General features: G+C 44.8%; 1 protein-coding gene across 1 annotated transcript; it reads right to left on the bottom strand.

Annotated features, from left to right (window-relative positions):
• Positions 1–4,358: 4,358 nt before the first annotated feature.
• On the bottom strand, positions 4,359–74,768 carry LOC309543600 (proteinase-activated receptor 1-like; the record flags this gene model as incomplete). Its single annotated transcript, XM_082242972.1, has 4 exons — positions 4,359–5,356; positions 21,010–21,050; positions 53,529–53,574; positions 74,696–74,768. The coding sequence occupies 4 exons, from the start codon at positions 74,766–74,768 to the stop codon at positions 4,359–4,361; spliced, it is 1,158 nt and encodes a 385-aa protein (XP_082099098.1).
• Between the last annotated feature and the right edge of the window lie 69,411 nt (positions 74,769–144,179).

Consider the following 144,179-nt stretch of genomic DNA (forward strand, 5'->3'; position numbering starts at 1 on the left):
CTTTTGGCCAAAATGCCATTTAAGTTTTAGTCGTATTTTAGTCTTTTGTCTAAAATGCTTTTTTAGTTTAAGTAGTATTTTAGTCATCGAAATTGTTTTAGTTTTAGTCATATTTTAGTCAACTAAAATCTCCAGTACATTTTAGTTAACTACAAATCAAATGGGTTTAGGTAAATTGTAATGCATTATGTAAACATTTCTCTAGAATTTCCAAACTAATTATATACTCCTTCAGTAAAAAATCATATAATTTGTTATTTTTTCTGCTATTAAGGTTTGAACATGCACTACAGACACAGATTTAGCCATTGTGATATATAACGTCTTTATAAACAAAAAAAATATTGCTTTTTGACAAACAGAAGTGCAACTTTCAAATACAAAAAACACCAAAAACTGTAAACTCTATTGACTGTAATGTCATTGCACATATTACCTGAATGTATTACCAACATGAAATATTTGGAAAAAATATAAGAAAAGCCTTTTTCCTAATTTTATGTCTTTCAGCAGCTCAATAGATGCCCCTTACGTATGTGATAGTGTAGTACATGTGTAAACTTTAATGTGCTATTATTAAAGGCCCTGGATGGAATTGTGTTTCCAATTTAGAAAAGGCCAACAGAGTAGTGTTCATTTTGATGTCAATTTTCGATTTAGTTTTAGTCATAGTCCTATGACTAAAATGCAATGTTTGTTTTAGACATATTTTAGTCAATTAAATAACACTAGTGGAAATGAATATATGCTTTTATATTTTGAACATAGATATGCTTAAAGCCCTGTTCACACCTGAGCGTATTTCAGCTCATAAAACGCTCATCTCTGAAGTCTCAAAACGCCCAAGAAGCAAAATCCCTTTCATTTCAATGGCCCCTGTTCACATCTGAGCGTTTTATCTCCAGAAGAAAAACGCCTGAAAAAAAGTACATGAGCTTCTTTTTTGGCAGATTACAAGCGTTTTTGTTAAATGTCAATGCCTTCCTTCAAACACCTGCAAAAAATGCCTGAAAAAAGCCTGAAAAAACGCCTGAAAAAAAGCCCGAACAAATGCCTGGAAAAAGGCCAAAAAAAAAAAACGACCTGTAAAAAGCCCCAAAAAACGCCTACGATAAAAACGATATGCTCAGGTGTGAACGGAGCCTTAATGAATTGTGTAGATTTATTTTGTTTCTGTGTTATTATTTCTAAAATTAAACAGGAACATATATATATATTTTTTTTAAATAGTGAGTGCAGATTATTGTTGTAAAGTTCTGCAGCAAGATATTGAATGAACCATTCCCGTAGTGGCCGTCTGTACCCTGCTATCCTTTGTGGATTATTGCTTAGATAAAATCAGTAACAGCCAACTAAAGATTCTAATAGGGAGTATAGGGATCAAAGTGCACAGTGTAAGGTATGGCAACCTTGTTTTTCAATTACAATAAACTTCACGGGAATATACAGTACTATAGTTACAAGAAAGGATTTGATTGTTTGCTTTAGAGCACTTTGTTACTTGCATTCTTTTCATTTTTTATCCAAGTTCATTATGTCTGTACCAAATAATATTACAAGCACAATAATAGATAAGACTCATTTTTGACAATAAAGTGGAGCTAAGAAGAAACTTTGGTAAGATCAGTATTAGTTCCACTTCACATTGTATGTAGGAAAAAAACTATGCAGTCTCAGGAAGTGTAAGAGGACACAGGGACATCCAATGAGATTGGAGGAGAAACGGTTTACCCTTAAGCTTCGCAGAGGGTTTTTCCCTGTCAGGTCAATAAGGATGTGGAACTCTCTTCCATAATTGGTGGTGTCAACGGGGAGTATTGATATTTTTAAAAGACTCTTAGAAGTGCATCTTAAAGAACACAACATTCAGGGATATGGGAAATAATTATCGACACTGACACACGTACACCTACACAGGTTGAACTGGATGGACTATTGTCTTTATTTAGCCTTACTTACTATGTAACTATGTACTATACAGACATATAACAGTAACAAACCACTGACCCTAGAAAAAAATACAAATTTCTATAGTGTTGCTGCTTTCATTTATTCAGTGAGTAAACTCAAATATATCTCCCATGGAAAAACTTACATGCAGCAACATAAAAGGAGTAATAAAGCAAAACCACTATAGAAAACTAACAAGCAAGAAGAACACTACTATGTGAATACTTTGTGATTTTACATGACAGAATGGCTGCAAAACTGAATGTTAGATTGCCTTTCATACCAAAGCTCACTGCAGAATCCTTGCTATACGAAAGCTCATTGCAATACAGCAATACTATGGGAAAATGATTCTTGTCACTTTGACTCAACCCTTTTTTGAGTTCATTCATGCCTAGATGAACTGGCCAAATTTAGCAGTGTCAGCATATGTTAGTTAATCTGACAATAAATCTAGGATTATTTTGCATAACTACACTATTCTTCAGGAAATATAAGGTTTTTATTTAGTATACCGTTTTAATAAAACTCTGTTAATTTTTAACACACCTGCCCTCCCCCTCCAGGAGATTTCTCTCGCCCACCTCTGTACTCACATGCAGGCTTTGTCAGTGAGCACTGTTCTCACTGAATACACAGCCAGGGTCTTTCCCATTTTGTACCTTATACAAAGGTACAGGAGTACAGGAGCTGAGCAATCACATACCAGCTTATGTGGAGCAGAGCTGTAGTATTGAAAACAGAAGTGTGTCCTGAAAGTATATAAAGCTCACCATACCCTATACAGTTTCATTGTACAATCTCCTTTAGATCTACAACCATCCGTGTAGTGCAAGGACCTGCATTAATGGATACAAAGTGATTGCTAAAGCCTAGTACACACGAACCCAATGTCAGACGGCATTGGCTGGTTCAATAGAAACCGGCCGACATTCGTCCCGTGTGTGCTGCAGCCAGTCCAACAGAAGCCTTTTGTTCGGTTGAGGGGGCATGACCGAAAAAGGTCTACCAATCAGCTCCCGATCAAAACTCTCAGCCAATACTTGAGAATGCTGAACGGAGTGTTATGGCGGAGGGGGGCCATCCCTGCTGGATTGGGAAAAAAGAAAAATTCTAGTGTGTACTAGGCTATAAAGAGGTGTGCCCTGCTATATATGGTTTATATATGGTTTTGTTAAATATAAAGGAGATTGTACAATCAGATTGTGTAGTGTATAGCCACCTTTATTCACCTAAAATTAACTAGTCAGGCTTTTGGTGCCATTATTTTTTTTAATGACACCCCAAACGCAGACGCTAACACATATTTCACCGTGTGCAAAAATGTGAAATAAACTCGGAAAACACACAGTAAAACCATGCAAACCAGATCACACCAAAATGCCCCATGAGTTACTTTAATGCAATTGTCATTTGTAGGGCACACCCTATGCATGTTGAGGGGAAAACATGCCAATAACTGTGTGCTTCCACTACAGTAGATATGAATTGGGCCTGAAAAAGGGAAATTGGTGTGTTTACACAAGAACAATGACAGATGAGTGTTTCCATTTTCTTCTCACATCTCACTCTCTCACTTCTACTTGTATAAAGTATACATTTTATGTTATCAGTGGTTCCATTCCGCTATGACTAATGCCCATAATAGGCTGAAATGCGTAAGCGTGAGGACCAGCTTAGTAACCTTCTAATCATGGCCAATAAAGCAACTTTGTGACCCCCAAGGTCGTGTGCTGCTTTGCTATACTTGTATAAAGATGGCCATACACTATGCAATCTGATTGTACAATGTCTGTATAGATAGATATAGACTTACCTAAACACTCCATTCCATTTGTATCAACAGGCAGGCCCTTGCATTGCATAGCTGATTGTAGATTTAAGGGAGACTGTACCATCAGTTTCTACAGTGTATGGCCACCCTAAAGAAAGAAGTAGAAAAGTGGGTGGAAATAAAAAAAAAAGAGGTGGTATAGTGATGACAGAGGTGTGGTCCAGAGAGCTAATACACGCCCTATTGCGTGATGCAGTAAGGCATTGCATGATAAGATATGAAGTTTCCTGGAAGGTCACATGATGGTACAGGAAGTCAGGGCTCAGAATGCATTTTTTTAAATTTTGGACTAAAAGGTGAAAATTCAAAGCTGCCATGGACTAGGTAAGTGAGAGATAATAACATTGAGATGACTTGGGCAGAAAACACATTAGAAAAGGCTTCTATTTATTACGAAAAGTGAAATTCTGCCTGGAAAAGTGAAGTTAGCCTTTAAGAATGATTTGTTTAGCTTTGTAATGACTGCAATAGGATGGAGAATTCTGAAATTCCTCTGAGAATACTCAAAGGCCAGCAGTTCTCAAAGACCAATAAACGACTAGCCTTTAACAACAAAACAAAATAATGTCACTATTTATGCCTTTGCACTTGGTTGTTGTGCATCAAGTTCTTTTCTGCAACACAGAAAATTTTGCAACTTTGATGATGCAACGAAGTACAAGAGAGGATTAAGCGTAGTACTGATGCTGCTAACGGCAGTACACACTAAGTAGGCTAAATACAGGTTAGTGGCAGATTCATTACCAACACGGATATTATGAACAAAAAAGATGAGATTTGCTGGCCCAAAACAAAAGACAAATATGCAAAGCACAATAACGGCTAAAACAACAGCTTGTTTTTTGCTATCTGTGTTACCCATTTTTGAAGAACTTAGGCTGTGGATGGTTGCAGCATAACAAAAAGCTGTGATGATAAGAGGTATGAAAAAGAAAAGTGCAGTAAAAGTGCTGAAATAGTACATATAGAAGCTGCCCACTTCCTTTTCATTTCGCACATCGTGGCAAGTGGTAATTTCCATGTTATCAATGTAGAAGATTTGCTGAGTTATAATAAGTGGCACAGTACTGGCTATGGATATCATCCAGATAATGACACATACTATCCATGCCCTAGTCAAAGAACGCCAGGAGAGGGACTGTATTGGATAAATGACAGCCAAGAACTTGTCCACGCTCATACTTGTAATAAGCAGGATAGAACAATACATATTGAAATAAAATCCTGCAATGACAGTATGGCACAACACCTCCCCAGCCTGCCAGTTATTACCAGAAAATCTATACGCAATGTTAAAAGGCATCATACAAACAAATAGCAAATCAGCAATTGTCAGATTTAGCATGTACACCACTGCCGGCTTTTTAACTTTGATCTTAATCAAGAATATCAAAAGGGCAGCAATATTCAAAGGAAGGGACAAACAGAACACCGCCACGTACACCCCTGGCACGAACTTGGTCAACCAATCGCTGCGGAGAAGTCTTTTTACTTCCTTTGGAACTCTTTTGTATGGATTGTTCTGAAAACTAACATACAGTCTGGTGCCATCGTCTTTGATCATTTCTGTTCCTGAAAACAATAGCAAAAATAGCAATTAAAAGCTGGCACAGGATATTTAACACTAGCTACACCAAAGAATATGTACAAACTAGAGGAACCAGCCCAAAAAAAATAGAAAAAAACTCACAAGTGTTCCTAGATGATATTTGAGGCATTACTTAGGCCCTAAAAGTCCTAAGGTACCAAAGGGTCTTTACCTGAGAACTGCACTGTCCACAAGGCAACCTAAACAGGAGCCTACAACACATGGGTGTCCAGGGGCCCCATCTACAACCTTCATGTTCCTGCAGTAAACCAAGCATAAAGCATGAATGGACAAAGCTGTGTAACTGCTTGTCAGTTTACAGGGGAGGATGTTGTAGGTAGTTGGTGTCTGATGGGGTGGGTCATGCCAGTTCAGACAGCTCAGATGAGTTGGCTTCTTTTGCCTTTTTACACAAAGTCCTTGCTGTGTGCCATGTTCTGCCTCAACCATCTCTGTTTCTTTCTATTTATTCTCTCTTTCTGTCCATTCTCCCTTTGCTGTCCCATCAGTGCCCGTTAGTACTTTGTATATTGCATGCCTGTAGGTAAAAATCCAGTCTATCGGCCTGTGGTATCAGATAGAAAACTTCTAAAAAAAGTTTTGCCTATAATTCTACTTTTCTAACTTTAGAATTAAAGCTGAATCACAGACAGACATACATGCATATCTGTATTCATTAACTAGTTCCTGCCTGCGCTATAGCCGAAAAACAGCTACAGCGCGGGCTTAAAATGCTGGGATGGCATCAATGAACGTCTTCCTGTACTCGCACTGCCCGCACACCCCCTTCCACCCCGATCACAGATCAGGGTAAAGGGCCAATCAGAGCGACCCTTTACCACATGATCAGCTGTCAGCCAATGACAGCTGATCACAAGATGTAAAAAGAAGCCGGTTATTGTTTTTTTTTCCCTCACACTAACGTGAGCGTGAGGAGAAAAGATGAAAGCCGATGACTGGCTTCTGTTAAAGGGACATCGGTCCCAACATTGCCCACCATTGCTGCTTATTAGTGCCCACCAGTGCTGGCTATCAGTGCCCATCAGTGCTGCCAATCAGTGCCTTATCATCAGTGTCACCTATCAGTGCTGCTTATCAGTGCCCATCAGTGCCACCTATCAGTGCCACCCATCAGTGCCGCATATCATTGCCCATTAATAACACCTATCTGTGCAGCCTAATCAGCGCCTTCTGATCAGTGTCCACCAGTGACACCTCATCAGTGCAAATCAGTGCCACCTATCAGTGCCCATCAGTTTAACCTATCAGTGCCCATCAGTGCCACCTCATCAGTGCCTATCAATGCAGCCTATCAGTGCCTATCAGTGCAGCCAAATCAGCGCACAACCGTGAAGGAGAAAAATTGCCTGTTTGCTAAATTTTATAACAAATTATGAAAAATGTTTGGTTTCTCAGGTTTTTTTCAGTTTAGTTTACCAAAAAAAATATGGGTACAGTGCTGCTAATCAGTGCCCACCAGTGCCACCTATCAGTGCCCATCAGTGCTGTCAATCAGTGCCCACCAGTGCCTCATCATCAGTGTCGCCTATCAGTGCTGCCTACCAGTGCCTATCAGTGCCCATCAGTGCCACCTATCAGTGCCGCCTATCAGTGCCACCTCTCAGTGTTGCCTATCAGTGCCCATCAATGCCACCTATCAGTGTCCATCAATGCCACCTATCAGTGCAGCCTAATCAGTGCCTTCTGTTCAGTGCCAACCAGTGCCACCTCATCAGTGCCAATTAGTGCTAAATATCACTGCCCATCAGTGCCTATCAATGCAGCCTATCATTGCATATCAGTGCAGCCACATCAGCGCACAACAGTGAAGGAGAAAAATTATCTGTTTGAAAAATTCTATAAAATATTATGAAAAATGTTTGGTTTTTCTTTTCAAAATTTTCAGTCTAGTTTACCAAAAAAATAAATAAATATGGTACAGTGCTGCATGACTGTGAAATTGTCATTTAAAGTGTGACAGCGCTGAAAGATGAAAATTGGCCTGGGCAGGAAGGGGGTGAATGCGCCCAGTAGGCAAGTGGTCAGAAACATATTTAAATGTATTTTCAAATGCAGGCAGTATGAATTCAGCTTGGTATCAGTACCCTGCTGAATTTAGACTGGGAGAAGGAAAAGCAGCAGAAAAGCCAATCAATTATGCTGCAGCACTTTTTTGCCAGCCAAAAGGCTTTTCTTTTCTGCCTAGATGGGTAAGTCTAGGCAGAGCTGGCCAGGGAGAGCTGGGAAGAACCGCTGTCATTGTAATATACACTAGAGATGTCCCGAACTATTCGCCGGCGAACAGTTCCCGGCGAACATCGCTTGTTCGCGTTCGCCGCGGCGGGCGAACATATGCAATGTTCGGTCCGCCCCCTCTACATCATCATTGAGCAAACTTTGACCCTGTACCTCACAGTCAGCAGACACATTCCAGCCAATCAGTTAAACAGAAGAGAAGGATGGCGCTCAGGTGTGCACTTGTGATAGAAAAGTACAAATATGACCTCAGAGAATGGTCTTTGTAATGGGCCTCAAAAGTTTAATGAACTCGTACTATTAAAAAATATTAAATGAAGATACTTTCAAACCGGACTCTGGAGCCTCTGGATATCCTAGGGAGCCGTGGGAATCCCTGGTGGTAATCATGGGACTCGAAATTACATCAGGTGACTCAGATAGAAAAAGATGCTCCCTGATGGAAGGCTGAAACTTCCGATGGTAGTGGCTTGCACGGTTCTGTGTGCGGCTGCTACACTGAACCGGGGCCAATGCGTAGTTGAAAGCCGAGTCCTACGTGCGGACCGGAAGTGACGCCTGGATGACGTCACCGGAAGTAGCCGGAAATGGTGCCATGGGGATACACGGAGGCCAGGCTGGGCGGATGAAGTATCGCAAATGCTTCTGAAGAGCTTCTGGTTGCCACAACTACATGTTTCGCTGTATATAGCTTTGTCAAGTTGTGGCAACTGGCAACCGGAAGCCTTAAGAAGCCTATAGTGTGGGTGGGGATAAATCAATCAACCAATTAGGATCTTTTTGAAAAAACTATAAGAAGGAAAAAAATAAAACAAGGAAAAATTAAAAAACACGGATTCCCAAGGCATCCCATAAATGTAGGAGATCCAATATGCTCCATGGCTATACAAATAACAAATGATTAAAGGTCATTAACACATCATATCTTTAAATTAAGATCATAAATATATATGAAGCACATATAATGGCTAACAAGCCTATATGTAACATTACACATCAATAAATAAATACCATATATAATACGCATATGCTTAAAAACCTACATCTAAAATCTATAGATACTCATGTGTAAAGACTCTATTGTTTGTATTACATTATATTATGCAAATGCATATAAACATTATATCTATACATAAATGTTAAAAAATTACATCAAAAATATAAATATAGAGCAAGAAGGTCATGATGAAAAACAAAAAGAAAAAAGAAAATGGCTTGAGATACCGCTCAACAATCCCTAATATCAAAATCAAACAAAACTGTTGACCTCCAATTCTTCATTCAGACCATTGGGCATCAAACAGTTAAATTTATAAATCCAATAAATTTCTCCTTTACATAGGAGAGAGAAACGTTCATTTTTAGTTAGGGTACCTTTAGGAATCGTTTCAATCACCATGACCTTAAGTTTTCTAAAGTCCTTGTTATGCTTTTTCAGAAAGTGCCGAGGGACACTATGTTTGTCGCACCCCTTTTGGATAAATCTACGGTGCTCCCCTATGCGTTTTCGTAGAGTACGCATGGTGCGCCCCGCGTAAATTAATCCACAGGGGCACCTCAGCCCATAGATCATATATTCAGTAGAACATGTAATAAATTGCTTAATATAAAAGGTGTCCTCTTTATTGACAATGGAAATACATGCATGGACTACTGATTGGCAGGTCAAACAACCTTGTTTCCTGCATTGGAAAATCCCAGTTCTATTATCAAAATAGGACCTGATATCATAAAGGGCCCGTGACTGGGATTTCAACTTACTCGGGGCTAAAATATTTTTTATAGTACGTGCCTGTTTAAAGGTAACTTGCGGAGTGGGAGGTAAAACTGCGGCCAATCTTTTGTCGAGGCGAAGGATCTTGAAATGTTTTTTGACAATCTGAGAAATGGCCCTATATTGATCATTGAAACCCGTTATAAATCTCACTGTATTGACATTGTTCGTCTTAGTATGTTTGCAAATTTTTATGGGCTCCAGGTGTGCTTGGAATGCTCCCTCCACAAGGGGTAGAGGATACCCCTTGTCCAAGAAGCACTCCATCATTTTGTCACCTTGGTCACAATAATCTACCGGGTTGAAACAATTCCACCGAAGCCTATGAAATTGGCCCCCCGGGACATTGCGTTTCCACGCTGGATGGTGACAGCTGGTATAGTGTAAATACGAGTTCCCACTAGTAGGTTTGATGTGATTCCTACTTGTGATCGATGGACCATCGTGGGAGAGGACCAGATCCAGAAACAGCAACTCATTGGGATCAACCACCGATGTGAATGAGAGACCCAATGCGTTGGTGTTACAGTGAGCCACAAAGGCTCCAAAGGTATCTACGTCCCCACTCCAAATGAAAACAATATCATCGATATATCGTCCATAATAGACGACATACCGAGCAAATGGATTATTGTTCCAGATGGAGTGTTCCTCCAATAGGCCCATCATTAGATTCGCATAAACTGGAGCAAAATTGGCCCCCATAGCAGTGCCCTTGATCTGCAAATAAAATTGATCCAAGTAGGATAAATAGTTATGTCGTAAACAAAATTCAGTGCAGTCAACCAAAAAGATAGACTGCAGTGAATTAAAAGAACCTGACTGTGTCAAAAAATGTGTAATGGCCTGGAGTCCTACATCATGGGGTATGGAGGTATAGAGAGATGTGACATCAAGAGAGGCCCACATGTACTCATCCTCCCAAGTGTAGGACTTCAAGGCATCAAGAACCTGTGAAGAATCCCTAATATATGAAGGTAACTGACAGACAAGGGGTTGAAGAAAAGAATCAATGTATTTGGAAACTCCACTAATGAAACTATTGGTACTAGCCACAATTGGCCTCCCTGGTGGTTGTACTAGTGACTTGTGTACCTTCGGAAGATGGTAGAAATAAGGAGTACTAACTTCCATAGGGAGTAAGAATTTATTTTCTTTATCATTAATAATGCCCTGACGCCAATCATTTTCAACCAGGGATTTCAATTCCAGTTGGTATCCTGGTAGTGGTCACCTACTAACTTCATATAGGTCTCCGTGTCTGCCAGGAGATGACTAGCTTCACAGAGATAGTCAGTTTTGTTTTGGACTACCAAGCTACCCCCTTTATCAGCCTGTTTCACAATAATGTCCTTATTAGATCCTTTAAAGCTTGCTTCTCTATCCTACTTAAATTGCCTGGAAAGGCATCCCTGGGTGATTTACAAAGTTTACTGAGATCTCTATATATAGCTTGATAATAGGTTTCAATATAGGGACCCTTAGACTGTATTGGATTAAAGGAGGAGGTGGGTTTGAAACTGCTGAATCTGATATCTGGATCCATAAAGGAAGTCATAGGTGATTCTGGGGTATGGTCACCGGACCATAATTCCTCCAAAATATTCAGAGCCTGTTCATCTGTTATAACTGGAGAACCAGCCCCCGAAATCTGAGATAGAGGAGGCTCTATTGGGTCAGGTTTAGACTTGTCAACCTGATTGTTGGCATAATGCCTTTTGATCATCAATTGACGAATAAATCTATTAAGATCTTTAAAAAGGTTGAAGTCATTGGGGCCTACAGAAGGAGAAAAACCAAGTCCTTTCCTAAGGAGCGATGTCTCTGCCTCTGAAAGCACGTAAGATGATAGATTGTAAATTTTGATGGTGTCATAATTTATTGGGACCCTATTCTTTCTTTTTTGTTTTTCCCTAGATCGATGACCTCCTCTTCTACCTCTTCTAATTTGCTTTTTTCTTTCATGGCACCCCTTGGAGCCAGAACCTGAAAATCCTGACCGTTGTTGTTCATCTGAATGTTAGGTAGGGTATCACTAATGTTGGTTGCGCTACTTATTAATTTGGGATGTCCCCCCTCCCTAATAAAACCATCCAAATCCCTAGCCAGTGGACTATATCGATTGTGAATTGGTATGGAAATGTTAATGACATCTTCACTCTGAATAATAGAAGTAGTGGATGCAGTGATGGATGTACCCGAACCTTCCATAGGGATATTATCCACCGTTTCATCATTGACTACAATAATATCAGAGGCCCCCACATTATGGAGTGTAGGTTTGGGTGTGGTCCCTGATTTGGATAAGGGACCCAAACCAGAAGTACCATGTAAATGAGCTGAAGATTAGCTCAGGGGGTTTCTTATATCCGTTGTTCATTTTCTTATTCGTTTTTTTATTATATGGCGGGGGTTTTGAATTGCTATTCTGAGCTTTCTAATTATTCTTTTTATCTTTAGGTTCCTTCCACTCAAAAATGCGATTCAACTTATAGTCTGATATATCACGCTCCAATTTTTTGGTTTTAGTATATACCAGACTATCCTCGTGCCGTTTAATATTTTGTTCCAGCGTGGTGGACCACTTGCCATATAAACAGGAGGATTCAAACTTATGTACTGCAGTTGTCCTATCTATTACTGTTTGTTGGGCTAACTGCAACTTTCTCTCAGGCGAATGCGGCGCACTTAGTCTTCACTAGTATATATTTTTTGGGGGGTCATGATACAACATGGATATTGCATGTAGGATTGGCGCTTGAACTTTGTTTGTGGAATACTAGTGTCAGTGTGGATGTACTGATTGTTTATGGCAGCCTCTCCGTCTGTTCCGTGGACTACCATTCATGACCTTGGTGCCCCCCCTCCCCTTCTCCCCCACTTCCGTGCTAATATAGACTGGATTTATTAACGCTCAAGGTTTGACGGATACTATTTCAACAGAGTGTGGATTTGTTTCTTCAGGACATACCTATATATTTACCAGTGTGAAAGTTCAGCTATTGGTCAACATATATAGTTTTTTTATATATATTTTTGTTATATTTACCATAATTTATTATATATATATATATATATATATATATATTTTTTTTTTTTTTTTTTTTTCCTTTCCCATACGGCTACCTTTTTATTTCCCTTGTCCCCTTGGGGGTTTTTTTTCTAGAGGGATAATATGGCAACAGATAGGTCTTTACGCTTACAGGTCATTTTTGACCAAGTTATTTCAACGTCGAATGAAGGCAAAACCAATTCAGATAATGGTATTGAGGTCAACCGCCCAATACACATGCATCCCCCACACACAGAGGCTTTTACAACATGCAAGACAACATGAAACTACACAATGGTGGGATTTGTCTTTCCTAACTAAATATATTGAATTAGGTATTACCCCTAGAGGCCTGAGAATTAAAAAAACAGCGTAGCTTCTTGGATGAAGATCTGATGAAAGAATGGTGTTTCTTGGCAGAATTCTGTACCACCAAATGGATTAAACTTATCATTCGACAGAGAGAGAGAAAGTTGCAGTTAGCCCAACAAACAGTAATAGTTAGGACAACTGCAGTACATAAGTTTGAATCCTCCTATTTATATGGCAAGTGGTCCACCACGCTGGAACAAAATATTAAACGGCACGAGGATAGTCTGGTATATACTAAAACCAAAAAATTGGAGCGTGATATATCAGACTATAAGTTGAATCGCATTTTTGAGTGGAAGGAACCTAAAGATAAAAAGAATAATAGGAAAGCTCCAACTGCCCAGAATAGCAATTCAAAACCCCCACCATATAATAAAAAAACGAATAAGAAAATGAACAACGGATATAAGAAACCCCTACCAAATAGCTAATCTTCAGCTCATTTACATGGTACTTCTGGTTTGGGTCCCTGATCCAAATCAGGGACCACACCCAAACCTACACTCCATAATGTGGGGGCCCCTGATATTATTGTAGTCAATGATGAAACGGTGGATAATACCCCTATGGAAGGTTCGGGTACATCCACCACTGCATCCACTACTTCTATTATTCAGAGTGAAGATGTCATTAACATTTCCATACCAATTCACAATCGATATAGTCCACTGGCTAGGGATTTGGATGGTTTTATTAGGGAGGGGGAACATCCCAAATTAATAAGTACCGCAACCAACATTAGTGATACCCTACCTAACATTCAGATGAACAACAACGGTCAGGATTTTCAGGTTCTGGCTCCAAGGGGTGCCATGAAAGAAAAAAGCAAATTAGAAGAGGTAGAAGAGGAGGTCATCGATCTAGGGAAAAACAAAAAAGAAAGAATAGGGTCCCAATAAATTATGACACCATCAAAATTTACAATCTATCATCTTATGTGCTTTCAGAGGCAGAGACATCGCTCCTCAGGAAAGGACTTGGTTTTTCTCCTTCTGTAGGCCCCAATGACTTCAACCTTTTTAAAGATCTTAATAGATTTATTCGTCAATTGATGATCAAAAGGCATTATGCCAACAATCAGGTTGACAAGTCTAAACCTGACCCAATAGAGCCTCCTCTATCTCAGATTTCGGGGGCTGGTTCTCCAGTTATATCAGATGAACAGGCTCTGAATATTGTTGAGGAATTATGGGGTCCGGTGACCATACCCCAGAATCACCTATGACGTCCTTTATGGATCCAGATATCAGATTCAGCAGTTTTAAACCCACCTCCTCCTTTAATCCAATACAGTCTAAGGGTTCCTATATCGAAACCTATTATCAAGCTGTATATAGAGATCTCAGCAAACTTTGTAAATCGCTCAGGGATGCCTTTCGAGGCAATTATTAGGATAGAGAAGCAAGCTTTAAAGGATCTGACAGACAATAAGGACATTATTGTGAAACAGGCTGATAAAGGGGGTAGCTTGGTAGTCCAAAACAAAACTGACTATCTCTGTGAAGCTAGCCGTCTCCTGGCAGACACGGATACCTATATGAAGTTAGTAGGTGACCACTTCCAGGATACCAACTGGAATTGAAATCCCTGGTTGAAAATGCATGGCGTCAGGGCATTATTAATGATAAAGAAAATAAATTCTTACTTCCTGTGGAAGTTAGTACTCCTTATTTCTACCATCTTCCGAAGGTACACAAGTCACTAGTACAACCACCAGGGAGGCCAATTGTGGCTAGTACCAATAGTTTCATTAGTGGAGTTTCCAAATACATTGATTCTTTTCTTCAACCCCTTGTCTGTCAGTTACCTTCATATATTAGGGATTCTTCACAGGTTCTTGATGCCTTGAAGTCCTACACTTGAGAGGATGAGTACATGTGGGCCTCTCTTGATGTCACATCTCTCTATACCTCCATACCCCATGATGTAGGACTCCAGGCCATTACACATTTTTTGACACAGTCAGGTTCTTTTAATTCACTGCAGTCTATCTTTTTGGTTGACTGCACTGAATTTTGTTTGACCCCTGGCCTGGCTTCTAACCTTGTTCATGCTTACCCTTCTGTCAAGCACCTCCAGAGAACCATTGGCTGTGACCACCTTCTCTACCCGTGTGTGTCCTCGCATCTGGTTTCATCAGGCAGCTTAACCTGCAGGCAACCCATGCATCTTTTGGCATATCACCCTCTGTCATCACCTTCAGGGGTTTTCTACTCTTAGCTGCAAGGGGAACCCTGTCATCACCTCAGCCTCCAGTCAGGTACGTGACTCTGAGTGACCAGATTACTATTCTCAAGCGTACGTTGACCTTTATTCATTTAGAGGTTACTGGAGCCATGGTGAGTGGGCACTTCTTTTTGTGGTGGTGGCCACATGTGATTTGTTGGAGGATCACTCTACAGATATGTGTTGTTGGGATCATCACGGTTGATTAATAGACAACATTTAAAATGTACAATACAACAAATAGGTATGCTACAAAATAAAATACTGTATAATATATATATATATATATATATATACAGTACCTCACAAAAGTGACTACACCCCTCACATTTTTGTATATATTTTATTATATCTTTTTATGTGACAACACTGTAGAAATTACACTTTGCTACAATGTAAAGTAGTGACTGTACAGCTTGTATAACAGTGTGATTTTGCTGTCCCCTCATAATAACTTAACATACAGTGATTAATGTATAAACTGCTGGCAACAAAAGTGAGTACACCCCTAAGTGAAAATGTGCAAATTGGGCCCAAAGTGTCAATATTTTGTGTGGCCACCATTATTTTTTAGCACTGCCTTCACCCTTTTGGGCATGGGGTTCACCAGAGCTTCATAGGTTGCCACTGGAGTCCTCTTCTACTCCTCCATGATGACATCATGGAGCTGGTTGATGTGGAGACCTTGTGCTCCTCCACCTTCCATTTGAGTATGCCCCACAGATGCCCAATAAGGTTTAGGTCTGAAGACATGCTTAGCCAGTCCATCACCTTTACCCTCAGCTTTTTTAGCAAGGCAGTGGTCGCCTAGGAGGTGTGTTTGGAGTCGTTATCATGTTGGAATACTGCCCTGCGGCCCAGTCTCAGAAATGAGGGGATCATGCTCTGCTTCAGTATGTCACAGTCAGTGTTGGGGTAGTTACTCAAAAAATGTAACTAGTTACTAGTTACTAGTTACTTCTGTAAATTGTAATGAGATTACTTTACTAGTTACTTCATTTGAAAAGTAACTTCACTACTTATTACTTTACTTTACTTTTGAAAAAAAATATGAACAAATTCCAATGCGCATATTTATTTGTAGTGCACAAAAAACAATACAATATTTATTGTTATATATATATGACCACAGCGTGCCTCCTTTCAATGACAGAGTGACCACAGCATGCCCCCTTTCAATGCCAGAGTGACCACAGTGTGCCCCCTTTCAATGCCAGACTGACCACAGCATGCCTCTTTTCAATGCCAGATTGACCACAGTGTGCCCCCTTTCAATGCCAGAGTGACCACAGCATGCCCCCTTTCAATGCCAGAGTGACCACAGTGTGCCCCCTTTCAATGCCAGACTGACCATAGCATGCCTATTTTCAATGCCAGATTGACCACAGTGTGCCCCCTTTCAATGCAGAGTGACCATTGTGCCCCCTTTCAATGCCAGAGTGACCACAGCGTGCCCCCTTTCAATGCCAGAGTGACCACAGCGTTCCTCCTTTCAATGCCAGAGTGACCACAGCGTGCCCCCTTTCAATGCCAGAGTGACCACAGCGTGCCCCCTTTCAATGCCAGAGTGACCACAGCGTTCCTCCTTTCAATGCCAGAGTGACCACAGTGTGCCCCCTTTCAATGCCAGACTGACCACAGCATGCCTCTTTTCAATGCCAGATTGACCACAGCGTGCCCCCTTTCAATGCAGAGTGACCATCGTGCCCCCTTTCAATGCCAGAGTGACCACAGCGTGCCTCCTTTCAATGCAGACTGACCATCGTGCCCCCTTTCAATGCCAGACTGACCACAGCGTGCCCCCAGATTGACCACAGAGTGACCACAGCGTGCCCCCAGATTGACCACAGAGTGACCACAGCGTGCCCCCAGATTGACCACAGAGTGACCACAGTGTGCCCCCAGATTGACCACAGAGTGACCACAGCGTGCCCCCAGATTGACCACAGAGTGACCACAGTGTGCCCCCAGATTGACCACAGTGTGCCCCCAGATTGACCACAGCGTGCCCCCAGATTGACCACAGCGTGCCCCCTTTCAATGCCAGAGTGTATTAATGATCATCCTTGTTATAATGATCACAGCACAGCAGGTGCTCTTTGGCTCTGTCACAGTGTCACGTGGCTGTTGGGTACTGACTTTGTTATGGCTGTACTAGGTGCTTCAGAATCAGACTAACACTGTACGTCCATAACAAAGTCACCTAGTACCCAACAGCCACGTGACACAGAGACCCATACCGTCCATAAGGGACCTGCTGTGCTGTGATTATTAATAATGTAAATGTTAGCGCACAGTGGGGACGGAGTCTGCGGACTTTACCTTCCTGTCAGTTGTCTGTCACTGACTGCCGCTCGCCTGTGCACCGTCCGCCACCGCCGCTACTGAGATTGCCGATCTGTGTCCTCTCAGATTGCCAATCTGTGTCCTCTCAGATTGCCGATCTGTGTCCTCTCAGATTGCCGATCTGTGTCTCACCTCACAGAAACTTCTCCCTCACTCCGGGACCTGTGGAGGGAGCGGAGAATCACTGCGCTGATCGAGGAGGGCAGAGCATAGGCAGTGGGCGGCCGGCGCCCGGCCGGAACTATAATGTGAAGCGGTGCATGCGACCGCACTTCATATACCTACGCGCGCCCGAAAATATAAAAAAGTCCCTGCTCTGCTACAGCCTCCTGGCCTGTATCTGTATGGCATGGCTTGAGTAACGCCGGAAAGCGCGTTCCTCAAGCCAAGTAAAGTAATTTAATTACCGATATTACGAATGTAACGCTTTACTTTACTACGTTACCAAAAATAGTAACGTAGTTACTGTAATCCATTACATTGTAACTCGTTACCCCCAACACTGGTCACAGTACATGTTGGCATTCATGGTTCCCTCAATGAACTGTAGCTCCCCAGTGCCAGCAGCTGCCCCAGACCATGACACTCCCAGCACCATGCTTGACTGTAGGCAGAACACACTTGTCTTTGTACTCCTCCCCTGGTTGCCACCACACACGCTTGACACCATCTGAACCAAATAAGTTTATCTTGGTCTTATCAGACCACAGGACATGGTTCCAGTAATCCATGTCCTTAGTCTGGTTGTTTTTCAGCAAACTGTGGGCTTTCTTGTGCATCATCTTTAGATGAGGCTTCCTTCTGGGATGACAGCCATGCAAACCAATTTGATGTAGTGTATGGTCTTAGCCACCCTGCTGTCTGAGCCACATGTCACCGGGGAGGGAAAATGGCTAATTGGGCCCAATTTGGACATTTTGACTTAGGGGTGTACTCACTTTTGTTGCCAGTGGTTTCGACATTAATGGCTGTGTGATATTTTGAGGGGACAACAAATTTACACTGTTATACAAGCTGTGTACTCACTACTTTACATTGTAGCAAAGTGTCATTTCTTAAAGCGGAGTTCCACCCTGGGAAAGCTTTTTTTAATAAAAATACCCCCGGGACAGTCAGGGCTAGTACATTCCACAATGGCTAGCCTCTGATCTGTCCCGGGTTGTTCTTACCTTTTAGAAGAAATACCTACCTTGAAAAAGTATTGTCCAGCGCTGCCCCGCCGTCACTTTCGGTGCCGCAGCGTCATCCCTGCACAGCTTCTGGGCATGCCCAGAAGCTGTTTAGCAAGGTATGACGGCGCCTGCACCGGAACTGACGTCGGGGCCGGTGCAGGCGCATTGATTCCTGGGAGCGATGACGTTCAGCTCCCAGGAATCATTGCAAGCCAGGAAGTGACGAATCTCTGTGGCCGCCGAGGGGAGGAAGAGGAAGTGAGGTAAGTATATTTTCTTCTAAACCAGGTAAGTAGAAAAAAAAAAAATTGCGATTATCCATTTGTTTTTCAAGTGACCCCGGGCATGAAGATGGAGGTAAGTTTAATTTTAGGGTTGAACTCCGCTTTAAGTGTTGTCACATGGAAAGATATAATAAAATATTTACAAAAAATGCGAGTGGTGTACTCAGCTTCATGAGATACTGTATATACACTGGTCAAAAAAAATTAAAGGAACACTTTGAAAACACATCAGATCTCAATAGTGAAAAATATCATGCTGGATATCTATATTGATATGGACTGGGTAATGTGTTAGGAACTAAAGGATGCCACATTGTTTGTTAAAAATGTAAATTATCAATTATCAAACAGAGAACTCATTTCAAAGACACCCTGAAAAACAAAGTGAAAAAATTATGCAGCAGGCTAGTCCATTTTGCAGAAATTTCATTGCAGAAACTCAAAATGGTACTCAGTAGTTTGTATGGCCCCCACGTGCTTGAATGCATGCCTGACAACGTGGGGTTATGCTCCTAGTGTGACGACAGATGGTATTCTGAGGTTTTTCCTCCCAGATCTTGACCAGGGTATCACTGAGCTCCTGAACAGACTAAAGTGCAACCTAGCAGGGTCAGATGGGCCGAAACATAATGTCCCAGAGGTGCTCTATTGGTTTAGGTCAGGCGAGCATGGGGGCCATTCAATGGTATCGATTCCTTCATCCTTCAGGAACTGGCTGCATACTCTCGCAACATGAGGCCGGGCATTGTCACGCATCAGGAGGAACCAAGGACCACTGCACCAGTGTAGGGTCTGACAATGGGTCCATGGATTTAATCCTTATACCTAATGGCAATCAGGGTGCCATTGACTGGCCTGTGGAGGTCTGGGCGTCACTGCATGGATATGCCTCCCCAGACCATTACTCACCCACCACCATACCATCTGTCACATGTGCTCAGGATGAACCTGCTCTCATCTGTGAAAAGCACAGTGCACAATTCTGGTGTTCAATTGCAAATGCCAATCAAGCTCAATGGTGCTGGGCAGTGAGCACAGGGCCCTATAGAGGACGTCAGGCCTTCAGGTCACCCTCATGAAGTCTGTTTCTGATTGTTTGGTCAGAGATATTCACACCAGTGGCCTGCTGGAGGTCTTTTTGTAGGACTCTGGCAGTGCTCATCCTGTTCCTCCTTGCACAAAGGAGGAGATACCGGTCCTGCTGATGGGTTATGGACCTTCAATGGCCCTGTCCAGCTCTCTTAGAGTAACTGCCTGTCTCCTGGAATCTCCTCCATTAACTTGAAATTGTGCTGGGAGACACAGCAAACCTTCTGGCAATGGCACGTATTGATGTGCCATCCTGGAGGCGTTTGACTGCCTGTGCAGCCTCTATAGGGTCCAGGTATCACCTCATGCAACCAGTAGTGACAATGACCCTAGCCAAAACTGGCGAAAAACAGTCATAAAAGATAAGAAAAAATTGTCATGTCCTCCACCTGTAAAACCATTTCTGTTTTGGAGGTTGTCTCATTGCCCATCTTGTGCACATGTTGTTAATTTCATTAACACCAAAGCAGCTGAAACTGATTAACAACCCCCTCTGCTACCTAACTGACCAAATCAATATCCCAGGAGTTTATACTATACTCTGTTTAAAAGTGTTCCTTTAATTTTTTTTTCTGAGCAGTGTATATACAGTATATATACCATTAGAGACAAATCCCTTCAAAATAAACAAGAATCAGAAAATGTGAATATAAAAGTTTAAAAGTTACCATGGCAAAGACAGCAAAACTAAACTAGCATTGAACACACATTTTTAAGGATTAGTAAATACATATTTGCTATATTAGACCTGTTTTGCTGTTTCTGCCATAACTTTTATACCTTTATGTTCACATTTTCTGTTTCTTGTTTTTTTTGTGAAGGGTTCAGTATCTTTGGGTTATATACTGTATATTTTATCTTTTTTTGGAGCATTAACATGCTGTTTAAAATCTGACAGAAAACATTTTAGTGGAATTGGCTTTTGATAGACATTTTTAAGCACCCTTAAATTGCCTTTAAAAATCATAAATCTACAGAGTATTCATTGGAATACTGCTACTGAAAATGTAAAATAGGTGTAGCAGTTTAATCTGGTTATTTAAAAAACATTCTCACACATGCTTACCAGGCATTCCCACGATTCGCTTGACTCGTGACTTGGCATCACTATGAACAAAAAACAGAGAAATATACAAAGGTAAGGTAATAAAGGAACATTGAACATTGAGGCTATGAACATTAAAGTTTTAACATTTTCCTAAAGCAGATATTGCATTAAAAAGGACCCCCCGATGTAAAAACAGCACATTAAAAAAACATCCCCTGGAAGAGAAAAAAGTATACATATCATATGCCTGTGGTACCTAGGTGGGGACGATGACACTGAGCTATCAGCAAGGTCATGAGAACAATTAGAATCAAAAATATCTTGTGAGAATATGCCCCTACACAATGGTGGGGCATTTGACCTCTGTAGCTGCAGGCACTGTGGAGAAATTCATACTTAACCCCCTATGCGCTGACAGTATGCAAATATGCAGCCTCTCAGCGGATGGGCCTTGGTGCCGAGCGGCCGCATATTTGCATTCATTAGGGCAAATACAACTGTGCTGAGAGCGTGTGCCCTGCGCGCTCTCAGCACAGTTAACGGCGGATAACAGAAAGCTTGTCGTCGCTGCTTGCATTTTGGAGCTTTCCGATCATGTGACCCTCATGAAAGCCAATCACCGAGGTCACATGATCCTAAACCCCGCCCCGTCTACCAGCATTCTAAACCCCTTAATGAAGATAAAAAAAAAAAACAGAAGGAAACGGCTTAGGGTCCCCCCCCCCAGTCCCTTTGGGTCTGGTATGGATTTTTAATCTGGTACGCCAAAATTATAAAAATTAAAAAAAAAAAAACATGCAGGGTGCAGGAACAAGTATGAAATCGCATGTGTAACGGATCTTAGTACCCCAGGTGGGCACATCCGCCGGACCTGTGTCTCCTGTCCTCCAAACGCACCCACAGCCTGCGGAGAAGCCATACCTTGCCCTTAACCCCTCAATCACGAGACAATCCACACAGGTGTTGAGGGTTAACCATGCAGAGCTTAAACTGTTTATTAAATTCCAAGACATACAGTTTTACACACAGTTAGGGACACTCCCCTTAGCCTTGCCAAAGGGGGGAAGGGGACAAGGAACAACCAATGGGAACTGAACATTTGTACATTGAAACAGGCTACAGATAACCTAATGAGCTTATGGTAAACAGGCAGTCTCTCAATACACACCCCCTGCGGAGAGATGTCTCCAGTCCAGACCATTGTCTATGTGTCATGAATCCACACAATTAGACACAGAAACAGGAGGGGGGAGAAGGGCTGTAGCATTACATTACATTAACTCAATGCCAGCATGTCCCCAGGTCTCCAGTATCTTCTGGCCCATAGTCTGTCGGTAGGATGTTTGCGCACAGTCCCCTCCAAAACACACAGTGACAGTGGGTTCTGTCACAGCATGTACTTGTCATACAGGTGCAGAAAAATTGGGCCTTGGTTGCTGTTTGTGGCTGAACACCGCAACTCCTCGCAGTTACACTTTCTGGACGCAGGAACGGGCCCTGCTGGTAAAAATTCCATACAAATTTGAAATCGCATGTACTTGTCATACAGGTGCAGAAAAGTTGGGCCTTGGTTGTTGGTGGTGCCTGAACACCGCAACCACTCGCAGTTACTCTTTCTGGGCACAGGAACGGGCCCTGCTGTTAAAAATTCCAATTCCAAGCAGACATGAGGTATACTAGGGGTAGAGATCTCAGACGAGGAGCAAGGTGAAGTATGCTTTTTTTTCTGATGTTGGTCTTTCAGGTGCTGTTGCCAACAGACTGCATGGCAAGTCGTAATATGTCTTGTCAAACATGTGGTGCCCAAGCGGCTGGTGTTCTGGCCACGCTTGATGCCGCTTCAGATAGAGATTGCAAACAGCAACGCTGCGGTCTACTGCACGTATTGAAAAAAGCCCACACCAATGAACTTTTGGAAGTGAGCAGAGAGTTAGCAGCGCCCTGCACCTGTGGAGCTATGTGGCATGATGCAATAGGGTGGCTTCCCTTAAGCTGGCCCCTGGAGCACGTCCTGCTGAGTTGTGCCATCTCCTCCTTTTCCTCTTCACTTTCCTCCTCTATTCTCTCAGGCACCCAAGTACAGTCAGTGACCTCATCATCCCCTCCCTCCTGGTCACTAGAGCAAACTTGGCAGTATGCTGCAGCTGTGGCAACATGACTGCTAGTTTCTTGTCTGTCATTGTCACCCCCTCTCTCAAAGCTCACATTATTTCCTTCCTCAATCTGGGAACCAACATCGGAGCCTTCGAGCTGCTGCACATCCTCCAGCATCATGCAACTCACACTTTGATCAAATAATTCAGGTGACTCCTCAATGCATGATGGTGAGGTTACGGAAGGAGTAGCTGTAGACAAGGAGCCTGTGGAATGGGCCACTTTGGCAGCTACGGTGGAAGGCAAAATAGTATGAGCCTGTGTGACAGAGGACGAGGAGGATAAGGATGGCTTAGTTATCCTCTCCACCAACTCTTCTGCATGTTGTGGCTCAATAACAAAGCCAGCACCAGAAAAGAATGGGCAAGCATGCCCCGCCTGCAGAGGATGCCCCGCCTGCACCATGTCCGTGGCCACCACTTATCACTGTGGACACAGAGGCTGCTTACCCTTTTTTAGTGACCTGTGAGCGTCTGCCTCTCCTCGTAGGCCTTTCAGACATGATGGGGATTTTGGGGTGTTTTTTTATAACTGATTATTATAGAATGTGTGGCAGTTCACCACTAACATAAAAACACCCACATCTGGAGCAGAAGGAAGAGCGGCTGAGATGCACAAGGGGGTACAGCAATTATGGCCCTAATATTATTGGTGCTGGTTCACCACTAACCAAAAAACACCCACATCTGAAGAAGAAGAAAGAGCACCTGAGATGCACAAAGGGGGTACAGTAATTATGGCCCTAATATTATTGCTGCTGGTTCACCAATAACCAAAAAACACCCACATCTGGAGCAGAAGGAAGAGCGCCTGAAATGCACAAGGGGGTACAGCAAGTATGGCCCTAATATTATTTGGTGCAGATTCAACACTAACCAACAAACACCCACGTCTGGAGCAGAAGGAAGAGCACCTGAGATGCACAAGGGGGTACAGCAAGCATAGCCCTAATATTATTTGGTGCTGGTTCACCACTAACCAAAAAACACCCACGTCTGGAGCAGAAAGAAGAGCGCCTGAGATGTACAAGGGGGTACAGTAATTATGGCCCTAATATTATTGGTTCTGGTTCACCACTAACAAAAAAAAACAGCCACGTCTGGAGAAGAAAGAAGAGTGCCTGAGATGCACAACGGGGCACAGCAAGTATATCCCTAATATAATTTGGTGCTGGTTCACCACTAACCAAACAACACCCACGTCTGGAGCAGAGGGAAGAGCACCTGAGATGCACAAGGGGGTACAGCAATTATGGCCCTAATATTATTGGTGCTGGTTCACCACTAACCAAAAAACACCCACGTCTGGAGCAGAAGGAAGAGTGTCTGAGATGCACAAGGGGAGCAGCAATTATGCAATTATGCCCTTAATATTTTTAGTGCTGCTGCGCAAAAAAAAAATGAAAAAAAAATTGCTGCTAACGCAGAAGGATGCACTATCACCTGCGACAAACAGGGGGGAGTAATATAATTGCAGCAACAGAATCTGATGCGGCTAAAAAAAAAAAAAAGGTCTATATATCAATTTAAAAAAAAGGGGGGGGGGATCAGTGGGGTGACACAGACATGTTGTATACAATACACTTCAGTAGCCCCACTACAATCACAGCCCAGCACTAAACTGACTGCAGTACACTGTGTAACATAAGAATCAGCCCTACACTACACTGCAATGGCTGATATATATACTGTATACTGTTCTGGTGGATATATAGCCTACAATAACTGATAAATATATATACTGAGCCATCCGATATATATATATATCCTGCAAAAACTGATAAATATTTATATTGAACTAACTGATATATATATTACTGATCGACCGATATCGGTTTTTCGTTGCCAATACCAATACCAATATTTTGGCGATCGCATATCGATATCTGCCGATATTGGCCGATATTTTTGCACATTTAAAATTTTGCAAAATAAACACAAATTTCAACACAAATCTGTTACTAAACATGTAAAACTTTATTTATTAACTTTTTTGACATTAAGGGCTCATTCTTTACACCTTAACTGCATGAGAACTTATAGGAAAACTTCAATTGCAGGGATATTTGCATTTCACATCATCTGATTGTGCATTAATGCATAATAAACTGCTGCAATAGTGCACTCACTCACTGCAATCATTTTAAATCACTACTGCAGTGCAGTCAGTGCAAAACTGCTAGAAAAAAAGCTAGGCAACAGCTACACAGTGGATTGGACTAGAGTCAGTTGAGTGGACTACCGCTGCAGTAGGGCACTCACAGCAACTACTGCAGTCAGTCCAATACTGCTAGTAAAAAAGCTAGGCAACAGTTACACAGTGGATTGGACTGGAGTCAGTGGCCTACCGCTGCAGTAGGGCACTCACTGCAACTACTGCAGTCAGTGCAAAACTGCTCAAAAAAAAAGCTAGGCAACAGCTACACAGTGGATTGGACTTTAGTCAGTGGACTACTGCGGCAGTAGGGCACTCTCAGCAACTACTGCAGTCAGTGTGAAACTGCTAGAAAAAAAATCTAGGCAACAGCTACCCAGTGGATTGGACTTAACTTGGAGTATTGAAGTGTAGTAGTTGTGTTTGTCCAGTCCACTGAGTCCACTCCAATCCACTGTCTAGCTTTTGTCTAGCTATTTGTCTAGCAGTTTTGCACTGACTGCAGCTAGAAAAAAGCTAGACAGTGGATTGGAGTCAGTGGACTACCGCTGCAGTAGGGCACTCACTCACTGCAATCATTTTAAATCACTACTGCAGTGACTGCAGTAGTGATTTAAAATTATTGCAGAAGTGAGTGGCGTACTACTGAAGCAGTAGTCCACTGACTCCAATCCACTGTCTAGCTTTTTTCTAGCTGCAGTCAGTGCAAAACTGCTAGAAAAATAGCTAGACAAAAGCTAGACAGTGGATTGGAGTGGACTGGACAAACACAACTACTACACTTCAATACTCCAAGTTAAGTAGAACCATATTATAGTGCATAAAGCATAACATTTCAGCATGTTCACAAGTTAAATGGCTTCTTTTCTTTTCATAAATTGCTGCCACTTCACTAAAAACACACTCACTTGGTACTGAGGAAGGAGGAGCAGAAATGTATCTTCTAGCATGAGAAGCAAGTTTTTTGCAGCGTGCCAAATTTTCTTTCCACCACTGAAGAGGATTACTTCTTCTGTCAATTACTGGTTCCTTCAAATAGAGATGAAGTTCATCCTCCAGGCTCATTATTGCCGATTCTGAAGAATCCTCCGCATGAGGCCCCAATAAAATGCTGAACATGGCATCTATTTGACCAAGATGAATTTTCTCTTCTGTCTTTTTGGACATATTTCTCCTGCATCCTGCTCTTCCACATCAGAAACCTTCTCTTCTTGACTTTTCTTTTCGTCAGGAACCTCCTGCACCTGTCAGCCATTGTTTTGCCTTGGCCAATACATCATTAGAAGAGAAAGGATGGTTCTTGAATCGAGGATCCAAAAGACATGCAAGCACAACATTTTTATTCTCCTCGTGCTTCTCAAAACGTTTGGCGAGGCTGTCCCTCATGGCCTGCCTACATGCTTTAATGCCACGTGTGTTGGGTCCTTCATTCTGTTGAAGAAGCACCTTCAGCACTATCACACATGAGATGAAAGAGGACACAGATGAGTCGTAATGACTCTCCTCTAGTGTCACTTCCTCAATGGGTAAGAGGGTCTCAATGATGTTGGCTACTATATCCCACTGATCAGCAGTAGGACAAGAATGTCCTCCAAGTCCATATTCACCAAAATATATGGTGAGAGCTCAGTTCTGCTCCAGCATCCTTTGCAACATGTGTAGCGTTGAGTTCCAACATGTTGGAACAACCTGTATCAAGTTGTTTTTGGGTATGCCAAGGTCTTCCTGAATGCACCTCAGTCGCTGCTTGTCAAGGATAGAATGGTGGAAATGGCCTGCGCACTTCTTCAGCGTGCTAATAATGTCAAGCAAAGCTTTCTGGTTTGACAGACCATCATTTACCACAAGTTGGAGGGTGTGTGCCATGCAACTGAGGTCTGACACTTTAGCAAGTCTCATACCTTTAACCATGTTCGCTCCACTGTCTCGCAGCACAAGCATCACTCGGTCTTTGGTGATTCCCCATTCTTCTAGCATGCCTAGAAACATTTCTCTAATGTACTCCCCAGTGTGGGATCCTTGCATCACTTTTGTATTCAACACCAAATGCCTTCTTGTCCATCCGCTGTCAATGAAGTGGCATGTAAGACTCGTTAGTGATTCTGTTTGTCTTGACCAGCAGTCAGTCGTGAATGAGAGTGAGTTGCCAGCATTCTCTGGTTGCAGCATAGCCTTTACTTTCTCACCGACCTTTTGGTGAATCTTTTCCAGCATTTCATTTCGATAAAATTTGTCACTCTTCAGTGTGTACCTTGGCTCAAGCATGGACAGCAACCGCTTAAATCCAGAGTCAGACACTATTGTATATGGCTGGTTATCAGTGACCATCATCTCTGTGATTACTCTTGTCCAGCAGTTGGGATCTTCCATCTGATTTTAGCCACCTGTTTTTTTTTTCTGAAACATATCTGTTATTGTTGCCTGGGATAGTGATGTTTCACCTTGTGATTCATTTTGTTTTTTCTGTGCTGCATTATACAATTCAACATGATGAACTCTTAGATGGGCCCAAAGATTAGACGTATTTTTGGTTTGCAGTGGATGGCTGGCACCCTTTGGTGGGTGGCTGGCTGATACCCTGTGGTGGGTGGGTGGCTGGCTGGCACCCTTTGGTGGCTGGCTGGCACCCTTTGTTAGCTGGCTGGCACCCTGTGGTGGGTGGGTGGCTGGCTGGCATCCTTTGGTGGGTGGCTGGCACCCTTTGGTGGGTGGGTGGCTGGCTGGCACCCTCTGGTAGCTGGCTGGCACCCTGTGGTGGGTGGCTGGCTGGCACCCTTTGGTGGGTGGCTGGCGTGCACCCTGTGGTGGGTGGGTGGGTGGGTGGCTGGCACCCCTTTGCTCTGCCTCCAGTGCCCTGTCCATAATGCCACGCAGAGTGTGCTCCAACAAAAACAGTACCGGTAGGGTGTCACTGATGCATGCGCTGTCCCGGCTGACCATCCTTGTGGCCTCCTCAAATGGCGAGAGGACAGCGCATGCATCCTTAATCAAAAGCCACTGCCGTGGTGAAAAGAAGCCCAGGCGCGCAGAGCCAGTGCTGGTGCCGTACTCGCATAGGTATTCATTGAGGGCCCTCTGCTGCGTGTACAGGCGCTGCAGCATAGCCAAGGTGGAGTTCCAGCGGGTGGGCATGTCACAGATGAGGCGGTGTACCGGCAGGTGAAACTCGCTCTGCACTTCGGCCAAACGTGCAGTGGCACTGTACGACCGCCTGAAGTGACTGCACACCCTTCTTGCCATCCTTAGCACATCCTGCATTCCCGGGTACGAGTTCAAAAACCTCTGTACCACGAGATTCAGGACATGCGCCAGGCATGGCACATGGGTTAACTTTCCCTGACGAAGGGCGGCCAGGAGGTTTGACCCATTATCAGTAACCACCATCCCTGGCTGCAGCTGGCGTGGTGTCAACCACCTCTGGGCCTGTGCCTGCAGAGCCCCAAGAATCTGAGGGGCAGTGTGCTGCCTGTCCCCTAGACACACAAGCTGCAGCACTGCGTGACACCTTTTGGCCTGAGACATAGAATAGCCCTTTGAACGTTTACGTGGTACCTCATCATATTCAAAGGACCATTCTGCAGAGGAGGGCATGGAGGAGGTAGAGGAGGAGGAGCAGGAGGGGGTAGAAGTGATCGATCTACCCAGATCAGCGACACCACCAGCTGTTTGCAGACGTGGGGGCAACACTGGCTGCAGCACCGAGCCCTGGCTACAATCCCTTCCACTGGCAAGCAGTGTCACCCAGTGAGCAGTGACAGAAATGTACCGTCCCTGCCCATGTTTGCTTGACCAAGTGTCAGCCGTCAAGTGTATCTTACGGCTGACTGACTTGGCCAGGGACGACACTACATTGCCTTCCACATGTTGGTATAGGGATGGCAGGGCCTTACGGGAAAAGTAATGCCGACTTGGCACCTGCCACTGTGGAACTGCACATTTTGCGAAGTCACGGAAGGGAGCAGACTCTACCAGGTTAAATGGTAATAGTTGCAGAGCCAGTAGTTTAGCCAAACTACTGTTTAGACGCTGGGCATGTGGGTGGCGGGGAGTATACATTTTTTTTCGTTCCAGCATGTGTGGAATCGAAATTTGGCGTCTAGATGTTACAGCTGGTGGTGTGCTGGAGGTAGATGCGACACTGCCTGCTATATCATCATCCCTGCCAGTGGAGGCTGCCAACAGGTGACGAGTGACTATAGCAGGGCCAGGAACAGACTGATGTGCAGGTGGAGCAGGTGGAGCAGATGGAGCATGAGGAGGAGCGCGAGGAGAACTAGGAGGCGGACTGACCGATCTTTGGCCCTTTTGTGGGTTCTTTAAATGCTCCTGCCAACGGGCCGAGTGGTGGGTTGTCAAATGCCTGTTTAGGCAGCTTGTACCCAGGTGGTTGACATTTTTGCCACGTTTTATACCCTTCTTACAAATCTTGCAGATCGCAACTGTTTTATCTGCATGGGATGTCTCAAAAAAGGCCCAGCAAGATGAGGTGTGTATAGTGGCCCGGGAGACAACAGGTGCGGCCTTAGATGGAGTAGGCCGTCTGCTCTCCCCTCTTGCTTGCTCTGCCTCCTCCTCAACCTCAGACCCAACATCTGACTCCATCAAAGACTGAGCATCAGGCCTGGCCTGGGAGACAACAGGTGCGGCCTTAGATGGAGCGGGCCGTCTGCTCTCCCCTCTTGTTTGCTCTGCCTCCTCCTCAACCTCAGACCCAACATCTGATTCTATCAAAGACTGAGCATCAGGCCTGGCCTGGGAGACAACAGGTGCGGCCTTAGATGGAGCGGGCTGTCTGCTCTCCCCTCTTGTTTGCTCTGCCTCCTCCTCAAACTCAGACCCAACATCAGACTCCATAAAGGACTGAGCATCAGGCTGGAGTAGATGGCCGACACTGTGGTCAAACAGCTCAGCTGACTCCTCTGCCATGTCTGAAATTGGGTCTAAGGGAGGACATGAGGTGGACATGGACTCATCTGTATTTGTTCTGACAAATGCAGAAGACTGACCACTTTTCTCTGCCTGGGTCACTGTAGTTGCAGATGATGCCGATGATGAGGGTTTGTTCATATAGTCCACCACCTCCTGTACATACTGTGGACGTATAGCTTGGCCACTGCCGGAGAACAATCCAAATGGTGGCCTGGCTGAGGACTGACCACCACGTCCACCCCTGCCTCTAGACACCCTAGAAGCTGTGCCCCTTTCCGCAGCAGGGCCACGTATGCCTTTTCTTGGTCTACCAGGCATATTTCTCACTGATGCGTTGGCAACTGTGTGCGGTGAAAAACGCACACTGCTATGCGACCCACAGTTGTCGCTGGATACAGCACAGCAGTTGCGGTTCACGCACAGTAGCAAAGCCTTTTGCACAGTGGACCTAACGCTTTGAACAACAGGCGTTAGGTTGTCACTGATGCGTTGGCAACTGTGTGCGGTGAAAAACGCACACTGCTATGCGACCCACAGTTGTCGCTGGATACAGCACAGCAGTTGCGGTTCACGCACAGTAGCAAAGCCTTTTGCACAGTGGACCTAACGCTTTGAACAACAGGCGTTAGGTTGTCACTGATGCGTTGGCAACTGTGTGCGGTGAAAAACGCACACTGCTATGCGACCCACAGTTGTCGCTGGATACAGCACAGCAGTTCCGTGTCACGCACAGTTGCAAAGGCTTTTGTACAGTGCACCTAACGCTTTGAACAACAGGCGTTAAGTTGTCACTGTATTTTGCTGCCTAGCAAGCACGTATACCTGCTGTGATACAGCAGCACTGTGCCACGTGCTCACTAAACAGAACCCTCACACTTTCCCTACAGAAACTAAATTTTCAAATCTAACTAATGTAGTACAAAGTTCCCTAACTACACTAGATATCCCTTTCCACTAAATAGAAAGCTCCATACAGCAGAAGACTGACACTGTCCCTTAAGTTTTTTTTTTTTTTTTTTTTTTTTAACTCTAAGAACCAGCACAATCGCTGTATCTAACTACACTGGCTGTAAGCTAAATACAATTCTGCTATATGGAGCTTTAGAACCACTCGATATGTAGGAAATGTAGTGTAGCAAGCAGGAGTCAGACAGAACTGCTTCAACTCTCTTCAACAGGCTCTGGATAACTGTGCTAGGGGTTAGGAGGGGCCATCTTATATAGTGTGGGGCGTATTCACTCCTGATTGGCCTCTGGTCCCCGTAGTCACTCCAATCACGTTCCTAGGAGACTCCTGCCCCCTCATTGGCTTTTGCAGACGTTTCTGGGCCAATCACGGGCTTTTAAAGCCCAGTTCCTGTCCCAGTGCATTTTGGGCGGTTCTGGTGGCCGAATACCGAACTTTTGCCGCAAAAAGTTCGGTATTCGGCCGAATATCGAACATCCAATGTTCGGGTCGAACCGATGGTCGACCCGAACCGTTCGATCATCCCTACACCTTAACAATAAGTAGATATTTGGATGAGAAATGTCATACTGATCGAATTAAGACCATGTAGGACCACCCTATCACATATAGAATAGAAGATAGCAATAAGATATTCCCTGTGTGATAATGTTATTCATGTTTAGTATCTTTTGATGCGAAATTACATGCTGAATGATAAGCTAGCAGTTTAAAGAATGTAACCATTACATTTTTCAAGATATTGAGAGTGGCATGACTCTGTCCACAAAGGAGGTCTTGATATTTGTCATAAACCCAGGACAGCCCATTGCCCCTCTGTTTTAATTGGTCAGGGGTATCCGTCAACGCCCCTTTGATCCTAGAGAAAAGCTTGCTAAAACTTTGTTATCAGAAGTTCTCATGGTAATGTCAAGAAGGAACATCTATCAAGTTTGAGAACCGATCACAACTGGCTCAGCTATTGAACTTTGAACTTTGATAACACTCAGGACATTAAATGCAAGTATTCTTACTTCTCAATTACTACCTTACTACCTTAATTTTCTAATTGCTGAATTATGTCTCTATTTCTTTGAAAAACCTTTTTCTGTAAATATTTTTATTTGCACCAATTTTACCTTTTTATTATTAAACCTTATTTTGAAAAGTGTTAATCTTGTCCCTAAGCTCTTAATGCAAACTAACAAAGAACCTGTCTCTTGAAGAATGCTACTGTATAGAATAAATCCTCTGAACATTCCTGTCTGTGGTGACAGTGCATGTTACAGACGATTATTCTAAAATCATAATTGGTATTTCTAAAATTATGAGCATCCTCTGGGCTCATAACATAGAGGTGGTGGCAGTGAAAGGGTTAATTGCTTAATTAGCCCGGTGACAATCGCTCTCAGCCTGCTGGCATCTAGATTGTGGCCCCGCAAGCTGGAAAATCTTTGTGCAGGGTGCAGCTGAGAGTGGCATTGTTACGTAAGTAATGGCAGGGTGTGAGATTGGCTGGTCCTTGGTCACGACTCACGAGTTAGCAAGAAGGGCAGGGATCTGATACCCGCCACCGTCACAATATACACTGCGCTATCTCCTGTAATAGCTGATAAATATATATATCTACTACACTGGCTGATCTATTAATATATAAACCCACACACTCTACTAACTACCCTGCCTAATCTCCACTCCTAACACACTACACATTTAAGCAGCCTTCATATAGTGTGGGGCGTGGACTTAGCCCCTGAGCCATGATTGGCTAAAGGCACCCTGCCTTTGGCTAATTATAGACATTGTGCTGTGATTGGCCAAAGCATTCAGGTCAAGGTGCATGCTTTGGCCAATCACAAGCATTTTATTATGGCGGACTAATTTCCTAATAAACGAACACCCGATGTTCGACTCGAACTCAAAGCTCATCCCTACCCGACAATATGGTTGGGATTCCTCCAGAGCTTGGAGCAGCTGTGTGACGTCAACTGACAGCCAGCTATAGCCCACTGTAAGCCGACTCTGGGTCACAGGATCGCAATAGCAGGTGCCCACAAGAGAAGTATGAGCAAAAAGCTTTGGCCACACTTCTCTTTTACAGCTTCAATGTTGCTTTTAACCACTTCCCATCGCTGCACTGCCTTTTTACGTCGGCAGTGTGGCTCTCCCAGGCAAAATCACGTTAATAAACTTCATTTGCTTGGGAGGCCACTAGGGGGCGAGTGCGCGCCGCCGGAGGCGCGCTTCCACCCCCAATCATCAGCAGGGAAGCCAGTGCGGGTGTCAGATGGCTCCGATTGCCATCTGACACTGGCGGTCTCCCCCCGCTGACAGAGAAGGGCAGACGGCTGATGTAAACACAGCCGTCTGTCATTCTTCCTGAAGTGATCACAGAGGCTATGTGATCCTGCTATATAGGATCGCATGTCTCTATGATCACTTCACAAGTTCAACCCCCCCCCCCCCACAGTTAGAATCACTCCCCTAGGCTTACATTTAACCCCTTGATCACCAATAGCATTAACCCCTTCCCTGCCAATGGCATTATTACAGTAACAGTGCATATTTTTAGCACTGTTTACTGTAGTAATGTCACTAGTAACCCCAAAAGTGTCAAAAATGTCAGTTAGGGGTCCGATCTGTCTACCGCAATTTCGCAGTCCCACAAAAAATCGAAGATCGTCGCCATTACTAGTAAAAAAAAAAACAATAAAAATGACATAAATCTTTCCCGTAGTTAGTAAACGCAATAACTTTTGCGCAAACCAATCAAAATATGCGTATTGCAATTTTTTTTACCAAAAATATGAAGCAGAAAACAAATTGGCCTAAAATGTTAAAAAATTTTGATTTTTAAATTTTTTTTTTGAGAATGTCATATAGCAGAAAGTGAAAAATGTTGTTTTTATTTTCAGAATTGTCGCTCTTTTTTTGTTTATAGCACAAAAAATAAAAAGCACACAGGTGATCAAATACCACCAAAAGAAAGCTCTATTTGTGGGAAAAAAAAAGTATGTCAATTTTGTTTGGGTACAGCGTCGCACGACCGCACAATTGTCCATTAAAGAAACGCAGTGCCGAATCGTGAAATAGGGCCTGGTCATTAAGCAGCAAAATCTTCCGATCCAGAAGTGGTTAAAGAATATAAAATCTAGCAGGAGATTCACCCACAATTAAGCTAAAACAGGAATATGTTTTGGGTGGATTATTCCTTGATTTAATGTATTGTGATTTTAACAATACGGTATTACTTTGTGATATGAAGTAAAAATTAAGGTCGGTAGGTTTCACTCCTTAAAGCAGTATTAACACTAAAATCAAAAATGTAATAAATTGCAGCTTACCAATCATTAGCTGTTTTAGTTTTCTTTAGGATTTTTCCCTTTGTGTTTACCTTTATTGTTTTTTGTTTTGTATTGGTTGAGCCAGATGGTCTTGTGTCTTTTTTCAACCTGACTAACTATGTAACTATGTAACCTGGTGATCTGGCCAGTTACATAGCTCCTGTATTAGGCTCCACGGGACACGGGACGCTGTAAATGGCCGTTTAGGAGCAGTTGGGCGTTTTTTTCAGAAGCCCCTGAACCCACCTACATATTATCTTATCTGTCCTTGTACACAGGGTCGTTTACCAGAGTTGTGTAAAGTACTTGACCCATACTTGAGTAAAAGTACAAGTGCTCGATCAAAAAGTGACTTGAGTAGAAGTGGAAGTGCTCGATCAAAAAGTGACTTGAGTAGAAGTACTAAAGTATTCAACATTTTTTGTACTTAAGTATTGCAAGTAGTTTTTTTAAAAATGTTGCTACTCAAGTACTGAAAGTAAAAGTACCAGTAGTTTTGAAAAAAAATTGCTACTCAAGTACTGAAAGTAAAAGTACAAGTACTGTGTTATGTAGTTATTAAAGAAAGAAGTCACAAGTTTGAACATCATATTGTTTTTTATTATTTCAAATGCAGCTTTTATTTATACATACAGTAGCTTTTATTTTCGTATGCACTGATGATACACATGTTTTGAGCTTCATAAAACCTGCCATCTACTGTTCTGGCAGTGGTAATTTTTATAAATGTAACGAGTAAGGGCTCTTTCACACGGCCGCTCCGCTGATCTTATCCGCTGCGGGACTTTTTTTTTTTCACGGAGCGGATGACCTTTGTGTCATCCGCTCCGTGTGTCCGCATATCATCCCATCCGTTTGCGGATGATATGCGGACATAATGTAAGTCTATGGACATTGCGGATGTCAGCGGAGGACATCCGATTTTCCTTCCTTTCCGTTTTTTACACGGAGGAAAAATAGGGTTCTGTTCCGTTCCAAAAAACGGAACAGAACTGAAAGGAAGAAAATCGGATGTCAGCGGATGGTATTCCGCTGACATCCGCAATGCCATTGACTTACATTATGTCCGCAAATCATCCACAAAAAAATAGGATGATTTGCGGACAAGCGGAGTGGCCGTGTGAAAGAGCCCTAACTATGCAGCACAAAAAAAAAATATCGGAGTAGAAGTATTGAAATCATTGAAAAAATGTAGTGAAGTAAAAGTGGAAGTAGGAGAAAAAATTATACTCCAGGAAAGTACAGATACCGCCTTTCGGTACTTAAGTACAGTAGTGAAGTAGTTCTACTTAGCTACTATACATCTCTGTCGTTTACAGTCATTTGCAGGCAGTTGAGTTCAGGGACATTTTTTGGAACGCAATTATTTGCGTTCGAACGTGTGTTTCCCGGCGTTTCAAAAGCAAAAACGCGACAGAACGCGACCGAACGCGACCAAACGCGATGACCCGCGTCTAGCGTTCGCGTTTTTCCATTTTAAAGGGGAATCATTTTTTTTTACCTCTAGGAACGGTTCTAAACGCAAACGCCCGCTAAACGCGAGTGCAAACGCGACCTAACGGACGTTTCAAACGTCCTAAAAATTCCAGCATTCAAAGGGACTTTTAACAACGTCCCGTGCAGAGATGTATAGTAACTAAGTAGAACTACTTCACTACTGTACTTAAGTACCAAAAGGCGGTATCTGTACTTTCCCAGAGAATAATTTTTTTCTCCTACTTCCACTTTTACTTCACTACATTTTTTCAATGATTTCAATACTTCTACTCTGATATTTTTTTTTGTGCTGCACAGTTACTCGTTACTATTATAAAAATTACCACTGCCAGAACAGTAGATGGCAGGTTTCATGAAGCTCAAAATATGTGTATTATCAGCGCATACGAAAATAAATGCTACTGTATGTATAAATAAAAGCTGCATTTGAAATAATAAAAAACAATATGATGTTCAAACTTTTGACTTCTTTCTTTAATAACTACATAACACAGTACTTGTACTTTTACTTTCAGTACTTGAGTAGCATTTTTTTTTTTTTCAAAACTACTTGCACTACCTAAGTACAAAAAATGTTGAATACTTTAGTACTTCTATTTAAGTCACTTTTTTGATAGAGCACTTCCACTTCTACTCAAGTATGGGTTTCGGGTACTTTATACAACTCTGGTCCCGTGTACATGGAGCCTTAGAGTGCCCCCACTTTGGACGAGAAGAGAACAGGGGGCACATTTGGACAGCAGCATTGTTAGTCTGAGGGTGCGAAGTACTAGATATACTAGCAGATTTAGATATACTAAGAAATTGATTTAGATATACTGTACAGGACGCCAAGGTTGGGTCCTGGACGGGTGCTATCTAGCACCAATTTTTGGGTTATGGACCCTTTAAGTGTGGAAGTACTCAGGGGGTCACCCAGGATGGGTGAGGAATTCCCGGGAATAGCCTGAAACAGGAGAGGACTGACTCGCAGTTCTCTCTGGTTTAATAGAGAAGTATTTGGGACCCGGGATTTCGGAGACCCCCGAAGCGATATTCGGGTGGGAAGGGGTCTCCACCCCTGACTCAGGATTCCAGCACACACAGGGTTAAGAGCCTCCAGGAAGCAGCTCTTAAAAAGACAGGAAGTAGTGATAGGTGTGGTGGTGAGGAGGAGTTGGTGTTTGCACCTGTCTTGGAGAGCTGGGAGTTTGGCTGGAGGCTGCAAGAAGCAGGACTTAACAAGGACTGTTAAACCTTGGGGCCAAAGACCCAACTACAAACCGTATGTGTTTTCCTTTTACTTTGTGCTGAAGATAAGCGGACTTTATTTTGTATTTCTGTGTGCTGCTGGAAGCTTGATTTTGTGTTACCTGCTGAATAAAAGCCTTTTTGTTGAAGTTTTACGGTTTTGCACTCGGTCCTGTGCTGCTACAATCCCCCCAAACATTACAACTGGTGGAGGATGCGGGCAAGCCACCGTCACCCAGCAGCAAGCCTCAGTAGAGGCAAATCGTCGCCATGAGGAAGCAATGGCTCAGCAGCAGCAAGCCCTGGCACAGGCTATAGCTGCACAACAGGAAAACACACGGTTGCTAGCCACTCAGTTTACTGCCCAGCAGGAGTCCACTCAAGCACAGGTGGCTGCCTTGCAGGAGGCAGTACAGCGTTTGGCTCAGGGACGAGAGCAAGCAGTCATCGCCGCTAGCAACCCGGTATCCGTGAGAGCCAGCCATTTTTTGCAAAAACTGACACCCAGTGATGATGTGGAGGCTTTTCTCACCACCTTTGAGAGGATAGCAGAGAGAGAGGGGTGGCCCCGTGACCAATGGGCTGGCATTATCTCCCCTTTCCTCACTGGTGACCTGCAAAAGGCCTACTTTGACCTCCCATCAGAGCACATCAGAGACTATGAGCGGCTAAAGGCAGAGATCCTGGCCCGTCTGGGAGTGACCACGGCTGTCCGGGCTCAGCGGGTGCACCGCTGGAGGTACAAACCTAGCCAACCACCCCGTTCCCAAATGCACGAACTGGTACAGCTGGTCAAAAAATGGCTGCAACCAGAAAAGTTAACAGGCCCACAAATGGTAGAACGGGTGGTGATGGACTGGTATCTGCGGTCCCTGCCAGAGGACCTACAGCGCTGGGTAAGCCATGGAGACCCTGCAAGCGCTGACCAGCTGGTAGAGTTGGTCGAAAGGTACACCGTGGTGAAGGACCTGCTCGGACCTGCCAAGCGTCTGGAACCCACATCAAGGGCAACCAGGCCAGCCACAGCACCTAGGAGAGAAGCCCTGCCAGATGGTGGAACCTACAAACCTGCATCACCTTCTGCAGAACCATGAAAGTTGGTTCCTGTCCCAAGGATGGGGGACATACAGTGTTGGCGATGTCGGTCCTGGGGGCATACCCGGGCCCACTGCCCACTTCAGGAGGAGTTAATGGATGCGGGACTGGTCGGAGAAGCTCCTTCTATGTACAAAGGGCATGTGCCACTCATCTGGATCTGGCTGCAGGACAGTTTGAGTGTGAAGTGTGGGTGAACCACCTTCCGGCCAAGGCGCTACTGGATTCCGGTAGCATGGTGACACTGGTACATGCCAGGGTGATTGGGAGACTCGGCCCAATAAGTAAAACTTTACGGGTAGTGTGTATCCATGGGGACACCAGGGAGTACCCCCTGGTGCCGGTGACTGTTGCCTATGGCCATACCTCAGTGACACAAGAAGTTGGGGTGGTAAGAAGCCTGATCCATGACATCATAGTGGGGAGGGACTGTCCACTGTTTTTTGAACTCTGGAACCGGGTACAGTGTGAACTGCCTGGACAGCCAAGGGGACTGGAGACACTCAGCCTCGAAAGGACAGAGTCTGAGGGGTCTGGGCCGGAAATCCCCTCAATACACCTCTCTAATGTGGAAATGCCTATCCCTAATCAGGACTTGATGAAGAATGGTGATAATGCTCCGCGGGGCAACACCGAGCTGGCCTCTGAGGAGGGGGAAGTCTCCCCATTACAGGTTATGATGGGGGAGGATGACGAGGAACTCTCCCCGTTGCAGTTTCCGGTTGAGGAGGTTGAAGGGGAAACATCCTCACCGCCCAATTACGGGACCCTACCTTGGTCAATGCTCGAGAGCAGGTTTCCGTGTTACGGAACCATGAACCAGACGTACAACAACAGATAAGTGAAAATAAGAAGGCTTTATTGAAAATCAAGCTGTAAAGCAAAAGTCCAAACGGAAGGCGAAACCGAGGCAGAGTCCTTGCGAAGCCAGAGGTCAGGAACCAGCAGGGTAGTCAGACGAAGCCAGGATCAGGAACCAGCAGGGTAGTCAGACGAAGCCAGGATCAGGAACCAGCAGGGTAGTCAGACGAAGCCAGGATCAGGAACCAGCAGGGTAGTCAGACGAAGCCAGGATCAGGGACCAGAAGCAGCAGCAGTCTTAGAAGCATGTGAACACAGGAGGACCAAGCAAGGAACTGAAGCCACAGACCTCCTATATATATGAGCTAGGCATCCAGCTCCTCCCAGTGGGAAGGAGGAGCCGCAGGGTGGGAGGCTACAAGAAACCCAGAAACCAAGATGGCCGCCAGCACATGTCAAACGAAGGAGAACAGCAAGAAGGTAAGACCATGACATTCCGTTATTGATGGGGTGCCACAACTGCCAGGTGCAGACCAAAGGTTTCCTCATTTTGCGTTAAAGGGGGACTTGGTTTATCGAGTGGCCGAAAGCCGAGGGGAAACTGTAGAGCAGTTGCTGGTTCCCCAGCCATATAGGCAGATGCTCCTCGACCTAGCCCACAACGACGCACTGGGAGGACACCTGGGGGCGGAAAAAACAGAAGCCAGGATAACCGACAGGTTCTTCTGGCCAGGGGTGAAGGCCGAGGTTAAAAGATATTGAGCATCTTGTCCCACTTGCCAGTTAACTGCCTGTAATGTTCCGGTACCTTTGGTACCCTAAATTACTCTTTTCACAAGTGTATGTGCCCCACCATTCTCTTTTGGAAAGGTGCGCATACACCTTTAAGACTGAAGCTGTCATCACTCAGCGCCTGACTAGATGGCTATTTAAATCGCCGGTTCTCACTCACATGTGTTCGTTCAAACACCCTTACCTGGATGCTAACTTGGCTTGAAGCTTTCGTGCTTGCAAGCATACCTCGCTGACGGAACCTCGCTGCGCTGATCCCTGCATCCCGCTTCCGGATCATCCGCTCCTCCTGAACCAACCTTCGGCTGTATTGCTATTAGTGCTAAGTACCCCGCAGGGGAACCCTCTATAAACTTATACTAAGCTTACACTATCTAGCTCTGCATAGTAAAGACTATTTATCACATCTGCATATCTAGATTGCTAGCTCTTAAGACTACTGCTACTTATTCCTGCACTGGGTTGATCACTCTTGTATGTCCACCTGCTGCTCTGTCATCTGCTACCATACATGATTGCTAAACCTACCTGCATCCATCTGCTACTGTCTTACCTTCAAGTGTCTGTCACCTACCACCTCCACTCAACCTGTCTCTTAAATCTTCATCACTGTGTTACTACATACATAAAGTCACTCTAGGAACCAGCTTGTTGAGTGTGTGTATTTACTAGCTGAATTAAGACCTTCCACACATGATGAGTCATTGAGGTTGGGAATGGTATCTCAGCATCTCTCTTACATGACTACTGAAGTGGAATATTTCTGCAGCTGAAAATCCACACCATACATGAAACGCAGGAGCGTTACAGATTGAACGAACCTACAAATGGATTCAGCAGAAATAACCACTCAGGTGACACAATTAAAACAGCAAGTAACTGCGTTAATACACGCACTTGCTGAATTAAAAGAAGACAATCAGGCTTTGTCGCAGCAGGTAATTAGACTGACACAACTTACCTCTGCTCAGTCCCCTGAACCCAAGATAAATCCCCCTTTGGTATTTACAGGCGATCGCAAAAAATTTCGCGAATTTAAAAACGCATGTGAGTTACTTTTTTTGCTAAAACCTCGTACCTACCCCTCTGATCACGTTAAGATTTGTACTATTATTTCTTACCTAACAGGCGATCCTCGAGCCTGGGCAGACTCTCTTTTTGAGAAAAACGACCAGCTTCTTAACTCCTATGCCTTGTTCCTAGCAGAACTCACTAGCCTATATGATGACCCCAATAGGCAGAGTACTGCCGATCTTCAATTAAGATCCTTGAAACAAGGAAGGAGGCCTGTAGAAGACTTTGTCGCGGAATTCAAGAGATGGACCCTTGATTCAGAATGGAATGATGCATCTCTGAAAACCCAATTTAGGCTTGGCCTATCAGAAGCCGTTAAGGACGAACTCGCCCGAGCGGATCTACCAAAAACCCTGGATGCATTAATACAACTCAGTATTACCATAGATAGAAGACTACGAGAAAGAAAGGCTGAGAAAATGGGAATGCCATTATCCGTTTCCTCTCGGATTCCGGCCGTTAACCTAGTTCCTATGGAGGTAGGAACCATACGCCCACCGCTATCAACTATGGAAAAAGCCAAAAGACGATATGAAAATCTCTGCTTGTACTGTGCATCCCCGGATCACAAGATAAATGTCTGTCCCCTAGTCAACAAAAAGAAGGGTGAGTGTTCACATGTCCTCCTAGGGGGATTGACAACTTCATTCACTAACCCTTACATTTTTGTTTGTTTGACATTACAGTGGGACCAGAACAGGATTACTACTAAGGCCATGATTGACACAGGATCTTGTGGAAATTATATTGATATATGTTTTGCTGCTTCAAATAAAATTCCTATTATTTCTAAACTTAAACCTGTCTCAGTAAGTCTTATTACCGGTGTTCCGTTATCCTCTGGTCCAATCACCGATCAGACACAAGCACTTCTAGTCACTATTAACGAGTCTCATAGGGAGACTACTACCTTTGATTTAATACCTTCACCCCACTTTCCCATTGTGTTGGGACTTCCCTGGTTACACACACACCAACCAACCATAGATTGGAAGGAACGGTCCTTGGCCTTCCTCTCTTGCTATTGCGAGGATACGTGTAACCTCCCGTCTTCTGGGAAGATTCTGTCTATGGTGACAGATGAGATTGCACCACTATGTTATCAGGATCTTTCTGAGGTTTTTCTTGAGAAAAATGCTCAAGCATTACCTCCTCATCGAGACTATGATTGCAGCATTGATCTACTCCCAAATAGCAAATTACCGTTCGGTCATGTTTATCCTCTTTTACAGGATGAACTTTCCCATCTCAAAACCTATTTGGATGAGAATTTGGAAAAAGGTTTTATTAGACCTTCCACTTCTTCCACAGCAGCAGGACTCTTTTTTGTTCGCAATAAGGACTCAAGTCTCAGACCTATCATCGACTACAGGAAATTGAATGCTATCACAATAAAAGATCGCTATCCTCTACCGCTTATCCCTGAGCTCATTGAGCAGGTGCGTGGAGCTACCTATTTTTCAAAATTGGACCTGAAAGGAGCATACAATCTCATTCGAATCCGTGATGGAGACGAGTGGAAGACTGCATTCAGAACCAGATACGGATTGTTCGAATATCTTGTGATGCCATTCGGGCTATGCAACGCCCCTGCAGTTTTCCAACGATTAATAAACGATATTTTTTTTTTTTTGATTATAAACTTTTATTGAAAAATATATTCAAGTACAAATAGAATAGTAAATGTAAAATTTACATAAAGGCGTTTCATCAATAAAGCATTTCAAGTAATAAGTATGTGAAAAAGCATACAAGCGATAAAAAAAAAAAAAAAAAAATTAAACAAAATAGAAGATGTATATCCGTTCTTGATAGAAGTATAATATTGTATGAATAATGAAATATCTAAGAGTTGAATGAGCAAGTTAACAGAATACGTGAAAAATAATCAATAAGAAGGTTACCTCTTTCGCCTCAGTAAGAGGTGCCCAACTAGCTTAAAACCATGAATATGGTGTGATAGAAAACCGAGATATTATGTAATTGTAGAGACAACATACGTTGGTTGGTTAAGTTAATGCAATATTCATGAGGTTAAGGAACATTTGTATGTGTACCAAGGAGTCCATTTTTGGTCAAATTTGGTCTTAGTGTCTGTGATGGTATGATGGTATTGTTCCATTAGTCTTATATCTTCTATTCTACTGATGATCTGATCAAAGGGTATGAAAGCTTCTTTCCAGTGTTTGGAGATAACCCATAACATAGCAATGCAGATGGTGTGTGTTAGGCGTGTGAGATCTGTGGTGATTTCTGGAATATTTTTGAAAAGTAGACATTGCAGGTGCAAGAGTGGGAATTTACATCTTGTAACTCTCTCTATTAGATTGAATACTTCCTGCCAGACATCTTTAACTTTGGGGCATTCCCAGAAAATATGCAATAAAGAGCCCACTTCATCACACCCTCTGAAACAATTTGGGGAGACCTCAGGGTAGAATTTATTCAATTTTTTGGGGGTATAATACCATCTTGTGAATATTTTAACAGCCGTTTCCCTCACACCTATGGATTTGGTTGTCTTACACATATTTATCCACATGTCTCGCCAGTCTGCTATCGAAATAGCAGTTTGTAGTTCTGACTCCCATTTCACCATGTAACTAAGTTTTGTGTCCGGATCCCAGTTGTTAAGTAAGGAATATATTGTAGATATATGTCCCGTACTTGAGAGATCTTTAAGACAAATACGTTCATATGTGCTGAGAGGAGATCCTGAAGGCTTAGGGTAGTGTGATTTAAAGAAGTTTTTAATAAGGTTATAGTTGGGCTTTTCCGATAGTGGGATCTTTTTGGTGTGTAGTAATACTTCAAAAGAGAGGAAAGTCCCACCATCATATAGGTCTAGTAATGAAGTCAAATTATTTTCGGACCACCACGCGAATCTCTCGGGGGTAATAAATGCTTCAGGAAATCTGGGGTCTCCTAAGAAGGAGGCACCGAGAGGGGGAAGAGATGCGAGGGGCCATTTTTTGATGACAAGTCTCCACATCCTGAGAGCATCAGAAATTATTTTATTACGGGAGGAGATTTTGCGTATAGGGACTGTGTGGTCCCATAGTAGCCCTGCTAAGTGATATGGGGCGATTGAGTTTTTCTCGAAGTTGATCCAAGGCAGATCTGAGGAACGATCATGCCAACGAGCCAGTTGGGCCAGTCTACTGCTGATATAGTAAAACCATATATTAGGAAGGCCCAGACCTCCAGTACGTTGGTGATGATATAGTATGCTTGCTGCATATCTGGGTTTTTTGTTGCCCCAAACGAATTTATTGATTATAGATTGTAATTTGGTGATGTATGCTTTGGTAAGGTAAATGGGAAGCACACGGAACAGGTATATAAATTTCGGAAGAATGGTCATTTTGATCGCTGTGATCTTACCTAGAAAAGATAGCTGATAAGAGGACCACATTTGGAGCATTCCTCGTATCTTGTCAAGCAACGGGGGATAGTTCGATTTAAAAATAGAGTTGTAGTTTTTATTAAGTTGAATTCCAAGATATGAAATCTTCTCAGAGGCCCAGACAAAGGGGAAAAGGGTCTTCAGATGTAGGGTGTCAGACTCTGAGAAGTTAATTGGTAAGGCTACCGATTTAGATAAATTAATACTGAGACCTGAAACCCCTGCAAAGTTTTCTAAAGTATTTAATAGATTGGGTAATGAGATGAAAGGGTCTGGTATGTACATGAGAGCGTCATCAGCATATAAGTTTAGTTTGAATGTCTCTGCGTTTCTTCTATATTCCGAAATTCCAGCGTGTCTTTTAATCGCAATCGAGAGTGGTTCTATGGCAAGGGCAAATAGAAGTGGTGATAATGGACATCCCTGTCTTGTGCCCCTACCCAAAGGGAAAAAAGATGAGTTACAGCCCGAGATCTTAATTCTCGTTTTAGGATTTTTATATAGAGCGATGTATCTAAAGCCATTTAAAAATTCGTTAGAGAAGCCGAATCTGGGTAGTAATTTTCCAAGATAGCTCCAAGTGACGCTGTCAAAAGCCTTGTGTATGTCCAGACCTAATAGTAACAATTGTTTTTTAGATAAATTTCCGTCCTGTATAACGTTGCATGCAAGTCGGATGTTATCCGTAATTTGACGGTTGGGGATAAACCCTGACTGCGATGAGGAGATGAGTTTTGGGATAATTTGGGATAATCTAGAGGCGAGGATTTTACTGAATAATTTAAGGTCGTTATTAATAATCAAAATTGGCCTAAAGTTTTGGGGGCAAGAGAGATCTTTGTTCGGTTTGGGGAGAAGAGTCATGTTTGCCAGGGACATTTCTTCTGGGAAGTCGTTTCCCTTAAGTATGTGATTGAAGAGTATTGTAAGTTTAGGGGATAGAATAGAAGTAAACTTTTTATAGTATGAAGCACTGAAGCCATCAGGGCCCGGTGCAGATGAATTACGGAGGGTTTTAATCATATGGGTTACTTCTGTTTCTGTGATAGGGGCATTCAACCACTCTATATCCGAGGGAGAGAGCGATGGGATAGGGATTTTATCAAACCAGGATTGTGAGTGTATTGGCGTGGCGTCTGGGGGGGGGGAAAGTAGTGTAGAGTAAAATTTTTCAAAAATGCTCAAGACCTCCTTGGGATGAGAGGTGGTCATTCCTGATGGTGTATTTAATTTATATATGTGAGGGGGTTTTATCGTTTGGTTCAATTTTCTTGCCAGCATTGTGGAAGCGGTGTTTCCATATAGCAGGAATCTGGATCTCGAGTGTCTGATGGATTTTTCTGCATAATCTGAAAGAATGTTATTTAATTCTGTTCTCTTTTGGTCGATTAAAAGTCTGGTGGATTGATCATGTAATTTATTATGGTTTCTATACAATAATTGTAATTCCCTAGTGAGATCTTGAATCTTAGCGGTACGTGTACGGTTTTTTTTAACCGCTAATGAAGATTAGTTTACCCCTTATATATGCCTTATGAGTGACCCATGTGTTTGGGATTGTAGTGTCCTCAGTGGGGTTTAATCTAAAAAATTCGGATATGGAATCGGAGAGTTCCTGAGAGTCTATCGGGTTAGTTAACAGGGAGTCATTAAGTCTCCATGAGAAGGGAGTAGGAGAGAGACCTATCCCTGAAGTGTCATAAAGTACCATATGGTGGTCCGACCACACACATGGAACAATGCTAGCAGAGATCGAATTGGCTAAGACCACTTGTGAGCAATAAATGTAGTCGATCCTAGCTGAAGAATTATGTGGGTTAGAGTAGAACGTAAACTCTTTGGAGCCCATATTAAGACATCTCCATGTATCTACCAACTGCAAATTATTGAGTCTACGCTCTAAGGATCTGGGGAACGTCTTGGAAGCCGAGTTTGGGTTGCTCCTATCCATGCTGGGATGAGAGACCATATTAAAGTCACCGCCTAGGATAATGTGGGAAGAGTGATATTTTTCCAATATGTTAAAAAAATCAGTGAAAAATTTAACTGTGGCTCCATTAGGGGCATATATATTGGCTATTGTTAATTCGTTTCCCAAAATACGTCCCTTAATTATTATAAAGCGACTTTCAGTGATAAACGATATTTTTAAAGACTTACTAGATGTCTGTGTTGTGGTATATCTGGACGATATACTTATATATTCACGATCCCTGTCTGAACACATAAGACATGTAAGACTTGTACTATCGAGATTGCTTGCACATAACCTTTATGTGAAACTGAAGAAATGCTTGTTTCATAAAGACGAGGTACTCTTTCTAGGCTACATCATATCCAAAACAGGAATCGAGATGGACATGAGTAAAATATCCTGCATTCAGGATTGGCCTACACCAACCACACGCAAGGCGCTACAGCGATTCCTGGGATTTTCAAATTTCTACAGGAAGTTCATTAAAAACTTTTCTGCTATTGTGAGACCCCTCACACAGCTCACTAGCATAAAAAAAACCATTCAAATGGTCAGAAGAAGCCAATAAAGCTTTTCACTTGTTAAAGACAAGGTTTACTTCCGCTCCCATATTACGCCATCCAGACCCATTCCTCCAATACATTCTGGAGGTAGATGCGTCAAACATGGCAGTAGGAGCAATACTCTCCCAACGACCAACCCACACTTCACCACTTCATCCAGTCGCCTTTTTTTCTAAATCCCTAAGCAGTCCCGAGATAAATTACCCCGTGGGTAAAAAGGAACTGCTTGCTATAAAATTGGCTCTGGAGAATTGGCGACATTTACTCGAAGGCACCCAATTACCAATAATAATATACACGGACCATAAAAACCTCCAATATCTTCAGACTAGCAAAACTCTCTCGCACCGACAGGTACGATGGTCACTATTCTTTCTAAGGTTTAACTTCCTAGTGACTTACACACCTGCAGATAAGAACAAAAAGGCGGATGCACTATCACGACTAACTGAAGAAAACTACTTTGAAATCCCTTCCGTTCCTATAATACCTCACAAACGCATTATTGGAGTTGTCCGTTCCTTGAAGGAAGAGGTTTTGCATGGTATAAGTTTGGATTCACCCCCACCACAACTAAATACTGATGCAGAAGGCTTCCTCTACTACAACGACAAGCTTTACATACCACCTACCCTACGCACCAAGATCTTGGAATTATCTCATGATGTGCCTATGGCAGGACATATGGGTATGACAAAGACTCTTAATTTGATTTCCGGCAATTCTGGTGGCCTGACATGAAAACATCTATACAAAAATTCGTCTCTTCATGCAATGTCTGTGCCAGGTCCAAAATTGACACTACGAGACCATCCGGTCTACTATGCAGTCTACCAATACCCCAAACTCCATGGGAAGTTTTGTCCTTGGACTTCATCGTAGAATTGCCTCTTTCCAAAGGATTTAATACCATCTTGGTGTCAGTGGACCATCTGACAAAGATGGCACATTTCATTGCTATTCGCAGACTACCTTCGTCCATACAAACGGCAGAACTCCTGATGAAACATGTCTTTAGATTACATGGTATCCCAAAAACTCTCCTGTCTGACCGTGGATCCCAATTTATTTCTAAGTTCTGGCAAGAACTATGTCACATACTACGGATCGAGCGGAAGCTCACTTCTCCTTACCATCCGCAGACCAACGGACAGACTGAAAGAGTCAACCAATGCATCGAGCAGTATTTACGTTGTTACACTTCTTACCAACAGGATGATTGGGTGGATCTTCTCCCTCTGGCAGAATTTGCCTACAACAACGCAACCCACAGTACAACCAAGCAGAGTCCGTTCTACTTGAACTATGGGTTTCATCCCTCTATTCTTCCACCACGCATCCTTCCTTCAAACAACCCAGTAGCCTCAGACTATCTTACCCAAATAAAGGATTCTCTGGGTTTATTAAATACTACCATTGCACACGCTCACAGTCAACAAAAGAAGTACTATGATCTTCGCAGAAGACCTTCTCCACAGTACACTATCGGGGACCTCGTTTGGCTCTCAACAAAAAATTTAAGACTGAAGATCCCTAGCAAAAAGCTTGGACCTCTGTTCTTGGGACCTTTCCCAATCAAAAAACTTATTGGAAAAGCTGCAGTACAGCTTACATTGCCAATAGACCTAAAAATCCATCCCATTTTCCATGTGTCGCTACTGAAGCCCCATGTTCCGGACCAAGGAATAAGGCCTAATATTCCACCTCCGCCTCCTGTACAAGTTGAAGGTGGAGAAGAATACGAGATAAAAGAGATTCTGGATTCTCGTATCTACAGAAGAAGACTTCAGTACTTGGTTAGATGGAAGAACTATGGGCCCCAAGACGACACCTGGCTAAACACCTCTGAAATACATGCCCCTAGATTAATCCGCAATTTTCATGCAAGATACCCAGACAAACCAGCTCCAGAGGCCTTTAGGAGCCGGCCTTAAGGGGGGGGTATTGTAATGTTCCGGTACCTTTGGTACCCTAAATTACTCTTTTCACAAGTGTATGCGCCCCACCATTCTCTTTTGGAAAGGTGCACATACACCTTTAAGACTGAAGCTGTCATCACTCAGCGCCGGACTAGATGGCTATTTAAATCGCCGGTTCTCACTCACATGTGTTCGTTCAAACACCCTTACCTGGATGCTAACTTGGCTTGAAGCTTTCGTGCTTGCAAGCATACCTCGCTGACGGAACCTCGCTGCGCTGATCCCTGCATCCCGCTTCCGGATCATCCGCTCCTCCTGAACCAACCTTCGGCTGTATTGCTATTAGTGCTAAGTACCCCGCAGGGGAACCCTCTATAAACTTATACTAAGCTTACACTATCTAGCTCTGCATAGTAAAGACTATTTATCACATCTGCATATCTAGATTGCTAGCTCTTAAGACTACTGCTACTTATTCCTGCACTGGGTTGATCACTCTTGTATGTCCACCTGCTACTCTGTCATCTGCTACCATACATGATTGCTAAACCTACCTGCATCCATCTGCTACTGTCTTACCTTCAAGTGTCTGTCACCTACCACCTCCACTCAACCTGCCTCTTAAATCTTCATCACTGTGTTACTACATACATAAAGTCACTCTAGGAACCAGCTTGTTGAGTGTGTGTATTTACTAGCTGAATTAAGATCTTCCACACATGATGAGTCATTGAGGTTGGGAATGGTATCTCAGCATCTCTCTTACATGACTACTGAAGTGGAATATTTCTGCAGCTGAAAATCCACACCATACATGAAACGCAGGAGCGTTACACTGCCCCATTATCCCACTACAGAAATCCCCTGGTACCCTTACCAATCATTGAGGTGCCATTTGAGCGGATTGCCATGGATCTCGTAGGTCCCCTGGTGAAGTCAGCAAGGGGGCACCAATATATATTGGTCATCCTAGATTACGCAACTAGGTATCCAGAAGCAGTCCCTTTAAGGAAAACTTCCTCCAAGGCCATTGCTCGAGAATTATTTCAAATGTCTTCTTGAACAGGGTTTCCTAAAGAGATATTGACGGACCAGGGCACCCCTTTCATGTCAAAGGTGATGGCGGACTTGTGCAAGCTATTTCAAATTAAGCAGTTGCGGACGTCCGTCTATCACCCACAGACTGATGGCCTGGTGGAAAGGTTTAATAAAACTCTAAAGTCCATGTTAAAGAGAGTGGTCCAGAAAGACGGAAGGGATTGGGATATGTTACTCCCTGCCCTGTTATTTGCCATCCGGGAGGTTCCACAAGCATCCACTGGCTTCTCGCCATTTGAGTTAGTGTATGGGCGAAGGCCCCGAGGGTTGCTCGATCTGGTAAAGGAAACCTGGGAAAGTGAATCCTCACCACACAAAACTGTGGTAGAACATATCTCCCTAATGCGGGAGAGGGTGGCTAAGGTGATGCCACTAGTAAGGGAGCACCTGCAGAAGGCTCAGGATGCCCAAAAAAGGGTATACAACCGGTCGGCGAAAGTCAGACAGTTTCAAATAGGGGACCGGGTGGCTGTTCTCATACCCACGGTGGAGAGCAAATTCTTGGCCAAATGGCAGGGTCCGTATGAGGTAGTAGAAAAAGTGGGGGAGGTGAACTACAAGGTACACCAGCCCGGGAAAAGAAAACCATACCAGATCTACCACATAAACTTGTTAAAACCGTGGAGAGACAGAGAACAGATATCTGCCATGGTAGGTGTCCAGTCAGGGGACCCTGCAGGGATTGACCTTGTGCAGGTTGCTGCTACCTTGTTGAGGTCCCAATCCCAACAAGCAAAAGAGTTTCTGCAAAGAAATAGGAACATGTTTTCAGGGTTGCCTGGTCTCACCAACGTCATCGAGCATGACATTGTAACTGAGCCCAAGGTAAAAATCCGGTTAAAGCCCTATCGTATTCCAGAAGCTCACAGAGTGGCAGTATCAGAAGAGGTGAAAAGGATGCTTGAACTTGGGGTCATTGAAGAGTCGCAGAGCGAGTGGTCGAGTCCAATCGTGTTGGTACCTAAACCCAACGGCACGCTTCGCTTCTGTAATGACTTTAGGAAACTTAATGAAGTCTCCAAGTTTGATGCTTATCCCATGCCCCGGGTGGACGAGCTAATTGAGCGATTGGGCCCAGCCAGGTATATCACCACGCTGGACCTTACAAAGGGGTACTGGCAGATTCCCCTAACCAAGGAGGCCAGGGAGAAAACAGCCTTTTCTACCCCAGAAGGCCACTTCCAGTACAAGAGGATGCCATTTGGTCTTCATTCAGCCCCCGCCACATTCCAACGGGCCATGGATAAAACTTTGCGCCCACATCTACGATACGCTTCCGTCTATCTAGATGACATAGTCATCTTCAGTACGGATTGGGAGTCTCATCTTCCCAGGGTTCAGGCAGTGGTAGACTCCTTGAGAAGAGCAGGGTTCACCATCAACCCAGAGAAGTGTGCAATCGGGATGGAGGAAGCCAAGTACCTAGGGTACATTGTGGGTAGAGGGCTGGTGAAACCTCAAAGGAGTAAGGTAGAAGCCATACAGGACTGGCCCCGTCCCTTAACCAAAAAACAAATCAGAACATTTTTGGGCATAGTTGGCTACTACCGGAGGTTTGTGCCCAACTTTGCCACCGTGGCTGCACCGTTGACTGACTTGACCAAAGGCAAAAAGTCAGTCATGATAAAATGGAATTCTGAGGCTGAAGAGGCCTTTCGGAAGCTTAAGACTGCATTGTGCCAACATCCAGTACTGGTAGCTCCGGACTTTGCTAGGGATTTCATAGTGCAGACAGATGCTTCAAGTGAAGGGTTGGGAGCAGTCCTTTCTCAAGAGATCAATGGGGAAGAGCACCCCGTAGTTTTCCTGAGTAGGAAGCTGACGTCAGCGGAGAAAAACTACGCTGTGGTGGAGCGGGAGTGTCTGGCCATTAAGTGGGCCTTGGACTCTCTACGGTATTTTCTCCTGGGCAGAAAGTTTTGCTTGGTGTCAGACCATGCTCCGCTAACCTGGATGAGGCAGAACAAACACACCAATGCCAGGGTGACAATATGGTTTCTTTCTCTCCAGGAGTTCAATTTTTTAGTAGAGCACAGACCCGGGAGACAACATCAAAATGCTGATGCCCTCTCCCGAGTCCATTGCATGGTGTCAAATGGTGCCTCCAACACCTCCGCGTTGAGGCAGAGGGGGGGATGTGTACAGGACGCCAAGGTTGGGTCCTGGACGGGTGCTATATAGCACCAATTTTTGGGTTATGGACCCTTTAAGTGTGGAAGTACTCAGGGGGTCACCCAGGATGGGTGAGGAATTCCCGGGAATAGCCTGAAACAGGAGAGGACTGACTCGCAGTTCTCTCTGGTTTAATAGAGAAGTATTTGGGACCCGGGATTTCGGAGACCCCGAAGCGATATTCGGGTGGGAAGGGGTCTCCACCCCTGACTCAGGATTCCAGCACACACAGGGTTAAAAGCCTCCAGGAAGCAGCTCTTAAAAAGACAGGAAGTAGTGATAGGTGTGGTGGTGAGGAGGAGTTGGTGTTGGCACCTGTCTTGGAGAGCTGGGAGTTTGGCTGGAGGCTGCAAGAAGCAGGACTTAACAAGGACTGTTAAACCTTGGGGCCAAAGACCCAACTACAAACCGTATGTGTTTTCCTTTTACTTTGTGCTGAAGATAAGTGGACTTTATTTTGTATTTCTGTGTGCTGCTGGAAGCTTGATTTTGTGTTACCTGCTGAATAAAAGCCTTTTTGTTGAAGTTTTACGGTTTTGCACTCGGTCCTGTGCTGCTACAATCCCCCCAAACATTACAATACTAAGACACTGAAGTTACAGCAATTATTTTTTCTTGTGTGTTTTAAAAAAAAAAAAAAAATTGGCTGTTTATTGAAAGCACTACTGTCAGTGTTAGATGGTTTGTTTCATCCTGTAACTGATACATCTGAAGGGCAGCTTGTTCTTTTAAAAAGTAACAGACTTAGTGACTGGATCAGCAGATGAAAATAGAAGAAAGTCTAAAAATGAAAATGAATGCAGCCACCACACCTAATGATTGGTAAGCAGCAATATATTACATTTTTGGAAGTGCATTCAATGAGTGTTTACTGGACAGGTCAATGTACTGTTAGGGCTCTTTCACACAGGTGGGACCGTTCAGATCCGCCTGTCCATTTTTTTTGCGGATCTGAACTGTCCCCCCATACATCCCTATGGGGCATCGGATGTCAGCGGAGACATGTCCGCTGACATCTGATCCGATCCGTCAAATCTGGATGAATGGAAACCCTATTTTCCATCCGTCCAGCGGATCGGATGGGATCGGATGAGAATGGACCGATGGCCTGTTCCCATCCGGTTCCCCCATATAGATGTATGGGGAACTGACAGCTGTGTCTCCGCACGCAGCGCTGGGAGAATAGCTGTCATCCTCCTGCTCAGCGGGGGATCGGTGGATCGATCCCCTGCTGAGATAAACGGAGTCTGTCTGACGGACAGTGTGAAAGGGGCCTTATAGGGAAGAAGAAAAAACAAACCAAGCAAAATTACATTATTTTTCACAATCAAAATTCTGCAATGTCATTAAATGATCTTTTGAAAAATAGAAAATGAAATATTTCTTACGTGTTCTGCAGGCTTCCATTCAAAGTGGTTTTACCTTCAATCAAACCTTTAATAATACAATAAAAAGTTAAATGAAAGTTTGTCTAAAAAATACTAACATGTACCAAACAGCCTCTATTTAGTAAAGATTTCTGATCAGTTTAAGCCCTGGCTCACACTGATGCGATGCAAGAAATGCAGCGAATCCTGTGCGTTTCCCACACTGCATAAGAATCGCACATCGCCCATGCTATCTGCTGCCGGTGTCAATGTTGGGTTAGCGACACCATGAAACAGCTTGCAAAATGCAGAGCGATTGCCAGAAACAGGTGCAGAAAAAAAGGGTCCTGCACCATTTTGGTGAGGATGCCATGCGATTTGAGCCATACAAAATGTGGTGTCCCGCAACGCACAAGTGTGAACCCAGTCCTAAAGTGTATCTATAGCCAAACCTTTTCTTTACTTTTGGATAGAGTAGGAAAGCATTCGATTCCCTGTTCTAATTGCTGCATGTGTCCCAGCTGGGGAGATTCTCCCCTCTTGGCCCGGTGTCCATTATCACTGAGATACAAAATAACGGAAGGGAAATCCAAAATGTTACAGTTTTCATCAGAGCAGGAGGTGAAGGGAGAACTTTCAGTAGGGAATCTGGTATCGATGACAACTCTTTTCATTATGTTGCTATATCTCCAGCACACTCAAAAAATAAGATAACTGGAACTGTAATAATTCCTTACACTTTCCAAAAGCTTATGTTTTATATGCACTGCAAGGTTTATGCTTACAATGTAATTCCTTCTGGTAGTATCAGATTCAGAGCTTTGTACTGCATGTAACATTCAACCTTATTCAATAAAACACTTTTTTGGTCTTTATTTAATTTTTAAAGGGTTTTTGGAAATGACCATGATTCTTATTCTCAAGCAACAACTAAAAATGTTCTTTTTGGTTTAAAGGGTAACTCCACTTTCATGGGGAATAAAAATAGCAAATAAAGAAAAAACAATATAGCGTACAAATCATATTGTAATTGAATGTTATTAAAAATGAACTTTCTTTTTCAGTCTGCAGCCGCTGTAATTTTCTGAAAATGCAATGCAATATGGCTACCTGGAGCTGTTCTGTACACAGAATGTGTACTCACCACACCCCAGAAACATCATTTTCTGCTTGTGTGATTGGCTCACCAATTTTCCCAGAAGTCTGCACTAAGATACAAGTCAGATTTCTGGCATCCCCTGGAACAAAAATGTAATTTTTGGTGAGATACTCCCAGTAGGAACACATCTAAAGGGATGCAGGCTCAGCAGTTTACTTCATTAGTGCTCTGCAGCTTCCACAGCTGACAGATAATTATGAAACCACTCCCAATAGACCCACTCAGCACAGAGGAACAAACAATGATTTTTTCAGAATAACAAAAGGTAGGAATCTGCAATATAGTTTGTTACAATCCTTGTAATGTACATAAATCACTCAGAGGGGAAGGTTTTTTTTCTCAACAAAAGCGGAGTTACGTTTTAAAGACAATTCACAGATGTTAAGGCATAGCTCCCAACTGTCCCAGATTTTGAGGGACTGTCCCCGATCATACCAAAGTCCCTCTGTCCCTCTTTCCTCCTCATTTGTCCCTCATTTTGATCTGATCAATACAATTGTATATACATTGCACTTTTTATATTTCAAAAAGTGTTTCCCGGTGCTAAACCTTTCATTAAATTTCTAAATGGCTGCATTTGTAAATTCCAATAGCCAATATAAAGCAATAGTAGTGGTAAAAATGCACTTGTAGGTTTAACCAATCACTTTTTAGTTTACAATTCTCTTTTAGGGGGACGTGGCAGAGGTTGTGTTCTATACCTACATACCTTTGCTAGTAGGTGTCCCTCATTCTCATCTCAGAAAGTTGGGAGGTTTGGTTAAGAGCCTATTCACGCTATTAGGCAAAAGTGAAAATACATTTCAAGTAGAAATCAAATCATTTCCTATGGAGTTGGTTCACATCTATATATTGGAGTTTAATGTCTTGGCAGTCACGCTGCTACACAGGCCGCGACATTTTTAACTTGAGCTGACAAAGTGGCTGGGCGACCTGGAAAAGCTAAAAATATAAAAAAGAAGAATATATAACTGCGCTAACTACTAAGAAACACAGCAGCAACTTAAATTGTGACAAGCAAAATAGGTAAGTGTAAGGGCTAAGTTGCGCTAACGGGTACTAAATCCACAGATAAATGTCAGATGAAGCACACTAATGATAGTCCACAGATTGACAAGTCCGTATCCAAAATGAAAAAGGCACAGTCCAAAAATGAGTATTCCAATGGTGGATGGTTAAACCAACATTCAAATCTCCTTACCGGAAAGCAGAATGGAGTTCGCCCAAAAACTCTAGTCGGATTTAAACCTCAGCCTTCAGTCAATATGATCAGGAGTCCTCACATCCACAGGTGATGGTCATATGTAAAGATAAATAGACAATCCATAGCGTAATACTGTTGAATGCTATTTCATCACCCAGAGGAGTGCACACCGTCACCAGATGGTTAATAGTAGGAAACACCAGTGACCTTAAGTCCCAAATGCTTACCAGATAGTAAAGGTAATGATTGGAAATAGAAGTGCCACACAGAGCCCTTTCCCGACACCACTGCCTCTTACCAGATATAAATTAGTGAGAGCCACACAAACTGTCATCCAATCCCCGGAGCCAGTAGCTCTAATGGTCCTTCCAAATTATGTCAGGCTCTCCCAGAAACATGGGTTAAACCACTCTCTCCAGAAGCCAATCCACGGAGCAGATGTCACCAGGAGAAAACTCTATTGCTGACTCGATCATGTATCAGTGCTCCGGATCCGACTCACACTTAAGTGATGAAATAGCATTCAACAGTATTACGCTATGGATTGTCTATTTATCTTTACATATGACCATCACCTGTGGATGTGAGGACTTCTGATCATATTGACTGAAGGCTGAGGTTTAAATCCGACTAGAGTTTTTGGGCGAACTCCATTCTGCTTTCCGGTAAGGAGATTTGAATGTTGGTTTAACCATCCACCATTGGAATACTCATTTTTGGACTGTGCCTTTTTCATTTTGGATACGGACTTGTCATTACTGTGACCTGGAAAAGCTTTCTGGTGAGTAATATCATTCTTCACTGCTGCCCTTACCGTCTAAAGCTTTTGACATCGCAGGCATACCTGGCCAGTGGCGGTATCTTCCACTTCCTGGCCTGGATCCTCTATTGCCATCCCTGAGAGGGAGATCATGCCGGGCTGATTCCATATGATAAGCACTTAATAAATGTGAGTTGTCATTGTCTTTTTTACTTACCAAAAAAAGGGCCTTTAGGGTATATTGACACCGCATGCAGTGGAACTGCATTGGGCAGCTATTCCAGTGAAGTCCCACTATATGGGCAAGGCAAAATGCCATGTCTTCTATGTGCCCAATGTGCAGGCATGATGCGCTGAAAAAAACTACTGCATGAGTACTTTTTTTCAGCACAGTTGCTGCCCTGCACCAGCAACTGAACTTTATAAGATGTCTGTGTGGCATCTCAATAAAGTTTATAAAAAAAAAATAATACAGTGTGATACACCAAGCATCATCACTGCACTGATCTCGGCCACGCCACACACCAGCAGCTGCATTGTAATGCAGCAGCTGGTGTGAACGAACCCCTAATAATACACTCAGACTGGTGTGCCTCTTTATGCAACCGGAGATGTCTTCAGCCTCTGTGTGGAGCTGCCACAAGTGTATTGGAACAACATGGAGTTAAACCCTCGGTGTACCATACATGGACTTTAATGGACTCCTATGTATGGCTTTTTTTGCATAGTTATTGTGGGGTTGATTTACTAAAGGCAAATGGACTGTGCACTTTACAAAGTGCAGTTGCACTCTGCATGAGCAGTTTCTCCGGAGTTTAGTAGTAGGGATGATCGAACGGTTCGGGTCGACCATCAGTTCGACCCGAACATTGGCTGTTCGAGGTTCGGCCGAATTTAGAACTTTTTGCCCAAAAAGTTCGGAATTCGGCAACCAGAACCGACCAAAATGCAATGGTTTAGGAAATGGGCTTTAAAAGCCCATGATTGGACCAGAACCACCAGTAAAAGCCAATTGAGGGGGCAGGAGAATGCTAGGAATGTAATTGGAGTGACTAGGGGGTCCATAGTCCAATCATTAGTGAATACGCCCCCCAGGATATAAGATAGCCCCCGCCAAATTCCTAACATTCTCATACAGGGACATGGAAGAGAGTGGAATGCTGTTCTGTTACTTCTGTTACAAAGTATCATTTAGCAATTTTTAGTGTGAGGAAAGGGATATCTAGTGTAGTTAGGGTGCTATTTTTCACTATAGTTAGCTTTAATTTATTCAGTTTCTGTAGGGAAAGTGTTAAGTGTAAGGGGACTTTAGTGTAGTGTTAACTGACTCTGACTGCTATGGCAGGGTGACAAAACCCTTCCATAGCAGGGTGACCGCTATAGAGAAAAGATTGTTTCTCTTGTGTCACTTCAGAGCAGGGATATGGCTCCTCTCCCGTAAGCCATAATGTGTGATTAATAGTCCCTGGGGCATGACCCAGAACCCTAGGCACTTTTTAGGGGCATTTATTGGGTTTTAGGGCTTTAAAATGGTGTTTTTTGATTACCGAATTTCGGGTCCCATTGATTTCAATGGGGTTCTGAAATCCGGGCCGAACTTTCGGGTAGTTCGGATGTTTTGGCCGAACAAAACTTTTCAAAAGTTCGATCATCCCTATAAAGGAGCAGAAGCTCTGCTGACTTCCATCATGCAATCATGTGCAAGTAAAAATGCTGTATATTTTCCTTGCACGTGATTGGGTATTCTTTGCAAGGTGAAGTTTTATACTATTTACTGGAGCAACTGCACTTCGCAAACTGCACAGTCTATTTGCCATTTGAGTACCGCTATCACAGTGATCTTCAATTCTCCACTAGTTTCTGGGTTCTGCGCTGAGTGGCTGCCCTGTTGCCTAATGAACACAGGAGGTAATTTAAGCTGGATACACACTATCCAACTTTTGTGGTTAGATTTCCTTCAGATTTACCTTTTCTATGTAGTACAAGAGCCTGCCAGATTGCTTACAAATTGAAAGTGTTTAATTTTGACCTCATATTATATGGTTTTGGAAAGTCTAAAGGAAAAAGTCTTCAGAAAATCTTATAGTGTGTATGGCCCTTTACTCAGCACAGACACCATTCAGAGAACACTTTGCATTCTCTTTGTGAATTCAAAGCATTCTCTGATTGGACAAGGTGAAAATCGTGACGTGTCCTCCCCATCTTGTTCAGTCTGAGAACACTGCATTTATCGAGAAAATTAAGTGTTTTCTGAATGGCGGCCATGATGAGTGAGCAATAGGGTTGAGCGAACACGGACTGTATTATTCGTGTTCGTACCGAATAATTGGATTTTTGTTACCCGAACACGGACCCGAAAACTTTACTGTATGTTCGGGTAAAAATCCGTGTTCGGTCATTTTATTTCTGGGTTTTGTATGCATTGGCGCGCTTTTCATGGCGGGCTTTCAACAGCCAATCAACAAGCATTTAACTGGTGTGCCTTAAGCCATCCCAGCCATGCCTACAAATGTATTAGTAGCTGTGATTGGCCATCTGAAGCATGTGACCAAGTCTTTATAAGTCCGAGGCAGTGCCGCTGCGTCATTCTGCTGTGTTAGTTCAGGGACAGAGCACACATCATACGTGCTGGCTGCTAATTAGGGACAGACAGGCAAAAAAAAACATTTGTGTCCAGATAGAATTAAGGGACAGGTCGGAGTGTGTTAGGCAGGGAGAGTTGTAGGACATTTTAGGGAGAGGCTGCTGATTTTTAGCGTCAGTTTTCTACAATCGATTTTGCAGTGACCGATCTTATCAATCCTTTTAGGGAGAGGCTGCTGATTTTTAGGGTCAGACAGTGTGTTCTACAATCGATATTGCTGGGTGGGGTTTGCAGTGACCGATCTTATCAATCCTTTTAGGGAGAGAGGCTGCTGATTTTTAGGGTCAGACAGTGTGTTCTACAATTGATATTGCTGTGTGGGGGGGTTTGCAGTGACCGATCTTATCAATCCTTTTAGGGAGAGGCTGGAGATAGTCAGGTGTCAGTGGTCCACATCGATTTTGCTGTGTGTGGGGTGCAGTGAACACAATCTTTTTTGCCCACTGAGGAGGAGGGAGAAAAGTCTTTTTCTATCAGTCACTGTGTGCAGCGTTTGTCCTTCAGCTGTGCTGTGCTGACTCTGATCATACACTGCTGTGTTCAGTGTTCAGTTCACATGTGCTATTATTGAGTGGTTTCAAAAATCATACACTTTTTTTCTATTCCACTATTCAATATACAGCCTTGGGTTAAAAAAAATTAAATTGTGGCCTGCAGCAGAGCTGAATGATATAAGACACTGCTGTTCACATCATGTGCTATTGATAAATCACACCAATCTTATATCATATTTTCTATTCCGCTATTCAATAAAAACCTTTGGGTATCAATTAAATTGCGGGATAGTCTGTGTTTGGTAGGTGTGAGATACACCTTTCCAAGTTTTTGGGGTTCATCTCATACTTCTGAAGATTTGAGGGTGCTGCCTGTTCCAAACTCCTCCTACTCCTCATCCTGCCTTTAGGGGTACAAACAGTAGTAATTGGGGCCTAGTGTGGTTGTGTACGTGTGAGATACATACACTTTTTTTGATCATATTTTCTATTCCGCTATTCAATAAAAACCTTTGGGTATAAACAATTAAATTGCGGGATAGTCTGTGTTGGTACGTGTGAGATACACCTTTCCAAGTTTTTGGGGTTCATCTCATACTTCTGAAGATTTGAGGGTGCTGCCTGTTCCAAACTCCTCCTACTCCTCATCCTGCCTTTAGGGGTACAAACAGTAGTAATTGGGGCCTAGTGTGGTTGTGTACGTGTGAGATACATACACTTTTTTTTTGATCATATTTTCTATTCCGCTATTCAATAAAAACCTTTGGGTATAAACAATTAAATTGCGGGATAGTCTGTGTTGGTACGTGTGAGATACACCTTTCCAAGTTTTTGGGGTTCATCTCATACTGCCGAGGATTTGAGGGTGCTTCAGTCTGCCTCCTGCCTGTTCCGAACTCCTCCTACTCCTCATCCTGCCTTTAGGGTACAAAAAATTGTAATTGGGGCCTAGATTGTGTTTGTACGTGTGAGATACACTGTTTTGTAAAATTTGTCCTATTCCGCTATTCAATATACACCCTGATTGAGTGTAAAAAATTAAATTGCGGCATAGTCTGTATCGGTACGTGTGAGATACACCTTTTAAATTTGTTTGGCGCATCTCCTTCCACCGCCAAGGATTGCAGGGCACTTCAATTTGCCTCCTGTTCCCAACTCCTCCTACTCCTCTTCTTCATCCTCCCTTTAGGGTACAAAAAAATGTAATCGGGGCCTAGTCTGTGTTTGTACGTGTGAGATACACCGTTTTTTTATCCTTTTTCCTATTCCGCTATTTAATATACACCCTTTTGGGGTAAAAAACATTAAATTGCGGCATAGTCTGCATATTTGACTGTGAGATACACCCGTGCGATACTGTTGTTGTTTTGTTCCGCTATTCAATAAACACCTTTCTAGGGCAAGATCATAAATTACAGAAATATGAGGAGACCGTCAAATAGGGGCCGTGGCCTGGGTCGTGGTGCTGCTGGTAGAGCTCCTGTTGCAAGGAGAGGACGTGGTCGATCTGTGCCAGCTACACGCACAAGTGAAACACCTTCCTCAAGTGTTAGTAGGCGACAGAACCTGCATCAGTATTTGGTAGGGCATCATACGCCTCTAGAAGTGATGAGGCCAGAAGAAGTAGAGGTGATAGTAGATTGGTTTGCTGCTGACAGTGCCTCCAGTTCCTTCACATTGTCTCCCACCCAGTCTACTGCAGAAAGGTCAGAGTTGGCACCTGCAGCCGATGTCCAACCGTCTTTCACCTCACCCCCTTGCAAATCAGGCAAGCAGTCTGAGCCCCAAGCCATACAGCAGTCTCTTCTTCTTTTTGATGACTCTGTCAGCAGGGTTTCCCAGGGCCATCCACCTAGCCCTGCCCCAGAAGTGGAAGAGATTGAGTGCAGCGATGCCCAACCACTTATTTCTCAAGATGAGTACATGCAAGGACCATCGCAGCACGTCTCCGATGATGACGAAACGCAGGTGCCAACTGCTGCGGCGTTCAGAATTGTGGAGACCGACAAGGAGGGCAGGGGTGAAGACTGGGTGGAAGATGATGTGGAGGACGATGAGGTCCTCGACCACACATGGAATGAAGGTCATGCAGGTGACCTGAGTAGTTTGGAGGAAGAGGCGGTGGTCGCACAGAGCCACCAGCACAGCAGAAGAGGGAGCAGGGTGCAGAAGCGGAGCGGCCGTGCCCTAGACACTACGCCTGCTACTGCCCAACGCAGCAAGGGAACGAGCGCAACAAAACCAGCTCAAAGGAGTTCTCTAGCGTGGAAGTTCTTTAGAAAATGTGCTGATGACAGGACACGAGTGGTTTGCACCCTGTGCAATCAGAGCCTGAAGCGAGGCATAAACCTTCTCAACCTGAGCACAACCTGCATGATCAGGCATCTAAGTGCAAAGCACGAGCTGCAGTGGAGTAGACACCTTCAAAACCAAGAAACGTCTCTGGCTCATCCTGCTTCCTCTTCTGCTGCAGTCTCGGCCGCTCCATCCACATCTGTAGTGATACCGGCACCTGCCACCCCGCAAACAGACGATCTGTCAGCAACACCACCACCTGGGTCACCAACCATCTCCACAATGTCCCGTGGAAGCGTTTAGCTTTCCATCTCCCAAACACTTGAGAGGAAGAGGAAGTACCCCCTACACACCCGCGATCCCTGGCCCTGAATGCCAGCATTTCAAAATTCTTGGCCTTTGAAATGCTGTCATTCCGTCTGGTGGAGATGCACAGTTTTAAAAACCTTATGTCGGTGGCTGTCCCACAGTACGTCGTGCCCAGCCGCCACTACTTTTCCAGGCAAGCCATCCCTTCCCTGCACAACCAAGTGGGGGAAAAAATCAGGTGTGCACTGCGCAACGCCATCTGTGGCAAGGTCCACCTAACTACCGATACGTGGACCAGTAAGCACGGCCAGGGGCGTTATATCTCCCTAACGGCACACTGGGTAAATGCAGTGGCGGATGGGCCTGAGGCGGATAGCAATTTGGCGCATGTCCTTCCACCACCGAGGATTGCAGGGCGCTTCAGTTTACCTCCTGTTCCTAACTCCTCCTACTCCGCCTCCTCATCCTCTACCGCCTCCTCATCCGGACAGCGCAACACCTTCACCACCAACTTCAGCACGGCCAGGGGTAAACGACAGCAGGCAGTTTTAAAACTTGCCTGTTTGGGGGAAAAAACCACACACCGCGCAGGAGTTGTGGAGGAGCATGGAACAGCAGACAAATGAGTGGTTGCTGCCAGCGAGCCTCAAGCCCGGCCTGGTGGTATGCGATAACGGGCAAAATCTCATAGCAGCTCTGGGCCTAGCCGGTTTGACGCACATCCCTTGCCTGGCGCATGTGCTGAATTTGGTTGTGCAGAGGTTCCTTAAAAACTACCCCGATATGTCAGAGCTGCTGCAGAAAGTGCTGGCCGTCTGTGCGCACTTTCGGCGTTCTCACCCTGCTGCTGCTCGCCTGTCAGCGCTGCAGCGTAACTTCGGCCTTCCCGCTCACCGCCTCATATGTGACGTGCCCACAAGGTGGAACTCCACCTTGCACATGCTGGAAAGACTGTGCGAGCAGCAGCAGGCCATAGTGGAGTTTCAGCTGCAGCACGCACGCGTGAGTCGCTCTGCGGAACAGCACCACTTCACCACCAATAACTGGGCCTCCATGCGAGACCTGTGTGCCTTGTTGCGCTTGTTGCGCTGTTTTGAGTACTCCACCAACAGGACACGAGTGGTTTGCACCCTGTGCAATCAGAGCCTGAAGCGAGGCATAAACCTTCTCAACCTGAGCACAACCTGCATGATCAGGCATCTAAGTGCAAAGCACGAGCTGCAGTGGAGTAGACACCTTCAAAACCAGGCACCAATAACTGGGCCTCCATGCGAGACCTGTGTGCCTTGTTGCGCTTGTTGCGCTGTTTTGAGTACTCCACCAACATGGCCAGTGCCGATGACGCCGTTCTCAGCTTAACTATCCCACTTCTATGCCTCCTTCAAAAAACAATTTGGGCGATGATGGAAGAGGATGTGGCACAGGATGAGGAGGAGGAGGAGGAGGATGAAGAGGTAACATTTCCAAGGCTTTCAGGGCAGTCATTCGCAAGGGGCTCCGAGGGTGGGTTCCTGCACACAAACGCCAGGGACACAATTGTCCAGCAGGGGCACAGTTCTGGAGGATGAGGAGGAGGAGATGGAGGAGGAGATGGAACCATGTTCACAGCAGGGTGGCACCCAGGCCAGCTCATGGCCATCACTGGTGCGTGGCTGGGGGGGATACAGAGGACACAGACGATACACCTCCCACAGAGGACAGCCTTTCGTTGCCTCTGGGCAGCCTGGCACACATGAGCGATTACATGCTGCAGTGTCTCCACAACGACCGCCGAGTTGCCCACATTCTAACTTACAAGGACAACGTACCGTCCTTAATTCACTCACTGGAGCGCGATCGCAAGATGCGCGAGTACAAGCGCACGCTGGTAGATGCGATGCTGCTGGCATTCCCACCTGACAGCGGGGCCACAGTGGAAGCACAAGGCAGAGGAGGAGGAGGAAGAGGTCGCCAACGCAACCAGGGCACCGCCAGCACCTCAGAAGGCAGGGTTAGCATGGCCGAAATGTGGAAAAGCTTTGTCAGCACGCCACAACAAACAGCAGCACCAGCAGCTCATATGGAACGTCTTAGCAGGAGGCAGCATTTCACCAACATGGTGGAGCAGTATGTGTGCACACGCCTACATGTAGTGAATAACGGGTCTGCCCCCTTCAACTTCTGGGTCTCCAAATTGGGCACATGGCCTGAGCTTGCCCTTTACGCCTTGGAGGTGCTGGCGTGCCCTGCAGCCAGTGTATTATCTGAACGGGTATTTAGCACGGCTGGGGGCGTTATCACAGACAAGCGCAGCTGCCTGTCCAGAGACAATGTGGACAAGCTCACGTTCATTAAAATGAACCAGGCATGGATCCCACGGGACTTTTCCGTACCTTGTGCAGAATAGCGATGGATACCGACCTTACCCAGCCATTGTTCTATTTTTGCTCTTGCTTTTGTTCTCACTCTTTTGGGGTGTATCCTCATTTAAAATTTCTGAAAAAAAGCAGTGTTGGCTACCTCGTCCTCCTCAGGGCCAGATTAACATAGGGGCTATTGGAGCTGCAGCTCCAGGCCCCTACCTTAATATAGGCCCCGGTTTGGCCATATTCACTGTTACCGCTCTTCTGTTGTAAACACAGAAGTCTGGCTTCTATGCTCGCTTCCCCAGGCAGCTCCCTCAGAACCTCCCCACACAGCACGAAGGCCGGACAAGGAGGGACAGTTGCCGATGCATGGATGTGTTTATGGGCTTCAGAGACAGCATCCCATGTTGAATTAGGCATGCATGGCTGCACCCTTCCTCCTCTGGGTGCATGCCAAGGCACGGCCCTTAAGGCCCTTCAAAATCCTCAGCACCAAGCCCATGATGCTCTTAATCCGGCCCTGGTCCTCCTCCACCGCTGCTTCCACCTACACTGCCCATAGGTGCGCGCAGCCTATTGCATTAGGGTGTGCACCCCAAAGTTTAAATACACATGCACGTGTTTGCCTACATGTACATGGCCCCGATACATTACTCTCCCTGCTGGCAAAGCGAAATAGAGCAGAGCAGGTCCGAGGGAGATCTTTCCCATTTCCTCACTGGCAAACAGAGCGATAATGCTATGTGCCCTAGGTGATTAGGGTGTGCCCAGGTACACCTGGCACACCCTGTGCGCACGCCTATGACACCGCCACATCCACCACCACCTCAACCTCCCTCCTACTCCATGTGGGCCTCGTCCTTCAGAGATGAAGAACATTGTTTTATTTTTCTGTTTTTTTTTTTGTTGTTTTAAGTTATTTCCCTATCCACATTTGTTTGCAGAGCACTTGCCATGCTCTTAACTACGTTTTGCTGCCATTTGCAGCACTCTAGCCCTTTCCATTGGTGTTTTAGAGCCATTTTAGTGCCTGAAAGTTCGGGTCCCCATTGACTTCAATGGGGTTCGGTGTCCGGGAAAAGTTTGTCAAATGTCCGGGACAAGAAACCGGACTTTTTTTTAAAGTTCGGCCGAACCCGCGGAACACGGACATCCAGGTGTCCGCTCAACTCTAGTGAGCAACCTTCTGTTTACACAGAACCCAGAAGCCAGCAGTGATCACTGTTGTATGGTGCATACTACAGTGATTTCCAGCTACCACAGAGATCGGCTAGGTATGACATATACATACCCACTTACATTGGTCTAAAATGGACCAATCTAACTATGCAAAAAGCCAAAACACAAACAAGCCTCAGCGCTCACTACATCTCACATCCAATGGTACAATGGCAATGTTTAACCACATCCATACCGGCGCATAGTAATATGACGCCGGCAGGATGGCTTTACCGTTCCGGGCGGCCGTCATATGACGTCCGCCCGTTCTAGCTGCTACTGCGCGCCCCCGAGGGCGCGCACCGCAGCGATCAGGGATTAGGCTTGTCCCTCGGACATAGCCAATCCCTGATCAAGGTAAACAGCCAATAGAAATTGGCTGTTTACCACGTGATCGGCTGTGTCAATCACAGCCGATCACATGAGTGGCTCAAGCGCGAGCCGCTCGTTCTCTCTGCAATGCGCGCCCCCGGGGGCGCGCAGAGCAGCGCTCGGGGACGAGGCTCGTCCCACGGACAGAGCCAATCCCCGATCTTGGTAAATAGCCAATGAAATTGGCTTTTTACCACGTGACCGGCTGTGTCCAATCACAGCCGGTCACAAATGTCAACAAAGATGTGGGTAACTCACTGTTACCAGGCTCTTCTCCTCACACACCGATCCAGTGTGAGGAGGAGATCTACAAACAGTGAGTTACTACAGCATTACCAGAGTATTGTGGAATTACTGTGCCCTGATCGCCCCCAGCAAATAAAGAGTACCTGTCCCCTGGCCATCTGAGTACCCGAGTACCTGTCCCCTGGCCATCTGAGTACCCGAGTACCTGTCCCCTGGCCATCTGAGTACCCGAGTACCTGTCCCCTGGCCATCTGAGTACCCGAGTACCTGTCCCCTGGCCATCTGAGTACCTGTCGCTTACCCATCAGAGTACCCGAGTACCTTCCACCTGCTCATCAGAGTACCTGCCACCTGAAGTACCCGAGTACTTGCCGCCTGCTCATCAGTACCAATCACTACCCATCAGTACTCATTAGTACTCATCAGTACCTATCAGTATCAGTACTGATCACCAGTACCCATCAGTACAGTATCAGTATCAGTACTACTACTATCACCTGCCTGTCACCTGCCCATAAGAGTACCCGAGTACCTGTCACCTGCCTATCGGGAGTACCTGCCACCTGCTCATCAGTACAAGAGTACCTGTCACCTGCCCAGCAAAGTACCTGAGTACCTGTCACCCTCCATACAGCTACCATGTCCAAGTCCAAAAGGGTTTTCACTGCCGAAAAGGCCTGTGAAATGATATCCATGATGAGTGACGGCAGCGGGGAGCTCTCACTTTCCAAAGCGGAAACCCTTTCTGAATCCGGTTCCGAATTTGAGCCCTTTGAAGGCTTTACATCCGGCACTGAATCGGAGGAGGAAGAAGTTCGGCCTAAAAGACGCCGCACTGAAAACCAGGCAGACACCAACAACGCCAATGGCCAATCGGCAAACGCCAACGGTGCTGGACCCCAGGAGGAAATGCCCAGTACAAGCACTGGAATTTCACACCAGCCCCAAAGAAGAAGAGCCCAAATGCAGCTTCCGGATGCCTTGGCAAACCCATTGTGGCTGCCTTCTAGCTCTGGGTCAGCTACAATCCCCCCCTTCACAGCACAGCCAGGTTTGCAGGTCAACACCCAAAATTTTGCTCTAATTGATTTTTTTAATTTATTTTTCCCTGTGGAGTTCCTTCAAGCCATCGTCGACCAAACAAATCTTTTTGCCCAACAATTCATAGAGAACAACCCCACCTCATATCATTCCCGTCCTTTTGAATGGAGACCCCTAACAGTAGAAGAGTTCAAAGTGTTTTTGGGCCTTACAATCAATATGGGGGTTACAAAAAAAAAAACGAGCTGCATTCTTATTGGTCCACCAAACCCATCCACCATATGCCACTTTATTCATCAGTCATGCCCAGGTCCCGCTATGAAATTATAATGCGCTTCCTGCATTTCAACGATAATTCCCAGTGCCCTCCCCGAGATGATCCCAATTATGATAAACTCTACAAAATTCGCCCCCTAATTGATTACTTTTCCAGACGGTTCCCCGAAGTCTATGTCCCTGACCAAAAGATCGCTGTGGACGAATCACTGGTCCACTTCACAGGCCGGCTGGCATTTAAGCAGTATATTCCCAGCAAGAGGGCTAGGTACGACTTAAAACTAAACAAGCTCTGCGAAAGCCAAACTGGATACGTGTACGCCTTTCGCGTGTACGAAGGCAGAGACTCTGAGCTCCAGCCCCCTGAGTGCCCAACGTACATGGGAGTAAGTGGGAAGATTGTCTGGGACCTAGCCTTCCCATTGCTGCAAAAGGGGTACCATATTTATATGGACAACTATTACACCAGTTTGCCCCTTTTCCGCCACTTGTACCTGAAGAAAACCTTGGCCTGCGGTACAGTAAGAAAAAACCGGAAGGGCTTTCCGCAGAGTCTGGTCACCACTCCTTTACAAATCGGGGAATCCGCAAGCCTAAGAAACGAGGAAGTAATGGCTTTGAAGTGGAGGGATAGTAAGGACGTTTACCTCATGTCCACCATCCACGATGACACCTCAGTGGAAATTGGAAGACGACGCGGTCCCATTCAAAGTCCCTTTCAAAAGCCTGCTTGCATCCTCGAGTACAATAAGTACATGGGGGGGGGGGGGTGGACTTAAACGATCAAATGCTGCAGCCCTATCTCCCGACACGAAAGACCCTCTTTTGGTACAAAAAAGTTGCAGTGTACTTTTTCCATTTTGCCACGTACAATGCCTTTTGTCACCTATAAAAAGTCCACAACAACACCAATCCCCTTCCTCCAGTTTATTGAAGACATTGCCACTGCCCTCATTTACCAGCAAGGATCCCCCCCAGAAATCATTCGTTCGGATTGTGTCAGCAGACTTCATGAGCGCCATTTCCCTTTCCATATCCCACCTTCAGAAACCGGAAGAAGACGCCAAAAAAAGTGTCGGGTGTGTAGCAAAAGAGGAGTTAGGAAAGACACCAGTTTCCATTGTCCCGATTGTCCCTCCCAACCTGGCCTTTGCATTGGAGAATGCTTCAAAATATATCACACTGCCCTAAACTTTTAGCCCATATTTCAGTCAGACTGCCATTTTTCTTTTTTTCAATGTTTGTGCTGAATATTTTCCTGCTGACTCAACCAACCATATCCCTGCCTTCCATGTGAACTGACCCTGGCCTGTATATCAACTATGCCTCTGCCTGCCGTCTGCATTGTTTATCCGCCATGTTTCTGCCTTTCAAGTGAACCGACCCTGGACTGTTTATTGATTATGCCTTAGCCTACCGTCTATTTCTGCCTTTTTACCTGCACTGACCTCGGCCTGTTACGACCATGTTTTTGCCTGCTCCTTAGACTGATCCTTCGCCCTGCTACTGTAGTAGTGGGATTCAAAATGACACAGGGGTCTCACTTTTGTGAGGGGCTTCAGAATAGTGTTCTGATATGAGAAAACCAGTTTTTGGATTTCTCTGGGTTTGTAAACTCAGAACAGGGTCTGGAGTCCGGAGGCTTCAAAGCGATTTGGGTGGGAGAAGCCTCTACCCCTGTCCCCATTCTTTCCCGACCGAGGCCCTAAGCTTGATGGTCCTGCCTGCTGCCTGGACCAATACTTTGGCTGTGCTGATCATATCCCTGCCTGCACTGACCCGGGACTTTTTATGGAACATGTGCCTGTTGCCTGGACCAATACTTGGGCTGTACTGATCATATCTCTGCCTGCTGCCTGTACTAATTATGGACAGTATTCCTGCCTGCTGCATGGACAATCCTTTTTCTGCTGCTGACCATATCCCTGCCTACTACTTGGACCAATGCTTTGGCTTGGCTGACAATATCTCTGCCTGTACTGACTATAGACAGTATTCCTGCCTGCTGCCTGGACAATCCTTTCACTGTCGCTGTCTACGTTCCTGCCTGCTGCCTGAACCACTGCACTGCTAAAACCACAGGTAATTTTTTTGTTTATCCTTTGCTCAGCAGAATGTATTTTGGTATGTATTATGCGATGTGTTAGGGGCCTTCAACAATGTGGTAGGTTGTCAGGAATTTATGTGTGTGATTTATGTCCCTAGCCACTTGCCAACCGGCCAATGTATTTATACGTCCTCCGTTTAAACCTGAATACCGGTGTTATGGCAGCAGATAGCTGCCATAACCCTGGTATTTTTTTAAACGGTGGACGGCTGGCATTCCGATAAGGGTAGTCCCAGCGGCAGATTCGCCGTGGGATCACCTTTCCGGGATGGCGGAAGAGGTGACACCCCCCCCCACCCCCCCTCCCGCCGTGTCCCGGTCCTTTTCCCCACTTACCGGACCTGCCGGCAGCGGGGAAAACAATCTGGTCCCGGATCCTCACAGACAGGATGTCGAGTGAGGGCAAGCTTGCCCTCACTCAACTCTATGGTCTTGGAGGACCGGAGCTACGGCAAACATCGTTGCCTAGCAACCGATTTAAAGGTCCCTTTTTTTTTTTTTTTTTTTTTTTTTATTTATTTATTTATTCCTATCTTTTAGCGTACTTGTGAGATCTGAGGACTTTGTGACCCCAAATCTCACAAAAGAGGTCCTGTCGTGCCTCTTTCTATTACAAGGAATGTTTACATTCCTTTTAATAGAAATAAAAATGATCATTTTTTTTTTTTTTAACGGTGTAAAAATAAAAAATAATAAAATAAATAGTAAAAAACAAAAAAAAATTAAAGCGCCCTGTCCCCGTTAGCTCGCGCGCAGAAGCGAACTCATACAGAAACCCCGCCTACCTATGTAAACGGTGTTCAAACCACACATGTGAGGTATCGCCGCGATCGTTAGAGCAAGAGCAATAATTTGAGCCCTAGACCTCCTCTGTATCTCTAAGATGGCAACCTGTAGAAATTTTTAAAATGTCGCCTATGGGGATTTTTAGGTACCAAAGTTTGTCGCCATTCCGTGAGCGTGCGCAATTGTGAAGCATGACATGTTGGGTATCTATTTACTCGGCATAACATTATCTTTCACATTATGGAAAAAAATTGGGCTAACTTTACTGGTTTCTTATTTTTTAATTAAAAAAGTGATTTTTTTCCAAAAAAATTGCGTTTGGAAGATCGATGCACAAATACGGTGTGATAAAAAATATTGCAATAATCTCCATTTTATTCTCTAGGGTCTCTGCTAAAAAACAATATATAATGTGTGGGGGTTCCAAGTAGTTTTCTAGCAAAAACAACTGATTTTAACTTGTAAACACCAAATATCAAAAATAGGCCTAGGCAAGTGGCTAGGATGCATGATGGTGCTCCTTGGATGTTGGGCCCCTCTATATGGCTAGGCTGTGAAAAAGTCTCACACATGTGGTATTGCCATACTCAGGAGGAGTAGCAGAATGTATTTTGGGGTGTCATTTTTGCTGTGTACATGCTATGTGTTAGAAATGGCTTATAAATTGACAACTTTGTGGGGAAAAAAAGAAAAAATATATTTTTTTCTTCATTTTCCCAAGAATTGTGGGAAAAAATTATAACTTCAAAAAACTCACCATGCCTCTTACTAAATACCTTGGACTGTCTACTTTACAAAAAGGGGTCATTTTGGGGGTATTTGAACTGTCCTGACATTTCAGGGCCTCAAGAAAGGAGATAGGCCGTCAGTACATCTGGTGTGATCAATTTTCAGTAATTGGTACCATAGCTTCTAGACTCAATAACTTTCACACAGACTAAATAATATACACTAATTTGGGTTCATTTTACCACAGATATGTAGCAGTATATATTTTGGCCCAAATGTATGAAGAAAAATAATTTTTTTTCAAAATTTTATAATAGAAACTAAAAAAAAGTGTTTTTTTTTTTTTCAAAAATTTTGCTCTTTTTTTGCTTATCACGAAAAAAAAAACCCCAGTTGTGATCAAATACCACCAAAAGAAAGCTCTATTTGTGTGAAAAAAATGATAAAAATTTAGTTTGGTTACAGTGTAGCATGACTGAGCAATTGTCATTCAAAGTGTGAGAGTGCTGAAAGCTGAAAATTGGTCTGGGAAGGAAGGGTGTCTAACTGCTCTGTATTGAAGTGGTTAAAGTAAAGCTGCTCTCCTTGAGCGGGGAAACTCCAAAGCACTAAAAAAAAAAAAAAAAAAAAAAAAAAAAGAGTGCAAATGCCAATTTATTAAAAAGCCAAAAAACATACTCACAAACATTAGAAGATCAAAAACCCATCAAATCACAACTCCAGCATGGTGGATGCCCAAATCACTGTAGTTGGAAAGCTGACGTGTTTCAGGAGACAAGCCCCCTTCCTCTGAGCTGTTCCCAAAAAAGCCATACTTAAACTTCAACTTATCTAATATGTTAGATAGTGATAAATCATCTTCATAATAATTTAAAATTACATATGTATATTTCCCTTTTTACATTTTTCATATATGTACATTTATGTATTTATATTGTTAAAAATTATCAAACTTTATAATGACCCATTCTCTGCTAATTTACTTCATGCCAAGATCTGTTTTAACTGTCCTATTCCTATGGGTAGACTTACTAATGTAATAGAGGCTGCATACTTAGCAAAGGTAATGACGGTAAAAAAGGTGAACCTGTATGCATCGCATACTAGCTTATTATGAAATGCTAATTTACTTCATGCCAAGATCTGTTTTAACTGTCCTATTCCTATGGGTAGACTTACTAATGTAATAGAGGCTGCATACTTAGCAAAGGTAATGACAGTAAAAAAGGGGAACCTGTATGCATCGCATACTAGCTTATTATGAAATACTTACCTTAGAACGAAGCTGTCTCAGCGGCGCCCACACACCGCTAAGATGGCTGACATCTTCCTCTGTGTTTCTTCCAGGTTCGTGGGCTCTGGCGCTTTTGATTGGCCAGAGCCACGATTACATCACTCCCGCGCATGTGTTTCCCGGAGCCACCATTTGCGGCACGGGCTCTGCAGGTCCCGACACGGTAAGCCAGACCTTCAGAATGCATGCGCCAATGATTTCATCGGCTGCATGCACTCAGAATATTTCCAAAACTGTACAATTAAAGAAGAAGCCTTTGCTTCCTCTTTAAATGTTCTATCTGCTTTAAATTCATAAACAGTTATTCAACATGAAGGTCTACCTGATTGGATGTGAATTGAATGGTTGATTTTCGTGTTTCATAGTTGTTGATAAATTGGAATGTTGCTGGCTGTGCCTTCTTCTCTCCTTAGCCTCCACTATCTTCCAGCGGTTTCAGAGTGAAACTGACTTCTTAATTGAACACACATGTACAATGTCCAAAAAGTCCAAATGTACAATCTCTGAAAGGGGTCTCCTTTAGATTTGCCAACAACCCGTTTTTAAAATAAACTACCCATTAGGGCAGGTCCTTTTTCTACATAAGCTCAGCCTAGGTTCCATAGAAATCTAGGCTTCCTTCAAGGTTGCTAGGGTTATTTGAGCATTAAGTAGTGAATTGATCTCCAGCCTGGTGGTGTCTGAATATTTTTGACACAAATGCCACTTGGCAGAGATAGTGGTGTGGATCCAATTGATCTTTTCCTATCCTCTCTCAGGTAAGAAACCACTGACACCAATGACAATGTTGGCTGTCTATAACGGGGCATTATTTTAACTGCCCCCCAATGTAAAGAACATCAAACTGACCACTAATGTCACAGGGCCCCTGTCCCATAAGTGGGCCCCTCTCCCATTGATTGTCATTGTGGTGTGGCTAATGTCTGCAGATTTAATAATTTTTCTAGGGTTCCTTGAGACCTGGAAATTTTTTCAAGGGTTCCTCCACTGTAGAAAGGTTGGGAAAAGCTGTAATACATGGTTGCTATTGCATTCATATTGTAACTCTTGTTGCCAGCATAAAAAGAAACCTCTGTATCTCCCACAAAATCATAAACCAATATCTTACATCAATCTCCAATATACAGTTTATTAAGGTCATTGACATTTGTAAAAAAAAAAAAAAAAAAAACAGAGTTAGCAGTATATAGTGAAATGAGATATGAAAAGCAACCATAAGAATGTTATTTAGTTCTGGTCATTTTACAGTTGTTGCACTGGTGTAACGCCATTTCAAAAACATGAACTAGATAAAGGTGATAGATGCTATTCAGATATTGGTTAGGTATTCAGTAAGAACCAAAGAATCTTTATTGAATAAGGTCGAATGTTTTCAAGATTGAAACATGCAGAAAGTTTGGAGTGAGGTTGGCTAACTTTCGGGATTATCTAGATGCCTTCTTCAGGCTTTTCACATCTATAAAGTATATCTCCTAAACTTCCAACCTTCTGTATTAATTGATGGCTAACCCAGTAAAATACTCTACTACTGCTAAGACAGGAACAGAGATGACTCCAAACTGGCACATTTCATTATATTTTAAGTTTGAAAAGCTGTATATGAAATAGGAAAAAAAAAAACTCAAAGTTCTCATCTTCTCATAAGCTTTAAAGATTCAGTCCACCAAAATGTAAAATTATAGTTTTGTTTAAATTACTGTGAAAAAATGTAAATTACTATAAGTGAAATCCCCCTTTCCACGTCTTATACCTCCTGGAGACTTCTGCAATGATATGTTTGCACCTACGCTTCAACTACTATTTACTGGATATTTTCTTTAAGCATTGAGACTCCTTCTGCAGCAACAGAGGGAATAAGACAATATGGTGTTTTGGCACAAAGGTTAAAACTCACACAGAAATCACTTACCTTCATCCTCCAGGGTGTTACAATTTGCTGTAAACAGTGCACTGGTCACACCAAGAAACAAGAACAGATTCATTTTCACCTCTTCTATAGACAACTCAGCTTTGTCAATGGATTGCCTTTCAATGCCTCTTTACCATCAATACCAAGAAGAACTAAGTTTCAGTTCCGGGAACACCATACTATACTTTACAACATACTATAAACTTTACAGTATGGGACTAATTGAAATGCAAAATCAAATTCAGAGTGTTGTGACTCCATATAGTTGCATTAACTGAAAGAAATATAAAAACAGTGCTTGCTAAAAAAAGAATAACAAATTAAGTGCTTCACGTGCTTGAAAAATGTGCTAGATGCAATATATCAGCATATAAAAACTACAGGTGCAGAAAATAAACAAATAAATAAATGTGCAAAATGCACCTTCCAGCACTAAGAAAATAAGGCACTTGAGCCCCTTTTTTGAGCACTTTTGCACAGCCTTTTGGACATTCAATGAACTTTATTACTGCATGAATTTTTTTAATTAATTTAATTTAATTATTTTTCTCTTTAGCATATTGCGCATTTTGCACATTTATTTATTTATTTTCTGCACCTGTAGTTTTTAAATGCTGATATATTGCATCTAGCACATTTTTCAAGCATGTGAAGCACTTAATTTGTTGTTCATTTTTTTAGCAAGCGCTGTTTTCAAATAATTTCTTTCAGTCCATTCCCCTATTGGGTGAACAGCAGCTGCTTATTGTGTTTTAGTAATTAGCCAAGCGCGGGTTATTTTGTACCATATAGTTACATAGTTACATAGTAGTTAAGGTTGAATAAAGACAACAGTCCATCCAGTTCAACCTGTGCAGGTGTGTGTGTGTCTGTGTCTGTGTGTGTCAGTGACGATATTCATTTCCCATATCCCTGAATATTGTGTTCTTTGAGATACAAGTCCAAGAGTCTTTTAAAGGGTTAATTAATATGTTAATATGTATATGTTTACACTATGGAACAAACATGTCTACTGTTCAGCTCTATGAAGGGCTGTGGGGACTCTTGTAAGTCAGTGCAAAGGGCAGGAGATTTAGAGGGGACAGAAAAAAGCTTTAAAATGTACAAACTGTGATAATGGTTCTTGTACGTTTTTTTTTTTTTCTTCTGACGGCTGCTGGATATTGGCTGGTAAAGTCAGCAAAGTAACTGTAAGGGAAAGTGTCTGTTTTCTTCTTTGTAACACTGTTCAAAAGTAGTTATAAATGTAAAGCAGATGCCATATTACAGTGTCAGTTTTTAATATACAGTATATTTTAATATAATTGCATTATACAAGGGCCCGAGTCAAGACAATTATCTCTGGCACCCAAGGCGAAAATGCCTTTTCTCATGATGGGTGTCTGGCATTTAGATGTGGGCATTGATGTCTTATCCAGCCCTGCTGCCAGCAGCCTGTTAAACACTATTAGAGACAGGCAGCTGCTGCAGCTGGATGGGGCACTTAGCGGTGACCAATGATGAATGCCTGGAACACAAGGTTCACATCATTTACATTATGAGCTTCATTAATGCATGCTCCTTAATACTGTGTGTTAGGCCTCATTTATACTGGCAGTGTCAGCCCTGCATTTAGAGGACATTTCTGTAGTACCCTCCTAGTTTAGGGAAGACTGCCAAGTAAATTTAGTTTAGTTCCTCTGTAAACAGTGGAGCAAGGGTTGATTGCCTAGGGCTGCTCAGAGTTTCAAGGGCTGCTGTTCTGCTACTTCTTCCTGTCTTTTAGAGACTTCTAGAAGAATAGTATGAGGACAGCAGCCTGAATATTTATGGCACTCCAGCCAATCCCTGGGGGAGGTGTGCCCAGAAGATCAAGGGAGAGTCCAAAAGTAGCCTAGTCTGAGGCCTGAGTGGCAAGGGAGAGAGTCTCGCAGAAGGAGACCCCTGTGCAGGGGCTCTGCCCCCTGGGGCAGAAGTCTGAGAGGAAGCAGCATGAAGACACCGAGGTGTCACCAAGGGAAGCCTATTTGCAAGTCCTAGTTCAAGGATCCAGCTGGGTCAGGAAAAAGTTAATAAGAGAAAGCTGGGAGGAAGCTGTGCGAGAGAGTCCAAGTTGTCCAGAAGCAGTGTGCCTACAATTCCCTCACTAGGAAGAGTCTGGTGGATATCAGCAGGAGGCAACTGATGATCCTGTGGCTAAATGAGTAGAAGACTACAGTGCTGCAGACAGTGACAGTGGGGTACTTTGAGCCTCTGGAAGGAGTACAGGTCACAGCCAGCCTAGAAATCAAGTGGGGCATTTCTTTTGCAAGTACAGTGCCTCCAGGAGTTTTGCAATACAGCCAGGAGTTGTGAAATGCAGTTTTGAGGCATCCCATGCTCTCCATCCCTATCCAAGTTCATCGTTCCCCAATAAAAAAACACAAAAAGAAAGCCCTAGACTGATCTTTTGAGCCATTGGAGGAATGCAGAGAGTGCTGTGTGCCTGGTTGTGTGTGTTCCGAGGGGGAAAATAAGACCATATTTACCAGCAGCTTTTTTTTTTTACGCTACATTTCTGAAGGCATATAAATACATGCAGGGGTGTATCATGAAATGAGCGGGCCAGTGTGCAAGATAAAAAGTGGGCTCGTAAGCATTAATTTAAAGAAATGTCACGCGGCAAAATTGTAGGCGTGGCTTAAATTGCGCTAACATTGGGCGTGGCTTAAAGGGTGTGTGGTTTAATAGGGTCTGAGATTATTTACACAATGCAGAACGCAGTAATGGTAAACAGGGAATGTACAGTGCGGAGTGTACGGTGGTGAGTAGTATGTGCAGAAGAGGAGTATAGTGTGTATGATGGTGGGTAGTATGTGCAGAAGCTGTGTATGGTGGTGGGTATTATGTACGGAAGGGGAGTAAGGGGTGTATGGTGGTGGGTAGTATGTGCAGAAGAGGAGTATGGAGTGTATGGTGGGGGATAGTATGTGCAGGAGAGTGATGTGGAGTGTATGGTGGTGGGTAGTATGTGCAGAAGAGGAGTATGGTGGTGGGTAATATGTGCAGGAGAGGGGTGTGGAGTGTATGGTGGTTGGTAGTATTTGCAGGAGAAGAGTATGGTGGTGAGTAGTATGTGCAGAAGAGGAGTATGAAGTGTATGGGGGTGGGTAGTATGTGCAGAAGAGGAGTATGGAGTGTATGGTGGTTGGTAGTATGTGCAGGAGAGGATGCAGAGTGTATGGAGGTGGGTATTATGTGCAGGAGAGGAGTGCGGAGTGTATGGAGGTGGGTAGTATGTGCAGGAGAGGAGTGCGTAGTGTATGGCAGTGGGTAGTATGTGCAGGAGAGGAGTGCGGAGTGTATGGAGGTGGGTAGTATGTGCAGGAGAGGAGTGCGTAGTGTATGGCAGTGGGTAGTATGTGCAGGAGAGGAGTGCGGAGTGTATGAAGGTGGGTATTATGTGCAGGAGAGGAGTATGGAGTGTATGGAGGAGGGTAGTATGTGCAGGAGCGGATTGCAGGATGGCGTCAGTAGGGCAGTGGATGTGTCAGTAATGTTTAGTTTTTATTATTTTATCTATTATTTTTTTTACAAATTTGTTGTTTATTATTTTTTTTTAAACCCTTTTTAAAATATTTTCTTCACAGTGCTTCTGGGAAATGGGGTGGGGGGAGGGGTGGGAGTATGGGGCAGTGGGCTGTGTCAGTAGAGCAGTGGACATTGTCAGTAGAGCAGTGGATGGTGTCAGTAGTTTTTAATTTGTATGTATTTATTTATGATTTATTTTGTTTTTCATTTTTTTTCACAATGCTTTTTGGGGAGAGGGGGTTGGAGCAGTGGACAGTGTCAGTAGAGCAAGGGGGCGGTGTCAGTAGTTTTTTTTATTTATTATTTATTTATTTTTTCCAATAAATATTTTATAAATTTTTATAATTAAATTTTTTATTTTTATTGCAATTTTTTTTCAGCCCTGTTGGTGGGCTTTGGTGAGATATCAGGGGTCAAACAGACCCCTGATATCTCCCCTTTGAGACAGAGAAAGGTACTGAGGACAGAGATCCCCCAGTCCCTTTCTCAGCACTGAAGATGAATGAACAGAAGACAGAGGCTCCTGTTCATTCATAAACTGAAGCAGAGTAAACACGGTTTACTATGCCCAGTTATCAAAGAACACAGGGTCATTCTCTGTGTCCAATTTAGAAAAGGAAGGGGCCAGTAAATTACATGTTCACTGGCCCCTTCCTTCGCTCTCCATCCTGACAGATCCCCCCAGCAGCCAGCAGGAGAGAAGAGGAGGGAAGCCGGCTGCTGAGGACTGGGGGGGGGGGGGTGGAGGAGGAGGACGTGGGGGCCGGATAAGCACAAGGGGAGCGGAGGAGGAGAACACGAATGGGGGGCGTGGAGAAGGAGGACAGGGGGCAGAGGGAGCACACGGGTGGGCGGAGGAGGAGGACCTGGAGGAGCTGCTGACTTTTAATTTTTTTTTGGGGGGGGGGACCGCTTTAACAAAATAAAATGTATGTATTTGTAATTTGTCTGTAGAATATGTTGATAATCTCACTAAATTATCAACTGGTCAAATTGCCTTTCAAGATCAGCCTGTAGAGATGAATAGTTTGTTTCATTTGTGTTCTATTTCAGTTTGAGTTTGCATTTTTTTTTTTTGTTTTCCTATTTCCAGTAGTAGAAGTTTGCTAATATGTCCCTGTGAGATAATAAAAAATGTAAATTTCATGGGAGAGTACGGCTATACAACAGTTTATAATGTAGCAGACAAATAAAAAAAGGCGAGATGTTCATTTAAATGTACTGTACTGTGACCGCATTGTTCTATATGCAAACAATGCTGTCTCTGTTCATACATAAATATTTACATTATCATCTCCTATCTAATCATGATATATAGGCATATATACTTTTTATATGGGGACAGGAGCTGGTGAATAATGAGATGAATGCAGAAGAAAAATGTATTAGTCCCGAGTCACACTTGTGCGATGCGGGAAGGCTGCAAATTCGCAGTCTGTTCCCGCATCGCACCCGCACATCTGGCAGTTCACACTGCCATATGTGATACGCTGGGGGTGTCAATGAAATGTTAACGACACCCCCAGTTTGATCGCATATCGCAGTGCGATCTGACAGTTCGCACAGGATCGGATCGCACAAGTGTGAACCACTGTATGATCTGATCCTGATGCGGCTGAAAAAATGCCTCGTGCGACTTTTGTGCGGGTGCAGTGCGAATTTGGCCATACAAAGTGTATGGCTGAATTCGCACTGCACATCCGATCGCATGTAATGAAGGAGCAGTGCGCTCCGATATTACATGCGATCGCCGCACACGCGAAAGTGTGAACCGGCACTTAGAATTATCTTTTCTATGTTGTCCTTGTCACATTGGAGGTCCTTAACCGCTTGTTTACTGGGCACTTTTACCCCCTTACTGCCCAGGCCAATTTTCCCCTTTCAGCGCTGTCACACTTTGAATGACAATTGCGCGGTCATGCAATACTGTATCCAAATTACATTTTTAAATTTCTTTCACACAAACAGAGCTTTCTTTTGGTGGTATTTAGTCACCACTGGGTTTTTTATATTTTTTGCTAAACAAACGAAAATATACAGAAAATTTTTAAGGGAAAAAAAACATTTTTCATAGTTGGTTATAAAATTTTGTGAACAGGTAATTTTTCTCCTTCACTGATGTGTGCTGATGAGGCTACACGGATGGGCATTGATAGACTACACTGATGAGCACTGATGAGGCGGCACTGATGGGCATTGATAGGTTGCACTAGCGGGTAGTGATAACGGAAAATTCCTATCATACTTACCGTAATTTTCCTTTCCTGGTGGTCTCCATGGCAGCCTACGTGTGGGTTAACCCCGCCTCATCTCCAATGGTATAGGACCCCCCTCTATAAATTTCAGCTTGCAGGCACAGCCAGTGTTCCATATCTTAGCCGAATCCAAGACCAGAGGGTGGGAACTCCGGCTGCCATGGAGACCACCAGGAAAGGAAAATTACGGTAAGTATGATAGGAATTTTCAGTTTTCCTGGCAGTCTCCATGGCAGCCTACGTGTGGGAAATAACTAGCCCAAACCACACGGGTGGGAATGTTTCAAATCAAATTTTACTTCAAATTATTAGCAGACAAAACAGTCAAGCCAAAATTAACTGAAGATAAGGAGGCTGGCTCCACACAATAATGTGTCATAAACGTATTTACAGAAGACCAGGAAGCTGCTCTGCAGACTACTTCTGGTGCAACATGATGTGAAGCCGCCCAGGACGTTGAGATGCTTCTCGTCGAGTGGGCTGTCACCGCCTCCAGAGGAGCCAAACCCTCTACACAGTAAGCTCGCTGAATGGCAGACACAATCCAGGCCGCAATGGACCTTGACGAGGCCCGTTTCCCTCTATTCTTGCCTGAGAAAAGGACGAAGAGATTATCCGATTGTCTGTCTGAAAGAAGACGTTGACTGGAGATATTCCATAAGAGTTTTCCCTACATCCAAGGGATGAGGTTCATTATCCTCTGAAGAACGAAAGGTAGGAAGTACAATCTCCTGGTTCTCATGAAAAACCGATGATACCTTCGGATTGGAATTGAGCATCGGAATTAGGACTACTCGGTCCGGGAAGAACGTGAGAAAAGGTTCTTTATGACCAAGAGAACTGATCTCAGAAACTCTTTTAGCTGAAGTGATTGCTACTAAAAAGGCTGTTTTAATGGTAAGATCTCTAATGGAGTCCGACAAACTAGATCTTGAAAGGACGTTAAGGACAAGGGGAAGGTCCCATTTTGGGAACCTTGGCTTCCTCTGAGGTCTGAGTCTGACCGCACCTTTGAAGAATTGTTGTATGAATATATGCTTGGCCCAGGAGAACCCTGAGAACACCGATAAGGCTGATATTTGCACCCTGAGAGTCCCAACTGATAGGGACTTATCCAGACCTGCTTGAAGGAACTTCAGGACTTCTTGAACTCCGAAATTCAGGGAAGGATTTCCCTCCGGGTACGTGAATTCCAAGAATCTAGACCAGACTCTACAGTAAACTCTGTTCGTGCTAGGTCTCCTAGAGTTCGTTAAAGTAGGGATTGCCCCAGGAGGGCATCCGAGTGACTCCAACCTCTCCCTCTCAAGAACCAGACCGTTAACCTGAGCAAGGCGGGGCAGGGGTGTAATGTTGTTCCCTGCGAGAGAAGGTCTGGTTTGATGGGCAGGGGAATCGGGCTCCGATAGCTGAGTTGCAGGAGAAGTGGGAACCAGGGCCTGTTCGGCCAGTGAGGGGCTACCATGACGATCTCCACATCTTCTGCTTGGAGTCTCTGAAGAAATCTGAGGATGATGGGAAATGGGGGAAAAGCATATGCCCTGCTGAATTCCCATCTGTCGGTCAGAGCATCCGTTCCGCATGCTTGGTGACACTTGCTGCGTGTGAAGTACCGGACTAGCTTGTGGTTGCATGGAGATGCAAACAGGTCTACTTCTGGTGAGACCCCTAGGGACAGAATCCACTTGAATCAGTCTATGTGGAGAGACCACTCGTTGTGATTCAACTGAACTCTGGAAAGGAAATCTGCCTGAACATTCTGTGGCCCCGGAATGTAGGCCGCCGAGATGTTGGACAGATGGGCTTGGGCCCATGTCATGATTGGGTCTACTTCCTGAAGAAGGGAGAGACTCCTGGTACCGCCCTGTCTTTTCACATAAGCCACTGCCGTGGTGTTGTCCATTCGAAGAAGTACGGATTTGCCTTCTATTAGATGATGGAAAGCTTGAAGAGCTAGAAAAGCCGCACGAAGCTCCAGGACGTTGGAAACCAGGGAGTGGGCTTGCGGAGGCCATTTCCCTTGAGCCACCTCTGTCATGCAATGGGCTCCCCAGCCAGAGTTGCTGGCGTCGGTTGTAATGATGACCCATGTGATGGGGACTAGAGAATGGCAATTGAGCAGGTTCTTGCGTTGGAGCCACCATAATAAGCTGCTCCTCATGCTGTGGGAAACAAAGATACGCTGATCGTGATCTTCCGGATTCCACTGCCGAAGGAAGCCCCTCTGAAAGGGCCGCATTCGCCACAGTGCCCACTTGACCATAGGGGCCGTCGAGACCATTGTGCCGATGATCTTGAGACACTGGGATGCCGTCAGAAAAGAGGATGAGAGGGCTGGAAGGATCCTCTCCCGAACCACCGGGATTTTCTCTAGAGGCAGAGAAAGTGTATTCTGAACGGTGTTGAATTGAGCCCCTAGATAGACCAGATGTTGAGAGGGCTCCAGATGACTTTTTTGAAGATTCAACAACCACCCGAACTCCATGAGAGTTGTAGTGACCAGGTCCCTGTGGAACAAAAGTTGATCCCGGTCTTGTGACAACAGTAGAAGATCGTCCAAGTAGTGATGTAGACGTACACCCTTTGTTCTGATTAGAGCCACCACAGCTAGAAGGACCTTGGAAAACACCCTTGGGGATGTGGACAGGCCAAAAGGAAGGCAGATGAACTGGAAGTGTTGATGTTCTACCGCGAAACGAAGGTACTTGTGGAAGTTTACTGCTATAGGCACATGGAAATACGCGTCTTTGAGATCTATTGACACTAGCCAGTCTCCTGGAAGTACTGATTTCTGGATAGTAGATAAGGTTTCCATTTTGAACTTTTCGTTCTTGATGAACCTGTTGAGATAGGTGAGATCTATCACAGGGCGCCAGGATCCATTCTTCTTCTGTACTAGAAAGAGGGGCGAATATACGCCTTGGAATCTTTCCTGCACGGGCACCGGAATTATTGCGCCCTGAGCTACCAAAGTGCTTACATAGTCGAGCAAAACATTTCTTTTCTCGTCCTGAGAAAGCAAGCGAGTGGGAATAAATCTGGACACGGGATCTGTTGAGAAAGTCCATGTGTGTCCTGTGGACACTGTCCTGATGGTCCAGAAGTCTGAGATTGAGGCCGCCCAGACACGCTGAAAGCGGAGCAGGCGTGCCCCCACCTGGCATGTCTGAACGGGCCCAATCTCAAAAGGACTTTGAGGTTTGTTGACCGGAAGGTGCTGAGCCTCTGACCGGCTTACGAGAGGATGCTTGGCTGCTCTTCCAATTTCTCCTGTAATCTCGCCCAGGCCTATATGAGCGGGCATCCTTTGATCGCTCTGCAAACTGCTTTCTTGGTTGCTGCTTCTTAGGGCCAAAGAGGCGCCTATCTTGGGGAAGGAGACCTGACTTTCCACCCGTCACTTTAGTAATTGCATTATCCAATTTGTTTCCAAATAAAGAGGAACCTTCAAAAGGGATTTTGCACCAAGCCTGTTTAGAGGCTGGGTCTGCCAGCCAGGGACGCAACCACAGGGCCCGTTTGGCTGTGACAGAAGCCAACATGGATCTGGATAAGAGACGTAACACATCAATGGATGCTTCTCCAAGAAACACAGAAGCTAACTTCAGTTCCTGAACAGGAGAGTTCTCTACTGCATCTTCAGACACACTTCTTAGTTTTAGTTCAACATCAGAAACCCAGGTTTCCATGGCCTTAGACATGGCTGCTAGTGCTAGCACAGGTTTACAAGCCGCACCGGCTGTGACATAAATTCTTTTTAAATCCAAGTCCATCTTCCTATCCAGAGGGTCTTTAAAGGACACCGCATTATCCAGCGGGAGTGTAACGTGTTTAGCCAGTCTGGAAACTGCAGCATCAACCAGAGGAGCTGATTCCAGGTGACTGACTTCTTCCGATTTAAAAGGATACAACTTGGACAGTTTGGAGGATAAGGAGGTCTTGCTGTCCCCTTTACTCCACTCTTCTAGGATGACATCCTTCAATTCTGACAGGAGCGGAAAGTTTAGCCGCTCTTTCCCCAAATGTTTGAAAAACCTTCTCTGTTTTACTTGTGGGGTACTGGGATCTTCCCATTTCAGAGCCTCTTTGACTGCTCTTATGAGAGGTGCAACAAGGGCAAAATCAAAACCCCCAACTGCACCTTCCTCTTCTTCCGAATCGCTCTCTGAGGATTTCCCGGAAGTGAAGCTTAGCTGAGAGGGACCTTGCTCTTCAGGAGCATCAGCAGGAGAGCTGGGAGTAGCAGATCCAGGTGTGGGACTAGCATTGCACTCTTTCATGGATTGTTGGACAATCCGTTTCACCAGGGATTCCAATCTCTGATCTTCAGACTCTCTTTCACCAGCTGCACGAGCGAAACAGGGCTCGCAAAGGGACTTGTCCTCTGGGACATGCGCCCCACAACCCCAACAGGCTCTCTGGGCCGTATGGCTACTGTGGCGGTGTCTGGAGGAGGAATGTGAGCGTCTCCTCTCATGTCTGCTCCCTGATGGAGACTCACGGCGTCTTGACCTTGAAGATGATTCTCTTCGTGGCCTGACAGGGTCTCTTTCTTGACCAGACCTGGAGAAGCTGGGAGAAAGAGAAATCCAGGGAGACACAGGATTTAGCCATGAATCATGAGCCAGCATCCCTCCCTTCATATCCCTCTAAATGTACCAGCACTCACCTGTTGTGAGAGGGCTGGCCACAAGAGGGCGGTGAAGCAGGATCCATGTTTCAGGCAAAACCACAAATTCACTAGGAAGTAGAGCATACAAGGATCACTACAAAGCAATAAGGAACATTCAGGTGTTGTCCTAATATGCATCCAACCGCTCTCCCCCCCCCCCCCCCCTGCATACCACAAAAAGGTATGCAGCATCCGGTCCCCACATACCTGGTAAACAAACGGACAAGGTACCGGGAAGACGTCGCTATACCCACAGTGCATTCCCAAATGCTCTGGAGCTGACAGGCGTTTAAATTTTCGCGCCATGATGACGTCAGCGATGGCCGGCCGTGATCGCAAGTGCGCGTGCGCGGACCAGGCCTCGCTTCCGATCTCGGCGAAGTGCGCATGTGCAGGCAGCGAGCGGAGCTCCATTACCATACAGCGCATGCGTCCGCCGGACTGAGCGGAGGGGAAGCAGGAAGGAGATGGCTGGAACGCATGGAGCGTTCCAGCCGCCATTGGGCCACCAGGGATAGCAAAGAAAGATAGTTTGGAGACAAACAAACATAACAAAAACACTGCCATGGAGGAGACAAATCTTCAGACCCTGTCAGGATATCCGTCGGCCATCCGAAGCACCGCACAGTTATCAGCCAAAGGGGATTTTGAAATGTCACTCACCCGCCCGTGGCTGGGCCCTGGACATAGACACCGACTTTTCATTCTGAGGTAAGCCGACCAAATTCCAACAGGAAATAATCCAAATAGTTGGTCCTTGGAGGAGGACAAAAAAGGAACACTGGCTGTGCCTGCAAGCTGAAATTTATAGAGGGGGGTCCTATACCATTGGAGAGGAGGCGGGGTTAACCCACACGTAGGCTGCCATGGAGACTGCCAGGAAAGGTGGCACTGATGAGGAGGCACTGGTGGGCACTGATGAGGAGGCACTGATGGGCAGAACTGAAGGGTACTTAGGCGGCACTGATGGGCACTGATAGACTGCACTGATGGTCACTGATGAGGCAGCACTGAGGAGGTGGCACTGATGGGCACTGATAGGTGGCACTAATGGGCACTGATGAGGAGGCACTGATGGGCAATAATAGGTGGCACCAATAGGTGGCACTGAAGGGCACTAATAGGTGGCACTGATGAGCACTGATAGGAGGCACTGATAGGCACTGATGGGCACTGATAGGTGGCACTAACGGGCAGCACTGATAGGTGACACTGATGAGGATGCACTGATGGGCACTGATTGGCAGCACTGTTGGGTCTGCACTGATAATCAGTGCCAATGTCCCTTTAACACAAGCCGGTTATTGGCTCTCTTTTTCTCTCCTCACGCTAATAGCGTAAGGAAAGAAAAGTCGTTAACCACCTTGTTTTTACGTCCGTGATCAGCTGTCATTGGACACAGCTGATCACGTGGTAAAGCGCTGCTGAGATTAGACCTTTACCCCGATCTGTGATCAGCTACGTCCGCAGGACTCAGTGATTACAAAGTGTGCTGCCCACATGCTGCATTTTTGATAGAGTAAGGGAGACCTTTAACCCATGTCACATTATTTTTTTTTGCCTTCAGTGTTCCATTGCAGAGATTTCCCTTCACGTCCTGTCTCATAGCCAAACAGGAAGTGAGTGAAAATCCCTGCAAATTAAGGAAATTCCTTGGGAACGCCCAGGTCACCAGAACTAGTGTCCCCATAGGAAGATGTCCTCTATATTACTCTTCTGGGAACAATCCAACATTTGAGATTTTCTCTTACTTTCACTTTTAATGATAATGGTAAACAGGACAAATGGAGAGTGTGAATCTCCCTAACAGGGACACACAGACAGCAATAAAAATTGACATGTGTCCTCTCCATTCTATCTAAAACTAAAAGTTAGGCCTTATGCACACAGGGCATTTTTTACTAGTGCCCGACCGATATAGTTTTTTTAATGCCGATAACAATACCGATAATTTGGTCATCGGATATCGGTATCGGCCGATATCTGCCAATATTTTCGGACATGTAAAAAAAAATTTTTATTTTTTTTATTTTGCTAAAGGTACTAAAAGACCCCAAACCCCTCCTCGGCACCAAAAAGCATTCAAAGCGCCAAGTTTGGCTGTTTTGAATGCTGTCAGTTTTTTTAATTCAGCGCCGAGTACCCGGAAGTGATGTCATGACATCACTTCCGGGTTTTTTACATGGAGACCCGGGTTTTCTCCTCAGCGGCGGCGGTGGAGTAGGATGCCCGGGTCTCCCGTCCCACTCCTTGTAATGACAGCCAGGTGGCTTCTCAGCCGCATCGGTTGTCATTACAAGTCAGCCGACCATCGGCTATGGACGCCGGTACCGAGGTGATGCCTACAGCTAGAGGCATCACCCCGATACAAGCACTTTCCCTAAATATCGGCAATATCGGTAACCTCTGGGGGCGATTCCAATTTATTGGGGAAAGTGCATATCGGCCCCCGATATATTGGTGTTGCCGATAATCGGTCGATCCCTAATTTTTACAGTTGCTTTTAGGAGCGTCAGGGTTTTTTTTTTTGCAGCTTAAAAACGCCCCATCCATGTTATTCTATGGCCTCATACACACACAGGCTTTTAGGAGCTGTAAGTGGCATAGGCGTTTTTAAGCTGTAAACAAAACCCAGGGTCTGTGTGTTCTGGAGCAGCAGCTTTAGGCCACATCAGACGTTTTTAAGCTGTAGTAGTTGGATTTGAGGTTGGAAAATAGAAGAGGGCAGAGAAAGACTGCTAAACGCTAACGCTGCTAAACATGGCTAAAACATGCATTAGCGCCAATACGCGCCTTTTCCTGGCGTCAGAACTGGCTTGTGTGCATGAGGCCTTAGTTATACACGATATTACCAAAAGTATTGAGACACCTGCCTTTAGACGCACATAAACTTTAATATCATCCCAGTCTTAGTCCATAGGGTTTAGGAGTGTATCTATGGGAATGTTTGACCATTCTTCCAGACGCACATTTGTGAGGTCAGACACTGATGTGGACGAGAAGGCCTGACTCTAATCCATCCCAAAAGTGTTCTATCGGGTTGAGGTTCCTCCACCCCAAACTCGCTCATCCATGTCTTTATGGACCTTGATTTGTGTACTGGTCCAAATCATTTGGTGGAGGGGGGGGGTTTATGGTGTGGGGTTGCTTTTCAGGGGTTGGGCTTGGCCCCTTAGTTCTAGTGAAGGGAACTCTTAAAGTGGTTGTTAAGCCACTTATATAAAATTATCTAATCCCCTCTGTAATAGAACAATAAGTGCCTGTGATATAGAAAAAAATATGTAGATATGTACCTAAATCAGAGCGGCTCCTGGCGCTCAGCTGACCCCTCTCTTCTCTGCCCGGCTGACAGTTCCAGTGGGTGGGCTAGAGCACTGCCCCTGACGTCAGCTGGGGAGAAGGGGAAGAGAGAAGAGAGAAGAAAGAGAGAGAGAGCCAATCGGTCACGTGATCGCCAGGAGCCACTCGGATTTAGGTACAGATTGGCATATTTTTCCTATAACAAAGACACAGGGGCAATTATTGTTCTATTACAAAGTGGATGGGATGATTTTAAAGTAAACATGAGAGCAGCAGGAGGGCAGGGGCAGGCACTGACTAGCAGACAGGTAGGAAGGGGAGGGGGGAGAGGAGAACAGAGAAGGATAGTGCAGGGCTGCAGATGACAGAGGCACGTAAACTGACCACAGTGTCAGGGCTCAGAAGCCATGATACACTGTGGTCAGTTTACAGGGGGGAGGGTAGAAACTGTCAGGATCAGCCAGGTTTTTTAGGTGATACAGGGGGCCAAATGACACAGCACAAGAACTGTGCTGTATGACATGCTTTAAGGCAGTGGTCCTCAACTCCGGTCCTCAGGGCCCACTAACAGGCCAGATTTTAAGTATTACCTTGAGGAGATGCAGACTAGAGTACTGCAATCACTGAGCAGCAAATTATATCACCTGGGATGTATTTCAGTTATCTTGCAAATCTGGCCTGTTAGTGGGCCCTGTAGGCCAGGGTTGAGGACCACTGCTTTAAGGGAAAAGGATCTTTTTTTTTTTTTTTTTAGGGAAACAGACTCTTTAAGGCATCAGCATACCAAGACATTTTGGACAATTTAATTCTCTGTGGGACTCTGTGGGAACAGTTTGTGGATGGCAAACCAGTGCACAAAGCAAGGTCCATAAAGACATGGACGAGTGAGTTTGGGGTTTGGGGACTTGACTGGCCTGCACAGAGTCCTGACCTTAACCCGATAGAAACCTTTGGGAGGAATTGGAGCAGAGACTGCGAGCCAGGCCTTCTCGTCCACATCAGTGCCTGACCTCACAAATGCGCTTCTGGAAGAATGGTGAAAAAATCCCATAGACACATTCCTAAACCTTGTGGACAGCCTTCCCAGAAAAGTTCAAGCTGTTATAGCTGTAAAGGGTGGGCCAACTTAATATTGAACTCTACGCACTAAGCCTGGGATGCCATTAAAGTTCATGTCTGTGTAAAGGCAGGCGTCCCAATACTTTTGGTAATAAAGTGTACTTTAACCACCAAACAGTTGCCGACTGCCCACCGCAGATATACTGCAGCAGGGCAGCTCGGGTGCGCAAAATCACATATATCTACGTGGTTTCATGAATGCGATCTTGGCGCCGTGTGCGCGCCGCAGGAGCCTCGCTCCCACTGTGTTTAGACACAGCAGGAGGCGATCACCGTCGGCCTCTCGTGATCGTCAGAGAAACTGTTGGAGTCTTCTGTCACACAGGTAGAGAGAGATCAGGAGTTTCAGCTAAGCTGAAACCCCAATCTCTCTGTGCCTGTCACAGAGCCCCCCAACCCCCCCCCCCCCCCACAAGCAGTAAGCATATTTAGGAGGAATACATTAACCCCTTTGATCACCCCCAGTGTTAACCCCTTCCCTGACAGTGTCATTTTTTACAGTAACAGTGCATATTATTTAGTACTGATTACAGTATTAATGTCACTGGTCCCCAAAAAGTGTCAAAAATGGCAGTTAGGGGTCCGATCTGTCTGCCGCAATGTCGCAGTCCCGCTAAAAATCACAGATCGCAGCCATTACTAATAAAAAAAAATTATACACAGTATCTCACAAAAGTGAGTACCCCCCTCACATTTTTGTAATTATTTTATTATCTTTTCATGTTACAACACTGAAGAAATGACACTTTGCTACAATGTAAAGTAGTGAGTGTACAGCTTGTATAACAGCGTAAATTTGCTGTCCCCTCAAAATAACTCAACACACAGCCATTAATGTCTAAACCACTGGCATCAAAAGTGAGTACACCCCTAAGTGAAAATGTCTAAATTGGGCCCAATTAGCCATTTTCCCTCCCAGGTGTCATGTGACTCATTAGTGTTACAAGGTCTCAGGTGTAAATGGGGAGCAGGTGTGTTAAATATGGTTTTAGCGCTCTCACTCTCTCATACTGGTCACTGGAAGTTCAATATGGCACCTCATGGCAAATAACTCTCTGAGGATCTGAAAAAAATAATTGTTGCTCTACATTAAGATGGCCTAGGCTATATGAAGAGATTGTCAAGTCCCCGAAACTGAGCTGCAGCATGGTGGCCAATACAGCGGTTTAAAAGGACCGGTTCCACTCAGAACAGGCCTTACCACGGTCGACCAAAGAAGTTGAGTGCACGTGCTCAGTCATATCCAGAGGTTGTCTTTGGGAAATAGACAAATGAGTGCTGCCAGCATTGCTGCAGAGGTTGAAGGGGTGGGGGTCAGCCTGTCAGTGCTCAGACCATACACCGCACACTACAACAAATTGGTCTGCATGGCTGTCATCCCAGAAGGAAGCTTCTTCTAAAGATGATGCACAAGAAAGCCCGCAAACAGTTTGCCGGTGACAAGCAGACTAAGGACATGGATTACTGGAGCCATGTCCTGTGGTCTGGAGAGACCAAGATAAACTTATTTGGTTCAGATGCTTTCAAGCGTGTGGTGGCAACCAGGTGAGGCAAGTGTGTCTTGCCTACAGTCAAGCATGGTGGTGGAAGTGTCATGGTCTGGGATTGTATGAATGCTGCCGTCACTGGGGAGCTACAGTTCATTGAGGGAACAATGAATGCCAACATGTACTGTGACATACTGAAGTGTGAGCAGGATCCCTCCCTTCAGAGACTGGGAAGCAGGGCAGTATTGTAACATTATAATGACCCCAAACACACCTCTAAGATGACCACTGCCTTGCTAAAGAAGCTGAGGGTAAAGGTGATGGACTGGCCAAGCATGTCTCCAGACCTAAACATTTTGAGCATCTGTGGGGCATCCTCAAATGAAAGGTGGAGGAACGCAAGGTCTCTATCGACAAGCCCTGTGATGTCGTCATGGAGGAGTGGAAGAGGACTCCAGTGGCAACCTGTGAAGCTCTGGTGAACCCCATGCCCAAAAGGGTTAAGGTAGTGCTTAAAAATAATGGTGGCCACACAAAATATTGACACTTTGGGCCCAATTTTGACATTGTCACTTAGGGGTGTACTCACTTTTGTTGCCAGCGGTTTCGACATTAATGGCTGTGTGTTGAGTTTTTTTGAGGCGACAGCAAATGTACACTGTTATACCAGCTGTACACTTACTACTTTACATTGCAGAAAAGTGTCATTTCTTCAGGGTTGTCACATGAAAAGATAGAATAAAATATTTTAAAAAATGTGAGGGGTGTACTCACTTTTGTGAGATACTATACACACACATATATATATAATCTACACACACACACACACATGTGTTTAAGCTTTGGGGTGTTCACCCTAATGCAATAGGCTGCACACACCTATGCTCCGTACACGCAGTGTCTGCACCCCGTAGTATTATCAGCGCCTCCCATGTCAACTCTGGGGACTACAAAGCACTTCTACCAGTGGCGGCCTGTGCATAGGGGGCGCCAGGGCGCCGCCCCCCCCCCCCCTAAAAAAAGAAAAGAAAAAAAAAAATTTAAAAAAAAAAAAAAAAATTACAAAAAATCGATAAAGTTTTCAAAAAAAAAAAAATTGTGTTCGCCGGCCTATGTGGAGGCTGTGGGGGGGTGGGGTTTACAACCCAGAAGAGGCGCCGATTGGCTGCCTTCTGGGGCGTAACCTGGGCGCAGGGTACAGCGCTAGGAAACCCCCACTTTCGGAATGTCCTGGCTGTGATTGGTTCAGTCTCCAGCCTGGACCAATCATCATCCAGGACATCCGATGCTGACCCGTGACCCCGCTGACGTCGCGTACGTCAGTCACGAGTCAGTGCGGTGGACGGATGGGCACAGCAGAGCGGAGCGGACTCAGAGTCAGCGGAGACTCGGAGAGCAGACCGGACACCGGAATCGGCTTCAGAGAGACGGACGACCCGACCAGGCAGTCACCTCACCAGGCCGCAGCCGCGCAGCGTCTCCAGAGGAGTGGAGGTCATCTGGACTGGAAGAGAAGACTCGATCACCACCGGTAAGTGAGCTGTGGCGCTCTGCAATCATTGGGGTACAATGCTGGCACTCTGCAATCATTGGGGGACAAAGCTGTGGCGCTCTGCAATCATTGGGGTACAATGCTGGCACTCTGCAATCATTGGGGGACAATGCTGGCACTCTGCAATCATTGGGGGACAATGCTGGCACTCTGCAATCATTGGGGGACAATGCTGTGGCACTCTGCAATCATTGGGGTACAATGCTGTGGCACTCTGCAATCATTGGGGGACAATGCTGTGGCACTCTGCAATCATTGGGGTACAATGCTGTGGCACTCTGCAATCATTGGGGTACAATGCTGTGGCGCTCTGCAATCATTGGGGTACAATGCTGTGGCACTCTGCAATAATTGAGGGACAATGTTGTGGCACTCTGCAATCATTGGGGGACAATGCTGTGGCACTCTGCAATCATTGGGGGACAATGCTGTGGCACTCTGCAATCATTGGGGTACAATGCTGTGGCGCTCTGCAATCATTGGGGTACAATGCTGTGGCGCTCTGCAATCATTGGGGTACAATGCTGTGGCACTCTGCAATCATTGGGGGACAATGCTGTGGCACTCTGCAATCATTGGGGGACAATGCTGGCACTCTGCAATCATTGGGGGACAATGCTGTGGCACTCTGCAATCATTGGGGGACAATGCTGTGGCGCTCTGCAATCATTGGGGTACAATGCTGTGGCACTCTGCAATAATTGGGGGACAATGCTGTGGCACTCTGCAATCATTGGGGGACAATGCTGTGGCGCTCTGCAATAATTGGGGGACAATGCTGGCACTCTGCAATCATTGGGGGACAATGTTGTGGCGCTCTGCAATCATTGGGGGACAATGCTGTGGCGCTCTGCAATCATTGGGGGACAATGCTGGCACTCTGCAATCATTGGGGGACAAAGCTGTGGCGCTCTGCAATAATTGGGGGACAATGCTGGCACTCTGCAATCATTGGGGGACAATGCTGTGGCGCTCTGCAATCATTGGGGGACAATGCTGTGGCGCTCTGCAATCATTGGGGGACAATGCTGTGGCGCTCTGCAATCATTGGGGGACAATGCTGGCACTCTGCAATCATTGGGGGACAAAGCTGTGGCGCTCTGCAATCATTGGGGGACAATGCTGGCACTCTGCAATCATTGGGGGACAATGTTGTGGCGCTCTGCAATAATTGGGGGACAATGCTGTGGCGCTTTGCAATAACTGGGGGACAATGCTGTGGGCACTTTGCAATCATTGGGGGACAATGCTGTGGCGCTCTGCAATCATTGGGGGACAATGCTGTGGCGCTCTGCAATCATTGGGGGACAATGCTGTGGCGCTCTGCAATCATTGGGGGACAATGCTGTGGCGCTCTGCAATAAATGGGGGACAATGCTGTGGCGCTCTGCAATCATTGGGGTACAATGCTGTGGCGCTCTGCAATCATTGGGGGACAATGCTGTGGCGCTCTGCAACCATTGGGGGACAATGCTGTGGCACTCTGCAGTGATTGGGGTACAATACTGTGGCGCTCTGCAGTGATTGGGGACAATGCTGTGGCGCTCTGCAGTGATTGGGAACAATGCTGTGGCGCTCTGCATTGAAAGGGGCTCGCACGCTTAACTCTGCATTGATGGGGGCACGGAACAGTTGCATTGAAGGGGGCACGCACGCTGAACTCTGCATTGTGGGGGCACAGAACAGTGTTTATTGCATTGAAGGGGGCACAGCACAGTGTTTATTGCATTGAAGGGGGCACAGCACATTGTTCATTGCATTGAAGGGGGCACAGCACAGTTGCATTGAAGGGGGCATGCACGCTGAATTCTGCATTGTGGGGGCACAGCACAGTGTTCATTGCATTGAAGGGGGCACAGCACAGTGTTTATTGCATTGAAGGGGGCACAGCACAGTGTTTATTGCATTGAAGGGGGCACAGCACAGTTGCATTGAAGGGGGCATGCACGCTGAACTCTGCATTGTGGGGGCACAGCACAGTGTTTATTGCATTGAAGGGGGCACAGCACAGTGTTTATTGCATTGAAGGGGGCACAGCACAGTTGCATTGAAGGGGGCATGCACGCTGAATTCTGCATTGTGGGGGCACAGCACAGTGTTCATTGCATTGAAGGGGGCACAGCACAGTGTTTATTGCATTGAAGGGGGCACAGCACAGTGTTTATTGCATTGAAGGGGGCACAGCACAGTTGCATTGAAGGGGGCATGCACGCTGAACTCTGCATTGTGGGGGCACAGCACAGTGTTTATTGCATTGAAGGGGGGCACAGCACAGTGTTTATTGCATTGAAGGGGGCATAGCACAGTGTTTATTGCATTGTGGGGGCACAGCACAGTGTTCATTGCATTGAAGGGGGCACAGAACAGTGTTTATTGCATTGAAGGGGGCACAGCACAGTGTTTATTGCATTGAAGGGGGCATAGCACAGTGTTCATTGCATTGAAGGGGGCACAGCACAGTGTTTATTGCATTGAAGGGGGCACAGCACAGTGTTTATTGCATTGAAGGGGGCACAGCACAGTGTTTATTGCATTGAAGGGGGCATGCACGCTGAACTCTGCATTGTTGGGGCACAGCACAGTGTTCATTGCATTGAAGGGGGCACAGAACAGTGTTTATTGCATTGAAGGGGGCACAGCACAGTGTTCATTGCATTGAAGGGGGCACAGCACAGTTGCATTGAAGGGGGCACAGCACATTGTTCATTGCATTGAAGGGGGCACAGCACAGTTGCATTGAAGGGGGCATGCACGCTAACTCTGCATTGTGGGGGCACAGCACAGTGTTCATTATATTGAAGGGGGCACAGCACAGTGTTTATTGCATTGAAGGGGGCACAGCACAGTGTTTATTGCATTGAAGGGGGCACAGCACAGTGTTTATTGCATTGAAGGGGGCACAGCACATTGGTCATTGCATTGAAGGGGGCACACACGCTGAACTCTGCATTGTGGGGGCACAGCACAGTGTTTATTGCATTGAAGGGGGCACAGCACATTGTTCATTGCATTGAAGGGGGCACAGCACAGTTGCATTGAAGGGGGCACAGCACATTGTTCATTGCATTGAAGGGGGCACAGCACAGTTGCATTGAAGGGGGCATGCACGCTAACTCTGCATTGTGGGGGCACAGCACAGTGTTCATTATATTGAAGGGGGCACAGCACAGTGTTTATTGCATTGAAGGGGGCACAGCACATTGTTCATTGCATTGAAGGGGGCACAGCACAGTTGCATTGAAGGGGGCATGCACGCTGAACTCTGCATTGTGGGGGCACAGCACAGTGTTTATTGCATTGAAGGGGGCACAGCACAGTGTTTATTGCATTGAAGGGGGCATAGCACAGTGTTGCATTGTGGGGGCACAGCACAGTGTTCATTGCATTGAAGGGGGCACAGCACAGTGTTTATTGCATTGAAGGGGGCACAGCACAGTGTTTATTGCATTGAAGGGGGCACAGCACAGTGTTTATTGCATTGAAGGGGGCACAGCACAGTGTTTATTGCATTGAAGGGGGCACAGCACAGTGTTAATTGCATTGAAGGGGGCACAGCACAGTGTTAATTGCATTGAAGGGGGCATATCACAGTGTTTATTGCATTGAAGGGGGCACAGCACAGTGTTTATTGCATTGAAGGGGGCATGCACGCTGAACTCTGCATTGTTGGGGCACAGCACAGTGTTCATTGCATTGAAGGGGGCACAGAACAGTGTTTATTGCATTGAAGGGGGCACAGAACAGTGTTTATTGCATTGAAGGGGGCACAGAACAGTGTTTATTGCATTGAAGGGGGCACAGCACAGTGTTTATTGCATTGAAGGGGGCACAGCACAGTGTTTATTGCATTGAAGGGGGCACAGCACATTGTTCATTGCATTGAAGGGGGCACAGCACAGTTGCATTGAAGGGGGCATGCACGCTAACTCTGCATTGTGGGGGCACAGCACAGTGTTTATTGCATTGAAGGGGGCACAGCACAGTGTTTATTGCATTGAAGGGGGCACAGCACAGTGTTTATTGCACTGAAGGGGGCACAGCACAGTGTTTATTGCATTGAAGGGGGCACAGCACATTGTTCATTACATTGAAGGGGGCACAGCACATTGTTCATTGCATTGAAGGGGGCACAGCACAGTTGTATTGAAGGGGGCATGCACGCTGAACTCTGCATTGGGGGGGCACAGCACAGTGTTTATTGCATTGAAGGGGGCACAGCACAGTGTTTATTGCACTGAAGGGGGCACAGCACAGTGTTTATTGCACTGAGGGGGGCACAGCACAGTGTTTATTGCATTGAAGGGGGCACAGCACATTGTTCATTACATTGAAGGGGGCACAGCACATTGTTCATTGCATTGAAGGGGGCACAGCACAGTTGTATTGAAGGGGGCATGCACGCTGAACTCTGCATTGGGGGGGCACAGCACAGTGTTTATTGCATTGAAGGGGTCATAGCACAGTGTTCATTGCATTGAAGGGGGCACAGCACAATGTTCATTGCATTGAAGGGGGCACGCACGCTGAACTCTGCATTGAAGGGGGCATGTACACTGGTCTCTGCATTGAAAGGGGGCATGTACGCTGGTCACTGCATTGAAAGGGGGCATATACCATCTCCTGTACCATGACCCGTGACATGCCTATACCATATCTGTGCCATGCCTATACCATCTCCTGTACCATCACTTGTGCCATGCCTGTACCATCACCTATGCCATGCCTATACCATCACCTGTGCCATGCCTATACCATGACTTCAAAGTCACGCAATTTTTTACTGCGTTTTTTGACGCGAAGCAATACCTATTACATTTTTCTTTTTGCGCCCCCCCAAAAATTTTGAGCACCAGCCGCCACTGACTTCTACCCTATGCTATGAAGATGAGGGAAGGGTCGTGTCTAGTAGTTTTAACACATTGTCTCCTATGATGACAACGCTGCTGCTCCATAGATGCAGTACAGTGAGTGTTGGCACCCTAGGACTGAAAATGTGTTAGGCCTCATTCACATGGGCAAAAAGTACCTTCCTGCGGATTCCAGTGGCAGGTATACTGCGGATTCCTGCAGTCAGGATCGCAGGTTTTGCCAACAGCAGAGGCTTCTCAGCCTCTACAAATGAATGTGAGGCTGGCAGGAACCACAGAGATATTATTAATATGTTGTTTGTTGGTGTTTTCATAATTCATAGCATGTAAATGTAGAAGGTAAGCTGTTTGGCCCAGATGCTATGTTTCTATATACAATGATATACTGATTCTCAGATGTGGTTCTTCTGTAACTACATGCAAATGTTGCAAATGCAAATATATGTATGCTAGGAGCTGATCATAAAATATTAGACGTAAAACATGGAAATGATTTGGAAAGAACAGTGAGGTGCAACAATGGATACTGAGATGGACAGCTCTGAGGAAATAAAAATTTAAATATTTGCCAGCCCAGGGCCGGCCCTACCATGGGTCCCACTGGGTCCATTGGACCCAGGCAGCACTTGGAGAGGGGCAGCAAATTTGCTCCCAAGATTTTTTTTCCAGTAGTTTTGTGTGTCATCAATTTGCGGGTTTTTACGGGTGGCATTTCCCCATCTCATGCTGCCGCCATAGTGCAAACTGATGAGAATGAGGAGGTGGAGTGTCTCCTCCAGGAAATGTCCCTCACGTAATCATGGTGTGCGCAATGATGTCAGACATCAGCTGCATTGGAATTTTGTTGGGAAAGACTCCCATGGAGAGCCACGGAGAGACAACAAACCCTCAGGTTCCTCCAGAGGTTGCTGGGGGTTCCTTGACCTGTCTGTAAGGGTTTCATTCCTTCTGCTGGCCAACAATGTAACGGGAATTCTTCCTACTGACCACCAATTCTTTCATTTTAGCAGTGGTTCCCCAAGATCTAAAAATTGACTTTGGGGTTCCATTGGGGTAAAAATGTTGGGGAAGAGTACAATCTGTGTGTCATGGTGTGTGCCATGACGTCAGACATCAGCGCACTCCATCTCACGCAGGGCAGGCTGTATCTCCTAGGGTGGTGGCAGACACAGTAGTGACAGGAGGACTGAGGACAGACAGTGGGCGTTTGGTGGACCAGTCCGGTGGTGAGTTATGGAAGAAGATAACAGTATATATAATATTTTCTAAATGTTATATTTATATAAAATAATGGATGTGGGGGACTTATTGGGGTGATTTTTCTCGGGGGGGGGGGGGGGGGCAGCATTTTATTCTTGGACCCAGGCAACACAATGTCTTGGGCCAGCCCTGTGCCAGCCTCATAGTAAAATGAAGAGCTACTATTAGATTTACTGCGCTGCAAAAAAGCAAAGCCAACAGCTCTACAAAAATAAGAATATTCTTTTAGAATATTTTCAAATAGATTGGCTGAGGTGGAGATTGTGACGTCATCCGCTCACCCTAGCCAATCAGAGAAAGCATTGATTCATTGATTCATTCCCATGAATGACTGAGCAGTGATCAGCTGACCTGGTATTGTTCCTGGAATAGTAAGGAAAGTCCCTAGCCCACTGCTGGAACACAGCGCTCTATACTGTATGTAGCTGATGCTATATACAGTTTATTCAGCTCAGACAGCAGGTGCATTTATTTAGCGAAGGAAATCATTTGTTTGAACCATTTTGGTCCAAACAAGCTATTTAAAGTTACATCAAACCTGGAGTTAGGCTGTAAAAATGAAGCAAGTACAGAAAAGAATCCATTAATTCTGCCAGAAATCCAGTGAGCATATAGCCTCCTTCTGTACACTGTGAACTGGGCACTGAAATCTCATGCAGATTTATCAGGCCTGACCAGATTTCCTCTGTGAACTACAGAATGCCTTCCCCATTTTTTGGTGGTGAGAAGGATTTCTGTAGTCCAAATCAGACTGAGCATCCTAGGGTGCCAAAGCTGCTCCTCCATAAAGCCCAATGAGACAGTGAGTGTGCTTTGGTCTAGGACAAGAGCATGATACTTGGCGAAATCACCAGGTGAAAAAAAAGGAAAGAAGTCTGAAAATACAAACTAATGCACCCACCATGTCTAATATGATATGCTTTAACCACTTGGTGCCCGCCCTATAGCTGAAAGACGGCTACAGCACGGGCTTATAATGCTAGGAGGGCGTCCATAAGCATCCTCCTGTTCTGGTGCTGCCAGCGTGCCCCCTGCAGTGCGCGGGTGGTGCGCTCTGTGATCGCTGAGTCCTTGGGACTTGGCTGATCACAGATCAGGGTAAAGGGCCAATCACAGTGGCCCTTTACCATATGTTTAGCTGTCAGCCAATGACAACTGATCACTGAAGTAAACAGAAGCCTGCTATCAGATTCTTTTTCCGCAGCGTGAGGAAAAAAGAAGAAAGCCATTAACCGGCTTCTGTTAAAGGGACATCAGTCCCTCCAGTGCCCACCAGTGCTGTTAATCAGTGCCCACCAGTGCTACCAGTCAGTGCTCATCCGTGTTTTGTCATCAGTGTCACTTATCAGTGCTGTCTATCAGTGCCACCTATCAGTGCGCATCAGTGGCACCTATCAGTGCCACCTATCAGTGCCCATCGATGCCAGCCATTAGTGCAGCCTCATCAGTGCCTTCTGATCAGTGCCCACCAGTGTCGCCTCATCAGTGCCCATCAGTGCCCATTAGTGCAGCCTCACATCAGCGCACATCAGTGAAAGAGAAAAATCACCTGTTTGCAAAACAAGCTATAAAAAACTTTTGTTTTTTTCAAAGTTTTTGGTCTTTTTTTGTTTGTTTAGCAAAAAATAAAAAACCCAGTTTAAATAATGAAATACCACCAAAAGAAAGCTCTATTTGTGTGAAAAAAATAATACAAATGTAATATGGGTACAGTGTTGCAGCGCTAAAAAAACTAAAATTGGCCCGGGCAGGAAGGGGGTAAAAGTGCCCAGTAAGCAAGTGGTTAAAAGTTCACCATTAAAAAAAAATAGTAAAAGGCCATATTTTTTGCAGACAATTATAATTGTTTGTCTTGTTTTGTTTTTGTTTTTTTACATAGGAACCTTCAAAGTATCGCACCTGTGACCAGTGAATTGTGGGTGCAATGTAAGGCTCCTGCAGACTCTTCTCCCAGCTATTTATCTGTACCTAGATACGGGCTTTCAGCTGGAGAAAGGGTCACTGGACTATGAGTGTTGTAATCACTGCACTTGTATTCCATTGAGAACTATAAGTCCATCTGCCGCGGTGGAGGTTGGGACTTGTAGTTCATTCATTTACAGATCTCCTTTGAGTGCAGACTGCTATAGTTGTAATGAATAAAACTCTCATGATATACAAAATTTGTAGGCACATAAGATAAACCAGTGATTGGGAGCTGCGCTTGTCCGTCCTGGGAGCCGTCCTGAAAACAATTTCCACCGTTAGAGAGGAAAACTGTTCCTAGGATAGACAAGCGCAGCCCCCAATCACTGGTTTACCTTATGTGCCTACAAATCTTGTATATCATGAGAGTTTTATTCTTTTGATTTATCAATAAAACTAAGTCTACACTCAGAGGCATCTGTCTTTCTTCTGTTTTTGCATGTCTGGAGTTTGCTTCTGCTCCCCCCCAGGCTGGTCCTGAGTTCCCTGACTGCATATCCCATCTCCAGAATGGAGCCTGTTACTCTAAGGACCGTATTACCGACCTTGTATTCGTTTAAACGCACTCCTGCTTACATGTTTTCTCTGTGAATGAATGATGTAGCTGTGTGGGTGGCAGGGGCTGACTGGCAACTTTCGGCCTAGGGGGCAAGTACAAACCAGAGGCCCATGGTGCAGCAACTTTGCCCCCCTCTCAGTCTCCCTCTTCCCAGCCTCCTCCTGACCCCCATTTCATGCTGATGCTTGGCTCCAGGTACTCTCCACTCACCGGCCGAATCTGGGTTTCCGACCTGGCCAGCAGGAAGCAGTTGGGGGGAGCTGGCACAGCTCGGTCGGGGCTGCCTGAGGGAGGAGAGTCTCCAGTGGGACATGGAACCGGCCTCTGCTCAGACACAGTTTACCCCATCCATGCTGGTGGGAGGGGGGGGGCTCTCTCCTTGTCTTCATCCCACACTCAGTAGGTCAGCACTGGAGACTTTTTACTTTTCTTCACCAGGATCCATTTAGGCATGTCTGTAGCAGAAGTGGTGCAGCCTTTTTATGGGGCATCAGAGTGGCCTGGGGGCAATTGTCCCCCTGGCCCCTGAGCCAGTCCTCCCCTGGTGGGTGGAGACCCATGTAGTCATGTCAATTTAAAAGTGACAACACCTGCAGGGGGGAAAAGAACCCCTGCAAGCTGTCATGGGGGAAGAGAGTGGGGGGTCCGCTTCACTCATGTTACATGGTACATGTTACACCCTAAATATGGTTGTAACATGTTGCACAAGCTGGAGTTAGCCTTTAATGTTACAAAGGTATATTAAAATGTTTGTTTGGAGCAATTACATTTATAGTGGAGACCAGCATGTCATGGTGGATTATGGTCCTGGAAGCTGATTACGTTATCTGCGTTCATACAGGAATTTGCTATAAAATGTTCCTCTTATGCCTCGGTTGTTTTTGCAGAATAGAAGAAGGTTCAGCATCTTCTCACACATTGTTCTCCATCACAGTCCTTTGTCTGCAGCAGTATCCACCAAATACTGAGTGTCATAAATTGGATGGCCGCGATGCTGGGGGCTTTGGGCTTGTGTCCATAACATCAGTATGACTTCAGTTTGAGACATTTTTGAGAACATTCAGAATTCAGTGGCAGGCACATTTGACCTGAAATTATCCTCATTCTATTATGCATTTACCCTGCCTCAAGTAGGGTTTGCATTACCAAAGACATGCGTGGAAATTCAGAACCCAATTTAAGCAAATTACAAGCTTGCTGGAACAGGCCCTAAGGGTCATTATCACTTACAGCTCCCTATTTATGTAAATAACTGTACGTCTGATGCAGTGGGTATTTCAAAAAAGGTTCATCCAAAAGAAAAAGAAAAATAAGACATCAAAAGACTCAAATCCAAGAACAGCAATCAAGGAAGTAGATATTGATAACCAATTACCACTAGCTACCAAAGTGGTACTTGAGTCTGTTGTATGGTGCATTGACAGAGTCTTATTTAATTTAGAATTTTTTTTTTTGCAGAAAATGACTAAACAGTGGATGTTAGTGTAGCAGGATTCCCAGCCATTTTGCTTGATATGGGTCCCCCTGGGCCACCGGGTGCAACAAAAATACCCTTGTACATATTCCTCCAAGTGTGAGCACTGAGACAATGATCAGTCCAATATCTTTGGGTTTTTAGGTTTATTTGAGAACTTGGATGGGAGAAGGGAATGAGTGGGATACTCCTTTGGCTCAACTATGCACAATTCGCTAGGGACAACTGAAAACACTTCTTGGCGCTCACTAAATGCTGGTCAACGCCGGTTGACGCTGGTTAACGCTGGATTGCTGCCTGTTATCTCCAAATTGACCTTGGACTGCTCACTCACATGAAGTCATTTATTTAGCTCCCTTAAGCACTCCTTGCTGAGGTAGCTACTTGTACTGCTGCTGCGCTGCTAAACACTTCAGGGCCCACCTGGCACCCACTTTCTCTCACTTATCTTCAGGGCTTAAACACTGGCACCCCCTTTCTCTAAACCTTCTCCACAGGTTAGCTGGCTCCTGGATCCCCTTGACCTTCTGGAGTGGTCCCCTCTCCTAGGCAGACCCCTGGGCAGTCTCAAGTACTCATGATGCTGTTTTCTCTGAAACCTCTGCCCAGCAGCTCCACTCGGTCCACAGCACTCTGGATCCCTCCTCTGCAGCTCAGCTCAACCTCCATCCTCTAGGCCGACTGCCCAGGACACTCTCACCTGCACTGACAGGAGGAGAGACAGCCATCACCCTCCTCCTGGGACTCTGCTTCCCGTCAAAGACACTTCATCATGTGCCCCCCTCAGACTTATACCCTCTCCCAGGATGCTTTGCGGCAGATTCTGCCCTCTGAGATAGATACAAGCCCTGGTGTGCTATTGGTCAGGCTTCCTCCACTGTCCAATAAGAACCCTCATTGGACACAGTGGGGAGACTCCCTAGACTCAACAGACACCCTGGGAAACACATGACAGCCTAACAAAATGATCAGGCCCTCCTGATATGCAGACAGGACCACCCATATGCTTCTTCCTAGCACCTACCTTGGAGGGTGCTACATCAGCATGACTTTTTAGCATGACTGAATTGAATATTATTATACATTATTATTATACAGGATTTATACAGCGCAGTTTGCGCAGCGCTTTAAAATGTGGGGAAGACAATACAGTTACAGTACAATTCAATACAGGAGGAATCAGAGGGCTCTGCTCGTTAGAGCTTACAGTCTAGAAGGGAAGGTCAATTGAAACAAAAGGCAGTAACCGAGGGGGATGGGCAGATGGAGAAAATGGAGGTAGAGTTGTTAGGTGTGGGTAGGATAGGCTTCTCTGAAAAGTAGGGTTTTCAGAGATCGCCTAAAAGCTAATAGATTAGGAGATAACCGGACAGATAAGGGTAAGGAGTTCCACAGGATTGGAGAGGCTCTGGTAAAGTCCTGGAGGCGAGCGGCGTGGGAGGAGGTGACGAGGGGGCTAGAGAGCAGGAGGTTTTGAGAGGAACGAAGAGAGGGATTAGGTTGGTATTTTGAGACTAGTTTAGTGATGTAGTTGGGGGCTAAGCTGTGGATGGCTTTGTAAGATGTTGTTAGTATTTTGAATTTAATTTGTTGGGTGAGCGGAAGCCAGTGGAGTGCTTGACAGAGAGGGGCGTCGGACACTGAGTGATTGGTAAGGTGGATGAGTCTGGCGGCAGAATTCATGAAGGATTGAAGTGGGGATAGCCATAGAGGTAAGCCAACGAGCAGGGAATTGCAGTAGTCGAGGCGCGAGATGACCAGGGAGTTAACTAGGAGCTTTGTTGTGTCTTTGGTTAGAAAGGGGCGTATTTTGAAAATGTTGCGGAGGTTAAGGCGGCAAGATTTGGACAGCGATTGGATGTGGGGCTTGAAGGAGAGTTCAGAGTCCAGGACAATGCCTAGGACATTGGCATGCGGGGATGGGCTGATAGTAATGCCATCAATATTGACAGAGAGATCAGGGGTAGGGGCACGTGGTGGAGGAAAAATTATTAGCTCGGTTTTGGATGGATTGAGTTTGAGGAAGTGGTGTGACATCCAGACCGATATATCAGATAGTAAATTAGTGATACGTGAGGAGACTGAGGGAGAGAGCTGAGGGGTGGATAAATAGATTTGTGTATCATCAGCGTAGAGATGGTATTGGAAGCCGTGGGAGGCTATCAGCTGACCCAGAGAGGAGGTGTAGTTGAAAATAGGAGAGGTCCAAGAACAGAGCCTTGGGGGACCCCCACAGAGAAGGGAAGAGGAGAGGAGGAAGCAGAATTGTGAGTAACGCTAAAGGTGCAGTTTGATAAGTAGGAAGATAACCAGTGAAGAGTACAGTCGCGGAGCCCAAAGGCATGGAGTTTTTTGAGGAGGAGGGGATGGTCAACCGTATCAAAGGCAGTAGAAAGGTCCAGGAGGAAGAGTACAGAATAGTGTCCATTGGTTTTGACTGTTAGTAGATCGTTTGTCAGTTTTAGGAGAGCAGTTTCAGTGGAGTGTTGAGGCCAAAATCCAGACTGAAGGGAATTCCTTCTCAAATACTACAGTCACCCTCTGACTCTATCCTACACTCTTTAACTCATATCTTCAACCTCTCCCTCTCCACTGGCATCTTCCCCAACTCTCTAAAACATGCGCTAGTAACTCCCATACCAAAAAAAAGCCTCACTAGACACTACCATTCTTAATAACTTAAGACCCATCTCCTTACTCCCTTTTGCTTCCAAACTCCTTGAACGTTTAGTCTACAACCGCCTGAGCAAGCACCTCATTGAGAATAACCCCCTTGATCCCCTTCAGTCTGGATTTCGCCGGCAACACTCCACAGAAACTTCTCTCCTAAAACAAATGACTTACTAACAGCTAAAACCAATGGTCACTACTCATACTCTTATGCCCCATACACACGTGCAGATTATCTGCAGACTTTTGTCTGCAGACTTACCTTTTCTATGTAGTGCAAGGGCCTGCCGGATTGCATACAAATTGAAAGTGTTTAGGTTTGACCTCATATTATATGGTTTTGGTAAGTCTGCAGACAAAAGTCTGCAGATAATCTGCACATGTGTATGGGGCATTACTCTTGGACCTCTCTGCTGCCTTTGATACTGTTGACCACCCCCTCCTTCTCAAAAAACTACGTTTGCTCAGTCTCCGTGGCTGTGCTCTCCATTGGTTCGAATCTTACCTACCTCACCACACCTTCAGTGTCACTTACAATTCCACTTACTCCCCTGCAACTCCTCTTACTGTTGGGGTCCCCCAAGGTTCTGTCCTTGGACCGCTACTATTCTCAATCTATACCTCCTCCCTGGGTCAGCTAATAGCCTCCCATGACTTCCACTACCATTTCTATGCTGATGACACCCAAATCTACCGCTCTACCCCTAAGCTCACCCCTCAGCTCACCCCATCAGTCTCCTCCCTCATCACTGATCTACTAACAGACATATCAGCCTGGATGTCTCACCACTTCCTCAAACTGAATCTATATAAAACCGAGCTCATAATATTTCCTCCTCCACGTGCCCCTTCCCCGGAATTCTCTGTCAAGATCAATGGAACAACTATCAGTCCTTCCACACATGCCAGGGTGCTAGGGGTAACCCTGGACTCTGCACTGTCCTTTCAGGCTCACATCCAATCCCTGTCCAAATCATGCACACATTTAAGATAACAAAGGAGTAGCTACAGGACAACTCTGTGAATGTTCTTGAGTGGCCCAGCCATTGCCCAGACTTGGACTTGATTGAATATCTCTGAAAAGATCCGAAAATGGCTGTGCACCGACGCTCCCCATCCAACCTGAAGGAGCTGAGAGGTCCTGCAAAGAAGAATGGGAGAAACTGCCAGAAAATAGGTGTGCCATGCTTGTAGCATCATACTCAAAAAGACCTGAGGCTGTAATTGGTGCTAAAGGTGCTTCAACAAAGTATTGGGCAAAGGCTGTGAATACTTATGTGATTTTTTTTTTTCCTTTTTTATTTTTAATAAATTTTAAAAGATTTCAAACTTCTTTCACATTGTCATTATGGGATATTGTTTGTAGAATTTTAAGGAAAATAATGAATTTAATAAATTTTGGAATAAAGCTGTAACATCCCAAAATGTGGAAAAGGTGAAGCGCTGTGAATACTTTCTGGATTCACTGTATTTCTTACAATATTTTTGTTTTTGAATTATTTAGTTCATTATATATACAGTATATTGCCATAAGTGTATTTTAATAAGAGTTTATTATTGGGAGTGAGGTTAATTAATATATGCTATACCAAGTTCAAGGACTTGTCTGTAGACCTCAGAGACAGAATTATATTGAGGCAGAGATCTAGGGAGGGGTGCAGAAAAATTTCTGCAGCATTGAAGGTCCCTATGAGCACAGTGGCCTCCATCATTCATAAATGGAAGAAGTTTGGAACCACCAGGAATCTTCCTAGTGCGGGTCACCTGGCCAAACTGAGTGATGGGGGGAGAAGGGCCTTAGTCGGGGAGGTGACCAAGAACCTGATGATCACTCTGACAGAGCTCCAGCATTTCTCTGTTGAGAAAGGAGAACCTTCCAGAAGAACAAGTTTGCTAAAAGGCACTTGAAGGACTCTCAAACCAAGATAAACAAAATTCTCTGATCTGATGAAACAAGGATTAAACTCTTAGGCCTGAATGGCAAGAGTCATGTCTGGAGGAATCCAGGCACTGTCCATCACCTGGCCAAAACCACCCCTACAGTGAAGCATGGCGTTGGCAGCATTATGTCGTGGGGATGTTTTTCTGTGGCAGGAACTGGGAGACTAGTCAGGATCGAGGGAAAGATTAATTCAGCAATGTACAGAGACATTCTTGATGAAAACCTGCTCCAGAGCACTCTAGACCTCAGACTAGGGTGAAGGTTCATCTTCCAAAAGGACAACGACCCTAAGCACACAGCTAAGATAGCAAAGGAATGGCTACAGGACAACTCTGTGAATGTCCTTGAGTGGCCCAGCCAGAGCCCAGACTTAAACCTGATTGATTGAACATCTCAGAGAGGTCCTGCAAAGAAGAATGGGAGAAACTGCCAGAAAATAGGTGTGCCATGCTTGAAGCATCATACGCAAAAAGACTTGACGCAGTAATTGGTGCCAAAAGTGATTCAACAAAAGAAGAGCAAAGAATGTGAATACTTTTTATACATGTGATTTTTTTTTTTTTTTAATTAATTTGCAAAGATTTCAAATAAACTTCTTTCACTTTGTCATTATGGGGTATTGTTTGTAGAATTTGTAAGAAAATTATGAATTTAATCCACTTTGGAACGAGGCTGTAATAAAACAAAATGGGAAAAAGGGAAGGACTGAGAATACTTTCCGGATGCACTGTATATACTGCTCAAAAAAATTAAAGGAACACTTTGAAAACACATCAGATCTCAATAGGTAAAAATATCATGCTGGATATCTATACTGATATGGACTGGGTAATGTGTTAGGAATGAAAGGATGCCACATCATTTGCTGGAAATGAAAATTCTCAACCTACTGAGGGCTGAATTCAAAGACACCTTGGAAATGAAAGTGAAAAAATGATCCAGCAGGCTAGTCCATTTTGCTTAAATTTCATTGCAGCAACTTAAAATGGTACTCAGTAGTTTGCATGGCCCACCCCGTGCTTGTATGCATGCCTGACAACGTCAGGGCATGCTCCTAATGACACAACGGTTGGTGTCCTGGGGTATTTCCTCCTAGATCTGGATCAGGGCATCACTGAGCTCCTGAACAGACTGAAGTGCAACCTGGGGGAGAAAGATGGACAGAAACATAATGTCCCAGGTGTTTAGGTCAGGCGAGCATGGGGGTCCTTCAATGGTATTCATTCCTTCACCCTCCAGGAACTGGCTGCATACTCTCATCAAATGAGGGCGGGCATTGTTATGCACAAAGAGGAACCCAGGAACCACTGCACCAGCGTAGGGTCTGACAATAGTTCCAAGGATTTCTAATGGCAGCAGGGCCGGCGCAACCACCAGGTGGACCAAGAGGCCGCTTGGGGCGGGCAGGTCCGCAGCCGGGGATGGGGCGGAAAAAATAACCTTTTTTTTTTTTTTTTAACTACTTTATTATCCGGAGTTGCCGCAATTTACAATTAAATGTCCCGCGCTCGGGCAGACGTGGCGGCCGGGGGCGGAGCAGTGCGCCCCGACCCGCCCATTCTGTGACAATAGCGAATGAGAATTCGCTATTGTCACACGGATCCTCCTCCTGGCCAATCAGGGAGCGGGTCCTCCCACTTCCTGATTGGCCGAGAGGCAAACACCGTGCCATTGGACGAGGAGGAGGCGCCGCGGGAGAATTGAGCACTCAGAGACGCGGGGAGCCGGGGACTGAAGAGAAGCTGCGACTGCGAGACCGTCCATGAGGTTAGTGCATGGGTCTCGCGGGGGGATCGCTGGCACTCTGCAATTGGGGACAATGATGTGACTGGCTGGCACTCTGCAATTTGGGGCAATGCTGTGGCTCGGCTGGCACTCTGCAATTTGGGGCAATGCTGTGGCTGGCTGGCACTCTGCAAATTGGGGCAATGCTGTGGCTCTGTGGGCACTCTGCAATTTGGGGCAATGCTGTGGCTGGCTGGCACTCTGCAATTTGGGGCAATGCTGTGGCTCGGCTGGCACTCTGCAATTGGGGGCATTGCTGTGGCTGGCACTCTGCAATTGGGGACAATGCTGTGGCTGGCACTCTGCAATTGGGGGCAATGCTGTGGCTGGCTGGCACTCTGCAATTTTGGGGCAATGCTGTGGCTGGTAGTGGCACTCTGCAATTGGGGGCAATGCTGTGGCTGGCACTCTGCAATTGGGGCCAAAATGGAGCTTCGCTTGTGTAGGCAGAAATCCTTGCACCGGCCCTGAATGGCAGGCAGGGTGCCATTGTCTAGCCTGTAGAGTTCTTTGCACCCCTCCATGGATATGCCTCCCCAGACCATCACTGACCCACCACCAAACTGGTCCTGCTGAATGATGTTACAGACAGCCTAATGCTTTCCACGGCTTCTCCAGACCCTTTCACGTCTGTCACGTGCTCAGGGTGAACCTTCTCTCATCTGTGAGACGCACAGGGCACCAGTGGCGGACCTGGCAATTCTGGTGTTCAGTGACAAATGCCAATCAAGCTCCATGGTGCCGGGTAGTGAGCACAAAGCCCACTAGAGGATGTCAGGCCTTCAGGCCACCCTCATGAAGTCTGTTTTATGATTGTTTCATCAGAGACATTCACACTAGTGCTGGGGGTCATTTTGTAGGGCTCTGGCAGTGCTCATCCTGTTCCCCCTTCCACAAAGGAGCAGATATCGGTCCTGCTGATTTGTTAAGGATCTTCTACAGCCCTGTCCAGCTCTCCTAGAGTAACCACCTGTCTCCTGGAATCTCCTCCATGCCCTTGAGACTGTGCTGGGAGACACAGCAAACCTTTTGGCAAAGGAACGTATTGATGTGTCATCCTCGAGGAGTTGGACTAACTATGCAACCTCTATAGGGTCCAGATATCATCTCATGCTACCAGTAGTGACACTGACCCTAGCCAAAACTAGTGAAAAACAGTCAGAAAAGAGCAGCGAAAAAAAAAATGTCAGTGGTCTCCACCTGTAAAACCATTCCTGTTTTGGCGATCATCTCCCTACTGCCCATCTAGTGCACAAGTTTTTAATTTCATTAACACCAAAGCAGCTGAGACTGACTAACCACTCCCTCTGCTACTTAAGGCAGGCCATAGACGATTCGAATTACGTACGATTTATCGTTCGATAAACGAAAGCGGCACTCGTGCACATCATCGAGTGTACCATCAATGTGAGCCAAAAATCGTACGACAAAACACTATTTTTTGTGCCTTTTTAACCACATCTCTACCGGACACACTCCCTACTGTTCTGTGTTTTGTTAGGCGAAATCATACAACTCCCCCACTAATGATACGAAATTCGGCCGATTTTCGCAAAAAAACCCAACATGTTGGATATGTGAATTTTTGCTGTCGTACGAAAATCGAACGTTTTACATACCACACTAACGATACGAAAATCGTTCGATAACACTGCCATTTACGATTTTCGAACGAAATTCGAATCGTCTATGGCCTGCCTAACTGACCAGATCAATAATATGCCAGGAGTTTTATTTACTTGATGCTATACTCTGATTTAAAAGCATTCCTTTTGTTTTTTTGAGCAGTGTATAAATATATATATATATGAAATTTTGGGTGCTGAAATTATTGATGTCATGTTATTGTCACCTGAACACCAGCACTAAATTGGTCAAAAATCAGTGTGCTCCTGTACTGCCGAGTGATGGGGAGCGGCAGTAGGACGTGGGCGGTCCCTCTTGATCTTCTCTGCTTTCCTCATCCTCTTGGCTTATCTCTGTTTTCGCTCTCCTGCTTTATCTCACCTTCCTTCTCTTTATCTCTTTAGTTATGCCACTGGCGCCACACGGCTGTCCTTTTTGTGCTACCTTGCTGTTTTTGAATGCTTCTCAGCGTAAGACCTGAGTATTTGCTAGTGCCTTGCACACTTCACATCATTTTCTCAGATGATGACAACTGTAGCTACATCTCTACCAGTGTTATCCTTTAGTTGTCCTCTCTCTTGCTTATGTTGACCCATGTTACACCAAGCTGCTGTTTGTTAAGTTGCGACACCATTATCATTATCCTCCAACGGACTTGGTAGTTTATGTTGCCTTCCGACACTAATAATAACTGCAGTAGACACTTACTTGAAGCGCATTATGTGATATGACTGTGGAAAATTGTTTTTTTTTCTGTTTGTTACTTGCACCTTCGTCATCACTCATATTCTGTAAAAAACCTCTTTCTCAATAAAATCAGATTGAACTAAAAATCAGTGTGCTTACCTCCTATTAGCCATTGCAAAGCATGAGAGGTCATATCAAAACTAAACTTTGCTTTCCTTTCACTGCCCTGCTACAGTCTATAGCAGATGTTCCTACAAACTAGGATTCCTATACCTATACCTATACTTTTGCCAGTACCTAAAAGCTGGGCAGGGCACTTTGTAACGCATGCACACTCGGAATTCCGCAAACCGGAATTATAAGGATTGGGTTGTTAGGGGGAAAAAGCCAAAACGAAAGGGGGCAATAGCTCTTAAATTCTCATATTTTGTTCAATTTGTGTAACTTTAATACAGTTATATTGTTATTGATATTGCAGTATATATTGTTTTGATTTGTTGATTTATTACCTTTTTTATCCACTTGACCTTCGGAAGATTTACCCCCCTTCATGACCAGTCTATTTTTATCTAAACGACACTTTAACTGACAATTGCGGGGTCATAAAGCGCTGTGCCCAAATAAAATGTCTGTCCTTTTTTCCCACGAATAGAGTTTTCTTTGGTGGTATTTAATCAACTCTCTGTTTTTATATTTTTTGCACTTTAAGCAAAAAAAGATCAACAATTTTGCTATAAAACATATCCAGAAAAAAAAAAATTTCTTCATAAATTTAGGCCAATATGTATTCTGCTACATTTTTGGTAAAAAAAAAATAAATAAAAAATCCCAATAAGCGCATATTGATAGGCTTGTGCAAAAGTTATAGCATCTACAAATGATGGCATATATACTGGAATATATTTTTGTTTATTCTAGTAATGGCAGCAATCAGCAACTTATAGCGGGACTGCGATATTGCGGCAAACTATTTGACACTGTCACTAACTGACACTTTTGATACTTTGTGGGAACTAGTGACACTAATATAGTAATCAGTGCTAAAAATATGCACTGTCACTGTACTAATGACATAGGCTGGGAAGGGGTTAAACATCTAGGGTGATCACATTGGTCTGCCTAGCCAGTGTTCATGTGTACTGTGTGATGTTTTTACAAGGGATGTGGTGGCTTTTATTCCCTGCTTTGCAGAAAAACAAAATCCACCACATCCCTGCTGACAGGACGGAGCTCTGCATTGTTTACATAGGCAAAGCTCCGTCCTGTCTCTCTCCTCGACAATCAGAGGCTGATCCGCTTTGCTTCTGCTGTGACTTATCCCAGCAGAAGTGCAGTGCCGGCGGTGCGTGCACGCCCCCTGTGGGGAAGTGCAGAATCACATATATATATACTTTGTGTGTGTGTGTATATATATATATATATATATATATATATATACTTGATTCTGCACAGAACGTTCACCCTGTAGCGCAGTCTTGAAGTGGTTATAAAAACCATTATCAGGTATTACTTTTTTTTTTTTTTTTTTTAATAAATAGTGTTAAATATATTTTCCTAGCCTTCCATTTTGCTTGCTTAGGTCAATTAGTTAAACATTGTGTGTTTGGTTTTTGTTTGTTTGGTGATACCTTTCCATACACTTTTAGTATCTGGAATGAATATTGTCATAATCGGTGTTACACATAAGTTCACTTCTCTTCTTTTGGCATATTCTGTTCTATTGTTATGGTGTGAGTGCCCTCTAGTGTTCTAATACTAGTTTTATCTCTGAATAGGATATTCTGCTAATATTATATGTGCAGTCTTACAGTATAGCTAAAGACAAAACTTTTTTTTAGTTTTGGATAGAGTGGATAGGAATTAGAACGCCTATCACTTGTTATTGCTGTCTGTGTCCCAATTGTGTCCCAAGTGAAACAAACAAATAGAAGCCCCACTGGGACTTTAAAGGCAGTCATCAACCAGGTAATAAGAGTATGGAAACAAAATCTGTACATTTTATTTAAACATGAAAAAATAGTAAACGCACCGATCTGGACCCATATATATGGGGCTATGCTACAGGCCCCTTTTATGGCGGCAAGCCCCCATCCTGGTGAGGTGGACAAGACAGATAGGAGCCGGTTTAAGGTAATACTACTGCCCACTTTCCTATTGGTAGGACTCTTCTCTTTCTATATAATTTGTTAACTATGCACTATGCTGGTCAACTGGGTATTTCCAACCACGGCTAATGCTGAAATGGATATATGTACAATTTTTGGATTGCGTTATTTTTTTCTTTAGTGTCCTCTATTTTGCCTTTGAACTGCCATGTGCGCTACCCCATCGCTCCCCTTGGGGTGGAGCTCATGATAGCCCATTAGTGGGTACTTTTTGCTTCAGAAGCAGCAATCACTGTTCCCTGCTTTTGTTTTGGAGGTTTTATGTGTTTTTGCACTGGTAGCCCTGAGGATACTTTGTTGATTTTTTGTTTCCATACAGGTCTTTATACCCTTCTTTACGCATTCATGTTACCCCAGTTTATATATTTGGACTATTGGCAATAAATGTCACTGACCCTCTCCTTTCTGTGTGGGCTCTATCTGTGACATTCAGGCCATGGATTTCCATAAATCCATATTATAATTGGTGAGCTGCTTTTTTCTATTTCTGTATTTTTCTACCATATTGCATGTTTTTCAGTATCACTACAAACTCTCTACGTGCACTGAGTCTCCTTTCCCTTTCCTTTTTCCCCTTTTTGCACGCAGATACATCTTTTCGTACTAATAATCCTAACCCACGTGTTCCTTGTGGTTGTTGTTTACTGCATTATCTTTTTTCATCTTTCTCTCCTTTTGCTTCCTCTTTGGGAAGTCACCCACATAATCCTGGGATCTGCACTCTCTAGTAACACCACTAGGGGGGCTTTTCTGCCCTATAATCCATTATTTAGTACATGGATAGATTGTTGTTTTTCTTCTTTTGTTTCCTTCTTATATTTATAGAGGATTTTTTTTGATGAATGATATCCATTAACTATCAATATTCTACTGACAGTAATCAGTGTCCATGATTCCTAGTCATTTCAGACAGTTCCTTTGGTCTCACCTCCCTTGTTTCCCTTTGAACACACTAATTGCAAGCATAGTACAGGTATTTTGTGACTTTAGCAATTTTGTTTTTCCTTTCTACAAATTTTTCCCTTGTACACATTTAGGGCTTATGTCTGATATGGGCCCCCACGTTTGCCATTTTTTGGGTCGGCCTTGACTTTGGTAACTATCCGATGTGGAGATGTGAAGCTTTATACATTATGCCAACCTGTTAATGTGGAGAATAGACAATTATTTACTAATATATGATAGTTATGCTTTGCCCTTGTATAACTGAACTGATACTTATTGCATTCTGGCTAACATTGTGATTTTGTCATATAGTGATGAATATAAAACCCCAGATGAAGCAATTTTGCGAAACATGTCAAGTGTTCTAGCTCAATAGATTCTACTAATTACATGAACCTATGGTGACCACACCGATAGATCCTGTCGCAGGACAGCCTCGCCTACTTGTCTTTTCTGAAGGATCCCTCCCATGTGGACTTCATCACAGATAGCTATGCAATAATATTTTATCTATGTTTATGTTTACTGTATTTTTGTTACACTGACTGTCAATCACAGAACTGCTGGCATATTGTTGCCTTATAGGCGTTGTTCCTGTTTTTAAATGTATAATAATAAAATGTTTATTTTTATTATATCTTTGTGCCGATAAAGTCCATGTTTTTTTCACTGATCAACTCAACTCTAGAATCATATATATATACTTGATTCTGCACAGAACGTCCGCCCTGTAGCAGGAGATCTGCTATAGGGTAGTCTTGAAGTGGTTATATGAGCCCTTATCGGGTATTACTTTTTTTTTAATAAATAGTGTTAAATATATTTTCCTCGCCTTCCATTTTGCTTGCTTAAGTCAATTAGTTAAATATTGTGTGTTTGATTTTTGTTTGTTTGGTGATACCTTTCCATACACTTTTAGTATCTGGAATGATTATGGTTATAATCGGTGTTACACATAAATTCACTTCTCTTCTTTTGGCATATTCTGTTCTATTGTTATGGTGTGAGTGCCCTCTAGTGTTCTAATACTAGTTTTATCTCTGAATAGGATATTCTGCTAATATTATATGTGCAGTCTTACAGTATAGCTAAAGACAAAACTTTTTTTTAGTTTTGGATAGAGTGGAGAGGAATTAGAACGCCTATCACTTGTTATTGCTGTCTGTGTCCCAAGTGAAACAAACAAATAGAAGCCCCACTGGGACTTTAAAGGCAGTCATCAACCAGGTAATAATAGAATGGAGAAAATAAAATCTGTACATTTTATTTAAACATGAAAAAATAGTGATTCTGATCACTAATACAAAGTTAAGAACAATGAAATAACCATACAAACATGAACAGCAGTATATTTAGCTCGTGATATGGAACATACGGTTGGTCTCATATGGTAGAAGGCCAAACCACAGAAGAGTTCTCAGAGGATTCCCAACATGTTTCAGAATGTAACATAAATCCTTCTTCAGGGAAAGATCAGAGCAAGATATAATTTTCTAAGGGTACAATAATGATATATAAATATATGTATAGGTATGAAAATGTCAACAGTTGGTATTATAACAGTTAAGCCATCGAACATAACAGCAGATTATAGCAAATTTAAGATACTTACAATGTATAGCTGTATCAGAAAAAATATACAATTGCATTTGTCTCAGAGATGTGTCCCACCGCATTGGACCTGCAATGGAGATGTATGTGAGAGATAGATGGTATCTCATACAGAGAGAAGGTGGGCCAGTATAAACCAGATAAGTCAACACTGATGCTAATAAACGCTCACGAAAATCAAAGAAGGGGAGCCAATCCTGGTAGTGATAAGAATATTTGTAAAGAACAGTCAGGATATAAGGGGACCATGGATTTTTTGATTATGTGAATCAGAGGTCCCTTTCAAAGAAACCAGAGGTAAAGCCTTGGAGAAATGGCTTGAAGTTGAAGGTCTCATTGAGGCCAGGTGGTGAAGTGGCATTTAAGTCAGAAATCCACTGCAGTTCCTGCTGGAGAAGGGACTGGGAGTAGGGGTCCCATGACAGCTTTCACTTCACCCGAACTACCCGTCGTCTAGCTGTAATTGACGGGTATATCGGGTCCGTGCTCCATGCTAGACTGTAGTGTAAATAGACCTCTCATCTCGTGATGCGCTCCTCCCCGCCGGCCCCTCCTTTCCTCCTGTCCACCCCAGGTGCTTGTATTGGTCATCACCTCGGAGGAACAAGAAGAGAGGAGGGTGCAGGGGGGAGGAGCGCAGCATAAGAGGATTAATGAAAGCTGTTTCCCGCGCTACTCTGCATGGATGAAAGTGCAGCCTGCCTGTATGCTGCTGTGTGCCCTATGTCCCGTGTCCCTCTATCTGCCCAGCGACCTATGTGCCCAGCTGTGTACTCCCCATTGCCCAGCTGTGTGCCCCGATGTTCAGCTGTGTGCCCCCATTGTGTGCAAAAGATAAATCAGCACAATTAAATATAAAGTGATGCAGTGCTTAGGACCCAATGAATTGGGACAATCAATAAATAAAAATAAAAATGTGGGTGTACAGCAGCTATATGGAACCTCCCTCACTAGTGGGAGTAGGAAACTAAAAACAATATATGTATATACAGCGCTATATAAATTGAATGACCAATAAAGTGACAATGTGCATCATATAAATAAATATTCTTCATATAAATAAATAATCCTCTAAAAGTGCAATATAAGTGTCCATAAAGTGCATTCCAAAATAAAGTGCATGAGAAAAGTCCACTAAAGCATGGATAAAGCCGTGAGCAAAAATCAATCAAGGTGCTTGATAGATGTCTCCATATATAAAGTGCAAGTGACACCACCACCGTTTAGCCACAAGATGGCCTCTCCCCTCACTGAAGTATTAAACCAGCAGTGAATCCTCTGTAAGGATAAGCTCAATGTAGGGGATGCCACTTCCTGGATCGATTTCTCAATTCCATGGGTATGTGGGTAAAGATAATAAAGGATCTAAGTGTATACTGCTATTAACCTTTTATTAGAATCACAAAATGAAATTACACTCACATGAAACTGCACAATTCGGCTTGTGCGGACCGTACACATCAGAAAGTATTGTAGCTGTGAGGAGTCGTGCTGCCGGGTCGCCGCTCGTCCGTCCCCTATACGCGTGGCGTCTTACGCTTTCGCGTCACGACTTCGTCAGTAGGGGTGGAGCTAATGACGGACCAGCACACCTATATGTATGCTAGACTCCTCCTCTAGAGGCGCGGTCTGTGGGTGTCCCCGGAATCTGAGAAATGGGTAGGACATGTAGAACCTCTGCATATTATGCTATAGCACTGTGTAAACACTAGGGCTGCGCATCTTCACTTACCTCACGATTCGATGCGATTACGATTATTAGGGTCGCAATTCGATACGATTCGATTCCGCGATGCATCACGATGCATCACGATTACTGCCCAATGCCCATGCCCAGCCCACTGCCCAATGGTTTTCAAAACTTTATCAAAAAAAACAAACAATCAAGCAGTCACAAATAAAATAATCCTTTTTATTTTCATTTGCTTCAAAGGACACTTTCCTGGACCCTGTCATTGCCTGCAAGCCCTGCATACTTTAGTGCACTTGCACTGCAAACATATAGGAAGGTCTGAAAATGCAAACCGCATAGTAGAGACAGACAACAACACTAGTATTTTACTAGAAGTAACAGTACAATTAGTAAAAAACTGTAGTAGTGCAGTTTACTGCTTCATAAAAGAAAATATTAATATAAGCCAGGTCTACCACCATTTAAAGTACAACTAAAGGCAAAACTTTTTTGATTTTGGATAAAGTTTTGCCTATAGTTTTACTTTAAAGGCAAGCCAAGATAGAAGAAGCCAGCCAGCCAAGCTAATATTCTTGTGAAAATGGTCATCATAAATTCCCACAAAACATTATATATAAATCCTTTATGTGAATATGCAATGCAATAAATTCCAGGTGTGCCATAACCTGTCCTCTACAAAACAGAGCACTTCCTGACTAGTAGCAAACATCAAGGGTGAACCTGGCAATAGTGCACTGCTGCATAACTTCCATGTTCACCGTGATGTTTGTTTCCCTCTGCAACTGCCAGTCAACTCAAGTGAGTTGATGGATTGGCTGCTAGAGGGGAGTTACAAATATAAGCTTTAAGCTTATCAATTCACTTATGTCACTTTTATGTCACTTACTTTACAGAAAACGTTACCTGTCCTGCAGACAGTCTCTGTCTCTACCACGATTAAACCCAACTGAAGCCAAGCCAAAGCCACCATTAGAGGAAGGAAAACCCTTGACAGAGTAAATCATCAACTGAAGCTTAAACCTTGAGTAAATCTTCATGGGATCACAAAAAAAACACACAACACGATTGTCTGCATCAGAATCATGAGAACTGAAGAAAGGTTTGGCATTGGCACACTGGTACAACTTAAGGCATATAGGTTAGGTCAGGTTTGTGTGTATTTGTGATCCAGTAAAGATTTAATCAAGGTTTTACGCTTCAATGTATGATTGATTTAATCTTTCAAGGATGTCCTTTCCTGTACCGTGGCTGCCTGGCTTGCCTTCACTTGTCTAGATACACTTTTACCTTTAGTATTTGTTTGGTTGAGGGAACCCCCTACACTTGCTATTGCTACAAAGTACAACAGACCAGCAGACAGACATGCGTTGCAATAAATTCCAGGTGTGTGCCATAACCTGTCCTCTACAAAACAGAGCACTTCCTGACTAGTAGCAAATATCAAAGGTGAACCTGGCAATAGTGCACTGCTGCATAACTTCCATGTTCACCGTGATGTTTGTTTCCCCCTGCAACTGCCAGTCAACTCAAGTGAAGTGAGTTGATGGCTGCTAGAGGGGAGTTATACAAATATAAGCTTAAGCTTAAATAATTATCAATTCACTTATGTGAATGGACCATTTTTGAAAACAAGCCATTCTCCATCTCTCCAGTGCCAGAAAAGCTGTAAAAAATATAAAATGTTCCAGGTTCACTGCGATTGTGTTTGCCCCTGCCATTGCCAGTCAACTAAACACAGTGTGTGTGTGTCGTGACTCGTGACAACTCAAAAGCTTATACGCAGCCTCAGCATCAACTCAACACACACACACACACACACACACACTGTGTGTGTGTGTGTTGAGTTAATGCTAGAGCTGCGTTATAAGCTCTTGAGTTGTCACGACAGTCAGTCAGTCACGTTACAGAAAGAAAACTTTACCTGCACTGCACTGAGCAGCACTCTACCATGTCGATTACATCTGTAACTGAAGCCAAGCTAGCCAACAAGCCACCATTAGAGGAAGGAAAATCCTTGAGAGAATAAATTGTAAACTGAAGCTTAACCTTGAGAAAATCCTATGGGGGTCACATTCACAAACTCACAAATATAGTATATTACACAAGAATCCACAATTGGTGTATTTATTTGTGATCCAATAAGATAAGATTTACTCGAGGTTAAGCTTCAAATGTACAAGTTATTTCTCTCAATGATTTTCCTTCCTATAATGCTGCACCGTGGCTGGCTTGGTGTCAGTCAGTGTAACGCTCCTTGCGTTTCTTATAAGGTGTGGATTTTCAGCTGCAGAAGTAGTTCCACGTCAGTAGTCATGTAGGAGATATGCTGAGATACCAATCCCAACCTCAATGACTCATCATGTATGGAAGGTCTTATTTCAGCCAGTAAATACACACAGTAATTAAGCTGGTTCCTAGTGTGACTTTATATACATGTGGTAAGACAATGATAAAGGTCTTAGGGATAGGTTTGAGTGGAAGTGGTAGGTGACAGACACTTGAGGTGAGACAGTGCAGATGGATGCAGGAAGGGTTAGCGATCATGTATGATAACAGATGACAGAGTAGCAGGTGCATACAGGAGAGATCAACCCAGTGCAGGAAATAGTAGCAGTAGCCTCAAGAGCTAGCAATCTAGTTATGCAGATGTAAAAGACAGTCCTTGCTATGCAGAGCTAAATAGTGTAAGCCTAGTACAAGTCTATAGAGATTTCCCCTGTGGGGTACTTAGCACTAATAGCGATAGCCGAAGGATCGCTCAGGAGATGCGGATGATCCAGTAGCAGGATGCAGGGATCAGCGCAGCGAGGTTCGTCAGCGAGGAGAGCTTGCAAGCATGGAAGCTTCAAGCAAGATTAGTATCCAGGTACTGGTGTTTGAACGAACACATGTGAGTGAGAACCGATGCCCTAAATAGCCATCTAGTCCGGCGCTGGGTGATGACAGCTTCAGCCTTAAAGGGAAACACACCTATATGTGTTTCTTCTGTCTAGGTAGATGGAAATCACCCGGAATAAATGTGATAGGAGGCACTGAGAGTGCCAGAACCTTACAGTCAGTTGTCTAGAAGAAAATACACTTTAATATTATTTATTTGGTTGAGGGTTAAATGAACCCCTGCCTACTTGCCTAGAAACTTTTAGTGTGAATCAACGGAACGGATTATGGATTGGAAATGGACACATTGGACAGGACAATCTTCAAAAACAAACCATCAGTGCTATAAAGCTATAAAACAAGACTGGTGATGTGACTGACTGGTTACTGGCGGCAGATTGAATTAGTAATTACTAATTCATTAAAACATGAATTAGTAATTATTTCAGTGCTTAGCATTTGGGAACATGTAGGTTTTTCTGTAAGAACACTAGATGATCCGCATGCTCAGGTTTCAGACTGCTTCTTTTCGCTGTTATAACATCTCCTGCAGTAGAGAAAACCTGCTCTGCAGATACACTTGTACCTGGGATACACAAGTATTGCTTTGACAGCTGAGAGAGGAGGGGGAATATGACCTCATGCTCACGCCACCATTTCAAAGGGTCCTCAGTGAGAGGCAGAGGTGGGGCTTTACAATATTTTTCCATTTCGTCTTCTGCCTTGGCATAGGGGGTCTTAGGTTCTATTGCACCATCAGTGAAAGACTGCCCCAGCAAAGTCATGAGCAGCGATGTTGTGGCCTTTTTTTTGGGAGGAGAATGGCTGTCCTCAATGGGTGTTTCTTCTTCCACAGTTGCTTTTTCCCTAGGCACTTCATCCACATTTGTCCTTCTTTTAGATGTAATCTGTGTGTTTGAACAAAAGATAATACTATAAGAAGAGCTGAACTGACTAAGAGTGTGATTCATTGATGAGGTGTGGGAAACTGCACGGTAATCCATACCATACAGTTCCACTTCCCACACCGCATCAGTGAATCAGGGCATGTTATTACACAACACAATGTAGCTGAGCTTCTAGCTGTCTGGGAGGAAACATGATGAAATTCTAATTACCTCCAAAGATGCAGCCTCCTCAGTCACTCCTCTGTATATCTCCGATCTCTCCTCCTCTGTGAGAATAAAAGGCAGTCCTTTAAAGCGAGGATCCAGTGCAGAGGCTGTATGAAGGATCTTCTTCTCTGCCTCACTGCTGTACCTCTTCAGGAGATCTGTTTTGATGGCATTCTTGATCTCATGGGTCATGGGTGTGTCTCCCATGGTGTCTGTCATGCTCTGGAGCAGTTGTGCATTTAGAGGGGCAATGAGAGACACTGTTGGGTTGCGCTCTTCTGACATCAGCAAGGTTGCCTCCTTCATTGGCTTTAATGCACTCACAGCGTCCTCTGCATTTGACACATCTGTTTCATTGAGAGTGCAGAGATCAGACTCTCCTTTTCTGACTTCTGGAGACAGCAAGGTGGCACAAACTGCAGGTTGTTGTTCTAAGAACCTCTCGACCATGTCATATGCGCTGTTCCATCTTGTTGGCAGTTATTAGCTTATGATTCTTCAGGCCCAGACATTTCTGTTTCTCTTTTAGACAGTGGCTTGCTCTAGTGCTGCGATGGAAGAATGTGGATATTCGTCGCACTCTGGCGAGAAGCCTGGAGAGCGTGGCCCCTTTCAGTGCCCCCTGACATGCAAGATTGAGTGTATGGGCAAAACATTTAACATGAGGAAATTTACCAACTTGAGCTGCAACTATCATGTTCGCCGCGTTGTCGGTCACAAGCACTACAGATTTATCAGACAGCTGCCATTCTTCCACGACATGAGACAGTAGCTCTGCCAGATGAGCACCTGTGTGAGACTCATAAATGGCTCTTGTTTGCAACACATGTGACAAGACCTGCCAGTCCTTAGTAACGTAATGTGCTGTTATTGTAACATAGGACTCCGTTGTGACTGAAGTCCATGAATCACACGTTATTGCGATTCGACTGGCTTGGTTCATTGACGCAAGTACCTGAGCTTTGGTGTCGTGGTAGAGTGCAGGTATAACGTTTTCTGTAAAGTGACTGCGTGATGGGATCTTATAACGTGGCTCTAGCGTCTTCACAAGGTAGCGAAACCCGGCGTTGTCCACAACTGAGTAAGGCCGTAGGTCCTTGGCGATGAAAGCTGCCACAGCTTTGGTTAGTTTCTTCCCTTTTTCTGAGTTGGGTGGATAAGTTGACAGTATGGCATCAATTCTTGGCTGATCTGGGTCTAGCAGTCTTTCCTTGGCAGTGGTGGCACTGCTGGTGGCGACAGGTGTTACTAACTCAGAGTGAAAATGGCTAACATGGTTTCTTAAGTTCGTAGTATTCCCTAGGTTTTTAATTTTTGTGACAAGCTTTACATACGGCGTGTGTCTTGTCCAACTCACGCTTCCCTGTGTGTTCGTAAAATCCGAAATGTGCCCAGATGTTTGCTCTTAAAACGCTAGGTGCATTTTTTATCTCTCGATCTTTTTCTCCTTCTGCCATTACCACCATACTACCGCGTATGTGACGGAGACAGATGACGTAAGTTGTCAAACTCTGTCAGTGTTTAAAAAAAAAAAAAAACCACTTGTAAACTAAGCCGCAACAAGTCAACCAAGCAACATCTTTCATAAAATATGACTCTGTCTGTCAGACTCCCTCTTATGCATGCACTGAGCCAAAACCCCCGGGGCCCCCCCTTACCCCACAGCTGCCTGTGACAGTGACAGTGACACTGACAGAGACCCCCCTCCCCCCACAGCTGAGGTGACAGCCGGACACACTGACAGAGACCTGGATGTCCCACTGTCCCACACCTTCCCCAATCCCCCACAGCACTGACAAACACTGAGAGTGAGTCCCCCCCCTTGCCCAGACCCCCACAGCTGACAGTGACACTGACAGAGACCTGGATGTCCCACTGTCCCACACCTTCCCCAATCCCCCACAGCACTGACAAACACTGAGTGATTCCCCCCCTTGCCCAGACCCCCACAGCTGACACTGACAGAGACCCCCAGGCCCCCACTGACACTCAGAGAGAGCCCCCCTGGCTGCCAGACTGCCACAGCAGAACAGTACCCCCGGGCCCCGACCGACCGTCCCCTGTCCCAGCCCCCCCCCCATCAGACATCCCCCAGAGATACAGACGAGACTCCCATGAATGTCATGATTATACAATTATTTGTTCGGACTAGTACATACCTGCTGCTGTGTGACTGTGTGGGTTGTTGTGCACTGCATTGCAGAGGAGGACAGGTGCTGTGCTGCTCTGTGGCGGGCGGCTGGCGTCACTGGCAGTGGCGGTGTGGCGGCGGCTGGGCCTGGGACGGTCGGCTATGGTGAGGCTGGCGGCGCTGGCTGGCTGCGATGGGGATGCACTTGGGGCTCCTCGCTCCTGTGCTGTGGAGTGTGGACTGGCTTCTGGCTTGTGGCTTGGCTGGCTGGCTTCTTGGCTGCAAGGCCGCAGGTGGGACGCCGATACACGCGGGGGATGTCTTGCTGCGCCTCAGCCCGGGTCAAAGAGATGGAAGGGGAGGGGCGGAGCCTTTTTATTAAGCTCCCGCCACTAACCCACCAATCCGCTGCCGATCTTGTGACTTTTTCTCCCTTGTGCGATAGGGCGTGGCCGCGGCTGATGACGTCATTTCCTAATCGATTATGCCGGCAACCCGCATCGATGCAGAATCGCGAAGGGTCGAATCGCGATGCATCGATCTTTCGATTATATTCAGTAGCCCTAGTAAACACAGAGGAAACCGGATGGACAAGCAGGACCCGCCAGCCAGACTCCCAGCAACCTCACAAGATGAAAGATGAAAAATGAAAAATATACAGAAAAAATTACAAAATATAAATAAAAATAAAATAAAATAAAAATAGAAATGGAAATAATAAATAAATAAAACTAAAAAAATTATAATAAAAGATAAAAAAATAAAAATTATAGAAAAATAAATATATTTTTCATTTTTCAATTCCTGGTTTATTTTATGTGATTATATATGATTGTTTTATCAATATACTATTGCGGATCTTGTGAGGTTGCTGGGAGTCTGGCTGGCGGGTCCTGCTTGTCCATCCGGTTTCCTCTGTGTTTACACAGTGCTATAGCATAATATGCAGAGGTTCTACATGTCCTACCTATTTCTACTGCGCCTCTAGAGGAGGAGTCTAGCATACATATAGGTGTGCTGGTCCGTCATTAGCTCCACCCCTACTGACGAAGTCGTGATGCGAAAGCGTAAGACGCCACGCGTATAGGGGGCGGAGACTTGGACGGACGAGCGGCGACCCAGCAGCACGGCTCCTCACAGCTACAATACTGTCTGATGTGTACGACCCGCACAAGCCGAATTGTGCAGTTTAATGTGAGTGTAATTTCATTTTGTGATTCTAATAAAAGGTTAATAGCAGTATACACTTAGATCCTTTATTATCTTCACACACATACCCATGGAATTGTGAGAGATAGATCCAGGAAGTGGCATCCCCTACATTGAGCTTATCCTTACAGAGGATTCACTGCTGGTTTAATACTTCAATGAGGTGAGAGGCCATCTTGTGGCTAAACGGTGGTGGTGTCACTTGCACTTTATATATGGAGACATCTATCAATCACCTTGATTGATTTTTGCTCACAGCTTTATCCATGCTTTAGTGGACTTTTCTCATGCACTTTATTTTGGAATGCACTTTATGGACACTTATATGCACTTTTAGAGGATTATTTATTTATATGAAGAATATTTATTTATATGATGTACATTGTAATTTTATTGGTCATTCAATTTATATAGCGCTGTATATACATATATAGTTTTTGTGTGTCCCCATTGCCCTGTGTGCCCCCATTGCCATGCTGTTTGTCCCCACTGCCCTGTGTGCCCCCATTGCCCTGCTGTGCCCCATGCCCAGCTGTGTGCCCCATTACCCAGATGTGTGCCCCATTAACCAGCTGTGTGCCCCTATGCCCTGCTGTCTGCCCCCATGCCCTGCTGTGTGCCCCCAAGCTCTGATATTGCCCCATTGCTCTGATGTGTGCCACCATGCCTTGCTGTGTACCCCCATGCCCAGCTGTGTGCCCCTATTGCCATGATGTGTGTCCCCATTGCCCTGATGTAAGCCCCCATACCGTGATGTGTGCCCCATCGCCATGATGTGTACCCCCATGCCGTGATGTGTACCTCCATGTTGTGATGTGTGCCCCCATGCCATAATGTGTGCCCCCATTGCCCTGCTGTGTGCCCCCCATCATCCTTTGTGCCCCCATACTGTGATGTGTGCCCCTATGCCCTGCTGTGTGACCCCATGCCCTGCTGTCTGCCCTATGCTCTAATGTGTGCCCCCATACTCTGATGTGTTCCCCATTGCCCTGCTGTGTGCCCCCATGCCCTGCTGTGTGCCACCATGCCCTGCTGTAAGCCCCCATTACCCTGGCTGCTGTGTTCCCACATGCCTTGCTAGGTGCCCAATTGCCCTGCTGTGTGTCCCCATGCCCTGCTGTGTTTCCCCATACCCTGCTGTGTGCCCCCATACCCTGCTGTGTGCCCCCATGCCCTGCTGTGTACTCCTAAGCCCTGCCGTTTGCCCCCATGCCCTGCTGACTCTCTTCATGCCCTGCTGTCTGCCCCATGCTCTAATGTGTGCTTTCATTCCCTGCTGTGTGCCTCCATGTTCTGATGTGTTCCCTATTGCCCTGTTGTGTGCCACCATGCCCTGCTGTGAGCCCCCATTACCCTGCTATGTTCTCATATGCCTTGTTGTGTGCCCCATTGCCCTGCTGTGTGCCCCATTGCCCTGCTGTGTGTCCCCATGCCCTGCAGTGTGCCCCCATACCCTGTTGTGTGCCTCCATGTCCTGCTGTGTGCTCCCATGCCCTGCTGTGTGCCCCATTATCCTGCTGTGAGCCCCCATTATCCTGCTGTGAGCCCCCATTATCCTGCTGTGAGCCCCCCTTACCCTGCTGTGAGCCCCCCTTACCCTGCTGTAAGCCCCCCTTACCCTGCTGTGTGCCTCATTGCCCTGCTGTGTGCCTCATTGCCCTGCTGCGTGCCACATTGCCCTGCTTCGTGCCTCATGCCCTGCTGCATGCTCCCATTCCCTGCTGCATGCTCCCATTCCCTGCTGTGTGCCCCTATACCCTGCTGTTTGCCCCCATACCCCGCTGTGTGTCCCCGTTGCCTTGCTGTGTGCCCTCGTTGGCCTGCTGTGTGCCCCCATTCTCTGCTGTGTGCCTCCATGCCATGCTATGTACTCCCATTGGCCTGCTGTGTGCCCCCATGTCCTGCTGTGTTCCCCATGCCCTGCTGTGTGCCCTTATGCCCTGATGTGTGCCCCATGATGTGCTATATGGTGTGCCCTGCTGTGTGCTCTGTGATGTGTTCCATGACCTACTGTGGGCCCTGTGATATGCCCTACTGTGTGCTCCATGATGTGCCCTACTGTTTGCCCTACTGTGTGCCCCATGCCAGGCTGAGGATTCCCTGCTGACATCAGTCAGGAGGGGTGGAGCTGCAGCCCACGGAAAAAAAGAGCCTGGAGGAGAGAGGCAGCAGGAGTCGGGACACACGTGAGCGGCAGCGGTGAAGACTAAGTCTAATTGATTGTCAGAAGATGTAGAATTAATGGCAATGCAAGATAAGACACAGTCAGGGGCAGTGCCAGTGTGGGGCACCGCCACTAACTCACAACATATTGATTTGAAGGGAAGGATATTAATCCTAGGGAATGGGACTGGGATATTGGTGGGTTATGCACCAGACCAGAGGCAGCAGGATAAGTATATTTGCTGAGCTTTATGTGATAATGACTAAGCCCCTCCCCTTCATTTCCCCCCCTGAAAAAAGTTCTGCGGATGCCCATGGATGGAGGCACTGTGCTTTACAGGCCAATGCCTCATATAAAGTCCCAATCTGTATTTTACACTGCATCCGCCAAGGGGATGGAGGTGTATGCTTCTCAGCTGGTCCTTTTCAGTTTGTACCATCACTATAACATCGCTATTAGAGTTTTGATATACTAGACCAGTCATGGATGGGGGTGGGTTGGGGGAGGTTTGGGCTGCTCCCTCCCACCTGTCTCCCATCCATCCATTAGCAGTCATGTGCTTCCATTGCGGAGAGACACTCAAATTAGAAAGTGTTAGGACTGCAGGTAACACAGGGTGCTGGGTATGCAAATGCGTGTCAACTAAACCCCTGTTCTTTATTTATATCATGAGACAGGTCTACTTGGTTGGTGGCAGACTGGAGGGTTAGTACATCAGACTGGGGGCTGGCTGGCTTCCATGCACCTCTTTTAATCCTTTTCAACTTTCGTTTTTCTGATACAGGGATAGAGACGCTGGGCATTACCTGCTGGTGTCTCACTCCAAGTCCCACATAGCCTACATTGTTTATTTCATTGTTCTTAACTTTGTATTTGGTGATCAAACTCAACACTTTATCATGTTTAAATAACTTTTTTTTTTCCCATACTCTTATTACCTGGTTGATAACTGCCTTTAAAGTCCCGGCGGGGCTTCTCTTTGTTTCATTTCTAGTATTATGGGATGTGGCAGTTAATGTCCAGACATACACAACACTAAGCTATTTACATTTTCTGTGTCACAATTAGGGAGATGAACTCTATTTGCCATATCTATTGTTATTACCGAGAGTGAAAGTAAATCCCAAAATTTGGGTTGTCCCCATAACAAGAATAGCAGGAATATCTTTAAATGAGGACACTAGTGTAGTGACCGTGGTGACAACAAGGGATTTCCTCATTTAACAAATTGCCGACCGCATACTGTATATATACGGTGGCAGAGTGGCTCTCCCAGGCAAAACCACATATGCATACGTCAGCAGGGAAGCCGATGCGTGTGTCAGGCAGCTCCGATTGCCGCCTGACACTCTCCATCGTTCCCCGCTGAGAGAGGACAGAAACACAGTAAACACAGCCGACCGTCCTTCTCCCTGGGATGATCACAGAGCTCATGTGATCCTGCTATATAGGATCACATGTCTCTATGGTCAACTCAGAAGCCCAACCCCCACACAGTTAGAATCACTCGCCTAGGGTCACATTTAACCCCTTGATCACCTATACTGTTAACCCCTTCCCTGCCAGTGTCATTATTACAGTGACAGTGCATATTTTTAGCACTGATTACTGTAGTAATGTCCCTGGTACCCTGTAAAGTGTCAAAAATGTCAGTTAGGGGTCCGAGCTGTCTGCCGCAATGTTGCAGTCCCGCAAAAAAACGCAGATCGCCGCAATTACTAGTAAAAAAAAAAAAAAAAAAACAATAAAAATGACATAAATCTTTCCCGTAGTTAGTAAACGCGATAACTTTTGCGCAAACCAATCAAAATATGCTTATTGCGATTTTTTTTTTTTTTTTTTACCAAAAATATGTAGCAAAAAACAAATCGGCCTAAAATGTTAAAAAAATTAGATTTTTACATTTTTTTTGAGAATGTCATATAGCAGAAAGTGAAAAATATTGTTTTTCTTTCAAAATTGACACTCTTTTTTTGTTTATAGCGCAAAAAATAAAATTTGCACAGGTGATCAAATACCACCAAAAGAAAGCTCTATTTGTGGTAAAAAGATTTTATTTGGGTACATCGTCGCACAACCGCGCAATTGTTTGTTAAAGTAACGCAGTGCCGAATCACAAAATAGGGCCTGGTCATTAACCTTCTTAGCGTTATTCCCGAGTGTGGCTCGGGGTTAAATTTCAGAGCCAAAAGCGGTAACCCCGAGCCACACTCGGGGTACCGCCAGAAGCATCACTGGATCCTGAAAGAGGGGTTACTTACCTTGTCACCGGGATCCAGCGAAGTATCCTGGCGGTGTCTGGCGGCGGATCTTCCTCCCGATACTCTCCATGCCCCGGCTTCCGTCTCCTGCGACGTGACATTCGCAGAGGGGTGGAACCGGCGGCAAATTCAAATGTAAAACACACCAAAATCACATTAGTTTGCCCCCCAGTGCCATTTCCTGCAGTTTTACTGTACTTTATATATATATATATATATATATATATATATATATATAATGTGTGTGTGTGTGTGTGTGTTTATATATATATATATATATATATATATGCATATATACATACAGTACAGACCAAAAGTTTGGACACACCTTCTCATTCAAAGAGTTTTCTTTATTTTCATGACTATGGAAATTGTAGAGTCACACTTCAAGAGGTAGTCACCTGAAATTGTCTTCCAACAGTCTTGAAGGAGTTCCCAGAGATGCTTAGCACATGTTGGCCCTTTTGCCTTCACTCTGCGGTCCAGCTCACCCCAAACCATCTCGATTGGGTTCAGGTCCAGTGACTGTGGAGGCCAGGTCATCTGGCGCAGCACCCCATCACTCTCCTTCTTGGTCAAATAGCCCTTACACAGCCTGGAGGTGTGTTTGGGGTCATTGTCCTGTTGAAAAAGAAATGATGGTCCAACGAAATGCAAACCGGATGGAATAGCATGCCGCTGCAAGATGCTGTGGTAGCCATGCTGGTTCAGTATGCCTTCAATTTTGAATAAATCCCCAACAGTGTCACCAGCAAAGCACCCCCACACCATCACACCTCCTCCTCCATGCTTCACGGTGGGAACCAGGCATATGGAGTCCATTTGTTCACCTTTTCTGCATCGCACAACCAAAGATCTCAAATTTGGACTCATCAGACCAAACCACAGATTTCCACTGGTCTAATGTCCATTCCTTGTGTTCTTTAGCCCAAACAAGTCTCTTCTGCTTGTTGCCTTTCTTTATCAGTGGTTTCCTAGATGATATTCTACCATGAAGGCCTGATTCATACAGTCTCCTCTTAACAGTTGTTCTAGAGATGTGTCTGCTGCTAGAACTCCGAGTGCCATTGACCTGGTCTCTAATCTGAGCTGCTGTTAACCTGCGATTTCTGAGGCTGGTGACTCGGATGAACTTATCCTCCGCAGCAGAGGTGACTCTTGGTCTTCCTTTCCTGGGGCGGTCCACATGTGAGCCAGTTTCTTTGTAGCGCTTGATGGTTTTTGTGACTGCACTTGGGGACACTTTCAAAGTTTTCCAAATTTTTCGGACTGACTGACCTTCATTTCTTAAAGTAATGATGGCCACTCGTTTTCCTGTACTTAGCTGCTTTTTTCTTGTCATAATACAAATTCTAACAGTCTATTCAGTAGGATTATAAGCTGTGTATCCACCTGACTTCTGCACAACACAACTGATGGTCCCAACCCCATTTATAAGGCAAGAAATCACACTTATTAAACCTGACAGGGCACACCTGTGAAGTGAAAACCATTTCAGGTGACTACCTCTTGAAGTGTGACTCTACAATTTTCATAGTCACGAAAATAAAGAAAACTCTTTGAATGAGAAGGTGTGTCCAAACTTTTGGTCTGTACTGTGTGTGTGTGTGTGTGTGTGTATATATATATATATATATATATATATATATATATATATATATATATATATATATATATAAATGTGTATACATACTTGAACTTATTTATAGTTTTTTATTATATTATAATTTATGATTTTGTGTTTCAAACTTTATCATACCCGAGATGTTATAAAGAAGAACGCACAGTAAAAAAAATCATATGTAAGTAGTTGGTTTGGGCTGCTCATTCTTAAGAATTACATGAAGAATCATACCGCCAGGGAGGTTAAGCAGCAAAATCTTCTGGTCCAAAACTGGTTAAAAGGATTTTCCTGACAGACTCCATGGCAGCCTACGTGTGGATTAGTCCCGCCTCCTCCTACCTCATAAGACCCCACTCCCATAAATTTCACTCTGCCCTAGAGACCATGTTCCTTTTTTGTCCTCCTCCTGTTGGATGGATATCAAGTCTTACCTCATGAAGATTTTCGGTCTATTTCCTGGTGATTTACACGATCGATTCCAGGCTGAATTCCTGAAGAGTCCAGTACGCCCTAGCTACTAGCGGGGTAGGACACGGGTGTGCAATCCCATGCATTGGAGAAGCATAAAGCCTGGCCACTGGCGGGCAAGCTGAATACGGCCAATCGTCCTAGCTACTAGCGGGAGGCCCATTAATACACCCCGAATCGATGCACTGGAGGTTTTCGTGTCCCAGGTCAGACCGTGGTTTGGAGCGGGCTTGGTAACGTATGGCAGCCATTTTTTGTATATGTATTTTGTCTTGCGGTGTTTTGGAACGCAGGTGCGTTTCATCTTGTGGCCCCGGCTCTTCCTGTGTCCCAGCGCAGCTTCCGGGTCACCGCTGGGTGTCTGGGGGCGGTGCTGGCGCAGTGGAGTGGCTGTTCATTCTCACACATGGGCACGGATGCTGTCTGTCACGGGGGGGGCGGTGACGTCATCATCTGGCGGCAGATTTAAACTGCTGTCACAGTGGATCACATTGGGATTGTACTGCGGGCATATGCGGCGGCTTCCCTGTGTTTGATCGTTCTCTGCTAGTTGTAAGCTTAATCCTGCTGGATGTCTGTGTTCAGTCTGGTTTATGCACTATGCAGCACTTCCTTATTCCTGTGTTTGTTACAGTCTTCCTGTTAAGAGCAGTATGGATACTTCACCCCCCCCCCCCCCAGTGGCCAACCCTTACTCTACAGGTAAGAGTGGTTTTATTTTTACCTATCCCTGTACGGTTCGGATTTAGGGCTTCGGATAGAGCGAAGGATGCTCAAAGTTACAGACCTGGTCGTGAATTCCGGAAAACATGGAGGAAAAATCCATCTTCAAACCAAAAGGCTTCCAAAGGAGCCTCTTCTAGTAGCCGGGAAGCGGCTAAGTCCTTTTGATGTTGGGCCTGTCCAGACGGTTCAGGTCGGTGCTCGCCTTCTCCGGTTTCGACACGTCTGGGCAGCCTCGATAAGAGATTTTTGAGTCATCAGGACAATCTCCACAGGCCACACTTGGTCGTTCTGCAGTCCACCTATCCTCAAGTTCGTTCCCACAGTTCTTCCACGGTCGGAAGAAAAAAGGCAAATCCTTTCGGCATACGTAGATGCGCTGTTGCTTCAAGGCGCAGTAGTTCCAGTACCAGCCAAAGAGAGGTTTCAAGGCCTCTATTCTCCACTCTTCTTAGTAATGAAAAAGAACGGCTCCTGGAGACCGGTCATAGACCTCACACATCTAAACTCCTTTATAAAAAAGGAAAAATTCAAAATGGAGACACTATTGACAATCCGCCAGGCGGTTCAGCCAGGAGATTGGCTTGTGTCAATAGACTTGAAGGATGCATATTTCCATGTGCCTATAGCAACAGAGTTCCAGAAATACCTGCTGTTTGCTGTGGATCAACACCATCTTCAGTTTACATGTCTCCCATTCGGGCTCACAACATCTCCTCGAGTATTTTCAAAACTCTTATTGGCTGTGGTAGCCCTGATCAGAATCAAGGGAGTTTGTCTTCACCATTATTTAGACGACTTACTACTTCTGTCGCAAGATCGAGAGCAACTCCTGGTTCAGAGATCTAGTCATGGCGACTCTTCTCGAGTTTGGCTGGTTGCTAAACCTGGAAAAGAGCCATCTGGAGCCCACACAAGCACTTATCTTTCTCGGGGCTCAATTCAATACAGTCAAGGGCACCATCTCCTTGCCTCTAGAGAAAATCCCGATTATCAGAGACAGAGTACAGCTGGCCATGTCATCATCCCATCTCCGGGCCTCACAGTGCCTCAAAATAATAGGTACTATGGTGGCCACGACACCTATGGTGAAATGGGCTCAATGGAGGATGCGTCCTTTTCAAACAGGTTTTCTTCGCCAATGGTGCCCAGGCGACATGGATCATCTGATTTGGATTTCCCCAGTAATGCGGGACAGTCTCCTGTGGTGGTTGCAGAAGAGGAATCTACTCAATTGCCATCTATCCTTCCCATCTCCTGGGTCACGATAACCACGGACGCAAGCAACACCGGTTGGGGCGCTCACTGCCTATCAGAGATAGCCCAGGGCAAATGGAATCCTCGGTTACACAGGGAAGTCTCGAACATCCTGGAGCTTCGGGCAGCATTTCAAGCTCTCCAAGCATTTCATCACCTTACAGTAGGAGCATCTGTCCTCCTGAGGCTGGACAATACGATGGCAGTGTCGTATATAAAGCGTCAAGGGGGAACTCGCAGTCACTCTCTATTGAAAGAAGTCGAGCCAATAATGGTCTGGGCTCAGAAACACTTATCCAACCTCACTGCGGTTTATCTACCAGGATCACAGAACATCCAGGCGGATTTTCTATCACGAGTCTCCATGGACAACAACGAGTGGAGTCTTCATGCCGATGTGTTTCAGTGGCTAAAATCCCTAGGGTTCCTTCTGGAAGTGGATCTGTTCGCTTCCCCGTGCAACTTCAAGTTGGAGAAGTATTACACGAGATTCAAATGCCCACAAGCTTTCGGGGTGGATGCCCTAACAGAGCAATGGAGGTTTCACAAGGCTTACGCCTTCCCACCGGTTCCAGTCCTCCTTCGATTCCTGACGAGACTCAGGTCGGAAGAAGTGGAGGCTCTTGTGATAGCCCCATATTGGCCGAACAGGCCCTGGTTTCCAATGCTTCTACAGCTGAGCTTTCGCGAGCCAGTTCCACTACCTTCCAGGCAGGATCTCCTGTCTCAGGGAATGGTGTTACACCCTTGCCCGTTCCATCTGCACCTGATGGCCTGGTTTTTGAAAGGGAAAGGCTGGAGGCATTAGGGTGTCCAAGCGGAGTTATCTCCACACTGTTGAATGCGAGAAGAGCTGGAACAAATAGAGAGTCTACAAAAGGATATGGAAGAAGTTCATGTCTCATATCTCCGGAAATATGGATGTGCAAGGCACTCCAAAGGTTCAACATATTTTGAGTTTTCTACAATCTGGCCTGGATCTGCCTTTATCAGTCAGCTCTCTTCGAGTTCAAGTGCCAGCTATCTCGGCTTTCACAGGAACATTCTGGGCAAAGCATCCCCTAGTGAGGCAATTTTTCAGAGGAGCTTCTGGGCTCAGACCACAAAGGAAGCCCAGATTCCCTAAGTGGGATCTTCCACTTGTTCTGGATTTCTTTGCAGACCTCAGAAGAGATAACCTGGTTCAACTCTCCATCAAGGAATTCTCTCTTTATAGTAGCGTTCTTGGTGGCCGTCACCTCAGCAAAAAGGGTCTCTGAGCTGTGAGCTTTGGGTTGCAAAGAACCCTTTTTGACATTTTTCCCAGATCGGGTGGTTCTGATTCCCATGTTGGATTCTCATCCTAAAGTATCCTCTATTTTTCATGAAAATTGGGAAATTGTCTTGCCAACATTCAGATCCTCTGACTCTGTGACTCATCCACTGGATGTGGGCAAATTCTGAAGCTATATCTGGAAGCCACATCTCATTTCCGCCATACGGATTATCTGTTTGTCCTGTTCTATGGGAAGAATAAAGGCTTGCGTGCTTCATCTAGAACGATCGCATCTTGGATTGTCCAGTCCATTCAGTGGGCCTATAGAGCTAAAGGGTTGGCTCCCACGGAGGCTGTGACAGGGCATTCTACAAGAGGAATGTCGACTTCTTGGGCAGCGTTCCGTCATGTGGCTCCTGAAGTTGTATGCAAGGCGGCCTCATGGTCTTCAATTCATACTTTCATGGCTCATTATTGTGTCGAGCCAGCTTCTTTATCATCTGTTGATTTTGGTTTGCGGATACTATCAGTTGATGGTGAAAATTAAATTTCTTTTGAACAGCAGATTGCCCACCCTGGTGTGTTTGGCTAGTTATTTCCCACACGTAGGCTGCCATGGAGTCTGTCAGGAAAACGGAAAATTTATATCAAATACTTACCGTAATTTTCCTTTCCTGATGGACTCCATGGCAGCCGGAGTCCCCACCCATCTGCCGGAGGAGGCTATTTTATGGAACATGGTCTCTAGGGCAGAGTGAAATTTATGGGAGTGGGGTCCTATGAGGTAGGAGGAGGCGGGACTAACCCACACGTAGGCTGGCATGGAGTCCATCAAGAAAGGAAAATTACGGTAAGTATTTGATATAAATTTTCCGTTTTCTCTCACTCTCTGTTTTGTCTATGGGATAGGAAGTGAAGGGAAATCTACCTTGCTCTATCCAAAATAGAAAAAAAAAAAGTTTAGTTCTACTTTAACAGCTGAACAGCTGAATTCCAATCATAACCATCAGTGTGCATTAAAAGCTGCAGCAAGTCAGCCAGCCTAAAGGCCCGTACACAGTCGAAATTCGGCCGGGAATTTTCGTCCGACGACCGATCTGCCGATTTTCGGCTTGTTAGTATGGTGCTCTCGACAACCGACTCCGACTTTTCGGCCGAAAAAATCCTGGTGTGCAGGCTATAAAATTTTTGTCCTCCGTCAAAACACGTCCGATTTTCGTGCAGTCAGTACAGAGTTCGATGGGGAAAAATCTTATGAGCAAGACTAGGCATGCTCAGAGATGAAAAAACACAAAGAAAGCAATCCAACACATGACATCACTTCTGAAGTAGAATTCTGTCGTGCGGGAAAATTTGTGTGCAGACTAGAGCACATTCCAACCAACAGACACCACTCTGGACAAAAGACGGACGACCGGTCAGCGGAAATTCGGTGCGTGTGTACGAGGCTTTCGTTTTTGCATTGTGGAGGTCTAGCCCCATCTAGCCCTTTTCATCTGACTATCCCCAGTCCACCCCTTTCATTAGTTGAATTTAATTTCTTTAAATTATGGAAACTCAGCTTTACATATTGATGTTACCCAGACAAGTCTACTTGCACATGTGGCCTGCCTAGGAGTGCTCCCCCTCCCCCCAGCCATGATCTGTTTGCATTGCATAAAGAAGCACAGGTAACCAGTGATGGTGTCACTGCTTCTAAAATAAGGTATGTAATCAAAATTGAAAAGTTTTCTCTAAAGGTTTATTTAGCATATTGATGATGGGGGAAAGGAGGAACCAGGGAAGGCAAAATATAAGCAGATTAAACATCAGCTCAGCTCAGTTCATGAAAGAAATATATAGGTTAACCTTGTAGACCTCTCCTGAAAATGTTACTGGCTGGGCTGGGACTTTTTAAGTTGCTGCATTCTTGTCCAGGTTTGTGACTCAAGTACTGAAGTCTGATACAGGCACACAAGTAACATTTTTAAAAGAAGCCCCAAAATGTTCTTCATAACAGGAACAGTGCCCCTTCAGTGTACTGAAGAACAAAGTGACCAATGCATAGGAGACACCCTTCGATTGTACAGCATAGGATTGAATTGGTTGATATGTGTTGTATACGTAGGGCGTTCAAGTCAAACCAGGACTTTTAATTTTACAGGTATAACAAGGAATGCTGGCATGGAAGTACTAAACGCAGTAGTAAGTGGCAAGTGTATCCTAATTCTGATGTTGCAGGTCAGTCCAGAGACCGGTAAGCAAGATGGCAGGAAAAAGTGTTAGTGCATGCATGGAACAGCAGCAAAAAAAATTCAAACAATTGCATCTGCAGGTAAAGTGATGGCAACTGTTTTCTGAGACAAACGTGGCGTTACTCATTTGGATTTTTTACACCGTTGTGCCACTATCAACAGTAAATATTACTGTCATGTTTTCAGTTATGTGCATACACGTCTGTGGAAAAAATGGCCTGGTTTCACACTTGTGTGACTTAGGACTGCAAGGTCCCATGACAAGTCGTACCCCATGATTTCCAATGAGTACCTTTCATATTTCGTTCATATCTGTGGGACTTCAAGTCACAGCAACTTCAAAGTAGTCCCTGCACTACTTTGGTCCGACTCTGATGCAACTTGAGGTCCATAGACCTCAACATTACACAGACATTGCTTCAAGTTGCGTCAAAGTTGCGTGACTTTCAGGTGGCACAAGTGTGAAACGCACAAGCTCATACTTTACCTACATGCATATTACAGCAACTCAGCTAGGAAGTATTGCCACATCCCCCATACAGCCCGAACCTGAGTGATTTCCACCTGTTCGGACTCTTAAAAGAGTTCCTCGGAGGTCAGCATTTCAGCACTGATGACAAAGTGAAGCAGACTGTCCAAGTATGGTTCAGAAGTACTGACAAATCCTTCTATGCCAAAGCTTTCCAGCCATTAGTTAAACGCTGGGATAAGTGTGTAAATTTGTTATTTTATAATATAAACTCAAGTCCCGGTTTGACTTAAATGCCCTTCATAACTGGGGTTACCCCTTATCAAACAATTTTGACCCTTAAACTTAAAGTAGAATTCCAGGAAGAATACTAACTAATCTTAAAGAGGAAGTAAACCCTCCTCTGACACTTTTCCCTATAGGTAAGCCTATGATAAGGCTTACCTATAGGTACTGTAAATATCTCCTAAACATGTACCGTTTAGGAGATATTTACCTTAGATGCAGCCAGTGACGTCACTGGTGCATGTACTCTGAAGGAACGGCCGCTGGTGCCGTTTCTTCAGAGACCCGTGCCGTGACTGTCGGCTCCCGCGCGCGGGAGTGACGTCACCGCAGCTCTGGCCAATCAGATGGCCGGATGCCGCGATCCCGGAAGACGGGCGACTGGACATGTCGCCCATCATAGAGGTGAGCGGACGGCACGGCGGGGGCTCGTTCTAAGGTAAGTATTTCATAATGAGCTAGTATGCGATGCATACTAGCTCATTATGTCTTTCTCTTTCAGCTTGTAAAAAAAAAAAATAATTGAACTGAGTTTACAACCTCTTTAAAACTGTCCTCTCCCCCTTCCTAACACCTACAGTATACCACCTAATCGGTGAAAGAAAGATGTCTAGTTACCTATTATCAGGTTGCTCTGGTGTGGTCATGTGCCCCCCTGTGTCAGACAGTGGCAGCTGCAGGGGAGAGGAGAGAGAGCTCAACAATGACTGGTAATGCCATTGCTGGCGGTGACATCACCCATAGACTTAATATGGCCCATCCATGGTCAGTGCTCTCTCCCCTCTCCCCTGAAGCCACCTCTGGCTGACACAGGGGAGCCGTATCACATGACTGGACTGGAGAGACCTGAAAATAGGTAAGTATACAGATTTTCCTTACACAGGTTGGTTAATATATGTGTTAGGAGGGGAGGGAGCATTTTTAAGATTAGTTAGCTTTATCCCAGAATTCTACAAACCTTGTGGATAGCCTTCCCAGAAGAGTTGAAGCTGTTATAGCTGCAAAGGGTGAACAAACTCAATATTGAACCCTATGGACTAAGACTGTGATGCCAATAAAGTTCATGTGCGTGTAAAGGCAGTTGTCCCAATTGGTAATATTGTTTATTTTCAATGCTTTTTTGGGGGGTGGGACAGACATCCTTGTACTGTCTTGAAAGCATGATGTATTTGTTTCCAGCAGCCTCCTGGAATACCTACATTACACATTCCAGAAGGCTGCCAGATACCGAGCATGCACCACACAGCATTAAGAGGTCAGCTGTCTCTGATGTATTTATTTCCAGCAGCCTCCTGGAATACCTATATTACACATCCCAGAAGGCTGCCAGGTATGCAGCATGCCCCACACAGCATTAAGAGGTCAGCTGTCTCTGATGTATTTGTTTCCAGCAGCCTCCTGGAATACCTATATTACACATCCCAGAAGGCTGCCAGGTATGCAGCATGCACCACACAGCATTAAGAGGTCAGCTGTCTCTGATGTATTTGTTTCCAGCAGCCTCCTGGAATACCTATATTACACATCCCAGAAGGCTGTCAGGTACGGAGCATGCCCCACACAGCATTAAGAGGTCAGCTGTCTCTGATGTATTTGTTTCCAGCAGCCTCCTGGAATACCTATATTACACATCCCAGAAGGCTGCCAGGTACCGAGCATGCACCACACAGCATTATGAGGTCGGCTGTCTCTGTCTGGCCCTATTGGCATGCTGTGGTGCAGGTGTGCCATCACTGGGCTGGCTGCAAGACCTCAAAAGCAAAAACAGGCCCCTATGGCACCAGAATAGGATGGGGCATGGAACTGGGTGTGCAGCAATCCTTACAAAACACCACTGGATCGTGGGATATGTGAATATGTATTTTGTGCAGAACCCTGCAGACAGAAGAGAGGGTAAAGGGATAGGGGGGTTGTTTTATTACTTCCTTTTATTCCCTCTTTTTTTGTTAGCCCAAACATAGGAACATTATGGAAAGCCGACCCAGCCCAAAATAAACATTTGATATTCTTACCAAACACATTGGAAGAGGTTCATCAACTATTGCTGACCTTTGGGTAAACTCAACCTGACTATTCTGTTTATACAGTTGGGAAAATGAGAATTATTGCCAAGAAATCGGATTTATACTTGTGATAACTAACCAAGTAACACCCAATAAAAACAAACACCGAACGGTACATTTATTTATTTGAGTAAATGCATCAGAGGATTTGAGACAAAAGGTATAAACTATACTTAGACATACAATACAAAGTATTTACAGTAAACATGTGCAAACATAAACCTTTCATATACGCTGAACACAATATAACAAACAGCTTGAGCCTAGCCAGTAAAGGGAGTCAGTGAAGGAAAAACTGACGTGAATACCTGATGCATAAGATAAAGGTTCAGGGGACCAGATTTACAATACATTGGAGGACATTTGAAAAAGGCAATAAAGAAAAACCAGTGTCAATGCACTATAAATAATATGCAGTTTTAATTGTGAATCTTTTAAATCAGTATTAAATCCAAAAGCACACATTTTTTTAGGGCAGCTTACAAATTCTTAGCTGTGATGGCTGCATTAGTTTTCTTTTTTTTTTTAGGCTTTTTCTTCTATTTTCATCCAGTGATCCAGCCGATAAAAAGGACAAGCTCTCTTCTAGATGTATTCATTTAAAGGGAAGAGACAAACCATTTACCACTGACAGGGGTGCTTACAATGATCAGTTTTTATTTCTGTAAAATTTTTATCCCAAAAGGAAAAAACATTGTGTGATGTAAATGATTATAAAATTTGGAGCTAGAGTTTGGCTTCAGTCTGTTAGTCTATTTAAATCTACATTTAACGCTACTCACACCCCCCACATCCACACACAGACCCCTAACATCCCCAAAATAAAAAATCTGCAGTCTGCTGTGCCCCCTGTTCTCCTTCATCCAGAGTGGAGGCACTCCAATACAGGAGGTGTGTTACTGGCCAGATCACCAGGTGAAAAAAACACAATGCAGCCGCCACATCTAATGATTGGTAACCTGCAATATAATACATAAATGGTTTTAGGTTTAAAACCGCTTGACCTCCCAAACGAGAAAAAATATAGGTATAAAGTGTTGCAGTATAAATAATAAGGACTTAGAAAAAAATACATAGAAAATGCCCAGTTTTTAGCTTCAGTACCTTTTATACTGGACATTTGCTTGATTTGATTAAGAATCACAAGCTCTTATCTCAAAGCAGAAGAATGAAAGATAAATTACTGAACAACGCTGGGGTTCAAAAGTCAGTCCAATCCTCCCTATCCTAGACCAGAAAAAAGGAAATGTCAGAATAGCACACTCCATGGACCTCTAAAATCGTTGTTATTCTGGGACCCCACATGGCTTGTTTCACTTTAAGAATATTCAGAGTAAGAAACTACCATGTACGCCCAAAAATACATTCATTGGAATCCCGACTAGCAGGTTGCACAGCGAATTCTATTTATTTCCTGCCCTTATATAGTGGCACTGGCAACATATTAAGCAACACGTAGATTATTTCACGAGTCACTGTTTTCCAACGCCTTTCACAATTTCATGCCGCTAACAAACTTATACCAACAATAGAGGGATTTGGGAGAACGCTATTACCATAAAAGTGTGTTTTTGGATTGCAACAGAAAAACAAATCACCTTGTGGAAACCCAAGCAAACATGGGGAGAATTTTCAAACTCCATACAATGGCATCTCAGGTAGAGCAAAACCCAGTACTTTCCAGACCAGTGCTTCCCAATTCTACTGCTCAGGGGCTGCTAACTGTTGTTTTAGGGTCCTTTCACACGGCCTTTTGGTTTTGCTCAGCGGGGATAGATCAGTCGATCCCCGCTGAGCAGGCAGATGACAGTTCTGTCTCCGCTCACTGTGCTGAGACGGAGCTGTCAGAGCGCCTGTCCATTTTCATCCGAAACAATCCAATCCTCCAGAACAATGCAAAATAGGCCCCTTTCACACATTGAAGTCCGTCGGCGGACTCAGTTTTTCTCAGCGGGTGACCGATTCGCCGATCCCCCGCTGAACAGGAAGATGGCAGCTCTGTCTCCGCTCTGTGTGCGGAGACAGAGGTGTCAGGTCCCCACTGTTCTCTATGGGGGAATCGGAGTGGAACGGATCGTCTGTCTGTTCTCATCCGATATGATCCACTGGACGGATGGAAAATAGGGTTTCCATCCGTCCAGATTTGATGGACCAGATCGGATCGGATTTCAGCGGAGACATGTCTCCGTTGACATCCGATGCCCCATAGAGATGAATGGGGCATTCGTTCAGATCCACCTGAAAAACTGACAGGTGGATCTGAATGGTCTACTAGTGTGAAAGGGGCCTTAGGGATTTATTCATGTAATCACTCTAGAGTAATCATCAGATGTTGATGATTACTACAATTGTGCCATGGGCATGGCACACTAAACTATAATACTCTATTAGTGGTCTATTAGCAGAGTATGCTGCATGCATGTGCTTCCTTGAGATTAAGGTGCACATCAGCTTATTGTACCTACAAGAGTGGTCAGATATGAATGCATGATTTGACAGCTCTCAGGCATCAGAAATTGCCTGTGAGTCTATGAACAAAAATTCCTGTTTTTGTGAAAAGAACTAAGAGGGAAGGGGGGAGAGAAGTGGACATGATGGGTGCGCTTTGGCACTGCTTAAGTATGGAGGAGAGGCAAGAACAACAGTAGATTTTCTGATTACACCATACAGGTCTGTGGGGGCTTCATCAAGCCATGAAATCCAGATTTAGTAACGGTCGTCTAATATGTAGAGGTCCCTTAAAGTAGATGTACACCCAATCCCTAAAATCATATACTGTATAATCTTTAATGTGTTTTGGGGGGTTGTTGGTGTGTCACAATGAATGGGACTGTAGTGCACCAATATATGTAACAAGGATTGGCACGTGTTCCAGCAGCATAGTGGTGTGAATGGACCCTTTGGGTATATAGCTGCAAACACCGCCGATCACTCAGTTTTCACAGCTCCGTGAGCAGAGAGCTGGTGACTGTCAGTCACTGGCTCCCCGTTCTGCCCCCCCCCCCCCCCCCTGCGCTCACTGGAGCTCTGGGCGGCTGTGAAGGGGGCGGAAGCGGGAGCGGCTGACTCAGGCTCTCAGTGGCACGCTGAGAGGCTGAGGCGGGTTGCGGTCCAAGCATGTGGGTGGATCCTGACCATATGGTTGCTATTCTTTCTGAGCCTGGACTGGCTCTGTGACATCAGCCAACAGTAGGCTGAAGCCCGCTGTCTGCTGAAAACAGATCATGGGAGTGTACAATTAACTGCACTCCTGTGATCCACAGAAGAACTGCTAAACGAGCTTTGGGTGTACTTCTGCTTTATGATAGGCATAGCTTCATCATTGAGCACAGGAACTGGAAAGTAATTGTTCCCCATCAACCCCTTTATGGTAGGGATAGCTTTATCAAGAAGAGGCATTTGGTGGTAATGTTACATAACCAACCCCTCTTATGGTAGAGATAGCTTCTTCATTGTGAACACGATTTGGAAAGTAATGTTTCAAATAAACCCCCATAAGGAAGGGATAATTTTACCACTGAGTGCAGGAATTGGGACGTAATGTCCATATTATAAGTAGGTTACATTAGCGCCTCATCTTCCATTCAGTGTTCATATCTTGCAGAGACCGGCTCCGAAGTTAATCCTAAAATCTACACAGAACATTGACATGATACCACCCCAGAGAGGATAAACAGAGTGTGTGGGCTATACAGCAGATACATTTTGTACCTTATACTGTTTATATTACAGGAAATAAGGATACAGCCACCAAGCCACAACTACGTGTATATAATACAAGGACGTACAGCAGGATAAAATACGTGGTTTGTGGTTTTCATTAATCGTCATAACATATAGAGTGTCAACTATTCCCCGGTCACGGCTTCACATAGCTCACATTACAATGCCTCGCTAGATACATTTTACACAATAATATTTAGAAAAAGTGACACTGAAACACGTACCTTTATGAAGAGACACTCATACTGTATACAACACATAATATTTTTTCTGTATATTCAGAGAAACAGGCCTTCATGGAAAGTTTTGAAGAACAAGCATGCGGTTCATTAAGTAAACTTTGCTTTATATACAGTCAGAGCCGTTCTATAAACTCACTTTTCAGTCTAGCGGTGTTTAACATTAGCGGAAACCCGTCCTATCGATTTGTAATTACTGAGAA

This window comes from Pelophylax lessonae (assembly GCF_965119305.1).
Source record: "Pelophylax lessonae genome assembly, chromosome: 1".
In the NCBI taxonomy this organism is placed as follows: domain Eukaryota; kingdom Metazoa; phylum Chordata; class Amphibia; order Anura; family Ranidae; genus Pelophylax; species Pelophylax lessonae.